The sequence below is a fragment of the Biomphalaria glabrata genome, chromosome 10 (genome assembly GCF_947242115.1).
Source record: "Biomphalaria glabrata chromosome 10, xgBioGlab47.1, whole genome shotgun sequence".
NCBI classification, from domain to species: domain Eukaryota; kingdom Metazoa; phylum Mollusca; class Gastropoda; family Planorbidae; genus Biomphalaria; species Biomphalaria glabrata.
Window position 1 is genome coordinate 274,079 of NC_074720.1, and position 144,179 is coordinate 418,257.

Sequence of the window (144,179 nt, forward strand, 5' to 3'; positions counted from 1 at the left end):
TATTTGAGAAATATCACTATTTTTATGTTTCAGGCTTAGATTAAGCCTTCGCTCACTGATTGTCAATGTACATTGAAAATACACTTCCACTGGCAGTAGGCCTATTTATGGCAGGAAGGGTTAGGTTTCAGCAATCAACTCAAGAAAACATTAAGATAGGGTGAATTGATATAAGCTATGTAAGAACACTTACAGTTACAAATGATGATACATAAATAAAGTAAGCTTAAAATAGTTTCTCAATTTTTTGAGATGACAAAATAGTTTTAATCGACTTTGATTTGTTTTGCCTTTAAAAAAAAGTGGTTTATTGTGCTGTTATTCATAGTATGCGAATAGTAGAATATATGCATCTGTTTGGAACCCCTCAACTCAAAGAAAGTGAATAAACTGTAACAGACACAAAATAGAGCAGCGGGATTCATAACAAACGAATATTTTTGTTTGATTAGACAACACCTTTTGTAAAATCGCTAAATTTAGAAACCTTTAGGATAGAAGACTTAAAAGTAAGTGCTTTCCTTGTGCCAGGGGCGGACTGGCTTTAAGGGCAAACGGGCAAATGCCCGGTGGGCCGGCACCAATTTGGCCGGTCTGGTCGAGAGCCGGGTATGGGGCCTTTATATGTTACCCGGACCTCGACCCAGGCAAGCTGTCAGGCGCATGCGGCCTCGCTGAAGTACGGCGGTTATCACAGCATTACGCCATATAGGGGGAAAACTCCGTAAAAAAGGAAACCATTGCGACTTCTGTTGTAACGGTTACCGATTCTAGATCCTGCCCACACACACACCGAAAAAATCTTGACTACAACATGCTATTTGTGGGCCGGTTTATATGGTAATGCCCTGGCCGATTTTGATACCCAGTCCACCCCTGCCTTGTGCTATTAGAGCATTGAATGGGTTATTTGAGTCAGCCAGGAAAACCAATGACTTGGCAGAATTCAAGTCATTGGATAACATGCATGACTAGATTGACACGCGTAAGATGTAATCATCATCTTTCTTTTTAAGTGACGTCAGTAATTTATAAGATGAGAATCAATGCCATCGTCAGAATCTTTTGCTCTCTTTGTAATGCTAATAATTTTCGAATTTATGTCTCGTGTCAATAATGTACTATAATAGAACAATAAGCATTTCACTAAGTGATTGATTGCCTAACTTTTAACTACTAATAAATTAATAATATACGTTAAAATACAAGAAAAGTAATAATTTTTTCCCCACATTCAAAAAGGTGCCGGTACGCCGTATCGATGCCTTCCGTCACAAATAAAGCCCTGCGTATATAGATCTGTATATATATTGCTTTATATAGGCCTATACATAGAAAGAGAGACAGACATTTATACGGTATTATTATTTTTTCATTATTTGTAAGTTGTCTTTTTTATATTGACTTAGGCCTACATTTTTTAATAGATCTTTTCATGAAGTTGGATGTTCATGTCATTTCTTTTTTAGCTTCTAAGAAAAAGAATCTTACCTTTGCGTAATAAATAATCCAAACTTTGCCTGTAATACCCGTATGATTATAATAATCCAATCTGTTGAAGAATCTAATTATTCCAATATCTGAACTTCACTGAAGCACATTTCTATACAAAAAAAGTAGATGATCGAAAAGAAATATGTGCGCGCATGAACTGCAATAACACGTCTGCTTTCACTAAAAATAGGTCAAATTTTTTTTCCCGTGTCTGAAACAATTCATGTAAAAATCAAGCTAACACATTAAGAAACCCGGCCAATACAATGTTTGGTATCTCTCGCATGAATGACCTTTATTGTAAATTTACTATAAATATAGAATCTACTACCAAAAAACTACTACTACTAGAATCTACTACCAAAACATCTGACACACAGTGAGTACGCGATGGCGTGTGTAGGATACTATCTTGGATCGGATGCCTTCCAAGTTACTATTTTGAACCAACAGCATGAGTCTCAAAAGAAACAAATCAGATACAATGGTGACATATCAGCTTATTTCTCTGTAAAGAATGGCGTGAAGCATGGCTGTATACTTGCTCCAAAGACTCCAACCATCTTTCGTCTTACCAAAAGATTGCCTTTGGCATACGGTCGTCCCCCGTACGATATAGGCCTACATGCCCTGCCCAACGTCGCTGTCAAACTATTATAAGCAATCCCTCTATCATGTCCATATCGCATTCACAAGAACATCGCTGCTTGTGATGCGGTCTTGCGGCTCTTGCCAGCGTATGTTCCTGGAGGAGCGCAGACGTCATTGGGAAAAGCGTTCAAGAAGTATCTGCTTTCTGTATAGTACCCATTTCTCCGATCTTTATAGAAGGGTAGGGAGAACCACTTCTTGGTAGACACTGATCTTTGTAGGCAGCCAGGGCGATTTATTCCATTTCCGCCACACTCTCGCTTGGAGGCGTCCGAAAACATACAAAACATTGAAAAGGATCATTTTTTAAAAGACATAATAAATGAAAATGTATAATGATTCTAATACATTGAGCACCAAAATGCCCGGTGTCAAAACGTTCTGCTTCGCACGAGCCGAGGAATAATACTAACAATAAAACTGCAGTAAAAAAAAACAACAACACACACACACAGATGTGACGAAGGCAGGGCATTTTCTTGAAAAAGCAAGCTGAAAATTATCGTTACAGCAACCTTACGCTTACTTAACAGACTTGAATCCACATATTGGGCATTGGCCAGGGAATACCCGGCATTTTGCGAAGTGGCCGGCCAAAGTAGAATAAACAATTTTAGTTACAAGTGATCGAGTAATGACCACACACCTGAACTGGCCAGTTTTAATTTTGGCCGATATGCCTGTATTATTTTAGTTTTACAATTATTCGAGGGTGTGAGGTCCTTTACAGCTGGTACGCTAAGCTTTTTTTTTTTTTTTTACTGTTGTTTTTGTTCAGTCCCTCCTAAATTTCGTGACATTTTGTTTTTCTATTCGCTGCTTCGCTTTTTTTTTTAAATTTCGTTCTTTATCAAAAGGACACTTTTGTATTCGAGGGCATATTTTGAGTTGTAGGCATACAATTTTTCAAGCTGTTATCGCTTGTTGGAGTATCTTTTGTTACCCCAGTTGTTGTTTTTGTTTTGTTTTTGGACTGGTGGAACTTCCCTAATAGCCTCAGAGCTGTAGCCTATCTGTGTTTATTATTCTATTTTCTATATTTTCATTCATTGGCCTCCTTCAGTCGTAGAACGACTATGATTCATCTCAGAGCACACTTCCTCATGTGGCTGTGGAGCCCTATTTTGGAGAGACACTTCCGTCCACAGATAGCGCAGGTTAAGGTGCCTTTTGCTTCGGTGGTAGAGGAGCTGGCCGTTTTTCGGATTGTACGTTTTTCTCCCTGAGCCGAGACCCATGTACTTTCACTGTCCATAGCTTTCTTGGTCACTGTATCTCTCTCTCCATCTGTTGCGGTCCAGAGCTATGTCTTCCCAATTGTCAGTATTGATGTTCACTGATTTGAGGTCACGTTTTATTACATCTATGTAACGGAGGTGGGGGCGACCAGTTTTTCTTGTGCCAGTCGCGAGTTGACCATACAGGATGACTTTCGAGATGCGCTTGTCCTCCATCCGGCGAACATGTCCAAGCCAGCGCAAACTGCGTTGTCTGAGGGCTGTAAAGATGCTGCGAATACCTGATCACGCAAGGATCTCAGTATTGCACACTTTTTCTTTCCATGTAACATTCAAGATCCTACGGAGACATCTCAAATGGAAGGAGTTAAGTTTTCTCTCTTGCTTTGCGTAGGTGGTCCATGATTCATACAGCAGTGTACTCATAACGCATGCCATGTAGACTTCCATTTTGGTCACCGTAGTTAGCTTATTGTTTTCCCAAAGTCTTGGTCTGAGTCTAGCGAAGGTCGAGGCAGCCTTCCCTATGCGTTTTTTTTATCTCCTCTTCTAGAGACAGGTCATCTTTAATTGTTGATCCCAGATAGCAGAATTCGTTTACGGCGTCCAGCTATATTTAAGCTTATCGATTTGTGTGTCGACACCCTGGTCATTGGAGTCCGTCATATTGAGGTCTGCAAAGCGTCCTATATGTGTGCCTCAAATTTATTCAGGCTATTCAGGAGTCTTTCAATGTATTAGTTTAATGTAAATTGTATCCTCGTAGATCCTTGTTTTTGTTACCTTTTGTGTGTGTTTGTAAGTTGAAGGTCATTATAACAAGGTCAGAGTCGCTTCCAAAGTCAGCTCGACGAAAACTTCTTGTATGAATGCTTGACTAAAACGCTAGCGCAGAACCTACAGATAAGATTTGTGTTAGTGGAGCCAGGAGGTCCTACGCAAGACTTTTGTGGAGATATCTACCTTCTACAAGTTTCATTACAGATCTACTTGAGAAGACAATATACACTATAAACGCTTACGTACAGTAGCTCATACACATATGTGATTCAATGTAGTTAAGACTGTCCAATTAAGCTTGTCGCAGTTAGTAATGTTGTTGAGTATTTTTGTAAAAATGAACACAATCAAATAGGCGATGACGTCATTCGTTGTATTAATATTTTATGTATTTTTTTTCCTTGTCGCATAGTCTTGTTGTGACGTAATTTATCAGCTCTTATTTTGAGAGCATTTTCGTCATATTGTAATTGATAGACAAGTTGTACTTTTTTTGTGGTCCTGAATAATTCATGTCTTTTTTACTACTGGCCAGCCTGAGCAAACTGCCTTGGATTTTAGCCTATTAATTCTTGTTAGGACTATTTGACCCCTGTTTAGGGTGAGTTGTATTTTATATTGTACGATACTCTTTGAACGGATTCGTTCGTCTTTGTACTTTTAGACGTTGGAATCTGTTATTTATTTCAATAGGGTTTCACTGTTTTATTTTTTTTTATTTCATCGTTGGTTCAATACTGTGGATTCTGATACTACCCTGAACATTGTTGTCAGCATCTTTAATTGTCTGTATTGTTGGTTGGTAGTTAACGACAGTCCTTGTATGCTGCTATCATGATTTATGTTCGTAGACAGTTTCTATAGTACCTATTACAGAGACGAATCCATAGATTATCATAAGTTATGAAACTGTGATGTTGTTGACGTCAATGTTATCAAGCAACATAATATAAGATCTTTATACCTTTACCTATCACTTAGTCTAATTGACCGTTGGGGCACCATGCAAGATTCGTCGACCTTCTTTCTCCATTCCTCTCTGACTTTTGCCCAGATTAGGCATTTAGTCGAATCTAGGCTTTTTTAAAATCTATTTTCTAGAGTATGACTCATGTTGCACTGACTAAAACTGACTTGAACTTTTTTGTTTAGTATCCTACATTTTCACTTGCTAGATCTAGATTCTATATCTCTATTTATTAATTCTAAATCTAGACTTTTCTATTTTGATTATTATTATAAAACATAATTCTTAAAATGCAATCTATAGACCTGTAAAAATTTCAACTATCTTCACGCATTAACAATAGTTTTTAAATAACTACAGTAAGTCTAATGGACCGTTGGGGCACCATGCAAGATTCATCGAACGTCTTTCTCCATTCCTCTGTCTTTTGCCTAGATTAGGTGTTTAGTCGACTCTAGGCTTAGATCTATTTTCTAGAGTATGACTCATGTACTGACTAAAAACTGACTTGAACTTTTTTTGTTAGATCTAGATTCTATAATTTTTTTTAAGAACATTATATTTAGAAGTTTACTTTCAGACAAATGAATGGTTTCTTTTATTAACATTTTTTTTTTGTTGATTGCAGCCCTGTTTTGAATACAACTAGATCAACAACTTCTGAAACTCCAATAATACTACCTGCAAGTGCTGCTGAAAGAAAAATAACCCTAACAGCCTTTAAATTTACTACATAGATTCTAATGCTGACAACATCATTTAGATCTAGATGCTGCCTGAAGATTTCATGTCTGTGGCATTTTACCTCTCGAGAAAAGATCTTTTCCCTTTGCAACTTCTGGTGTGGCTAGAGAGGCCAATCCTTGATACACAGCTGTAGTCACAGGTTGAGCACATGTAATCACCAGGCACCATTGCATTGTCACCTTTCTTCCTGCTGCTGTTGTGTATGGCATCTGCAATCCGAGACCCTTCCTTTATGCTCTCTCTCCATGTGGATCTATCCAGTGCCACCTTTTCCCAGCTGCTAGTGTCGATTTTGAAGATGCACACTATGGTAAACTCAATGCAGTTGACTACAATAATCTCCATGTCCACATTGTTTCAACAAGAACCTGTGTGCATCACACATTGTAAGGGTCGAAATTGAAAAAAAAAATATTTGTAAGCTATGTGCCAAAAATGCTCCTAATATTCAATGATGAGCTCTGACCAGGATAACAATCACAGATTGTGTCCTGATGGCACTACATCTGGGTATCACTTCAAAATATCATGGCACTAAAGCAGCCATAACAAAAAGCACAACCAGACCATTACATAGGAAAGCAAAGTTACCAGTATTTCCTATCATTAAAATTGCTAAAAATGGTAACTCCAAATGCCAATGAATCATTTCATTTCCTCATTTAGCAGAGATGTTGCTCATATTTTAAGTAGATAAATGAAGCCATTTTCTGATGTGTAAAAATATTGATTAATTAAGTACTAGATCCACTGGTATTTAATAAAAATTTTCAGTCCAATTTTATTTTATTACCTTTTTGGTCATATGTCCCATGAAACAAATGTTGGAAATTAAAATGGCCTGCAGGTTGAATCAAGTTGAGCAGCACTTTTCTAGACTAACATCAATACATCTGCTATTAGAAATATTAACAATTGTTTTTATGTAGTGTAATTTCATGCTTTCTCAAGGTTATGATCCTATCACTTGTCTGAACCAGTTAGATAGGGGGTATCTTATGAATGTTACCATGGTTGCTTTTAAAATGCTTTTAATTTAAAATAAAAATGTATCAAGTACAATTTCTTTCCCTAGTTTGATACCAAACAAAATATTTAATTTCCAAAAGTTTACAAAATTGATTCTTGTTTTCAGGTAGGCTACAATAAATAATTGTGCAAAGTTTCAACTTGATCCAAGATAGGGTGTGCAACAAATAAATGTGCAAACTTTTTATCACAGTGAGTTGATATAAGCTTTAACAAAAATAAACCAATTTATGAAGATAGATGTTTTATTTTATCTTGAGATGTCAGTAATGATCAATCATTTTGTAATTGATAGAATTATCTTTAAAAATGGTGTTAACCTAAGTGGCTTGTAATTGTTTATTAAAAGTAACCAATGGTTCCAATGTAGCTATTTGTAACTTTAAAGAGAAGCCTTTAAGAAAAATAAGAACCATACATTTTATTGACAATCTTATGTGTTGCGTGTGTCTTGGAAAATATTTTGTGTAATTGCTTTTCTTTATTATGGATGTAAAATTTAATATGATGACATCTGTTAAGCATTAATAGTTGATAGTATTCAATTAAGCTTAAAAATGTGACAATGTGAACTAATACAGTGATGGTCAATACTGTTGTTGTGTATTAAATAATAGTTTAATTGCTTTTAGTTAGTTACAATGCTATTAATATTATAAGGCATTTTTTTTTAATTTTTGTTTTTAATATTAGAGATAATGGTAGGCCTTTATTTGCTACAGTGTAGCAAATATACTGCACACTTATAGTATTCCTACTAGTAAATTATGTAATTTGTTGAATGCATTTAAAGAGCTTTCATATAAAATATGTCTTAACATAATTCTTTAGTTTTTATTTCATAATACTATTACTACTATTAATAATAACACCTTTATTATCCATGCAGAAAATGCCTTTACTTTAACTCTGTGAAAAATATTTACATGAACAATCCCATTTAAAAAAAAAACTATCTACATTGGATTTAAAAAAAAAACAAATTATACTCGCTATAGCTCTAAAAATATTTTACTTAGTTTTTTTTTACAGTGACCAATAGTTAAGACTAAAAATTAAGGTGTAAAATAATATACAATACAGTACTAAAAAAGACATTGTTATCTTGGCGTAAATAGGGCTGCTTCATTGAAGGATGTCTTTACTGCTAACTGTTGATCATTGTGCAGGCCATATGACACCCTGCTTATTAACTAAAGTGTGCTCCCAGATTCTGCAGGCTTTTCAGGACTTTGCTTATTTATCGTGCAATAGTAGATCATTAGCAGAACTAAGAACATTGATCTGGAAGCAGTCAGAAACTTGTTCTATATCAGCAGCATGTACATTCCTTTGATCTAAAAAAAAAATAATGATAAAATAATACAAATAAAAAATTATATTTTAAAATGCAAAATATAAAAAGGATAATGCAGAAGTTCAATGTAATATAAATGATGGTATCCATATCTTGAGTCCACTTCCCCATTAATGTTTAGTCAGCTACCCTTATGAAACTTTAAAAACTGCATCCTCTTTGAATGCCATCTACAAGACAAAGATGATAGTGCCTAACATTTGGTTTGGCAGTTTTTTGGATAGCAGTCAATCTTGGTACTGATGCCAAGGTGGCTGGCTGATGACATGACAACTATTAGCTGGTTCAACATTGTTTTTTTTAAATACATTGACAAAGTTTAGTTTGTCTTTCCATTTTTCTCTTTTCTAGAAGTCAGCATATTTTTATATTTCTATAAGTATGAGGGAAGAGGCTTCTGCCAATGACAGATCTTTTTGGAGGCAGCTTGCTACCCAATGCGCCAGAGGGAGAGGATCTAAGTCTAAAAGTATAGTTATTGTTTATTGAGGGTTTGTTTTGCTGCTATACTTGCAACTATGTCCCTTGTATCGGTGGGCTGAAATCAATCACAACTGAATTTAATGTCTAGCTTTGTTTTAAAAACAAATTATTTTATATAAAACTTTTGAGGAGTACACATAATGGGTCCAAGAATATTGACTGATTTGGAAGGGTGGCTAACTTGGAGCTGTCTTCATATACACAGGAGCACCTGGCTGACAGCTGGTACATTGATGATAAAATAAGTTAGTTTGGGATTATCTGCGATAGAAAGTAAATGTACATAGTTATCTTAACCTGACCCTGTTTTCTAGTTTAAATGCATAGATAATTGAACCAATTAACAGCACCTAAAATTTGTTAAAATAGTAAAAGACTGATTTATAGCCAGTAACATATTCAGTTAACATTGACTAGCAAGAGTGTCATGTGCAAAGCATAATGACCTGCCACCTTTACTTTCAACAACAAATGTCAGGTACGTATTAGGGCTCAGGGTCATTTTAGAAACTCCATCCCAATCTTCGAACCCAAGACCCTTAGATTCAGAAACCAAGCCCTTTAACAATCAGCCAACCTTTTGAGAAGAATACTGAAATTATTACGGTATAAACCTTATTCATTAAGCCAAAATATCAAACTACAGCCTATGAGAAACAAAAAAGTAAACAGATAGAACAAGAAATCAAATGATGCACATGGGGATGCATTGGGCACACAATGGGAAGAACAGCAGACAACATTGCAAGACTGGACTGGAACCCAGAGAGGAAGAGAAAGTCTAGGAGACCCATGCAAACATGGATTAAACCGGCAGACCAAGAAGGAAAGTTGGCAGGATGGAAATGGACCCAAGCAAGGGGAATAGCCCAGAACAGATTCAGAATGTGAAGCACTGATGCGGCAGCTCTATGCTCTGCTGGGAGTCAAAAAGTTTAAGTCAAGTCCTGTATCCTTAGTGATTAGAATGAAGCTGTATTCAAATGTAATCTTGGAAAACTTATTTAAAAAAAAAAAGGATAATAAAAAAAAACATTTTTAATTAGCATGCTTAAATAAGTTTTTTGGTTAGGTAATTTTTATCTAATTTCTTATGTTGTCTATTTTTTGTTATTATGCATTCATTCAAAGATAGAAAGATCTATTTAAAATAGCTATACCATAATCGTAGGCCAAAGGAACAGATGAATTTATATCATCTGCCCTATGGACCACAAGGTCTAAAAGGGGAACTATATCATAATGCTTTAAAAATCTACTTGCCATGAAGAAGAATAAAAACAGGCCATCTTTGCTGCAGTTCTTTGTTTTCTATCTGTTCCTAAAATATGGTTTCATTAAACTGTGTGCAGCTCCTAATTCTTGATCACCAGGAAATACTCTGCATCATTATCTAAAAAACATTTACAATTAATGACCTAGACATAGAAGATTAGTGTAGATACTGGAACTGAAAGCTATTTTTTTATATAGTTTAATCAAATTAGCACTTGAAAAAAAGATTTAGTACAAAAAAAAATAATAATTAGAAAGTTAACTTAATTTCCTGAATTAACCTGTAAGTTTTAGCTAACCTATTATGTATTATCACATTCACCTATCCCTAAGTTGTTGGACCATTGGGGCACCACACATGATCTGTTGGCCATATTTTCCATTCCTGTCTGTAATATTATCCAAAAGAAAAAAATTTTGATGTAGACTTTAAGTTTTGCCTGTAACTCATAGGAGATTATTTCATTAGTCTATAAGCTGATCTAATTTAGAGAACTTGGTCTGCATCTTGATCAGAACAATTGTTAATGAGATAATGAAGGTATTCAGCTGACAAATAAAATATAATGTGTTTAAAGTCTTAGTGATAATGGAATCCATGCTAAACTAGTTTGGACACTACTGAATATATCTAGCTCTAGAAATCCTATAAGAAGAGAAATATACCAACTTCGAAAAGTAATTACAAAAATATGTGGACAATGTTTGACATGCCAGTTCTACAGACTAGCTGGATTTCACTAAAGCTGCACCATGTAACAATATATATAGAATCTTAAATTCTACCAAGTCTTGGTTTTACTGACAACCAGTCGACAAATGCAGTTAACAATAATTAAACCTGTAGCTTGTCTTTATTAAATTCAAAAGAGCATTTTGGCCCACTTCAAATGTCTCAGATGAGGGAACGAAACCTGAACTACTGGCCTGAATATCACAGTCCACAGCAGCCCTTTCAAAACTTAAAATAATATGGAAAGACAAAGGCTTAGCCCTCAGCACCAAAATCAGACTGATGCGCTCTCTGGTCATGGCCACATTTTTATATGCTTGTGAGTCTTGGACGTTGACTGCAAAGCTAGAGAGGAGGATCCTAGCAATGGAATTGAAATTCTACACAAGAATTCTAGGTATTACAACAGAAGAATCCTAGGTATTACATTCAGAGACCACATCACAAACCAAGAGACTAAAGACAGGGTTACTGCAGTGATTGGACCCCATGATGACCTGCTAACTATTGTAAGAAAATGCAAGCTTAAAATCTATGGCTATATTACAAGATCTTCGGGGCTCACAAAGACCTTCCTTCAGGGAACAGTACCAGGAAAAAAAAAGAAGAGGCAGACAGAGAAAGTGATGGGAGGATAACATAAAAGAATGAACAGGTCTGCCATTGAAAGAGGTTCTAACTAAGGCAAAAGACAGAGAGGAATGGAGAAAAATGGTCGACGAGTCTTGCATGGTGCCCCAACGGTCCCATAGACTAAGGGATAGGTAAAAGTAATGTAATGCATAGAACACTTTGACACATAAGAAATGTTAAGTCTAATTATAAACTATTTATGTAGTTTTGTTTACCCAGAGAGTGGTTCAAAGAAGCATCAATGTTTTGGATAACTAAAGTCTTTAATAAAAATAAACTTGCTATTGACATGGTAGTTATCAGATGTCAAAGGATTCACCTGCTGTTCAGTGCTTGTATTAATTTGATCTTCCAGAATGATTCTTTAATGACTCCTTGATTCCACCGAGGACTAGTACTGTAACTCTAGTGTTGAAAACTGTCCTCACATGAGCTTCACTCTTTGGTTCAAACTATAACATTATAAATAAATTTACATCAGATTAGTACATTTTCCTTAAATGAACTTTTATTTATACTTATATACTACTTCTTCTTTCTAACCAGCTTTTCGCTGCTGAGCTCAGAGCTCTTTTGCAGACTGTGCCAAGGAAAAATAGTGTCTTCAGTTGTTCAGCACTGCATACAGGGTGTTGGTTATGTTGGTTTGAAATGTTAGTAGGGTCTGCCTAAGGTGGATTAGGAAGGGGCATTCAAAGAGGATGTGGTTTACAGTTTCATAAGGGTGGGTGCAGTGTCTACAAAGAGGTAGGTGAGTGGGATTTATCTTGTTAAGATGGTAATTTAACAGAGGTGTTTGTCATGTTCTTAGTTGGAAGGTTGTAGATTGCTCTTTGCAGGGGAAGAAGTTAATATTGTCCAGTTTGTTTGGCATGGTCATTTCTTTGTACATGGCTCTGCCTGTGTTTCCTGATGCCCATTGGTAGAACCACTCCTCTTTGTGATTGTTGACTAGCATTGATCTTAGGGTGAGGTAGTTAACAGGTTGTTCCATAGTGATCCTGCCATACTTACGCTTAATGGAGTTTTATTAAAATCATTTATTGAAATATCTCTTAAATTGCACATAATAAAAAAAAAGAAGCCACTAACTAGTTGTCATGTTACTGCTTAGATTAATAGTTTGAATAGAGATTGTTGGATTTTGATAAGAATTATTGTTTTAGAGATTCCTTTTATCTCCATCGCTAATCTTAACTTTGTTCTCTATTGAATCGGGAGCAAAACAAACTATGGACTCTCTTCCACTCTATTTTCTCATTTTACTGGCATCATGTCCCTGGGAAAATTTAAAAAAAAAAAATTAATTTCAGCTCAATCTCAATGATCAAGGTCAATATATGAAAAAAAATCCCCCTGGTCCTAATCCAATGATTCCCATGTTCATTTCATCAAAATCTATCAAATACTTTCAAGTCTTTGAAGTAGTAGTAAAAATTCTACTTGGTCATTGGAGATAATTACAAGATTCCCATTGTTATTTCTGTGCTGTCAGATTATTACCATTGTCAAAAGTATTCATTATATTCATCTAGATTATAATAAAATGATGACATGCAAAATGTTTTCAGAGTTGAAGATAATTACTTCCTAGTCCAAACCTCCTGCAGGAGGATGGGGAATGGGAGCGGGCAGGGTTTGAACCCAGGATCATCGATAAATCTGAATGACAGTCCAGTGTGCAAACCACACGACTAGGCAGACCATCCTGGTGTTTAAAGGTGTCATAAATAATACTGCTAGTGATAATTAGTTGCTAATACAAAATAATATTTTCCTTAGCAGCATTTTGAAAATATTCAAAAAACCTTTGGATGCTATTTGTTGATGCAATTTTGATATGTGACTCCAAAAAGCTAACCCAATCTTAAATGTATTCTTAAGTTATACTAAGTTATATGTAGAGGGCTGCCTGGTTGTGTGGTATGTGCTCTGGGCTGTCATCATGATAATTACAAGTTTGAACTCTACCCGCTGCCATCCTCCAAGTCCTGTGGGAGGTTTGGACTTGAATGTAATAATCTTCATTTCTAAAGGAAGTTTCAAAACAAAACAAGGGAGTCACAAATTAATGTTAATTAATGCTATAAAAAATGAATGAATTAAAAATAAGAAAAATAAATAAATTTTATTACAAAAATGTTTAGTCTCCCTGTAAACTTATCATGGAGAATTGAGTGACAAGAATTGAATGCTAACTTTGAACACACTCCATTTGACTTTTGTTCCCCATTGAAGTCTCTGTGTGGTTTCCTCCATCCCAAAATTGTCTTCATGTAGTTCATGTCTCCTGTTGAAAAACCATTTCTTCAGTTTGTAAAATAACATATACACAATTCCTATGATTTCATCATTGTAAAACTAACCTACACTCCATAATATTATGTAATGTCTATATCTCTAGATAGGTTGGCATGTGAGTTTATGTTAGAAAGATGATCATCATGATCATGTTAGTTGGCAGTTAGGAATTGTCAGAAAACTCTTCACTTGAAAAACTAATCTCTATTAGAGGTCATAGTTCAGAGTACAAAAAGGGACAGGGCTAAGACTTTGATAATTGTCATAAGCAAACAGTTAAAGTATACTATCCACTTCAATGAGGCCATGAGATGGTTTACATTTATATTTCTGAAATTTAAAAAAATGTATGCTGTTCATGATTTTTAACATTTTTATTATAGTATAAATAAACTAAACAAAGCTTGTAAAGTGGGCTTAAACTATAAATCTAGGTAGAACCCAGGTCATTTATGTAAATTAGAAACACAGGTTGACCTTGAACTGTTCTTTAAGGTACACATGAGTTAGCTTGGTAATGATTTGGACTCATTATTATTATAGTTTATTCTACAACTATTTTCAAAATCCTGGATCCATTGGTGTAATGGACAGGTAAAGTCAATTGTTTAATTTTGTAAGCAAACTATGGTGGTGAACTTTGTCAAAATGCCTTAGAGAAGTCAAAATAAAATGATGTTTGCTCACTATTATCTAAGTCTTTGAAAAGTCATCAATTAGACCTATTAAGAGTTACACATGACCTAGATTTCCTAAAACCATGTTGTCATAGAGTAAGGACATTATGTTAATCTAAGTAATTATGATGTTCATACACATTATGTGTTCTAGTATTTTACATGTGATGCTGATGAGTGATACTGGTCTGCAGTTTATCTACTTTGCTACTCTACCCTGATAATTTGATGCCCGAAAAAGCATTTTGAACACTGGTGCTAGTTCTTTGAGTAATCTAGCTTGAATACCATCAAATCCAAGTGGTTATTTGTTAGCTAATAGTTTTGGATCACTTTTCTTGTGTGTGTGTGTGTGTATCCTACTACAATCAAAGAGAGTAAAGTAACATTTTAAGATGATTATAAAATTTCAGCCACTTCCAAATACCATTTTTCACATATATTTCATATGAAGAAGATGGTGGAGCTCTAATGCTCATCTTCTGGAATTGCTGAATGAAGAAAGACTAAAAGACTTTATTTTCAAGCCTAAATTATGACATATCAAATGATGGGAAAAAAAAAAAACTAAGACATACTCAGAGACGAAAAAATATTAATTAGTTGTAGGGAAATTTTCCCTCAGGATTCATTTACTAAATAGTATAGTGATGGCTGAATGTAATAAAAAAAATATGAATAAATTTAAAATATTTTTAGAAATCTTTGTAAATTATGATCACAGTCTCGGTTGACATTGCCTGTTATATGTTCACCTCGGGTTAAGAGGGTAAAAAGACACATGAAATTCCTGATGTAGAAACAGGAAGTAAGGACTAAATTGACTTTTAGTTCAGTCAGTAGTATCTTTTGGTCCAGTCTGCACGGTAGTGACTTAGAGAGTCGAGTAGTAACTTTGAGTTAAGTAGTATCTTTTGGGCAGTCGAAGCCAGTGGTCACTTGAGACAGTATATATATTTCTAGTAGATAATGTTCTGTAGTATTGAAGTATTTGCTACCCGAAGTGATGTGGACTTTACTTGTAGTCTATTCTGAAAACTTAACATGTTGAATATACATGATACTGCTGTTATGCGGATGTGATAATGTCTTGTATTGGATTATGTAACTGCCAAGGAGTGCAGTATAATTATTGTCATCAAATAAACTTTATATTTTGCCTGCCAAAGTGGATTTAAGTCAGTCTGTAATATCTATGTTTGTCATGTGTGACTCCAGGAAGCACAAACCCAGCATTCCATGACATTTGCATTAATAGTAACCAGTCTTACGTGTAATATTATAATACTACGTCAACACACACTTAATGCTGACATATGCATGGTTCTTAATTTGAAATAGATTTATGCATGAGTGCAAACTCTCAACCATAGTTAATGGCTTGTATAACATTTTTTTAAATGACTTTGCTATTTAATCCTCATTATTGTAAATTATTGCATTTAATATTCTTTTAAGTTTACTGTTTAGAGCTATCCTGATATTGTGTGAACTCATCTTTCAGGGGGCCCAGGCCTAACCCCAAGAGGTCTTTTAATATGTAAAAACACAACCCTAACACTAAGCATATCCTTGCAATGTTTGTTTAGGTCTTTATCACAACTCACCCTAGCCCTAGAGTGTTCATGGTAGTGAGATCTTCTTCTACAGAAATGGATCTTTATTGTTGTCTGACATCATAGATATTATTCCTTTATTGACTGGATGTGATGGAACAGACCCAGAGTAATACAATGAAGAATGATTAGGACTTACTTCTGGTTTCTGAACAGTGATTATCAATAAATTTTTAACACTTTCATATATTTTTTTCATTCAAGTAAGGTTAACCCAATTAAGAAAGCCTAATGAACTTTTTTTTTTTTGTAACAAAGTTCTAGAATAACTGCATAACTTCACCTCTGGCACTGCCTTAATGATTTTAACTTCTTTACAGAGAGCAACAAGGTATTTACCTTGGAGTTTTTGTCTCAGATGAAGAAACCAAAACCGGAACTACTGGCCAGAATTGCCTAGACAACAGCAGCACTTGCAAAACTCAAAACAATCTGGACAGACAAAGGCATAGCCCTTGACACTAAAATCAGACTGATGTTGTTACGGCCACATTCCTTATATGAATGCGAATATTGGATGCTGACTGCAGATCTAGAGAAAGGGATCCTAGCAATGGAGCTAAGATGCTACAGAAAGATCTTCAGTATCACCTAACTTATCTTATCTTATATGATGACCTGCTAACCACTGTCAAAAAAAAGTAAACTCAAACTCTATGGCCAGGTCTTCCAGGCCCGCTAAGACTTTCCTTCAGGAAAAAAATACCAGAAAAAGAAGAAAACGGAAGACAGAGGAAGCGATGGGAAGACATCAAAGAATGGACAGGCATGTCATGGAATGAAATTCTATCCAAAGCAAAGGACAGAGAGGAATGGAGAAAGACATTTGACAGATCTTGTTAGGTGTCCCAATGGTTGAACAGACTAAGGGGTAGGTGAAGGTGATGAAGAGAACACACAACTCAATACTTTGAGCATCAAGCCATTGATCTCTTCAAATTGTCTCAAAAATTGAAATGATGCTTTTTTGTAATATAATCACTGATTCACACACATTTACTCACATAACTAAGTAGCTTTTGTTTACCCATCTTACTATCATTATTGTTTTAAAAAGATACAAATTATTTTGTTTTCTATACATACATTCCTATTTCTTAGGCAAACTTTTGCATTTATAAAACAATTATTTTTTAGATAGACATAATAAAAGACAGACAAACATACCCATACATGTTTAGCCAGCAGAAAAACATCTTTCTCTATAATTCTAGTCTGGCTGCAAGTCATTCATACATTGAGTATAGTTGATAGATAACTTTAGTGTCTTGTAAATCTGTGCATAGCAAACAAACAAAAAATATTTGTAGAATCATAGTAGTTACACATAAACTCGATTTTTTAACTGAGTAAAGTAGGATTTAATTTGTAGAATTCAAAGTATACCATCTTGATCCTTTCTCTTTCTCCTCAAACTTCATTTTGTGTACATATCTGAGGGCATGTGATGCATGATTACCTGATTAGGGAATAAATTCAAAAGATAACATTGCAATGTCTGTGAAGATTTACCATTTCTAAATACAACAGCAAACATTCATCTTAAAAAATATTATGGTGTTAATTTCTATAAACAATATTTAGACAAAATACAAAAAATATTCAAATAAAGTTAAGTTTCTATGTAGTGAGTGGATGCTTTACCCACTTAATGTTTATTTGACATAGTCTCCATGTTCAATTAAAATTTTATTTACCAACAGTGCTATTTTAGTAACAGTAATAAACAAACTTACCAATTGATAAGAAATACATTCCTGAGACCTCGAAATAGTCTCACCACAGCTATAGGTGTTGGAATGATATCAAAAGGTATTGAGAGTGTTGTCCCTTGCTCTATGAAAGAAATCCAAAGCTTGCCTCTGGCAAACTTCCACACACAGTCTTCACTTTTCTGAAAAACGTACAACTTAGTAAATAGATGGCAACATAATGGAGAAAATGCAACAATCAATAATCTGTTTATTAACTTAAAACTTTAAAATGGGCATCAGTATTGGAGCTGACCTGCTAACTATAGTAAAAAAACATAAGCTAAAAATCTATGGCCACCTTACAAGGTCTTAGGGGCCCGCAAGAACTATGTGGTCAAGACATTTTCAAAATAGTTATAAGGCGAAAAAAATATGAATTGATCAAAATCAATCTTAACGAGAATAAAATAGAACCACTCATTGGTCGGCATTCTATTTTTATGTCAGTGTAACTCTTATTCTTTGATAATTTTTGTTTAGATGCAAGAGCGTTCAATGACAACTTGAATTATAGACCTGAATGGGTTCCACTTTAGATTTTTCAGAATGTGGTGACTGATAGTGACATGCAGATGGTGGTGACTGATAGTACCATTAATGCAGATGGTGGTGACTGACAACTCCATTCAAACAGATGGTGGTGACTTATAGCACCATTCATGCATATGGTGGTGACTGATAGTACCATTCATATAGATGGTGGTGACTGATAGTACCATTCAAACAGATGGTGGTGACTGATAGTATCATTCATACAGATAGTGGTGACTGATATTACCATTCATTCAAATGGTGGTGACTGATAGTACCATTCATTCAGAATGTGGTGACTGATAGTGACATGCAGATGGTGGTGACTGATAGTACCATTCATTCAGAATGTGGTGACTGATAGTGACATGCAGATGGTGGTGACTGATAGTACCATTAATGCAGATGGTGGTGACTGACAACTCCATTCAAACAGATGGTGGTGACTTATAGCACCATTCATGCATATGGTGGTGACTGATAGTACCATTCATATAGTATTATTCATGGACATGGTGGTGACTGATATTACCATTCATTCAAATGGTGGTGACTGATAGTACCATTAATGCAGATGGTGGTGACTGACAACTCCATTCAAACAGATGGTGGTGACCTATAGCACCATTCATGCATATGGTGGTGACTGATAGTACCATTAATGCAGATGGTGGTGACTGACAACTCCATTCAAACAGATGGTGGTGACTTATAGCACCATTCATGCATATGGTGGTGACTGATAGTACCATTCATTGACAATGTGGTGACTGATAGTGACATGCAGATGGTGGTGACTAATAGTATCATAATGCAGATGGCGGTGACTGACAACTCCATTCAAACAGATGGTGGTGACTTATAGCACCATTCATGCATATGGTGGTGACTGACAGTACCATTCTTAGCAATTATACATTAAACACTGAACCACACAGATGGTGGTGACTGATAGTACCATTCATACAGATGTTGTTGACTGATAGTATCATTCATACAGATGGTGGTGACTTAAATCACCATTCATATAGATGGTGGTGACTAATAGTACCATATAGTATTATTCATGCAGATGGTGGTGACTGATATTACCATTTATTCAAATGGTGGTGACTGATAGTACCAATCATATAGTATTATTCATGGACATGGTGGTGACTGATATTACCATTCATTCAAATGGTAATGACTGATAGTACCATTAATGCAGATGCAGATTATTCTTTGATAATTTTTGTTTAGATGCAAGAGCGTTCAATGACAACTTGAATTATAGACCTGAATGGGTTCCACTTTAGATTTTTCAGAATGTGGTGACTGATAGTGACATGCAGATGGTGGTGACTGATAGTACCATTAATGCAGATGGTGGTGACTGACAACTCCATTCAAACAGATGGTGGTGACTTATAGCACCATTCATGCATATGGTGGTGACTGATAGTACCATTCATATAGATGGTGGTGACTGATAGTACCATTCAAACAGATGGTGGTGACTGATAGTATCATTCATACAGATAGTGGTGACTGATATTACCATTCATTCAAATGGTGGTGACTGATAGTACCATTCATTCAGAATGTGGTGACTGATAGTGACATGCAGATGGTGGTGACTGATAGTACCATTCATTCAGAATGTGGTGACTGATAGTGACATGCAGATGGTGGTGACTGATAGTACCATTAATGCAGATGGTGGTGACTGACAACTCCATTCAAACAGATGGTGGTGACTTATAGCACCATTCATGCATATGGTGGTGACTGATAGTACCATTCATATAGTATTATTCATGGACATGGTGGTGACTGATATTACCATTCATTCAAATGGTGGTGACTGATAGTACCATTAATGCAGATGGTGGTGACTGACAACTCCATTCAAACAGATGGTGGTGACCTATAGCACCATTCATGCATATGGTGGTGACTGATAGTACCATTAATGCAGATGGTGGTGACTGATAGTACCATTCATTGACAATGTGGTGACTGATAGTGACATGCAGATGGTGGTGACTAATAGTATCATAATGCAGATGGCGGTGACTGACAACTCCATTCAAACAGATGGTGGTGACTTATAGCACCATTCATGCATATGGTGGTGACTGACAGTACCATTCTTAGCAATTATACATTAAACACTGAACCACACAGATGGTGGTGACTGATAGTATCATTCATACAGATGGTGGTGACTTAAATCACCATTCATATAGATGGTGGTGACTAATAGTACCATATAGTATTATTCATGCAGATGGTGGTGACTGATATTACCATTTATTCAAATGGTGGTGACTGATAGTGTCAATCATATAGTATTATTCATGGACATGGTGGTGACTGATATTACCATTCATTCAAATGGTAATGACTGATAGTACCATTAATGCAGATGCAGATTATTCTTTGATAATTTTTGTTTAGATGCAAGAGCGTTCAATGACAACTTGAATTATAGACCTGAATGGGTTCCACTTTAGATTTTTCAGAATGTGGTGACTGATAGTGACATGCAGATGGTGGTGACTGATAGTACCATTAATGCAGATGGTGGTGACTGACAACTCCATTCAAACAGATGGTGGTGACTTATAGCACCATTCATGCATATGGTGGTGACTGATAGTACCATTCATATAGTATTATTCATGCAGATGGTGGTGACTGATATTAACATTCATTCAAATGGTGGTGACTGATAGTACCATTAATGCAGATGGTGGTGACTGACAACTCCATTCAAACAGATGGTGGTGACCTATAGCACCATTCATGCATATGGTGGTGACTGATAGTACCATTCATATAGATGGTGGTGACTGATAGTACCATTCAAACAGATGGTGGTGACTGATAGTATCATTCATACAGATGGTGGTGACTGATATTACCATTTATTCAAATGGTGGTGACTGATAGTACCAATCATTCAGAATGTGGTGACTGATAGTGACATGCAGATGGTGGTGACTGATAGTACCATTAATGCAGATGGTGGTGACTGACAACTCCATTCAAACAGATGGTGGTGACTTATAGCACCATTCATGCATATGGTGGTGACTGATAGTACCATTCATATAGTATTATTCATGGACATGGTGGTGACTGATATTACCATTCATTCAAATGGTAATGACTGATAGTACCATTAATGCAGATGGTGGTGACTGACAACTCCATTCAAACAGATGGTGGTGACCTATAGCACCATTCATGCATATGGTGGTGACTGATAGTACCATTCATATAGATGGTGGTGACTGATAGTACCATTAATGCAGATGGTGGTGACTGACAACTCCATTCAAACAGATGGTGGTGACTTATAGTACCATTCATGCATATGGTGGTGACTGATAGTACCATACATATAGTATTATTCATGGACATGGTGGTGACTGATATTACCATTCATTCAAATGGTGGTGACTGATAGTACCATTAATGCAGATGGTGGTGACTGACAACTCCATTCAAACAGATGGTGGTGACCTATAGCACCATTCATGCATATGGTGGTGACTGATAGTACCATTCATATAGATGGTGGTGACTGATAGTACCATTCAAACAGATGGTGGTGACTGATAGTATCATTCATACAGATGGTGGTGACTGATATTACCATTCATTCAAATGGTGGTGACTGATAGTACCATTCATTCAGAATGTGGTGACTGATAGTGACATGCAGATGGTGGTGACTGATAGTACCATTAATGCAGATGGTGGTGACTGACAACTCCATTCAAACAGATGGTGGTGACTTATAGCACCATTCATGCATATGGTGGTGACTGATAGTACCATTCATATAGTTCTATTCATGGACATGGTGGTGACTGATATTAACATTCATTCAAATGGTGGTGACTGATAGTACCATTAATGCAGATGGTGGTGACTGACAACTCCATTCAAACAGATGGTGGTGACCTATAGCACCATTCATGCATATAATGGTGACTGATAGTACCATTCATATAGATGGTGGTGACTGATAGTACCATTAATGCAGATGGTGGTGACTGACAACTCCATTCAAACAGATGGTGGTGACTTATAGCACCATTCATGCATATGGTGGTGACTGATAGTACCATTCATTGACAATGTGGTGACTGATAGTGACATGCAGATGGTGGTGACTAATAGTATCATAATGCAGATGGCGGTGACTGACAACTCCATTCAAACAGATGGTGGTGACTTATAGCACCATTCATGCATATGGTGGTGACTGACAGTACCATTCTTAGCAATTATACATTAAACACTGAACCACACAGATGGTGGTGACTGATAGTACCATTCATACAGATGTTGTTGACTGATAGTATCATTCATACAGATGGTGGTGACTTAAATCACCATTCATAAAGATGGTGGTGACTAATAGTACCATTCACACAGATGGTGGTGACTAATAGTACCATTCACACAGATGGTGGTGACTTAAATCACCATTTATATAGATGGTGGTGACTAATAGTACCATTCACAAAGATGGTGGTGACTGAGCATGGAATGGGTTGCCTGAGCCAACCAAGAAAACCAATGACTTGTCAGAATTTAAGTCATTGGTTAACATGCATGACTAGATGCATGATGCATAGGATGTAATCATCATTTCTATATTTTATATTTGGATTCATTAATTCATGTATTGTCATTGACAAGGAATATATGTTTAAAATTTCAACTTGATCCGTGAAAAGGAAATGGGAGACAGACACAGACCAAGTGAGCTAAGCTTTTAAAAAAGTCCTAAATTCTGTTAAAAGAATCCAAAGAAGCTAACAAATGAACTGTCTTTATTTCATGTCTAACTCTAGTCTTTGTTTTTATGATGATGTTATTGTCACTATAAAAAACCTAATACGCAAAACAAAATGAATCTTAACATTTTTTTTACAGGCCTAATTCCATATTGTAAAGTAGCAAATCCTAATAATGTTAATAATGTATAGCCTAAAAGTACTTAGAGTTGTTCTAGTGTGCACACACGTTTTAATAATTGTAATTTTTTAGTTAATTTAATGATATATTTATTCTAATTGTTCATCTTTCCTTTCAACTAACAAAGGAATTCCTAAAACACAAAGTTGTAAGATCTCATGTAGCATAAATTTCTTAAGATGAAATCAAAGTTTCAAGCCATAAGTTTTCTATAATGTTTATGGGCTAGCTGATCAAACCATTACAGGCTAGAAATATAGAATAGAAAATAGAAATATTTGCCAATGCTTTGCAACCACAGGAAAAAAAAATTATACAAGTTGAGGACAATAAATATTTTTTGACCTAAAGTTAGCTTTCTTGGGCTATTTTAAAAACTAATTTGAAGTATACAATTAAAAAATTACTTAATGTTTACTTCCTTTTTAGAGCTCTATGTCAAGCAAGCAACTTACAATTACTGGTTAATTGAAAACTTATGAATGGGTTAATTAGAACTAGCTGCAGTGTGTTAAGGTGCTTAGTTCTATTAACTTCTTAACGGTGAAGATCACACTTGATAAAGCAATTCCAGTATTATATTAATGATAGATTGTAGAATATTAACATTCTGAAATGAAGCTTCCCAATCAAACTGTATAAAGGCAGATTAAATAAATACAATCTATATCTAGTCATACACAAAATACATTGAAGTGACAGTAATAAAGTCTAAACTATACAAAAGATTAGATACAGAAAACAGCAAGGCTCTTAAAAATGGTACCTCAATTCCTGTATAATAGAACACAGTAAACCAAGTGTCCCTCTTATTTAATTATATAGGTTACATACGTTTATTCAAAAAATAGATAATTATGTCTTTCTAATTATGAATTTCATGTGTCAGTCTAGTCATGCATGTTAATCAGTGACTTAAACTCTGCTAAGTAATTGTTTTTCCCAGCTGATTCATGAAACGAACTACACGCTCATTTAAACTATACTATTCTTAACAACACTCTTCATATAGCTATTTCTACAAGAGAGGTCATTAGTACTATCAAAGCAAAGATGGACTGGCTTAATGGGCATTCTGGCAAATGTTCAAATGCCTGATGGGTAGACACTACAACTGGACCAGTGGACCACTGAATAGGCCCTTTGAATGATATTAAGGCCTGTTTAAGTTTTTAATATTTTTTGTAAAAGGTGTCCTTTTACCTTTTTAAAGATCTTTTTATAAAATGTACAGTGTATACTAGCCTTATACACATTTTTGATAATGATAGAATGGATTATATGATATAATATGTGGCCTAAATTCAAAATATTAGGTGCATATAAGGACTGTAGTGCATCTTACGGCAAGGTGCAGGGCATAGTAGGCCTATTATTTTCGGTATTGTACTGTACTACAGTTCAGTGACTGTACTGTTAATAAAGTACAATACATTTTAATCAAACATTTAGAAAAAAATCTAGTCTTGATAAAAAAAAAAAGCAATTACTTTTGTGATTTAATAACTCATATCTTCGGTCTACGTCTACGTTATTATTTAAATTTAGACTATTTATTATACTAGATCTAGACAATCTTACTCAATCTAGTAACTAGTCTAGATCTAGATCTAATTCTAATCAAGTCTAATGTTTTGTTATTTCAATGAAATCAATGCAATGATGTAAAATCATAAAGAATCTACACACAAAAAGTACAATAATCAAGTTATATTTAATACTGGTACTTTTCATTTGTTGAACAAAAGAACGTCATTTAACCTCGTTCTTCTTTTGACATAGATTCTATCTAAAAAAGGAAAGAAAATACAATCATAACAATGTGAGCCACCATAGTCCATATTGATGCTTTTACCGTTGTCAACAATAATATTACGGTGTATAAGCAAAAAGTCCCCTGAGAAATGTTGAGAATGCTGTACAACTATAAACCTAGATCTAGAACAGGGGTTCTTAACCTGTGGTCGCGACCCTTTTGGACGTCAAATGACCATTTCACAGGGTTGCCTAAGACCATCAGAAAATTGGATTGGGGGGGGGGGGGATTTATAATTTTTATCGCTAGTTTTTTTTGTTCTTATGTGTTGTAACATTTTTGTACCACAGTGGATATAGATTTATATTGCAAATTATAGAGATGGGACATTACTCAAATAGCATTATTACCAAATAAATTTAGAAACGATCGTCAAGTTTCAATTTAAAAAAAAAGTGGCGGTGACAAATATAATAATAAGGCTAGTCTTCGAGTCTGAATTTTAAGATTAGTGAGGAATGCAGTATTTCCCATGGCTGCGCAGTCCCAGCTGTGACCTACATATAACAAAGACATACCCTATATATTGCAAGACGATACAGAGGGTACTTTTAGTGAATGTAACATCGTTGTTTGATAGTAGTTTGTTATTTTTATTTGTTCTTCTTTGTGTTTCTTTTTTTTTATAATTGTCATTCAAAAATCGATGTTACAGACCACATCTTTGTTGTTGCAAAATATATTTTTCAAGAAATAAATTTACTGTCTATCAATGCATCGAAACACCATTGTGGGATCAAACATTTCTTTGGTGAAGATATAATCACGTAGTGAAGAAAATTCAATTAATAAATACGCCATCGTATTATAGTCAATGGAAAAAAGTTCATTATGTAACAACTCATGAACACGGACTTGTAACAAGAAGGTTAATAAAATAAAAGAGAATGACGATTTTTTTATATTTTTTTTTTGCGGTATAGTTTTAGCAGAAACCCGATGCAACATTTGTAATGAAGTTCTCTCTGCCATATGTATTGAGGTCGAACAAACATCCGAACTTTGCCGATTATGACATACAGTGGTTTAGTTTAGATGGTTTAGACTCATATGGCAAGTACCATAATTGAAACATATCAGCCTATGAATCTTCTTGTTTGGTAGCTGTCAGAATCGCCAGAGTTCTGAAACCTCACACCACTACCAAGCAGTTATTGTCAGTGGCTAAAGATATGATTGGAGCCAAATTTATTAATAAATTTAGTGTAATTTGCATAAATAATGACACTATTTACAGGAGATTAGTTGACATGTCTTCTGATATTAAGGAAATGATATCTGCTTCTTTTACAATATTTAGCATCCAGCTTGATGAATCCACAGGCGTTGTAAATTGTTCACAATTACTAGTTCCGGTAAGATATACCAGTATACACAAAGGAGATTTTCAAAGATTAGTTTCAATGCAAAACTCTATAAACGACCTCTACAGCACCTGATGTAATTGACAAAGTTGGTTAAATTTGAAAAAGCAAAAGACTTCTTGGAAAAATAATTGTGGCATCTGAACAGATGGTGCTCTAAGTATGCTTGGATGTCGGTCTAGAGGTTCTATCTTTGGTATAGAATGAGTCCTCATAAGAATTCATCCTAATTCACTGTATGATTTATCGACATATATTAGCAACGTCAATAGCAATGCATCTAGCAATGCATCTAAATATTTCTCTTCAATGTCAATTACAAAATTCTGGATCAATTGTTTGCAGTCATATCTTCACAACATAAATAACATATATACACACACACATATATATATATCTTTAAATACAAACTATAAATTCTAAGCTTTTACTTTAATTACTATAATCTACATGTATGTTTGAACATTTCATTTTTTTATATATAATATTCACATAGATAGGCCTACCTACTACTACTATAGTCTATATTACTATATTAGTATAAATCAAACTTTGTAGCACCTATGTTAAAAGTTAACTCTATTTTAAATAAAAGATCTAATAGATCTATAAATATTTATTGGCTGACAGAGTAGTCAGTAGATCTTATCAAATATAGAGCTAATTAACTGGATCTTCTAACTCTTTGAGTACTTAGACTGATTTTTATACTAGAACTAGATAATCAAGAATGTCTAGTCTAGATCTAATCAAGATGTCATTTTAATTCTATAATAGTAAAAGAGTAGATCCTTCAATTTACACCTATCTATATCTAGGTCTAATAAACAAACTAGATCTAGAATCTAGTAAGTATTAAGTATTAGAGATCTAGACATACTCACAATAGTCTCTGAGTCTAAGTCTAGACTTTAACTTGTCTAGGAATAGAGTGCCACTAGAGTACTGCTAGAGCTACTAGTTAACTAGATATTATATTTTCTCTAGATTTAGTTAGGTCTAGCGGCAGTCTAGCCTAAACCTAAATCCAAATTACTTTAGATTTAGTTCTAGATCTAGATCTTGAAATTTGATCTAGGTCTAGACACTAATTTAGTAATGATAGAAGACTAGCCCTAGCTAGAATCATCTACTTGATCTAGAGTCTTGCATTTTTAAAAATACGTTTTTTATAATTAGTCTAGATCTAAAATCTAGATTTAATTAGAGCTAGTCTAGACTTTAAAAGTAGAATATTGAATATTATTTTTTTTTTTAGATCTATATCTGATAATAGATTATAATAGATAATCTACTTTTGATCTACGCTGTAGAAATAGATCTAGAATCTAGATCTCTAGACTTGATTTAGCCTCTAGGTTTGGTTTCCTGGTTTCAATTTTTATGCCGGCAGATCAAACTTATTATAATTAGATCTTACTAAATTAGGCGTCTCAGGCCGGGGCCTTACTGATTTGTTTCTAAATTTTGTTTACGTTTTTGATAAAAAGCGAAAAATCGGAAAAAAGCGCATGCGCCGTAACTTAAGAATTGTAACTTCCTGTCTTTCTTTGAATTCAACTTATTAAGTTTTAGTTTGAAAGTACAAAACGTGAATGTGAAAAAAAAAAAGTCCTATACCGAGCCGGCAATCAGTCGTACTGGCATTTGCCGGCAAGTTGTTTTTTTTACTTCGATTTTGCCGGCATGCCGGATAGCTGGCGATCTTGCATCCTTGACAATTTTTTTTGTTATGGTTGGGGGTCGCCTCCTAGTGAAAAGTTGTGTTAGGGGGTCGCGGAGCTAAAGAGGTTAAGAACCGCTGATCTAGAGTGAGAATATAGACTATATCTACTTCTGATAACTTAAACTCACTAAACCTGTAGCATAAAAATAAATGACAAACCTAGATCTAGTCAATTAATTGTTTCTTCTACAATAATAAGGCTTCTCTTCGAGTCCGAAGATTAACGAGGAATTCATATTTCCCGTGGCTATAATACGCATTTATTGTCAGCATAATCTAGACTACTATCTGACCTAGGTCAATATAAAGAATGACGAGCGCTATAAAACAAGTAGATCTAGATTTCCAAGGGTACGCTATTCTGCCTCAAAGTGGCACACTGGGTGGAAACGATTACTTAAGGAAGTAATTAGGCTAAATCAGTGATGCTCAACCGAATTCGACCTGCGGGCCATTTTAACTTTCGACACTCGTGTCGCGGGCCACATCAATAAAAGGTAAAATAATGAAATCCAAATTCTCCAAAAACTATTTGAAAATATTGGATCTAGTATTAATTAATGGGATATTTAAAGTCATCATTTTTTACGCGTCTAAAAATGGGATCATTTCTCTACTTAAAATGTGAGCGACATTGTAGCTACCTTTACCACCAACTTATTTTCTTGTCTCTTTTTGGTTAATATTCCCATCGACCCTCCAATCTCTAGGCGTAGTTTGACCAATCTTTTATACGCGGCTCAAACCAAAAAGGCCTTCATATTTGTTTTATAATGCCGCTGTATATGTTCTTGTTTTTGAATAGCCAGACTTTCTTTACAAAACAAATATGCTGGCTAATTATCATGTTCCACAAAAAAAGATCCTTTCACTTTTCTCGGTAGATTCCCATTTCATAAACTCATAAACGCACAATCGTTAAAGGTCATGGTACCAATCCTTCAGAGAAAAAGTGGAGGCCCTAACAGTTTTGAAGGGGTGAGGATTTGATTTTCTACTTTTGTGCCGACGTTTCGGCGGGCCGGATGAAACTACGTCGCGGGCCGGTTCTGGCCCGCGGGCCGTACTTTGGGCATCACTGGGCTAAATGAATAGCAAAACAAAACTCCTGTGGGAGTGTCCAAGGGAATGCCAGAGCTTTCCCATTGCACGGTGCGGAGTTGAAAGTTTCCACGTCCCTGTCGATAATCCATGTGCCGTTCCTCAAGGAACCGTTACAATAATGGCGAGTCCTGCACGGTTAGCTTGGTAAAACATAGGGAAATGGCGGGGTGTTCCCGGTTTGCTCGGCCTTCGGTAATGTATTCTAGTCCATGCGATCGGAAACAGCAATGTCTTACATAGGCATTGACTTGGACCTCTTTCAGACAGAACGGTTTGTTCAAGCAGGCTTCGGCTCAACTCTTTTGACAATCACAAGGATCTAGATTTCATTTTCTATACCCACACCATTCGGACACGCAAGTCAAATTGAATAAAGTTTTCGCCGCCCTTTGTAGATCTATCAAGATCTGTCAATGATGTCACAATTAAAATTCTACATTGTAAAATCATAGATTGTTTCTTGATTAAATTTGAATTAAGCTAAAGGCCTAAAAAAAAACCTCGTCTTTTTATATTTTTTATCAATTTATCATGTTCCGTCAAAATAATATTATGAAAGAAATTTTGAGAAATATTGAAATGAGCAGAGTAGTTAAGTAATCCTATCAGACCTTGTGGTCTATTTTGGGCTAATGTTGAAAAGGTTATATGTTTCTATGGCCGACGGTTAACTAGAATGTCATGTGGCCAGCACAACGATCAAGTTCTGCCATGTTACATGCTACATGTAATGCCCTCGAGGGGACAACTCTAGAATAGTTCTGCCATGTTACACGCTACATGTAAAGCCCTAGAGGGGACAACTCTAGAATTTTCTGCCATGTTACACGCTACATGTAATGCCCTTGAGGTGACACCTCTAGAATGTTCTGCCATGTTACACGCTACATGTAATGCCCTCGAGGGGACAGCTCTAGAATGTTCTGCCATGTTACACGCTTCATGTAATGCCCTCGAGGGGACAACTCTAGAATAGTTCTGCCATGTTACACGCTACATGTAATGCCCTCGAGGTGACACCTCTAGAATAGTTCTGCCATGTTACACGCTACATGTAATGTCCTCGAGGGGACACCTCTAGAATAGTTCTGCCATGTTACACGCTACATGTAATGCCCTCGAGGGGACAACTCTAGAATAGTTCTGCCATGTTACACGCTACATGTAATGCCCTCGAGGGGACAACTCCAGAATAGTTCTGCCATGTTACACGCTACATGTAATGCCCTCGAGGGGATAACTCTAGAATATTTCTGCCATGTTACACACTACATGTAATGCCCTCGAGGGGACAACTCTAGAATAGTTCTGCCATGTTACACGCTTCATGTAATGCCCTCGAGGGGACACCTCTAGAATAGTTCTGCCATGTTACACGCTACATGTAATGCCCTCGAGTGGACAACTCTAGAATGTTCTGCCATGTTACACGCTTCATGTAATGCCTTCGAGGGGACAACTCTAGAATAGTTCTGCCATGTTACACGCTACATGTAATGCCCTCGAGGGGACAACTCTAGAATGTTCTGCCATGTTACACGCTTCATGTAATGCCCTCGAGGGGACAACTCTAGAATAGTTCTGCCATGTTACACGCTTCATGTAATGCACTCGAGGGGACAACTCTAGAATAGTTCTGCCATGTTACACGCTACATGTAATGCCCTCGAGGGGACACCTCTAGAATAGTTCTGCCATGTTACACGCTACATGTAATGCCCTCGAGTGGACAACTCTAGAATGTTCTGCCATTTTACACGCTTCATGTAATGCCCTCGAGGAGACAACTCCAGAATAGTTCTGCCATGTTACACGCTACATGTAATGCTCTCGAGGGGATAACTCTAGAATGTTCTGCCATGTTACACGCTACATGTAATGCCCTCGAGGGACACCTCCAGAATAGTTCTGCCATGTTACACGCTACATGTAATGCCCTCGAGGTGACACCTCAAGAATAGTTCTGCCATGTTACACGCTTCATGTAATGCCCTCGAGGGGACAACTCTAGAATAGTTCTGCCATGTTACACGCTACATGCTATGCCATCGAGGTGACACCTCTAGAATAGTTCTGCCATGTTACACGCTACAAACGGTTCGAGATGTGTAAAGAGAAGACAAATCCGTAACAGTGCAAGTGTTATTTCACAACGAGGATGTCTACATACATACATAGCTATTGCAGGTGAACAAAATCAATGGGCAAACTGCCTTTACGTTTTCCTACTTAAGTCAGGTACCCATTTTGAGATGGCTGGACTCAGGGGCGTCCTAAAAATAAAAAAAATTCAAATAGTCTACCATTCTTTTCTGGTATTTGAACCTGGGACATCGATTCGAAAGTCAAGCCTATGACCGTTCGGCCGTCACATCCTCCCCTCCCCTCTTCCAAAGAGCAGAGTAATATGTTTCAAGAGTTGATATTTCGCTTTCAAAACTTAATATAATTAAAAGAGGCCAATACGAGATGCGCATGTTACATTTTAGCAGGCCTATATTCTATTTCTTGGTCTACAATTCTAGAATAATTAGAAATCTACTTGATTAGTAGTAGGTGGGACTTAACTATTGTAGCCTAAGTAAAGTAAAAAAAATAAAAATAAAGTTCCCTTTTAGATCTTGCAATCTATTGAGCAGATGATGTAAAGGTAATCTGTTTCTCTGGCCCATGGTTAACAATAAGGGTGTCATGTGGGCAGCACAACAACCAACTGAAATGACTTTTCCCCAACTATTGTCAGGTACTTCTATAAGAGTTGGGCGGAATCAGGCTAAATAGTAGTAAAGCATTCAAACTTTATTATAGCGGTAAAATATTTCCACTTTATAATAGCAAGTGCTTGAATACTTTATATTATGTCTTTGGCAGCATACACATAGCTTCAGAAAGAATGGTCAATTTCAATTGGAGAAACAGAGGAGTGATTTTTAATTCAATATTTATAGTCAATATTTTATAACTATTTAATCTACTGTGCACCTTTTATATTAGTAGAATATGTAACTAAACATGAACAGAACTAACTACAACATTAAATTGTCTGCTTGTATGTTTATATATTCAATAATAGCTGTAAATAGAAAATTGTTAAGTATTTAAAGACCAGTAGTTCTTCAGTTACAAAAAATATTCCTTACATATTTAGTTTAAAATTTGTGCTCTGTGTATTATTGCTTCTTAAGTTTTTACCATTTACCTGCACCTGTACCAACTGTATTTGGTTATACTATTATTTATATGAATGTAGAATGACTTATTTAAAGAATCACGACACATAACCTATGATAAAAGCAGCACTAAGCTACCAAGGTTATTGAGAGAAGAGTAAAAAAGTAAAGTTCTCCTTTCAGACCTTGCAAGCTATAGGACAGATGACCTTTATATCATATATGTGGCCTATATATGTGGCCCACGGTTAACAAGGGTGTCATGTGGCCAGCACTATGACTAATCTCCTTTACTTTCACCAACTAATGTCAGGTACCCATTAGAGTTGGGTGGACTCAAGAGGTGCCCAAAGATACTGAAATAAAAAATCACAGAGAAGAAAATATGAAGAAATATAGACATGTCCCTTGTAGAACTCAAACCACTAAACTGACATGGCACCATTGTCTCGCCGTGACCAGGTATCATTCTAACACTCTCTGTCCCGCACTCCAAAAAAAAAAAAAAAGCATTTGCATACAGATAACTTTTTTGAAGTGCTAGTAATTAGATTAATGACACAAATGAGCTACCTTAGTGCTGCTATCATTATATGTTACAGTGTTACAGGTTATGTTTATTTATAATTTGTTTTAGCACTCAAAGCTTCAATGTTCATTAATGTTTTGCGAGAACCGTGATCACATTTAGACGACCACAGTAGATGTTGAGATGAGATCTGTATACTACTAAATTGTTCGTCCAGTTTTGTTGTTAATCATTTTGACTAATAGACGACCACAGTAGATGTTGAGATGAGATCTGTATACTACTAAATTGTTCGTCCAGTTTTGTTGTTAATCATTTTGACTAAGTCTACACTAGAAACTCTCTAGACTTAAAGACACATAGTGCAAGGAAATGGAACACAAAATGCATGCACACAGTTAAAATAACAACATAAACAGAAGAAGACATAAACCAGACTTGTCGATTTTTTAAATTTTAAAACTCAAAGTAAAAATAAAAGACTTAAGTATATAGGTAAGTGTTACTGAACTGTTCTAGGACTAAATATTAACCCATTTATGCCAAAGGTTGCAATGTGTTGAGTATTTTTCTGCATAAAATTCACATATGTTTTGTAGAAAAAATTTAAGAAACATGAATTGGAAGAGAACAAAAAAGCTGTATCCTCTTCCATTTTTGAGTTATGAGTTGCTCCAAAATTAGAACTCTAAGCAATCCACTACAACAATAAATAAAAGTATTACCTGCTGCTGAGTGTGATTTCACAAATAAGGTAACATATTATTCATAACAAAATGTTTTGTTTTTATAACATTGCGCACACTGTGCTTTTCCTGTTTGACATTCAGGTTATCATAACATGATTCATTGTTGTGCTGTTGAGAATGTCTTTCTTTTCCGCCTAGGTCAGAAGGCTGGCCATGGTTCTTTAAACAATAACATGCAATAAGTCACCAACTCCAGAAGATCCACAAGCTTCTTATAATGTGTTTTATGTAAATGCCATTTATTTTGAGAAACAAGTTCAAAACATAACAATGAAGAACTTGATTATCATTTCCAAGGAATGATGCCTAATATTTTCATCAATGTTTTTATCAGCTCTGTCTACATCTCCAATGAAATGCTTTTAGACTCTAATATATTAGATGTCATGATTAGATCTACGATCTAAATCTAGATCATTAGAGATGATATCTAGACTAGATCTGGAACTATGTCTAAGACTTTATGTCTATATAATGAATATAATCTACTCTAGATCTAGGCTCAAGAGTGTTACCGATGCCGTGGATCCGCTACAAACGTAGACCCTAGGTCTATTCTATACTAAGACTAAGAATCTAGCCTAGATCTAGACTATATGGTAGTTATCGATCTAGATCTAGTCAATCTAAATTTTAAATCATACTAAAACTAATTTCTACTAATGAACTTACAAAAAAAAAAAAGTCACGTTGGTGTTTCAGCTAACTGACGGTACCAACCTGGTACCAACCCGCCACTCCCTCACTCTCGCGTTCTTCATTTCTAGACATCTAATTGCTATTTAGAACCAATCAACGTATAGATCTGGGCACATTGTGTTCACCCCACCTTTTCTGTTTCCCCTCTCTCCCCACAGGCGGGCTTAGCGTGACCTCCTTGACCGCTTGTAAGCTAGTCTAGAGAGGAGAAAAAAAAAAAGGATACGAAAATGCGTAACGCGACGGGTTAAAAGCGTATTTGCGTACTGGCGGTCATTTTTGGGAGATTTTGCGTAACGAATGCGCATTTTGCGTAACGGTAGGCAGGTCTGTTAGAGCATGGAATGAGTTGCCTGAGCTAGCCAGGAAAACCAGTGACTTGGCAGAATTTAGGTCATTGGTTAATATGCATGACTAGATTGACTAGGGACACGCGTAGGACATAATCATTTTCTTTTTGAAGTAACATCTGTATTTTATAAGATCAAATAATGTGGCTCTTTCTACTTTCTTGAGCACAACATATGGCAATTTGTCAATGCGATACTTCTAACTATACCTGTTGCTTCATTGAACTGGGCAAAACCAAAAGTGAAATGCTAGTGAAAAAGGTATTAAACACAAAATAGTATTATCCAATAAACTGCAGAACAAGAATCGCACTGACATTGTAATCTTCATAACTATTATCTGGGCATTTTTACAAATATTGCTGAGACCAGAAAAAGAAAAATAGACTCCTAGACTGGTTAAACCAGACCAACTTGAAGCTAAAATGAATGGTCTTATACAAATAAATTGTTTGCACCCATGACAATCATGTTAATGTACCATGGATAATTTAATCAAGGCTGAAATATAATAGATCTATATTTTACTTGAATTAAATTTTCTGTATTGAGTTCATTAAGTTCTTTTATGGGAGGTCACAGATTAGAAAATTTGCATTTTCAGTGTCATACAAGTTTGAAACTATGGTTACAAAGCGATCAGGTCTCATTGCAACACTTAAACATTATGTGCTTCTGTTCTTCATCCCCAGAGAGATTCTACAGGTTTAAAAGGAATAGCTATTATTAGTGATACTGGATTTGCCTGGATACTGGAACATACAAAATTAGAAGCCTATAATTAATCCAACAATCATAACTTTTCACAGCATCAGTATTACAGAAATAATACATGAAAAAATTTTTTAGTACTTGACATAAGTTCAGAAAAGTTATTTTCATTAACCTTCATAGGTTTCAAAAATGTTCAGAAAATGTTCATTACTTTTTTACAAGGCTGCAGAACACCAATCTCTGCAATGCTGTGATAGTAAGGGGTATTCCATGAAAGCTTATTTGAATAAAAAAAAGCACATTTGCGTGGTGGACTAGAACAGTAGGATATAAATAAGTACCAAGGGGGTCGGTGTTCCAATAATGGATCACTTGGCATAAATGGGTTATTGCCAAAACATACAAGAGGAAGTAGATATGCATACAAATAACAACAACATGAATACTAAAAAACAGTCAAAGTCTATGTGAAAGTACTTTAACATACAGAATGAACTCCACAGTTCTGAATACTACAATGTTTGAATTTAAAAAAAAAAAATTTTTTGTAGGACTTGTATAACAAAAAATGCCTTTCAATGTTTAGAACACAATGTGGCATCAAATTTATGTTTTGAACACAATATGGTGTTACAATGTAAGTGATAATACACAATATTAAAAAAGTCAAATGTTTAAAAAAAAACAACTATAATAACACTGTAAAACTTTTAAAATACAACACTTGTAAATGCAATTTAAAAAATGTCAAAAAAGATAAACTCATATTTGCTAAAGCTTTAACCACAAGAGCATTACCCAACAATCAACATTACATTGGCATCATTAAGAAATGGCATCAGTTAGTAGAACTGTGCTTTACCTATCAAATTATTAATATCAAGAGTTTTTCATTAGGATATTTGCCAGTTCCATAGTACTTACATTCTATAAAAAATCTCTCCAGCCAGAAATGACCTCTGGTGAGGGTTTACTGACAGCTGTCCATATTTTAACCTTGAACTTGATGATGACGACCAGACTACATGAAACTATTCAGGGCCTAAGACTTGACTCAGTCAGTTAAAGGCTTTTGTTTTTGCTGCGCATCATGAGACTAAAGTAGATGTGAGTGAAAAATTCAACAAGTTGTACACAAACACCTGTGTATTCATTATAGTTGTGCTTCTTTTAGAAGTGGACTGACCCTTCTCCTTGTCACCTTGTTTTCTGCTCCAATGCTTGTACACACTGGAGAGGCCACTTGGGAGTCACACACATTGATGCTGGTTGAAGGACAGAGCTGAAATAGTCAACCAATAATGAATTGTTTGCTAAACATTTTCTATTCATCATCAATAGCATTGTACAAGTTTGTAATTCAAATAAATTTATTATAGTTAACTCTTTCAGTCAGTAAATAGAGATTGTAGCATTAAGTAAATTGGGAATGTTTTCATTAAATCAATAAGTAATAATTACCTTCAATCAAAAAGGAATGTTCATAATAAGAAAACAAAACTTATTTTAGACCTGTCTTCTTTGATTTGTTTTACATGTTTTCAAAAAGAGTAAAAAAAAATAAGTTCCATTGTTTTTTTTAATCTAGCACTCATTAGCTAAATAAGAGAAAAACAATCACTCTATAAGTTGTATAAAGGAGGTATTGTCTTTTTAAAAAAGTATTTTTAATGTTTTTATTTTAAATTTGTTTGGCTTAAAATTCTCAGAAATACTTTATTTTTCTTTATTCTTTTCATTCTATGTTTAGGTTTTATATATCTAAAACAAACAACTTTTAATTTATGTCCCAATAAACAAATGTAACCTTGGTGACATGAATGCTAAACAACTACTCACACAATGTCCCCAACAAGGAGTTAAGAGTTAGACGCTGGCTTGGTGATGACATAGGCTGCCCATCATGGAGTAGCCTTCAGACCTGAAATATATATAAACTGAACTTACAAACAATGTCTAAAAGTCCTCTGACTTAATAATTCTCTTTTTGTTGAAAAAAAAAGACAGTTGATAATGATTGCTTTGACACTTAGTCAGATTCTACTTTCATGTGTGATGTATGTGGCAAGAATGCCTCTCAAGAATAGGGCATAATAACCACCGCAAGAACTGCTCCTAAAGATGAGCCAAAATCAATTTATGACTGAAGGCAGCCAACGAAGAAAAAGATGAAATTTGTAACCAATATCATATTTTAAGCTCTGATTTGATCAAAATTATTAACAGAAGTATTTTGGTCTTTAACTCATTGTTTCTGATTTTGTTATCCATCATTGTAGTTCTCAGCAAAAACACATTTCAATTAGAATAATACATTAAAAAAAAGAAAAATGAAACAAATTCGAACCTTGTCTAGTTCATGAGCTTAGGGGATATTTTATTTTTACAAAAGAGATTTAACATCTTATCTTCTTATCTTAACATTAACAACCATCAGGGTTGGAAAGAGACCGAGCTAGTTTCAGAGTCATTTTGTTGAAGTCCACTACTTGTGGAGGACATGGCACAAGATAAAACAGTTTTTTACATGAAAAGAAGGTAGTGAAAGAACAGGACTAAATTTAAAGACTTTAAATAAAAGCATTAATAAATGTTAATTTATGGGTATGATGCTAAATAATTCTGGACATATTTTTGTTTTTGTTATTAAATAATTTGGTCTTCATTATTTTTTTGTTCTAAAAAAATTCATGCCTTCCACTAGATCAGCCAAACCTACTCAAATACTTAGATCCACAATGATAGAGGCCCATATCTTACTCCATAGGCTAGGTCCTACAAGTGCTTCTTCTTCCCTAGTGCCAGTAGAGAATGGAATGGCTTGAATCAGCCAGTACAGGAAACCCAACCACTTAGCAGAGTTTAAGTCACAGATTAACATAAATGACTAGAAATGTGATGAATGTAATTATCTTCTTTTTTTAGATAACATCTGTAATCTATACAATATGATGTAAATCACTACAGTCTGTAAATGTCAAGCAGAGATTAAGAGTATTACTAAATAAGAAGGTTAATTAACTTAGGACATTTTATGAGTCTAAGAGACAGTCTCTGGATTTATCCTAAGTTAATCAACTTGACATACTTTTAGATCAATTATTTCAGACCTTTGAAAGCTTTGAAATTGATCCGATTCTTTTTTATTTTCTTGTCTATGTGTTGATTCTTTTAGCAATCTTTAAATCTGATGACAATAATTTATAATCATTAATTTGATATTTACCTGTGTTTAACTGTTGTGGTCAGCTTTATGTCCAGAATAACTTGAATCATATACCTCTAGGTTGTCCACTGACTGGGTTCTGTAGATAGCAAATGGTACTTGCCTACCTGTCGACATAAGTCTTCGTACAGGTGACCATACATCTGGTACTTCCTGACAGTAGCTTTCTTCACTAGAATCTGGGGATAAAAAGTTCAGGGATTTTATAAAATATATTCAGGCATGACAGATAACAGCCATGGACCTAGAGTTGTTGTTTTTTAAATTTGAATCAGAAAATTTCCTAATCTCAGGATTCCCTTTGAGTATTTTTTTGTTGAAGAAATTAAAGACGGATCATTATGTTGATCAAATGTCACCTACATCAGTAACAGGTTAAATAGCTAGCTAGGGAAACTGTAGGCATAGTTAGTCAAATTAATGAAACATCGATATAAATGATTTGCATAACCACAAGGACGGAAGAATTGATGATGCGCGGTGGTTGAGTGCATAAGCACTAGGGTCCTGGGTTTGAATCCCAGTGAAGACTGGGAGTTAGAATTTCGGGCACTCATGAGTCCACACAACTCTGATGGGTACCTGACTTCAGTTAGGAAAAGTAGAGGCGGTTGGTGCTGGTCACATGACATCCTGCTCTTTAACCATCATCTGCCCTATAGATCACAAGGTCTAAAAGGGGGGAACAATAAATAAGTCATCCCATCTCCAGTAGAACAACCGGTATTATTGCATGCTAAGAGAGCAATCTATTGTTAGGTATTATTGCATGCTAAGAGAGCAATCTATTATGTTAGGTATTATTGCATGCTAAGAGAGCAATCTATTATGTTAGGTATTATTGCATGCTAAGAGAGCAATCTATTATGTTAGGTATTATTGCATGCTAAGAGAGCAATCTACTGTTAGGTATTATTACATGCTAAGAGAGCAATCTACTGTTAGGTATTATTACATGCTAAGAGAGCAATCTACTGTTAGGTATTATTGCATGCTAAGAGAGTAATCTACTGTTAGGTATTATTGCATGCTAAGAGAGCAATCTACTGTTAGGTATTATTGCATGCTAAGAGAGCAATTTACTGTTAGGTATTATTGCATGCCAAGAGAGCAATCTATTATATTAGGTATTGCATGATAAAAACTAAGACACTACTATATAAAGCTAAACAATAAAGCATCACAAGAACTAAAAGACTATCATGTAATACTAGGAACTATGGAACGATAGGATCACTAACAATATTAGAAACAGAAAGGCCTACTAAGAATTAAAAGGATGGCCTAGGATAAAGGAATATGGAAATCTATTGCTGGTGGCCCATACTTCAATAGGGGTGATGGACTGTAAGTAAAGTAAGTACTAAGAATTAAAAGGATGGCCTAGGATAAAGGAATATGGAAATCCATTGCTGGTGGCCCATACTTCAATAGGGGTGATGGACTGTAAGTAAAGTAAGTACTAAGAATTAAAAACTACCATTTTTACTTGGAACTAATAATATTAGTACGTACTGTAAACATATTGGGATTCGCTCTTTCAATATCCAGTTTGTCAATCAATCGATCCAGGACAGCCTCAGCAAGTTCATAAGTAATATCATCATTAGACATCCCACCATCAGCTGCTACGATTCTCGGTTGAACATCAAGTATTGTAGCTAGATAAAAATTTGTTTTACTCCTTTAGTTCTGCATGAACAAAAATTTTTGTCTTAAATTCCAAACAACCCACCCTTTTTTTGTTGATTTATTTGAATGAGAAGAATCAATTGATTTATTAGTGCTGCTAACAAAACAGTAAGCTCAAGGTAATAGGTGAGCAAAACAGATATATAAAGCAAGAGTTTCGAACTGGTTTGAATGTTCTTCTTGAACATTATCAAATGTGGTTCTCCTGAGATCAACAAAAAGCAAGTTCTAAACGACCCACAATCTGAATCTTTTTAGAGAGAAAAGTGGCAAAGGAGTCTGTCCATAGAGCATAAGACTCACTGATAGCTACAATGTTGTAAGCTATAATAAAGCAGTGTAAAAAAGATTATATGCCAATTTATTATATGACAATGAATCATATTCTTAACTAAAGTATTTCAAAACAAAACCAGTGTAAGTGTATATAGCAGTAAATTGCGACTGTTTTTGTTTCTATACTAGCATTAGCAAAACAAACACAGTCTTACCAAGTAAAGCATTGGTTTCATTCAACTGAAAGGCTATGTTTGCATTCTCATGGAGCCCAAAGATTTCTGGCTCATCTATAAGTGGTAGAGATTCAATGTAAGCCTTGACAGTAGCCAATGTCTTGACAAGAGGTGGATAGTAAATACCTTCAAAAATAGATTAAATTTAAAAAATTACCTTCCGTGGCCCATTGTATTTAATACAAAACAATAACTTTTTTTCTCAAAGACATTCTTTCTTATGAGGCTGATGACTTTTGGTAAGCAATTACTTTGCTATTAATTACTAATGAATACTACATTTTAAACAAAAGAACAATTCCCTCTCCCCCATACCTGAAATAAATCAAGGTTAAGGGCATGTATAAATCTAGTCAGAATATATAAAATTCTAGATAGGTGATACAGATGCAGACATGGCAATATTTTAAAAAAGGGTAGCCTAGACTAGACTACTGGATCTAGATATTAATACAAGTAATCAAAGTTTCAAAGATGTCAAATGTTCTTGAAAAAGTTGAATGTATTTTTTGAACTCTTTGACCTCCAGACAAAATTTAATTGTAAGAAATTTATATTTTTAAAAATTATAATGGTCAAACAAGTTTCAAGTGCGGCCAATTAGCTAGTTATTCTTTTCCCAAAGTTATACTTAAACTGTTAAATTTGTTAGAGCTATTTTTGAGATCTGTGTCCATCCAAGTTTGTTTTTTTTTTAACCCTTTTGCCAGCTGATAAAAGGAATAGTAAAATAAACAATGTATCACGAGCTAAAAAGTTCCTCACCCTGACACACTAACTAAAACAGTCTTAATCAAATCTACTTTCACTATGTTAAATCTTTGCTCAAGTTGCATAGGATTCTGAAGTCAGATTAGAATGGATTTAATCTAATTTGTTATATCAATTTTGATTAGGCTCATACTTCAATTCTGTAACTGGTTATAATTTATGTATGTTTTTTGTTTGCATATTTTTGAAAAGGAATTTTTGCTTTGATCACTCCATGCAACTATTTTAAAGTGCATGTTACACCCCTCTCTATGACATTGATCTTAATAGCAATACAAACTTTTTGATCAGTTGTCAACACTTCTAAACCCTGCAGCTTCTCTACAATCAATAGAGATCTAAATAATGTTGATGTGCCATAAGCTATTGACTATACCAGCATCTTAATCTTTTACAAATTATTAGTAGAACATTATACAAACTTACTGATGAGAAATCAATTTTGAATATTTGTATTTTACATCAAAATATGTTGATCAGTGTTAAGGACAATGTGTGTATGTGTGTGTGTACTGAATGAAGTAATACTTGTACGAAGACGAAGATGCTACTTTCAAAGGTTAGATCACAGATATGGTGTATAAAAAGAAAAAAAGGAAACAGATCCTCAATTTATTTTAGTCCTAGTTTGAAACCTGCTAATAAACATCAACATCTGCCGCAAATAAATGAATAGGACTTCCTTTATAATGTACTTTATATTGAACATACAATTACCTGATTCCGAGTATTTATATTTTGGTTTTAAGGTTTCAGGTCTGAAAAAAAACTTTAAAATTGTCCTTAGACATCTTTGATCTTGGGCATCTGTGACTCGACCACCATAGGTAATCTGTGGTGATAAAAGAAGTTTTAAATCATTCAACTAATTGTGTATTATACTGTACAAAAAAATAATCATTCATAAATGTTAACCTAAAATTTGAAAATTAACGAATATAGATTAATGTATGAAGTCTTTTATGGATGTATGTAGTTTGAAAATTGTGGTGGTATTTTATTTTAAAATGTTAAAATGCACAATTGCATTTTAAGAAATGTGATAATAATTAAATGTGAGCCATCTCTGGTCTGATGACAAAATGATACTTTTCTCTCTTGACTCAATTAAGCCCACTTCTGTTACTCCTTTAATTCAGCTTGGTCTCAAAGCCTGATATTGCATGTCTAGCTGCTGAGCAAAATCCATATAGAATATATGATATAATGTGCACTGTTTTGTCATTTTCGCTCCACATGAAGTGGGCATACATGTCTGGTCAATTCCAATTACAAAATTATTAAATAAGTTGTCTCAAACTATTACAATAATTTCCTTTAAATTTTTTCTTTTTAATTACATGTTTATAACAAAGTCATGAAAAGTCAAGAGATAAATATTTTTGGCTTAGTGTTTTAGAAAGAAACTAAAATATTTATATCTCATGAGCAAATGACAATACACACAATACTCTACCTCTCCTGTTATATAGATCAGTGTCTCCCAAGGGATGTAACCATCTTTACAAAACATTTCCATGTTGAGCAATGCACACTCTCTATCACTATCACTAAAAGCGTACTAAAATAAAAATAGATACGACTTATTTATAAGAAAAACTGTATACATACATTTTGTTTTCTAAAAAGATAATATTTTGAAATGAATTACTTTAGGAAAGTGAAGAAATGATCATCCAGAGAGGACTAGTGACATTCAGAAACCCTATATAAAGAAAAAGAGAGAGTTGCAGAGTCAAGACAGTCTAGCACAGTGGAGTCCAGTACAAGATCAGAACAGTACAACAGTTATTCAATTAGAAATTTTGTGTTGCCAATAGTACACTATTTGGCATGTAATACATCAGACTCAATAAAGTACACTATTTGGCATGTAATACATCAGACTCAATAAAGTACACTATTTGGCATGTAATACATCAGACTTAATAAAGTACACTATTTGGCATGTAATACATCAGACTTAATAAAGTACACTATTTGGCATGTAATACATCAGACTTAATAAAGTACACTATTTGGCATGTAATACATCAGACTCAATAAAGTACACTATTTGGCATGTAATACATCAGACTTAATAAAGTACACTATTTGGCATGTAATACATCAGACTCAATAAAGTACACTATTTGGCATGTAATACATCAGACTCAATAAAGTACACTATTTGGCATGTAATACATTAGACTCAATAAAGTATCACCCTATTTAGAATCTGAGTTGCCAGATTCTCGCAATTGGTGGTAGCTGTTTTGATTTCAATCAAGAAACAAAGGAGAGAGACACAACAATATCATTATTGTTAACTGTGTTAAGTTCATTATGATTTATTAGTTGTTTAATTAACAGGTCCATATTGCTGCATGTTTTGATGCTGAACATTTTCTTTTTTAAAAAATAAAAGAAATATTTATACTTTATATGTGTGTTTGTTATATTTTTGTGTGTGTTGAGCATTTTTTTTTTTTTATATTCATGAGCCACCAATTTTAGAACTTGCATTGCCAGGATGGTCTGTACTGAACAAAAACACAATTTTCTTCCCTAATTGCATTTTCTATTTTAAATTGAACAAATCTAGTCTACCATATATCACAGTAGCTACTCCCATAATACAGCCTCTCATTACTTTCAAACATTGATTATCTCTTTATCTCTTTCTCTTTTTTTTTTTCTACACAGCACAGGGAATACATTTTTCTAATACATAACTTCCTTTGCCAGTTGATTAATGTCTGCCAGGAATCTTTTATCCAAATAAGATTTAATAACAATATTATATAAGTAATCATCCAGCTTCAATTAATTCTGACTCTATACTGGTATAGTCTTTCACAATTGTTATAAGGAAAGGTCAAAAAATGTATTTTCAATATACCAGGTAGATGAATTTTCTCGAAAAAAAAAGGTTGTTAGACAATTATAAATGTTTAACAAAATGTCCTAGTAACCTAGAGAAAAGATTTATTTTTGAATATCCAGCACTAAATGAAATTTAATAATCTTAATACAGTCAGATGCCCCATGCCTAATTAGCATTAAGTAAGGCCAACTCTCGTCAAATTATTATTTTATATCAGCTTCATGTCATAATTAATTTAATGGGACAAGCCTTAATAAACAAGTTGATTCTTTTGGAATAAAAACAAACATTAAGTTCTAATAATAACAATAGAAACACTAAAAAAACAACAACATAATTCCTAAGCTTTTTCTTTATAGCCTCACTGTTTTTTTTTCCAGCTATTTTTTAACATAAATAACTTTTGATTTTTTAGATAACTTCATGACACATGTTGCTGAGATTGCTTTTCTATTCCTTTTCATTGTTCAGATTGTAAGGTTTTCTTTGCTGGAGGTGGTAATGGCAATAAGCACTATACTACTACTGGAATGACATGGGAGCAAATGAAGAAAGCTGCTCAGAACCAAGTTTGGTGGAGAGGTGTGGTTGTGGCCCTATGCTCCCCTGGGAGTGCACAGGATTAAGTCAAATAAGTCGTCAACTACAGCATTCATTTTCGTGACTGAAGGATTATATATATATATATATATTACTATGAATAAAGATAGGACAAAAGCAATTAAGAAAACTACATGACAAATGTAGAGAGTATAGATTCCCTATTCATCATGAACTGCCAGGTTTCTTTAATCCACTTAGTTTGCAATCTTAGGTACCCTACCCTGATTAAGTGTTGCCTGAAAAAGTATTTTGAGCACTGGTGCTAGCTCGTGGCTTAGTTCTTTAAATTAAGCTAATATGAGTTTTCTTTGCCTCAACTCTTTTCTTCTGACCCACACATAAGTCAGCTCTGCAAAGATCTCTATCTGCAGCTGGGCAGATTAGACCAGATCTGACCATATTTGACAACAGAGTCAACAAAAAAAAGTTAGCTGTGATATTCATACTCTCCTGCCTTGACTACTGCAATCCCATGCTAGCAGGTAGGTATACAGGACAACATCATCATTCAGCTAGAGCAGGGGTTCTCAACCTGTGGGTCGCGACCCCCTTGGGGGTCGATTGACAATTTGCCAGGGGTCGCCTAAGACCATCGAAAATATAGATTGTTTTTTTCTATTCTTCTATTGCTGTGTGTGTGTGTGTGTTAGGGGGGGTCGCATTAGAGTGGGGGATTCTAAAAGGGGTCGCCGACCTTAAAAGGTTGAAAACCGCTGAGCTAGAGCAAATTCAGAACAATGCTGCATGAATGGTCCTATAAAAAACAAGAAGTGATTCTGCTACTGCTCTCTTGTGTACACTCCATTGAATGCAAGAATTGACTACAAAACTAAGAATGTCCTTTTACTTTAGTGAACTGATCACTCCATATGTTAGAGAGAGAGCCCTGCAGTCCATGGACTCAATGTGACATGTTTCTCACTAAAAAGTTACAGTTTGTGGGCCTTTTCAGTGCTTGTCTAAAGGTTTCGAACTCACTCCCCATTGATCTCAGACAAACAGCTTGCTTCACTACTACATTCAAGAAGAACATTAAGACCTATCTGTTCAAAACTTTTTTTTTAGATTAATGGGTCATTTTAACACTTGAGTTTATGTCTGTTATGTAATAGCTTTAATAGTATCTAAAAAAACAAAAAAAATTGAATGGGTCCTTACACTAATAGATAATATTCCAGTTCTTAACATTACTCTTACTGTAATATTATGGTTCTACACTCTAACTGTAATATCCCAGTTCTACAGTCTTAACATGACTCTTACTGTAATATTCCAGCCTAATGGTCCAAATTTTTTCCTCTCAAGAATAACAGCATGAAAAAAACAAATGCCAAAAATGATCTTCCTCCAGTCCATTCCCAGAGCTGTTATAAAAATTTTTTTAAATTTATATAGAAACAATAACACAAGTTAAGTCAGTCATTATTATTACTAATCTTTAAAATGTCTTTTTTTTGTCATTTTTAAATTAAAAAATCAATCAACCTACACTATAATAACAAATATAACAAATATGGAAAAGCTCCAGACCTTTGTTAACAGATGCCTACGCCGCATATTAGGAATTATGTGGCCAGAAAAGATAACTGCTATCGATTTGTGGGCGAGAACTAGACAAAAGCCCATAGCCCAAGACATCACAAAACGAAAATGGAGCTGGATAGGACACACCCTGTGAAAACCAGCTACCAATGTTGCAAGGCAGGCACTTGACTGGAACCCACAAGGAAAGAGGACAGTGGGCAGACCCAAGCAAACCTGGAAGAGGTCAGTCATCAGTGAAGCTGAGGGTACTGGAATGACATGGCAGCAGATTAAGAAAGCTGCTCAGAACCGAGTTCAGTGGAGAGGTGTGGCTGCGGCCCTATGCTCCCCTGGGAGTGCACAGGATTAAACCAACACTATAATAATCCATACACAATACATAGTGTAAATAACATTATTACTATTAACACAGAGGACTACATTATCATCTCTCAATACTATCATAGTGTTGGAATTTATTGTTAATTATTAAACAATTTTCTAACAAAAAAAAAAGTCTTACGGTGGTCTTCAAAAAATGAAGTTGACATATCTATGAATGCCCTTCTTAGATTGGCTCTAATGCCCTTAGGTGGCTCATTAGTGACTATGACACTATTCTGAAGAACACTGACAGGGAAATGTTTGGCAGGCATTGAAGACAGATAAGAGTCTAAAGTTACTGTGTAAAAGTGAACTGGTCTCCTGGATATTTTTTATAATGTCTTCCATGGCATTCATCCATGAAGCGGCTAAATGGCAATTCTAAAAAGAATTTTTCAGTTAAATTTAAACTAAATGTTTTGGTTTAAATAACTTTTTAAAGCAAAAAATGTTAAGTCTTTTAAAATTAATACAATCAAATTTTTAATTAATATATTTATAAATCTGGGGAAAAAAAATCTATGTTTATACAAAAATAACAAACATTGGTTTCTGTTTAGTCAATGGCTAGGAGAGATTATAATATAACAGTTACCTATATACTTTTTGAAAATGACAATAGGAAAGGTCTAAGAAAAAAAAAAAGCTAGCTTCTGTTCCTTACCTGTACAAAAACCCATTCACCAAATTTGGTTGCATTCTTGATCATTTTATCCGCCACTGGACCTTGACCTTGGCCAAGTGAAATTGATTTCACACTATAAGTGAATAGTTAAAATAAGGAATCAAACCTACAAATTACTTTCTAAATGTGATGAGGATTTAATAAAAACAACCACAATGTAATTAAGCAATAACTAATCATCCATAAATAAAATTTAGGAAATGTCATGTCTTTCGTTAGCTCTAATAATAACAATAATAATTAAATTTCCCTCAGGAGAAATTCAGAGAGAGACAGACCCCTTTACATCGTTTTCGTTGATCTTACTAAAGCCTTTGATATGGTCAGCAGAAGTGGCCTTTTCAAACTCCTAAGGATAATAGGTTGCCCTCCCAAACTACTGAAGTTCATTGAGTGCTTTCATGAGGAAACGAAATGTACTGTCAATTCAATGGAGCCCAATCAACACCTTTTGAGGTGAGCAGTGGTGTCAAGCAGGAATGTGTGCTTGCACCTACTCTGTTTGGCATATTCTTCTCCTGTCTACTGCATCATGCGTACAACGACATCAACGAAGGTGTGTTTCTCCATACAAGATCCTCTGGAAAACTATTTAATGTATCAAGGCTGCGGGCAAAAACCAAGGTTAGGAAGCTACTTATCAGGGAACTCCTGTATGTTGATGATGCAGCTATTGTGGCTGATTCTGATATTCAGCTTCAATTCCTAGTTGACAAACTATCTGCTGCTAGCCAGTTAGGCTTAAACATTAGTCAAAGTAAGACTAAGATACTAGTCCAGAACACAAATACTGCACCTCAAGTAAACATTAATGGCCAACCACTAGAAATTGTGGATCACTTTTGCTATCTCAGCTCCATCATATCCAACAATACTCTACTGGATAAAGACATTAACAACAGGATAGCCAAAGCAATGGCCACCATGTCACAGTTGCAGAAAAGAGTGTGGGACAACATATTGCTGACTAACAATACTAAAGCCCTAGTCTACTGGACCTGTGTGGTTGAGCACCTTGCTATACGGAAGTGAAACTTGGTCAACTTACTCATGGCAGAAAAAAAGCTGAATGTCTTCCACCTCCGATGCCTAAGGCGGATCTTTAAAATAAGGTGGCAAGATAGGATAACCAATAAGGAAGTGCTACAAAGAGCAGGATGCCAGGACATGCGCTCTGTTATCAGCAGCAGATGCCTTGGCTGGCTTGGCCACGTTCGTAGAATGCCAGTAGATCGACTTCCACAAGATATTCTGTATGGTGATCTAATAGAAGGCAGGAGAGCCGCTGGTCGCCCACTTTTACGTTATATGGATGTATGCAAACGCGACATGAAGCTCTTCAAAATCGACACTAGCAGCTTGGAAAAAGTAGCTTTGGATAGATCTACAAGAAGAGTGAGCATAAAGGAAGGGTCTCGGATTGCAGATGCCATACACTACAGAAGCAGAAAGAATGGTGATAATGCAATGGCGCCTGGTGATCACATATGCCCAACCTGCGATCACAGCTGTATATCAAGGATTGGCCTCTTTAGTCACACAAGATGTTGCAAAGGGAAAAGATCGTCTCTCCTGACGTAAAATGCCACAGAAATTTCCCTTAGCCAGCTTGCTCCAAATTAAAAGTTATACAAAGAAGAATTTATCAAATATATAATTAAACTGTATAAAGATAAAACAAATAAAAAATTGATAGGTTTCAAATAAGTAACACTTCTATCCTTCTGTTGGTATTTATATTGTATCATCAGAGGGATAACATACCATCAGAACTTTTAAAATACAATGGCTCAAATATAACAAAATTTTTAGGACAATCTGACAGAAAATATGGGATTAAAAAAAATATTGCCACAAGAATAAAACCAAATTTTTTTTTATTCCACTGCTCCAGAAAGAAAACTTGAGACAATAAAAAAACAAACAAACTATAGAACGATAAAGTCTAATAGTTATCCAAGCAAAATAATGCTGAAAATAATTTCAACAGACTCAAAAGTTGAGGAGGTCCTTTGCAAAGGTAGAAGCATTCTTGAACATATATTTAACATTAGACTGTTAAAGGAGAAAATGTCTTTAACAGCTAAATAAACTGGTACACGACTTCACAGATTTAAAAAAAAAACGTTTGACTGGTTTTGGCATCATGGTATGTGGTAAGTGATGGGGGAGTTCAGCTTGGATAAAAACATTATCAATAATATCGAAGCCCTACACCCTAAGGTAAACAGCTCAATACTTCTGAACAACAAAGTTGGAGAAAGTTTTAGGACATCCATTGGAGTGAGGTAAGGATGCATTATCTCTCCAGCTCTTATTAACATATTTCTGAAGCATATTATGATGGAAACTCAAGAAGGATTTACTCCTACTTGACCATATGGGCAGCCTTTGTCCATCTCGGGTTTGAAGAGGATATAGACCTCATTGGGGAAATTTCAGACCAGGTACAAGATATTACTTCAAAACTGTATACTAGAGCAGTCTGCATGGAAATCAGTGCTGATAAATTCAAAATACTAGTTTGTGCTGGAGATATAATGAGATGTTGAGGATGTTGGGGTACAGTCGAACGAACTAACATTAGAAGAAGTTGACTCATTTAAATACCTATGGTCAAACATTGGAAGAGATGGACTTCAAATCAATAAGAAATAAAAACCCTTTTAAGCTTGGCAGTTGCTGTCATAAGCAATCTAGAGAATCTGGAAAAGTAACAGCTGCATTCTTCCCTAGTGGTCTCTGAACCCCCACATGGTTGTGTAAGTTGGATACTGAACACAGAAAGAAAAAATTCAAATAAATACTACAGAAAAATGCTGGGTTTTTACTCTTACAAGTCAACACTCTGGATGACAAAAAAAGGAGGAACTTCTCAAGTCTATAATGTGAAAAGACAAAGCTGAGCTGTTTCAGTCATATGGGTAAATTTGAGGAGATTACAGAAACTCTTGGAAAATGAGGAAACAGGGGGAACACTGTAATAAGAAACTCTCAGTCTAACTAGAGTTAGAGCCTTGACTTTGTGAATGAGATGATGTAGATCTACTTGTATTAAAAGCTAGTGTTGCAAAGAAATCTAGTTCCCTATGTTGTTTCGTTTAAAACTTAATTTTCAAGAACTAACTGATATGAAAGGGCAGCAGACTGACACCAGACAAAAAAGATGTCACAAAAATGGCAGCAGTTTCTCCATGTAAGCTTTATGTTTTCTCCATAACAATCATATTTAAATTCCCATAGAATTTAGCTTAATTTAAAGAAGACATTTATGGTAGAAAACTAATTTAATGAATATATTTATTGAAAAATGTCTGTGTTTACTTTTCATGAACTCCCATATCTTTAGCAAAACGTAGAAATGATGTCATTGGATCTGATCCTGGAGAAAGAACGAAGACCAGTGGAGTAGTCTTAGACATACTTTCATAGAGTTCTGGCAATGTGACAGGAGGACTTTCAACAAATTGTTTCCCTAAACATTCAGAAACAAACTCTGTCACTGCAAATGTTGTCTAGGATAAAAACAGAATTGACATAATATAAAAGTTAACAATAAATCCAAAAAGGATATAATTAATTTTTATTCACATAAAACCCAAGAAAAATATCTTTGTTGAAAAAAATTTACACACAGTGCTTTATAGTTAGAAGATTATTTTGATCCTAACTGCTACTTTTTTCTATCATTTTTAATGGATCAACAATCTCAATAGCCCCAAGATATCTATTAGCATTGAAGGATAACCCTAGCATCAATTTAGATTAATCTAGATCTAGATCTATTCAATTAGTCTTTCTACCTCAACATTAAGTTAATTCATGTTACAGAGAATATCAACTCCTTTTAAACATTTGAACATTGTGAGTGTAAGCATTATTTTTAATTCATCATATTGTAAAAAGCCAGAATGAGCCTTTAACTGGGAAGAAGTTTGGTTAGCAGGCCATAGATCTAGATTATCCATTTGACTGCCCTAACCCAGGGATCTAAGATGTGATGTGATTTTACAGAGAACCTGTGCCGCAGAACATAGATCTAATATTTAAACTATGACCATGGTAAGAAAACTTAAGGCTATGGCGCAAGATCCTTTGATCCCCTTTGCCAGTTTCACAGTTAGAATAGTAGGTCTATGTACTGGTTTGTAAGACGTGAGTGTGATGCTCTTTCTTGGGCACACAACAAAACTTTTAATTGAAAACTCACCCTTTCCTCACGGAAAACTTTAACAAACATTAATTTTTGAAACGCTGTCAGGCAATCATTCCAATTTCCATTAACTCTATCTGGAAGAGGCAGATCACCATCGTTATATTCAGGGGGATCCAAGACAGCGTAGAGAAAGCGCTCCGGAGGAGGATTTGCTTGAACCTAAAGTTTTTGATATAAAAAAAATCATGCTTTCTCAGTTATAATCTATACAATTTTAAAACGCAAAAACTTTCACAAGCTTCTTGCATTCATAACATTGTAAAACCTAGACCTAAAGGCCCAAGTCAAGCTGAATATAAAATACATCCTTGTTAATAAAATGAGCCTTTTAAAAAAATTTTAACAGTTATTGTAAAGAAAAACACTTTTTTTCTCTTGCCTCCTGGAGTCGAAATACACTGAATGACTACACAACACACATCTCTAATATTTGCTGAACACATTCTTATGGAAAGTTACAAGCACACGTTAACATAACAACAACAACTGATACATTAAATCATTTTCATAACATTCACCCCATACCCCCTCCGGTTCAAATTGTGCCTAGGATTTACAAGGAAAGAACTAAACTAACCATACACCAAAATAATTGTTATCTTGTTCATTTTCTTTATTTCCAACAGTTATTGTATAAACTTTATGTCCATTGCTTACATAGATTGATAAATCATTATGTAAAATGGGAATACCCACTAGAGAAAGTGAAATAAAAAACTTTATGTTTGTCACAAGGCACTATTGTTTTGTTATTGTCACAAGCACTACAATTTTTGTGTGAAAGATGCCAACTCACTTAATTGTTCCTAGTTGGAGGCTCAAATTTACACTCTTGAATTTAAAGGTTTATGTCTGCATCTTCTGCCTGTTGTTCCTTATGTCTGTATCTTCAAGGTGTTTTTCTTATGTCTGCATTTTCTGCTAATTGTTTCTTGTCTTAATCTTCATGCTTGTTTCTTTTGTCTGCAAGCTTGCTGGTTGTTTGTTAAGTCTGAATTTTTGTGGGCGTCTCCTTAATCTGCATCTTCTGCTTTTGTTTTTTTTTTTTTTATGTTTGCACTTTTGTGGTTGTTTTTTCATCAGGTAACTGGCTTGATCAATAAAATGCATTTTGACCTCATGAATATTATCATCATAAGGTTCAACAAAAGCTGTTGCATTTTTGGTGCAAAGATAGCAACTATCTGCTCTTAATTTTACGATCTTCATTTGGTCCATTTGTTCAGCTTTTTAAGATAGTAATAGAGTTTCGTGAGTTTGTGGTCAGGAAATCCTGATATGAAGCTAAGAACTAACCAACCCAATAAATGTGACTGGACTTGCAATCTGAGTCTAATTCAGTAACACTGGAACTAAAGTACAGAGAGCTGTACACAGTATACATTAATGATTTCAACGACAGATTTTTATTATAGGTTCATCCAAATGTGTTCAGACTAATGTGAATTCTTTATGACCATAAGAAATATAGTGCTTATTTTGATTGTTCATTGCTTTATGTGTATTGGCTCACCAGGCTATATACTATTACAGAAAATGTGTTTGGCTAGCATTACAGAGTAAACAGAAGGGGTAGCAAGAGACTCTTGGGCACAGGATTAAAACAATGAATCTAGAATGACAAAACTAAATTTAGTCATCCTGTACGGAGGCCCCATCAGTTTCTTTATCAAATTGCAATATACTGCAGACAATTTAAAAATTATAATCACAGAATTAATGGGAAATAAAAGTAAGAATTCAAAACATTAAAACACATTTTGTTTTTAAGAGATTGGTAATGAGCCTGGGCTCACGGAACCCATTTGTGCCATGGTTACTATGCCACAAACTGTAAAATATTTTGTATAATTTAGAACCACAATAAAACAATTTAATATATGACAAGTGATTAAGGCATATTTCTCATTCTAAATGCTAGGACAAATTCTTAAAAGTGCTATTTATTTCCTATGCCTGAAATGGGTTGCCTGAATCAGCCAGAAAAACAATGCCTTTGCAGAGTTAAGTCTCTCATTATTATGTACAAATAGATTAAAGAGACAGATTTCAAAGAATGAAATGATCTTTATTGAAGATATGTCCTAATTATTAAGATATGTAGCCTTCAGTTTGATTGAGACTGATTGTTTTAATATTTTTTTATATGGGTAATGCATTTTGTTATCGTTATCATTACCTCAGGGCCTTCATCCAGTCTTATCCATACAGGTGTTTTATCCAAATCATAATGGATGTAACGGAAGTTTTCAAATGTGTCACTCATCTCGCAGGCCATTTTCCAAACATTTAATGGAAGCCACGTTGTGTTTTCTGGTTTGGGGACATTTTGCTGTAGAAAATGTAATGGCTTTTAATTACAATAAAAGAAAAAAAGTTTTTATTTTGATAGAAGTTGTGTGTTCTATAATTGTTTAACCTTCCTCTTTCAATGAGATTCTAAATAATCCATAAATATGTCAAGTTGTCAGTGGTGACAAAGTGTGTTGATTCTCAATGGTTATATAAATTTAAACTCTCAAATCTAATTGATTTGAATAAGCTACAATCTTTAAGATGTACAGAAAATTCTGTGGCATTCAGCATTTTACATCTGTTAAAACTTATAATCTTCCCTTTGTAACTTCTCTTCTGTCTTTTCTGCATAAAGAGGCTAATCATCGATACACAGCCACGGTCACAGAAAATCACTACTCCATACAAGTGTACTATTATTTAAAACTTTTTATTCCTAATGTATATAATAAAATGATAACATATTTATATATCTCTAGGATCTCTAGAAAGTCATTTCATTTCTGTGAAGGCATTTCCTAAAATAAATGAAGTTGAAATAAGAGAAGAAGAGAAATATTAATCAAAATGTCTAGTACCTTCTCTATACCTCCAATAGGTCCACGGAGAAAAAAATTCCACTCCAAGGGAGTTATTTCCCTTTCAGTTTTCATAATCTCTGAGCAAAGCAAAAATGAAAATACAAGCTTGTGTTTTTCAAAGAGACCTCTGAAAGAAAATCAAAGCAACCACTAGAGGAATATCTCATTTCACATGTCACATTAATCTGTAAGTAAGATCAAAGTTAATTTAGCTAATGAATTCTTTAAGATTTACAATATAAATAATGGGTACTTGACATTAGCTAAGAACACCCTTGTTAACCATCAGTAATAGAAACAGATGACCTTTGCATTATCTGCATCTGAAGGATGTGAAAGGGGACCAAGCATACTACAAAATAAAGCATGACCCACAAAACCATATACTAGAGGCACTATGAGATACATTTGATTATTTTATGGCCTCCTTCAGTTATGAAACAACTATTGGTCTCATGTAATTGAGATGAATACATAGGCTATGATTGGAACCATGTCACACATGGAGCAGTCCTCCCCCCCTTCCCCTTGCAACCAGCTGATCTATCCAAATGAAGGTTAATGCCAATAAAGTTAAGGAGTAAATTTTATCGGCATCGCAGACTCTGCCAGGGTGTAGCACTGTAAGCTGCCCAAGGGTCACTGGCTCTTGATTTTTCTTCAGGGTTGACTCCTGAAAACTTTCCCCATGTTTGGATATAGCTGCAATGAGTAGAGATTTGAATTAGAGTTTTCCTTCTCCTAGGTGGGTAGCCAGCAAGCTAAGGAGCCCCTTCCTGCCTGAAGATTACTTGTTAAAGCACCAGTGCTCTTCTTTACAGATAACTGTTCAAGCCGGATCCAATATCTGAGTTGGACTAGTTGTCATAGGCTAGTTGAGACGCATGCCTTTGGAAGCATTTTATAGGCAGTGGAGTGCTTATTTGCATAACACCAATTCCAGTAATGTCAATATTACTGAAACCATGAGACACAATGCAGGTAACAATACAAGAATTACCTAGAAACATTCTTGTAAATACATACTGTAGTCTCTTCTAAGCAAATGTCCAGTCGTGTTTGAAGGTCATCGGACTTCTCACTGGTTGAGATTGTATTGTTAAATAGCTGAATAAAATTTTAAAATAATAAAATGGTTAAGATGTTTCTGACTGAATCCTAAGCATTTGAAACATTGGAAAAATAAAGGCTAAAATTAAAATTAAACTCAGACATGATTGCCTAACTTTGGACTGGACCAATTTTCCTTTCAGACAATCAGATGATGGGGAGGGAGATTTTTTTTTTTTTTTTAAATTTTATTAGTAATGTGGGTGTAGGGGAGAAAACTACTCTATTCTAGCATCATTTCATTTGTCAAATTTGTTTCAGATTTTCTAAAAAATAAACCAAACTAATTTCTACACCATACTCATACAGATGGCTCCTTGGTCCTTTTACTACTGTCTTGTCCTGTTTTCGAACCCTACCAATTTATTACAGAGGCACAGATGACAAAAATGTTGACACCTTGTAATTAATTCTTTTAATCACAAAGAAACAATGGATTTTACAGAAGAATCCCATCTAGCCTTGTCAAGAACCATAGCTGCAGTGCTAAAATTTGTTGCAGGTTAGCGTCATTGTCATCTAATATACCATCTAGCAAAGCATTCATGGATAATAAAGGTTATTATTATTATCGGCTTACAGGGGTAATGTTTAAAGTGGTTCTGCCCATCAGCAACACAATACACAAAGAAGCTAAACATTTTAAAATGAATTTTCTAAATTAGTTAATAATGACACTGTATCTCAAACTTTAACTGTAAATAATGGATATTTTGGATAAGACATATACTGATTGTCAAAGAATATGAGAAAAAAACACATGTGCTTATAAATGAGTAAATTATCTGTTTTTAATTGTTATGACTATCTATTTGGCTGCCTGGAAACACTGGACTCAGATTGCCGGGTACTTTATCAACTCTAATAAACTATGTCAAATACTGTACAGTTGGAAGTTTGAAAGACTGCACAAGCGCTTCACTGTAGAGAACCTTACAAAAAGGTACTGCTCTACTTAATTGAATCATACTAGACTATCTGTTTTGTCCTGAACTCATACTGGACTCTACCAGACTATCTTGACTCTGCCACCTCTACTCTTTATAAAGGGCCCCTGAAGGCCTACTAGGAAATTACAGAATGTCCCCAGACCTTTTTTAGACAAATCACATGACCACATCACAACCTATTTTCAAGTAGAGTGTCCCTGAAGGGCCGTCCCTCATCCCTGTTCACTGCTAGCAGTAAGCTGGCTTCTGTCACCTGTGTGAGCGTGTCATATGCACATCTAACCTTACCCACATCAATAAGTTCATTTATAACAATATCATTTTTAAATACTTGTGTATATTAAGTAAATATGGGTAAAGTTTAAAATTTATATTTATACATGGGCCCACTGCAATTTGAAAGAGATCAACTTTGGGTACTAAGATCAATACTTATTGGTTTAAGAATGTAAAGTACACATACTAATGTGATGATTTTATGGCTTATCTATTCCTTTACCTGTTTAAAATACTTGAGAGAGAATTGATACATGGGATCTACTTCCCCCATGTCAGACACCACAAAGTACATAACAGAACCCCTCTCAGCAACACAGCGATATTTCTCCCGGGCTACACTGATCTTTTCTTCTGTTGTCTCGGATTCAGCAAGTCTTTGTTTGATAACTGCTGAGGTGACCTGTCAAGAAACAATTCAATGTAAGTCTTTGATAACTGCTGAGGTGACCTGTCAAGAAACCATTCAATATTTTTCTTTAAGTTGATCAGAAATACACTGTTACACTGTTACTTGATGTTTTTACTTTAAATTGGCAACTAAAAAACAATTTTTTCCCAATAGCTGTAAAATTTATAGGAGGACACCCTCATGATATAATTTTCTGGTAATATTGTCAGACCCATTTTAATCTTATTAGAATTTTGTTTAACCTTATGCACATTGTTTTTTCTTGAACCAAGTCTAACAAAACATAATGGTATTTTTTCTATTTGATTTCTAGTCTTCTACATCTTTGTTTTCTAAATCACATTATAATTATATGATCATTATTATATATTAAACTCTGCTACTGGAATTATAAAAAAAAATATTTTAGTGCTGTGTTACTTCTGCAGAGAGATATAAGGAATGAGAGATCCTCAAGATGTACTTGGGACATTTGAATGATGCTTTAATGGTTATAAACACCCACATTACCAATGGAAACAAGTGAAACTCTCACACTTCAAGGCCTATGTGATACTTGCCTTAGAATCATTCAATGTATTGATAAGTTCTTCATTGTCCAATATATTTCCTTCCGATTCAAAAAGTAACCAGAATTTTATCTTCAATAGATTTCAGCTGGTTCTTATCAGCATTGATTCTCATGATGAGTTCATTTCTTTGTTCTTCCAAGTCTGGTCTCTCTAAACTGACAACATCACTACAACCAATAGAAAGAAAAACAACCTTTTCATGTCTGACCTATTAAATGTAACTAGTTGAAATTTTTACTGCTCCTAGTTAAAAATTAGTCTATTTAAAAACAGATTGTATTCCCAAAAAAATTATATATTTTCATAATCAAAACAATAAAACAACATTTACATAAAAGTAGATTTTATAGTAGTAATAAAAATTGTAATGTATTTAGTTTAACCAATCTTATTTTTTTAAAAATCTTTTTAATAATTTGACTGGTTAATTTAGTCTTGAAAGAATGCTTTGGATGTTAAGCCAGAGCTAAAATAAAATGTATGTAACAAGAAAAAAAAAAATAGATGCGAAAGAAATTTTCAACCTAAGAAGTTGATCTTCAAGGCCTTTCTTGGTGACTGTGAAATTGATAACTGTTACTTTGATGCAGACTTCTGGCAAGTAATGTGGATTAGACAGTTTGGTGGTCATATAGAAGCGAAAGTTTCGATCATAGTCTATATCGCTATCCCCCAAGCGAATCAACACACGCCCACCCTGAAAAAGACAACGAAAAAAAAGATTAAAAAGTAATTTTTATTAAATCAGAATGTTGGCCTAAAACTCTATACATTGGGTATCACTTTGAAAATTTAGTTTTTAACTGCAAGTTCTATCCTTCCAATTTCCTTTTAAGCTCATTCATGACAAATTCAATTATAATTTCACTCATGTTGATTTTATTTATAATAATCTCATTCATTACTAGTTGATTCATCATGATTCTATTTATGGTCATTTCATTTATTATAATATTATTCATGCTAAAATTTGTCCTTATTATTTAATTGATGGGAGTCAGGTAGTGTGATATGCTGGCTGGACTGTTGTTCGGATGGTCTCAATAGTACCAGATTCATAACCTACAGTTCAGCGAGAGGTTTGGTTAGGATGAAATTACCATCAAATCTGAAGGAACATGTGAAATATTTTACATGTGAATAGACTTCATTACTTTTAGAAATATTACAAGATAAACTAACTTTTGTTTTAATTTTAAAGATTACATCCAAATAGCTGTTCATTGAATATTTCCTGTAAACATGAGACACGAGCTAAGTAAAAGTAAAGTTGCCCCTTTCAGACCTTGCTATCTATGGGGCAGATGATGTTAAGGTCATCTGTTTCTATGGCCAACAGTTAACAAGCAGGGTGTTATGTGGCCAGTACAACGACCAACCGCCTTTACATTCCACAACTAAAGTCGGGTACCCATTAGAGTTGGGTGGACTCAGGGGCAAATGAACTCCATCTTATATTTTCTTATAATTCCAATAAAATCTATTGTGAGCCTAAACATAAAACTTAGTTCATTCCCTTAGAAAAGGAAAGAAAAATTATCATAAATCAGCCCATAACATAGTTATAATGAGAATGATATTCGAGAATGTTTAAAATATCATTATCTAGATTTCAATCTACAAAGGAATATGGTAAGCAGACAAGATAGGATAAGATGATCTGTTCTCTGCTATAATATAACAAGTAGGCTCTGACCAGAAAATAATTTTCTAATTGGAAATACGTTATGACTACATATACTCTATTAAAAAAAAAATAGGAACATTCCAAGACAACCACTAAGGAGACCAGATACAACACTAAGAAATTCATTGAAAGCATTGGCAAATGGGGATGGGGGAGGCATTCCATAAAATCATCCTTAACCTTTTATGTATTATCATTTTAGCCTCGCATTTTTTCATTCACAGTTACCTACAACACTATACTATTTATTTTTGTACAAAATATATTTTGATAACTTCAGCAACCAAGATTAGTGTTCTAAAAGATTACAGTAACATTTTTTTTCCTCTCTGTTCAACAATACATTTGCATCTAACACTCTGCATTAACACTGTTCTGGGCATCTCTTTGAGAATCCTGGGATTAAAGCAAGCAATAGCTTTACTTCACAAATACCTAATTAGGAACACCAAAAAACTCAAAATTTTTGAATCTACTCTTATAGAGAAACATGTTAAGTCCTTAGAAATGAAGCATTTTCATAATGTCAAATTTGATAAAAGTGACCTTACTTATAAATATATAACTGAAAAAAGTCAATAAGGTTACATAAAAGGTTCAAATACCTAAAGGAGTTTAAAGCTTGATATGTTACTTGTCATGTAAAGCACTTTAGTTATAGATGGAGAAATGAATTGAATGTTGCACTGACCAAACCCTCAAAACATATTGGAGTCCAAGGGTAGATTACATAAAGTTGTAACAAGTCAGGAGACATTACTCCATCATTAAACCTTTTTGCTTTTACAAACACAGCTTTTACACACACAGAGAAAATTTTGGTATACAATAAAGTGTTTAAATGTTTAGATGTAATAGAAAAATGTTACCTGTATAAAGGTTTGTTTTAACAAGACAGGTTCTAGTGCTGGATCCAAAGCTTCACCAACATCCTCCATCAAAACAGGTAAACCTGCTCTTATGCAAGCTTCCAGTGTTCTCAGAAAGTTGGAATTTGATAATTTAATAATTTTAAGCTTATTTAGAGCCTCTCTATTTCTGATCCATCTGTTGGCCTGAAAGAAGTGTCAACAATAATACTCAGCTTTAATCAATACAAGTACATACTAGAAACATTATTTGTTTACTTAGAAACTTTACCTGTTCTTGTGGGTCAATCATCAAAGGCCACCTGCGACCTTTAGTTACAAGAACAGCGTTTTCAATTGACACAGCATCTCTTGGCAGACCGTCAGCATTCCATTGTCGAATTTCCTATATATCTGCCAAGACTGACACAAGAGTCATATTTTCTGTTGCAGGTATTTGAAGATCAATCAATCGTTTAGTCCAACCTGTAGAAAAGTTTTTGTATCCAAATTATTAAATACATTCAAATGTCTTATAATGAACCTAAGTATTCATGCTAGATACATCAGAGTATTTCAGTCATATCAATTGGTCGTTGTGGTAATATTTAGGTTATGTTATGCTACTTTCTTAAAAATGTTCTTTCTTAATATAAATATTTCTAAAAGTTTTTAACAAATAATTAAATGTGAGAAATACAAGATACAGTTAAGTTAATAATAGTAAAGTAAAGTTCCACTTTCAGACCTTGTGGTCTATAGGGCAGATGATGTAAAGGTCATCTGATTCTGTGGCCTACAGTTAACGAGGGTGTCATGTGGCCAGCTCAACGACCAACCGCCTTTACTTTTCCCCAACTAATGTCAGGTACCCATTAGAGCTGGGTGGACTCAGAGGCGCCCAAGGATCCTGAAATTAAATATCCCAGTCTTCACTAGGATTCAAACCCCGGACAACGGTTAGGAAGTCAAGCCCTTTACCGCTCAGCCACCGCGCCTTCTAAGTTAATAATAATTGAAGTAAAATATTTTGTTTCTAACTACTAAATCATATATCTGAGAGTAAAGCATAACTAAATAATGAAAAATCAAGCTAGACCTAGTAATATTTTCAAGAGTTATGAGAACAAGAAGTTTGTATAATTTGATGTTTGGCCAGGAAGGTATACAGTCTCAAATGATCAATTCAAAAGCAGAAAGCAGGAGGTTTGGACTAGAAAGTAGATTATCTTTATCTTTGAAGGAACATCCGTAAAATGTAAAACATTTTATAAACATTTTTTAGAAACAGCCTTCACCATTTTCAAAACCTAATTCATTTTGTACTTTTCATATTTTCTTATTGAGGATGATTAGTTGCCATGTATCAAGATTAATGGGCAATTAGGAAAACTTACAACTGAAATGAATAAAAAGCTGCTACAAAGGTCTAAAAAATTTATTTATGTATCCAACACAATACTTAAGCTAGTCAAAAAACAATCAGTTAATATGGTATAAGCAGACATTGCATTAATAAAGGTTTTGTTTTTTAAGTTTTGGACATTCATTCAGAAATTAAGATTATCATGTACCTATCTAAACTTCTTGAGAACCAAAGCAGACAGCAGTGGGAAGGGTTCAAACTGATGACAGTCCTAAAGGCATACCACACAACCAGTTTTCTCTCTTAATGGTACTAGTTTTCAAGGGTGTCTGTATCTAAACATTTTAAAAGTACATTGTTTTTGATGTTTAGACTTACCTTCTACAAGTTTTTGCCTGTAAGTAGAAGTAAAGGCTCCATAGTAAGCTACACAAGCTGCTGCTATAAAAACATCTCCTACTACATTTTTCAACTGTACATCAAAGTTGGCAACACTTTCCTCCCAACGAACCTATAAGAAACATGATGTAGAAAGAGAACAAATACTATGGCCTCTTTCAGTTGCAAAATTACTATGGAAATGAGAAATGAGATGAATGCCTGGGCATTAGTTATGGTTGGAACAATGTAACCCAAACAGCTATTTTCCAATTTCTGAGCACAGCTGATGAATCCAAAGGAACAGCAAGTGCTGATACAGAATGCGAAATGCGGAGGCACAGGCTCTGCAAACTGCCTTAAGGTTGTCTGCTCCTTATTTTTCCTCAAGATAGACTCCCAAAGCCTTTCACATATTTGGGTATAGCCGCAAGGCAGCAGAGGTTTGAATTCAGTTTTCCTTCTCCTAGGTGGGTAGCCAACCAAGGCTAATGAGCCCCTTAAGCCTGAAGCTTACTGGTTTAGGCACTGGTTACACATTTTCCCCAGTTAGTGATAACAATTCTCCCATATCTAACATCTAACGGGTAGAGGCTGTTTGTCAGAGGCTATCTGAAAGCCATTGAAAGTATTTTTTAAGTAGTGGAGTGCTTATATCCATTACCACTTTTAACAACCTTGCAGAACAGAGAATAAATATTTCAAGGAGCAGAGAATAAATATTTCAAGGAGCAGAGAATAAATATTTCAAGGAGCAGAGAATAAATATTTCAAGGAGCAGAGAATAAATATTTCAAGGAGCAGAGAATAAATATTTCAATGATAAAGATGAGAACTAAATGAGTTTCTAGTAATGTCCCATCCTTATTTCAACATGAAATCATGAGATTGAGATGTTGTTTCAAAGATAGTTGAGCTATTGAAATGTATATTTTTTTAAAGTAGAAATATGAAAAAAAAAATCACACCAAAAAAGTGACAAAATCATTGTAGTCTCACACTTCTTTCTAAGACTGTGTGCCATGCATGTCTCATCTCCAGTATGGAAATATGGTTTTAGTGAATGAATGCACATATTTTCAAATCGTTAATTTATTCCTCAAGGTGATATTTTTGTTTGATCATTTCAATTTATCTTTGATATTATAAAAACTACGCCCAGTAGGCCAAGTCTGACTAAGAATCATATTTTAATGTTATAATAGTTCTCAGAGATTTTAAAATAACCTACTTGTTCATCAGCTAAGGCTGTTGTCAGTTTGGAAGAGCGTTTCAATCTGGCGGCAGTCACAGCCATGTTTCTTTCCATACTCTTGTCAAAGACAGCCTGAAGATTTTTAATTTGTTTCTCCACTTCAGCCAGTTGGTCTTGTTTAGCTTTGAGGACACTTAAAACCTCATTGAGAACGTCTTGAGCCTCAGCCAGTCTGACAAGGAAGAGATAATACATCTTGTAATAATAATATACCAACTATACATATACTTCTGTAATAATACTATATATATATATCCCATGTTCCACTGTCAAAGTGACATCATTATGATTTAGTACAAAGTTTACTAATTAATGACCACTAAAGTTGTATTAAAACAAGTCTAAGAAAACAAATATAATTGAATATTTTTTTACTTAGACCTAGAATGATTTAAAAAATAGCAACACTTTGACTGCTAATTATTTAATGCCTTGACTGCTAATTACTTACGCTTGTTTCTTTGGCTCAACTTGTTTAGCTACAGCAGAGTAAACATCAATTGCTCGAACCCATAGGACTAAAGTTTTACAAGCCTGGACGAAGAATAGATTTATCAAACAACATTCCATCATTACTCTGTGGTTATAACAATCTTCAAAACATTAAATCACAAATATTTTCAGGTAAGTAGTTAATGATTTAAGATGTACATTCACTATGAAACTTTTCCATAAACAATGTGATTACAAAATATAATGTCTACTAAAAAAAAAATAATAATGCATCTATAGACATTTTTTTCCACACCAAATACAGAAATTGTTTTTCTGCTTAGAAGACTGCTGGTTGGCAAATAAAAAAGAAGCAAAAAAACAAACAAAACAACATTCAATGAAAAGTGGAATTGTTTTGACATACTGTGGGCTTAACTTATTAGACAGATCATTTTATTAGTACAACATTTGTGGGTGAATGTTAGACTGTGTTACTCTTCAAGTCTCTGAACCAAATAAAAGAAATGATTTCACATTCACATTTTGTTGTGTAGTGACAGTTGTTTTTTTTAACACCAGATCTTCTGTAGAATATTAAACACATGACTAGCCTAGTTGATCTAATTTTAAACATCTATGTTAATCATCCCTCTTTGCTTATGATGCTTTCAATATAGACAGTATCATCTCTTTCTACTAGGTTTTCTCCTTGACGTTGTAGTGGTTTTTCTTGGTTTTATTTATTCTCAACACCTGAGTTTTCTTTTCATTGATTTTTAAACCAGTTTTCTCCACTTCTATAATGATCTTGTTTAATTTTATACGAGCATGTTGTAGTTTTTGGAGGCAGATATCATCTTGTGAAATCTAGATCCTCCATTTTTTTGTCCATTGAATGCATGTGTTGCCAGCTTTTTACCTTTTCATTATCCAGTCTAATGAGTTTTTAGAAATAATTTAATGATTTTTAGAAATTATTTAACAATTAAATTAGTTACCTTTGAAACTTTGGCTACAACGTCAGGTACAAAACTTGGCATGGATGTATATTTCCTGACTTTAGCCAGCTTGGCGGCTGGGACATTTTCTTTGTCATATTCATACATTTTTTTTAAGAAGTTTGTGTCTGCCAGCATGGCTTTACAACTCGCCCAGTCTGTCCTGAAAGACATTATTGCATATGCAATCAACATTTTAGTGCAATGAATTACTGAAGGTCACGGTCATTAGACGTTCACCAAGTATAAAACATTAATGTTTCGTTTGTTTATTCCACTTACTTGTTGCCTAAGAGTATGGCAACAGCTTTTAGAACTGTCTGAACAAGTTCTGGAGGTTTGGTAAATACTCGTATCTCAGCAATGTCATTTTTGTCTAGTGCTAACAAAGCCTGAAAGCGCAGAGTCATAACAGATCATTGTCATTCTTATTATAAAAACTAAAACAAATAAATTCCACTTATCTTACTCATGGTTAACCAGTAACACAGACTAAAAACGCAAAATACTTAGGTGTTATGATAAATGAAAAACTGCCATGGAATCCCCATATTGATTAAACTATCAAAAAAAATCAAACAAAGCATTAAGCATAACTAAAATGTTTGTTAAGCTCATAATAGAATATGCATCCTCTGTTTGGGACCCCTCAACTCAAGAAAACATTAAGAAACTGGAACAGACACAAAATAGAGCAGTGAGATTTATAACAAACAAATATTCACATTTGACTAGAGTAACACCTTTAGTAAAATCACTAAATTTAGAAAGCCTTCAGGATAGAAGATTCAAAAGTAAGGAATCAATTATACATAAAACATTGAATTAGAATCTTCAAATACAAAAACAAAACCTAATAAAATACTCAGAAAGACACAAAGGCATATTCCTCGTTCCATATGCTATGACAAATTTGTACAAATGCTCTTTCTTCCTCAGTGCTATTAGAGCTTGGAATGGGTTGCCTGATCTAGCCAGGAAAATCAGTGACTTAGCAGAATTTAGGTCATAGGTTAATACTCATGACTAAATGCATGACGCGTAGGATGTAGTCATCTTCTTACAAGACTGTCAATTATTTTCTTATAGAATGTCACAATTTAATTGAACTGAACAACCTAGAATAACTAACACTCTGTAAGGCAGTGTGGAACAACTAGGAATAACAGCCTGCCACTGCAGAGAGCCTACAGCTAAGCTGAGTAGATGAAGAAGATGAGAAAATGTGGTAGAGCTCATGAGTTTAATAAAATTAATTTATTGTTTCCCCAGCATTAAACTCTTCAGTGCTTTCCAGCAATCAACTCTTCTAGGGTGATAAGTTATCAATACTTCATATGCATAGTGGTTATGTGTAAATCTTTTCTGAGAGTTTCATTAGTTCACATATATATAGTTTTTTAAAGTTTAAATTTAACTTAACATTAGGTGTTTAAAATTTGAATGAAGTGGTTAATATGAAATTTAAAATTTATTTTATGTGTTTAAAATTTGAAAAAAAAAACAGCATAAAACAAGACAAATCTCAGAGACTTATAGCAAAGGCAAAAGTCAAATATGATTAAATCAGAGATCTGCTATTCACATATGGCTGCACTTTACTTCCCTCAAATATAGTGGGTCTTCAAAAGAGCTTGACCCTCTTCACTAAGGCAAAAACTTTGGCTTCAATATCAATGCAGCAAAGACAAAAGTTCTGTACCAACCTCCTCCCAATAAAATTGCCAAGAAACAAGACATTTTTAAAGATGGCCAGAAACTAGTAAGCGTAAAAATATTTGTCTATCTGGTAACTAAATGCCAGCCTATATGCTGAGGTAGACTTCCATGTTGCATGCCACAGTGCCTCAGACTTTAAAAACAAGTATGGTCAAGAAGACTAAGCACTTGTACAAAAATTAAAAATTGACAATACTGTAGTCCTTCTATGCTTCAGATTCCTGGACCTTATGTTCCAGTCACATCAAAAAGCTGAACTCTTACCATCTCTGATGTCTAAAAACTTAACCAGTTAAAAATGTTTGACTACATATGAGATTTTAAGATCTTTTGCCACAGCAAAAAGGTCAGAACTATGATGGGCTGAACATGTAGTTCTTTTGCCTGAAAATTGCCTCCCCAAATGACATTTTATGTGGAGCTATGAGCTGGAAAGTGCTCCCAAGTGATATATAGGCAACTCTCAAGAGATCCCACAAAGAAAATGAAATTGACATTTATGACTATGAAATGCTATTTATTATTGCACCTCATGGCATGAAGCCGTGTATGGCAGTATTATGAGATTGAAGACAAGGAGATTATGGTCATCAGTAAAGAACATTCTCGCAAATTTTTTTTTTATCAAAGTGGGCAACTCTCAAGATACCCAACCTTTTCATGCCATGTGTGCGTCCAGTTTTTCAAATGAAGATAATCTTCCCTAGCAGTTTTTGAGTTAAAAGAAAATGAGATCATTTTTCAATGACAGAGAAGGAACTACTACCTTGTCATGTAATGACACTTTGTGAATGACAGAAGATTAAAAAGTAAAGTAATAATACATTCTTTCAAGGAAAACCAAGAAAATAATATACAAAACCATAACAAGACCAGCAGCAATGCGTGGAAGTGAGACCTGGACACTGACTAAGACATCTGAAAATTTAATTAATACTTGGGAACAAAAATTCTTAGGAAAATCTATGGTGCCATACAGGATGAAACTGGGTGGAGGACACACATTAACCAAGAGATATATCAATTATATGAAGACCCACCAATAGTGACCGAAATAAAAAAAGAACAGACTATGTTGGGCAGGTCACCTTGAAAGAATGTCAGATAACAGAGGAGAGAAAATCGTATACAGACAAAAAACAAAAGGCAGGCAACCCAAAGGCAGACCCTGAATGCGATGGATTGATGATGTGGAAGCAGATCTTAAACAGTTTGGGGTTAGAACGTGGAGACGAAGGGCCCAGGAGAGATCTGAATGGAAGGATGTGTTGAAACAGGCCAGAGCCCTCCATGGGATGGGATGGAATAATAATACATAAAACACTTAACCATAACTTATAAATACAAAAACACAACCTAATGAAATACTCCAAAAGACACAAAGATAAAGTAACAAGTAACATTTCTTATTCCATCTGGTAGGACAATTGGTACAAGTGTTTCTTCCCTATTGCTATTGGAGCAAGGAACATGTTGCCTGAATCAGCCAGGAAAATCAAGACTTAGGTGAGTTTAAGTCTGTTATTAACTTACATGACCAGATTAACAAATGGATATGCTTAATCTATAACTCTCTTCTGTTTAGAAAGAGTGTCTGTAATTTATAAAAATGTTTTACTTTCCAGCGCAGGTAGCGCCTCGTTCAAGTCTCGCTGAGCATCATCTGCTATAGCCTGAGTTTCTTCAGCAGTTGTTTTCGCTTTGGCTTCATCGATAGCCACCTGTTTCTGAACCTGATTGATAAATTGAAAGAAAATGTTACCCATACATATTAAATATTTCATATTGATTAGAGGTTTGAAACAATCCACAGCAGCAATTTCTGAGCCTAATCAGAACAAAGTAATAGATAGATCAAAAGCAGCCTAGAATCTCATTAGTGCATTGAAATACTGATGGAGGTCTTATGTTCTTAAATGTTGACTGGTTTCTACATCAGATATTAACTTTAATAATCACTCAACTTTTAATTGTTATTATCAGTGAATTTTATTACACATCAATTGTTCAGGGAACAATACCAGGAAAAAGAAGAAAAGGCAAAGAAAGTGAATGGAAGACAACATCAAAGAGTGGACAAGCCCGTCACTGGAAGAGATTCTACTTAAGGCAAAAGACAAAGGAAAATGGTCTACAGATCATGTGTAGTGTCCCAACAGTTGAACATACTAAGGGATAAGTGAAGGTGATGTTTTCATGGTCTAGAGGTGCTGACTTTTCAGGTATTTGAAACAAGAACAGTAATTTTAATAGCCCTTGAATTTCAATATAATATACAAAAAAGCAGAGATTTGTTTTCTTCTTATTTCCTACAAATCAAACAATAAATAGTCCCAAACAAAGTCATAGGGCTTCAGACCTCAACTATAATTTATCTACATAATTGTGTCACCCCTTTTATATCTATTAATTGAATCAGGTACATTTGCATTTTGTTGTGTTAGGTACTATTCAGCCATAGCTTGTCCTTTCTTTTTTTAATTGCCAAAAACAGCCCTTAGTTCATCAAATCTTAAAATGTATCATTAAAAAGTACAATTAGTAAACAATAACCTATGTACAATTTTATTTTCTTAGCCACCACATTTAAAATACTATATTACTACTAAAAATCAGTAAGTTTAAAGTACAAATTATATTTTGATCCTAGCAATGGAATTGAGATGCTCCAGAAGGATCCTAGGCATCACATTCAAAGACCGCATCACAAACCAAGAAATCAGAGACAGGGTTACTGTAGCGATCGGAGCCCATGACGACCTGCTAACTATTGTGAAAAAACGAAAGCTTAAAACCTTTGGCCACATTACAAGATCTACAGGGCTCGCAAAGACCTTCCTTCAGGGAACAGTGCCAGGGTAAAGAAGAAGAGGCAGACAGAAAAAGCGATTAAAGAATGGACAGGCCTGCCATTGAGAGAGGTTCTAAACAAGGCAAAAAAAGGGAGGAATGGAGAAAGACGGTCGACAAATCTTGCTTGGTGCCCCAACTGTCCAACAAACTAAGGGATAAGGTAAAGGTATATTTTGACATGATTGTTTCTTTAAAGTAAACTTTATGAACATTCTGAGTTCTTTATTCAAGTTTTGTAATCCTATTTGAAATATAGTGATAATATAAAGTTCATTTCTGTCTCTCTTTGAACATATATACATATATTTTTTTTTTCTAAAGCTAAATAAGAGTTTGACAGCAATCATCCTATACTTTCTTAATAATTACCAATACTACCATACCCCTGATGATCATTTATTTAATTCCATCATTCAATGAAACTTGAACTCATACAACATTACTTGTCCCAACTTCAAAAATTAAATAGTAAAGATAATTGAATGATGAATGCACAAAAATAATGCATTATGTTATAAATAGAATCGTCCTATTTCTAAATGTCGACTTACAACATTAGCTTTCTCTTGATCTATTTTAAGTCTTTCCATCAAGGCAGCAGTGTCAGCAGACTTCTGTTTAAGTTCAGGCTCTAAAGCAACAAGTTCTTTCTTCATATTGTCAACCAAATCATTGGATGAAAACAGTTTGGAAAGTCCATTAGCTACTCTCTCACGAGCAGTCTTAGTATTACTACAAGAAAAATATGCATCAGAAGCATATTAAATAAACCAACATGAGTAAAGCTATTAACATTTTCTACAGCCTAAACTAATATGTTAGTATTCTTTTGTTGATCCTGATTTGTGATTGCATTATAAGATGTCTGTGTGACAAATATATTACTCTTATTATGACTAAAGATAATCCTAGCTTTAAAATATGTCTATAAAACTAATTGATGTCTGTGGACACTTATAATGACACCATTTGAAGTATCACTTTTTAATACAACTGCACTATAATAATAGTAAGGCTTTTTCTTTGAGTCCAAAGATTAGTGAGGAGTACAGTATTTTACATGGTTACACAGTCCAAGCTGTGACATGCAACTGCACTATAGAACAGTAGCACAAAAAATGACTTAATTAGGATAAGCATTAAGAATTAGCCACCTGCAATATATATCAGTGCATCCAGAACCAAGGAGATGAACCATTTAGTGACAGTCATAACTTAGATAGAAAGATCAAACTTCAGTTATATCCAGATTTAGCTCACTATGTTTACAGCCATCAGCTCTACTACAACTTAGCTATTTTTAACTAACCTCATTTGACAAATCTAATAACTTATTCTAAACCAATAATATATACTCATATCAAAGTCAAGCAAAAGAACATTACTTTAAGGATTAAAAAATAGAGAAAGATTAAAGGGCTGAGAAGAGTCTCCCTGAAAAGGATAGATTTGTGCAATGGTTGAAAAGGATAGATTTGTGCAATGGTCGAAAAGGATAGATTTGTGCAATGGTCGAAAAGGATATATTTGAGCAATGGTCGAAAAGGATAGATTTGTGCAATGGTCGAAAAGGAAGAGCAAGATTTAGTACAATCCAAGATAAATTTGTTTTTTTTACATTAATAACATCCAAAAATTTGAAATAAGTCTGGCTTTATTTAATAAAAAAATATTTATAAGGAAGAACTGACATTTTTATTTTGAAATATTAGAACAATAGAAGGTAGTTTCTATTCTAGGATTTAATAGGAAGTGCAATTTACGATCACTTCTTTCAAATTATATTTATTTAGAAGAAATGAGTGTACCTTGTTTTCTCTTGTTCCATGGTAATGTACAGGTTCATCAGCTCAAGGTAGGAGGTGGGTGTGGTATAGTAACGACGCTTTAGCTCAATGAAGAAGCTTTGTTTGTTTAACATGTTTCAGATGTTACTTCAGAATATAATATCCTTATTTCCTAGCCCCCACCTCCTTCAGGTTGACAGGGGAAGCCAGTGGGCAGAGTTTGAACCTGGGACCATCAAGATGACAGTCTGGAGTGAATACTGCTTGATCAGGCAACACAAGTTTTATTCATCTGCCTCCATAGATCACAAGTTCAGAAAGAGGAACCTCTATATAATATGTGTTTAGGGCAATAAAATAGCAATGTCAAACCTATGTAATCAAGTCCTTTTGATAAAACACCAATGTAAAATGAATAAGAACTTTCTTGTTGTAATGGTTCAGATGCTACAGTTAATTGTAACTTTTTGACAATATATTTTGCTACAAAATATTCAAATTTGTTTTGCTCTAAATTAAACATTTCTTGTATGTCTATTTGTATTAAGTATCAATATTAATATTTTTTTTAAGAACAATTTTACTATTGAGTTTTGTTTGTTTACTGAACCCTTATCAGTCTTTTTTATTTTTTGAGGAGTTTGCAGCCAGGTCAGAATTAAATTCTAGCTGATTCATAGTATTTTATAAGAAATTAGAAAAATAAAATAAAACAGACATCCAGTTTTTTTTTTTTTTTATTTTATTTATAACAACGAAAAATGTTCCAAACATGATGTCTGAATGTTTAGTTTTGAAAATTTATTTGTGGATGGTACTTTTTGAAGCAATCCCGAGGGTGCACTCCAGAGTGACGTAACTGACCAACTGAGAGTACGTTTCACACTAGAATACTGTCTTACACCCACTGCCTGGTGTTTTCCTGTTACTGCAAACAATGCAGTCTTTAGTCTTTCTGTTTGGAAAGTTAGCTATGAAATATTGAAATTTTGTTTGTCTCTGGTCATTCGACCAGAATGGGGAAAAAAAAAATGTCCCACCCAGTGGGACATTGACCAGAAAGGGTTAAATAGTAAACATTATTTGTTTGAAGATTAGTTTGCTTCATATTTTTTAAGTGGTACTTTCTAGAAAAATGCAAGTCAAGTTTTTCAATTGAAGTCTTGAATGGATGTTAATGATCATAGTTATTTGAGAATCACATTTTCTTTCTAATGCTCAATAAAATAATAATTTAGTGTAAAACTTACTTCGATTTCATCTGATCCTAAAGATACGGTTTTGAAGAAAGACTGTGCCACTCCTAAAAGAGCTTCTTTCGGCCATTCAATGACCCAGTCTATCGTGCAACAGTTGACCAAAGATGGAAACATCCGGCATCGTGATCGAAAGGCAGAGCCCACCGGAGACATGCACAATACTATGTGCAGATTATTTCTGGAAAAAATACAGACAGATAAAGTGCCATTAAATTTAAAGGGCTGCTTTACAGAAAATAATATTAAACAAATTTATTATGTCTGGATTAAAATATTACAACAGTACAGAGTCAAAGAATTTATTTCTCTGAAAAGTTTTCTTCATAACCATCGAAATAATTTTTTTATCTTTTCAGTCTACAGATATTCCTTGTTAATCTAGTTATGCACATTAATTTTAGACCTTAACACTTTTGTAATCTCTGCTTTTGTTTTCTTTTTAAGAATGTCCAAATGAAGATCTAAGGGGTAACAGTGTGACTCTATCACAACATGATGTCTATACTCTTAATTCACTTTAATTGCTCTCAACCAATCTGCAACTAATAGTTCATTCTTGAGTGCCTTCTAATCATCTTGTCTTACTTTTTTTTTATTTTGTAAAATAATGTTTTACATGTTTCGGATGTTCCTTCAGAGTTGAAGATAGTTTACTTCCTAGTCCAAACCTCCCGCAGGACGACGGGGGATGGGAGCGGGCAGGGTTTGAACCCTCGACCGTCGATAAATCCGAACAACAGTCCAGCGCGCAAACCGCACGACCAGGCAGCCATCCTAACTTTTAACTTTTACTGTGACTGTTCATTCGTCAAATATATATTTACCTATGCATGTACAAGTTGTTAACTTGTATCACATACAAAGATTATATTTTAAAACTTGGAAATCCAAAACAGGATTACAATTTACAATGGTAACCAAGCCCCATGATGACACTGTTAAAAAACACAAGTTAAGACTGTACAGTGAGATTCTCAGGGCTCGCAAAAATTTGTCTGCAGGTAACAGTACCAGGGAAATAAAGAAGGTGGTGTAAAAGAAAAGGATTGGGAGGACAACATCAAGGAATGGATGGGGCTGTCTACGGAAGAAACTCTAATCCTGATAGAGAGAAATGGAGAAAAACTGTCAACAGATGTTTATGGTGCCCCAACAGTTCGACAGACTGAATGACAGGGTATGGTGAAGATGACCATATGTATGTAATGCTACACAACAGTCAAGTGACAAGCACAATTCTCTGAACATGATGACAATGAATTAATGACTTTCTATGAACAGGTGCTAGATATCCTAAACCCACACATTAAAATGAACAAGGCAGTTTCCAAGGGTAAAGGATTGAACAATTTTTGGTTTCATTAGCCATGATATGTTGAATATTTATCTGACAAAAGCTACATGTACCTGACAGTGAATACAATAAGCCAAATGAAACTGTTATAGGGGGACATTGAAAAGTCAAATGAATGTGAAAAATGGATAAAGAAAAGTCTAATGACCAGGTACAAGTTAAAAGTTCAAACATACCTGACACACTGGATACAGTTAGGTCTAGAGTCATTTATACATGAAACATAGTAAGGTCAAAAGTGCCTGACAGTTAAAACAATAATGTCAACTGTACCTGACACACTGGATACAGTTAGGTCTAGAGTCATTTATACATGAAATATAGTAAGGTCATAAGTGCCTGAAGGTTAAAACAATAATGTCAACTGTACCTGACACAATGGATACAATAGTCATAAATAGCATCTCTATTTCCTTCAGGAATTCCTGCCTCTTTAGCACCTGGTCTGCAGCCTATTATCAACCTCTCATACTCGTCAGGTTCTAACAAGTTTGGAACTTCTCCAGAGTTCAGCATGTTGTTAATATCTTCTAGAAATTCTTCTACCACAATCTGTCAGATGACAAAACTCACATATTTTTTTTCTGTCTTTATGTTGTAGTATAGCTAGCACATTAAAAAACTAGTGCGCAGTGGTGCACATGTATGATTATTGATGTTTATGGTCAATTATATTAAAATGAGTGCAAGGGAAACATTGATGACAAAGCATTTGACCACCATCTTTTGTAAGACAAGTTTTGTGGATGTTATTTTGATGTGGCCATATTTAGAGGGGATCATTGTGACCTACTTGTAAAGGAATGTTATCTAAACAAATTAAGTGGACATAAAGGCAAGACACAGATAGTCAAAGGTAATTGTACTGAGAAAGGCTTCAAGATAATGGATTGCTTTGTTTTGGAAAAAATTCCAAGAGGATGGGAGAAGGGTTGCATTGCAAGAAAAAACAATTTCTAAAACTAGTTAAAATGTAGATTCTATTGTTGCTAATTGAAAAAAAAAAAGAAAGTGCATAAACACTAAATATTTAATAAGACATAATAATATGGACTAATTAATTAAAATAAGTACTATATGCATAGTTTTATACAGGATTTTACAAATCAAGTTTTCATATAGATCTAATGATTTTAAAAATGTTTGTTACCTTTAATGATCTCAGTATAGGCATAAAATGAATATTTGTGTATGCAATATACAATTTTTAGGTAATTTAAATATCAAATATTTATGACTATGAAACTGATCAAATAGACATTTTACACCAATCTACTTTTATCTACAGTAGATCCAATGGCTTTTTAACCTGTCTTGACTTATCATCAAAATGAAGAAACTGCATATCCTGATCAGGGACTGCTGTTCAGTGACAATAAGGTGCACAACTATCATTCACAAGAAAGATCACAAAAACTAGTAAATGCTCTGGCAGTTGCATGTCAAGGGTTCAGACTTACAATAAGTCTCGCCAAGACTCAAGTCTTGCACAAGAAAAAGCTTCTGCAGCAGTGGCAAGACTCTCTAATTATGTCTGGGAAAATACCAAACTGACCACAGCGACCAAAAAAAGCTGCATAGTGTGAACTCTTCTTAATGCAAGTGAGAGCTGGTCAACATGCATACATCACGAGGATAGATTAAACAGTTTACCCTTGCACTGCCTGTGACACATAATGTCCTTTTCCTGCAGGGTTTGTGTCTCCCATCAGGAAGTTTTGAAACTAGCCAATACACACAATATCTATAATATTATGTCACAGAAAAAGACTAAGTTGGCTTGGACATGTCACTTGCATGCCAAATGGAAGTTTCCTAAGCCCAACCACTATGTAAAAGATAATGGAGTCATACCCAAAGGATGCCCAAGATTAACCAAGCAAGATTTGATGATCACAGGCTTCAATGAAAGTATGTGGGAGAAGAATCACCCAAGATTGGACATACTGGTACAAACATCACCCAAGATTGGACAGGGTGAAGGTAGACTGTGCATACTGGTACAAACATCACCCAAGATTGGACAGCATGAAGATAGACTGTGCATACTGGTACAAACCTCATTGAGAACAAAAGGAATGAAGCAGCTAGAGACAAAAAGATGATAAAGAAAGCTGTCCTGTCACATAGCCCTATAACAGGTGCATTCATATACACTAACTGTGGCAAACTTTGACACTCAAGAATTGGCTTGTTTAATAACACCAGATTCTGCCCAGTCTCAAGAAAAAACTAAACCAATGACACATCTGGGCTTATCCATTGTCTTTCAAATAGAAGGAGCCATATAGTATAGTACCAGTATTAGATTTTTCAAATATCAATATGTATCACATTAGTTTGACAAACACACATGATCACACAGATATTCACATACATACAGTTTGACAAACACACATGATCACACAGATATTCACATACATACAGTTTGACAAACACACATGATCACACAGATATTCACATACATACAGTTTGACAAACACACATGATCACACAGATATTCACATACATACAGTTTGACAAACACACATGATCACACAGATATTCACATACATACAGTTTGACAAACACACATGATCACACAGATATTCACATACATACAGTTTGACAAACACACATGATCCCACAGATATTCACATACATACAGTTTGACAAACATACATGATCACACAGATATTCACATACATACAGTTTGACAAACACACATGATCACACAGATATTCACATACATAGTTTGATAAACACACATGATCACACAGATATTCACATACATACAGTTTGACAAACACACATGATCCCACAGATATTCACATACATACAGTTTGACAAACACACATGATCACACAGATATTCACATACATACATATGTAACTCTCTCTCTCTCTCTCTCTCTCTCTCTATATATATATATATATATATATATATATATATATAAACTCTTTTGCCAACCTGTGTATCAGTAAATAAAAAAATTGTGGGTTTATTTTGAATGCCTGCTGTATCATACAATTTTTTCAGGTCATCGTGGAATGAAGAATAGTCATAGCCTCGAAAGAGCTCAATCTGGAAGCAGCGATAGTTACACATGTGGGCAGACAATCTGCACACAACAAAAAAAAACACATACTTAGGTGTGTTTTTATCTACTAGTATATATAAATGTTCTTTTAAAACTGTAAAAAAATGATTATTTTAACTCAACAATCTGGTAAAAATATTATACATATTTATATATTGAACCTTGTTAATGACTGTTTTCCTGTTCCTCCCACTCCAACCAATAAGGCATTGCCTCTTTCTTGTTGAATCATCCTGACTAGTCGAGTAATATGTTCCATTGCATCCATAAAGAACACAAGATGCATTTCTTTAGGTGATGTAAGGTTAAGGTCATCTAGATACTGTCTCAAACAAAAGGAATTTCTACATATGTAAGTATTAAAAGCTTTGTAGAGTTCTATATATTTAATTTAGTTGATTTAATAAAATATAGAGGTTAGACTATGAAGTGCTTGATGATAACTTTTGAAATGGTTAAAAACATTATACCTATGTAACTATTTGAAGTATAAAACTAAGTTTCCAAATGTCTAGAACTTTATCGTTTTATTTTGATATTTTCATATGAAATTTTCATTACACAATATAAATTTTAGAAATCATTAAATAGCAGTTTGTTACCTCCCCTAAAACATGTTGAAGTTTGTTCATGTCAGATCTCCTCATAAAATTTCTCTTCTGGTGGGCATCCCATCTTCATGAAATTACCAAACAGTAAAGGATCTTTGATAAATGAATGCGGATCAAAGTTCTGAAAATAATTAAAAGAATTCTTTACTGGCATTGATATTTGATGAGGGTCAGATGTTTGGAGTTAATTTTAAAAATTAAAAAAAATTGACATTTGTATTTTAGATAGGATGGCCAAGTGATAAAATGATGGTCTAATAAATAGGGTAGTAAGATCTTGACAATCTCAGTTCAGGTCAGGAGAATGAATGAGATTTAGGCTGGTTTGTAGCTTCATTATTCATGCTTATGGTAGTGCGCTATGGTCCAATCTCTTTTTTTGTGAGAGTATGGGCTATCTGTGAGAAATTTCTGTGCTGCCTTCAGGAACCCAGCAAACACAACTCAGATCTTGACATGAGCTTGAGCCCCTTTGATGGATAGCACAGCAGTTTAAGCTTTTCCGCCACTCTTCACAGATCCTCTCCCCCCCCCCCAACCCCCCATTTTAAATGAAATATAGATTCCATTGCACTGAGCTAACTAAAAACTATTAAACATGTATGTTATGGAGTGTGTGCCCATGTTTGTATTGACAGAGAACTGTTGCTGCTAAATTCAGATTTCTACAGTTGGTAAAAGAAGCTTAGCAGCTGATGAAAGAAGTAGGAGATGAGAGACAGAATGTGTGTTGATTGTAGGTGTTGAAACATTTTCAGAATTTATTTAGAGTTTTGTATCAAGTAAGCTAAATGCTTACTAGAACTACAACACAATGACAAGCTCATCAACAATGGAATAAATTTCTATACAAAAATTCATCAATCTGAATGAATGTTCACATTGTAATATGAATAGGAACAAGACTGTTTGCACTTCTTACACCAATTTAAGAGCATTGACCTAAATGTTCACATTTTAAAGAGTTATTAATAAAGATTATTTTGCCTCTATTGATGCTATTACTTCTATTGATGATTGTATTTATTTCAGTTCTAATTAACATTACTGATTAGATTGGAAACAATAATTAAATAAATTAAAAATAATGATAACAGTAATTTAAACATAACCTCATTGAATGTTTTGTACACAATTTCTGCCATAAGTTTGTGGAAGAAAAGCTTGTCTTCATTGTTAATCAGTCGATCATGGAACACTCTTTGAGTCTCGTGAATAAATAGACGAACAATTTGAATTTTTTTCACGGAAGATTCCTGCATCAGCCTGCAATATACCTACAAAACAATAAAATGTCATTACAAATTTGAAAATTCTAACAGAAAATGAAATTGAGATTCTAGCAATAAAATTACAAGGAAATGGTTTGTTAAAAAAAAAAAAAAAGTGAAAGAAGAAATAGAATTTTTGCTATAATTTCATCCTATGAAAATATCAATCTAAAAATACTATTAAAAAAAAAAATTCAGAAAGTCCAAACCATTTTTGTGAGACTTTGTAATCTATTTTTTTAAAATTTGTTTAATTAACCCCCTGCTTTTGTTACTGTAAATTAATGTAGCTCTAATTAAAAAATCTGTGCTTTTATTGTGGAACTATTTAAAGTTGTTTGATATGAAATTGAATTTATCAACTTCTTCATTGAAGAGCTGTTTCTCAATAATGTTAGTTTACTTTTATTTGTAATCAGAACCAGTCTGCATTCTAGGCCTTATGGTCACTCTCAAGCTTTGAGGTGATAATAATTTTCAAACAACAATTCTTTCACTTAGACATTCTAAAGCTTTGTTTTCTTTTCATAGTTTCTGATTCACAGTACTAGTCGAACAATATTTTCAGTGGTATTTTAAAGCTATTTTCATATCATCTTGCAATTAATTATAATTATATCAACAGTAATTATTATAATATGGGATATTGAAAAGGTGCAAATTTCATGAAATTTTGTTGTTTAAATGCTTAGTAGCAGACAATTTATAAAGTAGAATGCTGACCTTGGACTACTTTAGAAAGGTCTCTCAGATTGAAAACGTAGTGAGATTTGGCAGGCGAAGGAAGTAGGTCTGAGCTCATTCTAAAATAGAGTTCAACAGCTGAGTTAACTATTGGTTCAGCTAATGTACGGGCATTGCGAGAGAAGTCTAGTAAAAACCCATTGATGATTGCCTGGAAGTAAAAGTGAAGTCAAACATAATAGGCCCAATAACCTAAACAATGTTTTTATTATTAAGTAAATACTTTGTTCAATGACTGAAAGAGGCCAACAAAGTCTTTACCAAATGTATTTTAATTTACTAGTCAAAAAAGTTATATTTTATCTAATTATCTTTTTTTTTTTTTCACAAATAGTTGAAAACATTTTATATTTCAATAAATTGTAATTTATTTCAATGTGTGTTATAGGACAGACATTCTATCTGAATTGAGGATTAGAACATCCTAGTCCAGACCTGACAGGAGTGACCAACATGACAACATTCACAAATACTAAATGACCAGGCAGTTTACCCTGACATTTGAAAATGTAGTCAATACAATTTACAATCACTATTTTTTAACTGAAAATATATATTACACTCAATATTATAAGTATAAAATATCAATACCATTAAAAATTAAATTATAACATATTTAAGTGAGGCCCTTGTTAAAATGGTTGCCTGATGATACGGTAGGAGCTCTGGACTATTGTCTGAATGGTTCCTAGTTCAAACACAGTCACCATCCTCCGCCTGCCTGAGGGAGGTTTGGGCTACAATGTAATAATCTTTTAATTTTGAAGGAACATCGAAAACACATCAAAAGCAAAAACAAATATTGTACTAAAGAAAAGTATCAATAAAAAAACAACTCTGTACTTACTAAAAACATCTGTTTCAGGCTCATTTCAGTTGGGGATGGGATGGTGAACATGGAAAAATGTCGAAATAACCTTGGTGACACAGGATTTCTACCACCACCAGGAGGCGAACAGGCAGCAGCAAGGGTTACATCCTGTAACAGAAAAAATTGTTTGAGTCAGTGCACAAAGCTGTGTAGCAGTGTATCAGCTTTTTTCTTTTAAAATTGACTAAAAGAGAATTTGAAAGATTATTTCATGGAATCTTGAACACAGGATTAAATATCTCCACTTTGCTGATTGTCAGTAATGGCTTCTCTGGTTTGATGATAGATTATTTTGTGAAAGCCTATATATCTCCATTGCCACACCTGTACCTTCTTGGCAGCACTAAATTCTCTATATAATTCTGATAATATAACTTCTGGTTGCCCAACTTTCACTTCAGAATAGATTCAGAAACAGGACTATCATTTCAAACCAAATTTCTTAAGTGAAATAAACACTCAAAATATCTTTAAGAATGTTAAATATTAAAAGTGCTACTTGGAACTCTTGTTTTACTGAGTGAATATATCTGAATTAAATTGATCATCTGAACTTTTGTGTTGCAAAGCCTATTTATTCTCTTAACAAAATCTATTCCATCATTTAATGACATTAACACACACACGTATATACTTTTTTTTGGGGTAAGTTTCTACAAGGCTGGAGGAGTAAAGATGATAAAGACACTTTTTAAGATTTGCAACAGGATCTGGCAGTCAAGAGACTGGCCCAAGCCCTGGTTTCCATCACTCATCATCACCCTGCTAAAAAAGGGCTATTTGCAACTCTGTCAAAACTACCATGCCTCATAAGCCATCCCAGCAAAGTCCTGTTAAAAATTATATTATACCATCTAAAACCAATAGATGACAAAAATTTTAGTAGGACAAGCAGGTTTTAGACAAGGTCACAGCACAACAGAAAAAAAATCCTAAGCTTCAGGATACTCTGTCAAGTCTTAATAGATTTTAAGAAGGCTTTCAACATCAAAGGTTACAAAGGTACTGCAAGCATTAAAGGAAGAAAAATTACTAACTTGTGCTTTGCTGAATACATAGATGGTCTGGCAGGGACTAGCTTACTAGTTGCTCAAAGACAAGACTTCCACAGCATAGGGTGTGCAAATCAATGTTGAAAAAACACTAATTATGACTCTAATAGCCAACAGACATTAGTATTGGAGGCTTAAAGAAAGTTGACAAGTAAATTTAAATACCTAAGAGCTATTGTTTCAGATAAAGAAACCAAAACTGAACTACTGGCCAGTTCACAGGAGCACTTGGTTAACTCATAGCAATTTAGAAAGACAAAGGTATAGCCCTCCACACTTAAATCAGACTTTGGTCATGGCCACATTCTTATATGCTTGAACTGCAGAACTATAGAGGAGGATCCTGGCCATAGATATATGCTACAGAATGATCCTAATTATCACATACAAAGACTGAAACATAAACAAAAGATTAGATACTGGATCACAATGACAATCGGGCCCAGAGATGACCTGCTAACCACTGTCAATAACAGAAAACTAAAACTTTATGACCATATTACTTTATGACCACAAGGTCTTCAGGGCTCGCAAAAAACTTTCTGCAGGGAACAGAACCAGGAAATAGAAGAGGCAGCACAGAAAGAGATAGGAAGACAACATAAAAGAATGGATGACCAGTCATTGAAAGAGATTCTATTAAAGGCAAAAAAAAACAACCAGAGAGGAATGGAGAAAGACAGTCGACAGATCATGCATGGTGCCCCAACAGTTAAACAGGCTAAGGGATAGGTGAATTCTTTAAATGATATTTACAATGACAAAATTGAATACTTTTATATTTAAAACAACTTTATAGTCTCTTCACAGCTTGTCAGTCCAAGGTGGAATTAGTTTTAATGATTTCAAAATTGCAGTCAAAGAGGGTTTCCAGTATGAGCCATTCTGAATCTTTTAAAATTATTTAACATTTTATATCATGGCGAGCCAGTATATTAAGAATGCTACCCTCTAAATATATAAAGGGTAAAAAAAAGTGGTCCACATTGCAAGACTCTCCCCATTGTTCTTTGGCTGTTGTTATCATGAAAGCTACATCAGTTTACAAGAATCGATTACAAGGTCGCCACACTTTGTCATCAGTGTATATATAACAATGAGATGCCCCTGTACCTTAGAGAACTGATTACTCCATATGTCCCCCAGAGAGCCCTGCGCTCAATGGACTCAACGCTTTTAGTGGTGCCACGTTTCTCCCTCAAAAGCTACAGTCTGCGGGCTTTTTCAGTGCACGGACCAAAGGTTTGGAACACACTCCCCATTGATCTCAGACAGACAACATGCTATACCACTTTTAAGAAGAACATTAAGACCTACTTGTTTAAAACTTTTTTAGATTAGTTTTTTATTTCTATTGTCGTGTTTGTGTTTGTAATGTTATTACAGCGCCTTGAGCCTACATTTTGTTTGTTAACAGCGCTTTATAAATAAAACTATTATTATTATCATCAGTTTAATCAAAAATCTTCAACTCATACACATGCACTCAAACAGTAAACATTTTGTTATCCTTTATGAAAAAAAAACCTTTCGCAATTATTTTTAGCACCTGAATCTCTTTCCAGGTCATTGTTTCTCTGTCATATAAACCATCAAAGTCGAGATACTGTCGTAAAAGTTCAATAGGTGGCTGAGAGCCGTACATGTCAAGTTTGGGCATATTGAGATCGTCAATAAATATGACCACTCGTTTACCTTGAGGTGCACCTGTACACAGAGAAAAGCATGACAGAAGGACATTGGTATGAATTATGAACATTGATCAAAGTTTTGAGCAGGAATTAAGATGTAATTATACCGGTACTTTTCAAGAGTTGTATGTTACTACTATGGTCTTGTATGTCAGCCATTAAGGATAGGATGGCTGCCTGGCCATGCGGTTTGCGCACTGGACTGTCATTCAGATTTATCAATGGTCCAGGGTTCAAACCCTGCCTGCTCCCATCCCTGTCATCCTGCAGGAGGTTTGGACTAGGAAGTAATTATCTTCAACCCTGAAAGAACATTTTACAAATATGTAGGTAAAGGCAGGGCTTTAAGTCAAAAGGGCAGGTTGTCACAAATCCTTAAAAAACATAATCTGATGCGCTATTGAAAATGTAAGACTACAGTTGAGATGCTTATAGAAACATATATAAATGATGGTCAATTATAGCCCCTGCCACTCCTTTGATCACCACCTACATCTATTGGACTGTATTGTTTTTTTAATTGTTCTAAAAGTGGAGTTCAATTTTCTGAAATTTTGTAATTAAACATTAATACTACTGAAACATTAGGTCAGTTTTAGACTATAATGTCACCATGCATTAGTTAAACATTGAAATTGTTCTTATTCTTAATTTCAATCAATCAAAAAGTTGGTTAATTTAATGTATTAAAAATTGCTCTAGGACATGTTGACCCCCAATCATGATGAAGCATGTGGAAAATATTAAAAGTACAATTAGGCTACAAGCAGATACCATGTCATTATGCTGTCATTACTCTGAACTACCTAATAGCACAATGTTATGTACAAAACAAAACTACAGTTGATGTGTGGAAAGCAAACAAGAAAAAAGAAATGCAGGTTAAATTAAGACCTGACAAGTTTTCTTGAAAGAACTTGAAAAAAAACATTTAATGGTGCAACTGATCACTGCCTCAGAAACATTTCATGAGTTTACTAGGTAGACCTGAGAGAATCAGGAAAAAAATAACTAAAACTACACAAAGCATAGACTAAAAATCAGCTTGCTGAGTTCATTGGGTCAGGGCATTATAAAAAGAAATGCCAAAGCTGAAAGGGAAAAAAAATTGTTGTAGCTGCTATTGGAACTGTCCAAAACAGGATATAAAAACCACTCTTTCACCACCAGCAGGTATATTGAAAGGACAAAGTTTAGTCTATTTTTCATACTGCTTTTAGCCACAACCATGATCCAATTATGGTGATTTGTGTGTGGGTGATTTGTTACCCCAAGCCATGTAACTTTAAAAAAAAAAGAAAAAAAAAAGAAATGTAGCCTATTTTGTTTGTTCTACTAATTGTTTGAATGCATTTGTTGCAATGTGTGAAGTGTGTTACTTATACATAGATGTAACCCATCCAGACATCATTTGTTAAACAGATGTAACCCATCCAGACATCATTTGTTAAACAGATGTAACCCATCCAGACAATCATTTGGGGCAGGGAACCACTCTAGATCCTTAAAGCATAGCTGGCAAAGCGTATCAAGTGAACATAACTTTTTTTTATATGTGTTTCAAACATTGAAGATGTTATAGAACTATATGTGTGTTAGTCATTAAAGACATATATGTTAGTTTTTAAAAGATTTTTGTTGGTCATTAGAGAAGTGCATATTAGCAGTTGAACACAAAATGTTTGTTAGTAGTTGAGGAAGAACATGATCTCTTTCTCAACTTGCGCTCTTCATGTAAATTTTTTTTTTTGCAATAAGCCCCTGTCGATTCTTTTTGCACATAAGATCAAAACAGTAGCCTATATAGCCTGCAAACCTTGACTCAATTGGTAGGGTTTTGAAAATACAGAAAATTATTTTATTTTAAGTAATCAATTTTTAGCATAAAATGATATTTAATTTTATAATTACTGAAATTAATTTTAGTACTAAAAATATCTTAAGAGAGTAAATAAAAAAATTAATAAGTCAGGATATTAACCAAAAAGACATACAAAAAAAAAAACAAAAAAAAACTGAGATCAGACATTTAGTTTAAAACATAAGACTGTATAAGAAGTTAAAATGTTACAGTTATAGACAAAAAAATAAATTTACCAATAACATTTTTCTTTCGTTTCTCCAACTTCCCTTCAATAATTTCTTGAGTTCTTCCGCTGCTGGTTTGTGCAGAAAAGTTAATGTAAACTGGTACGTAGTTCATTCTCTCAGAGATGTGATCAAGTAAATCTCTTACTATCACAGACTAGAGCAAGTTGAAGGAGACAATATATTCATTCTTTCAGATATGCAGTCAATTATTTCAATTACACAAACATTAACCAATCAAGAAATATTCAGAAGTTGCAACATTTTTTTTTTAGTTATAGTTTAAACAAAAACATTAAATCAACATCTTATAATCATATCTTTAATGAAGGTAAATTGGTAAACTAATTTCATACTACCTTGCCCACGCCTGTCCCTCCTGTAAAGAGCACTGGTTTTTGAACAGAAAGTAACCGCTCTAGGAAGTAGCCATAACGTGCTGTGTCCACAGTGGGCACCATCATTTTAAAAAATGAAATGGATTTGTCAAATCAAAAGGATGAGACAAGACGTTCCCACAGATCCATTCTCTTTGAGTCCACCTCAATGTAATAGCTCCATAAAGGATATGTTCCTGGCAGCTGAAAGGTTATATTAATAATAGAGAAACACTCCATCTTGCAAATAATTTCAATGTTCATAACTTCAGTATTCTTTTTAAGGACAACATAACATCAAATTTAAACAGAACATGTTGTCATTTCAATAGTACTTCAGCAGTGCATCTAGAATGCACTACTTCTAGACTTCTTTCCAGCTACTAGATTACTCAATGAAGTAAGCTATAAGCAAGCATCAGTATTCAAAATGCACTCAAGACTCACGTCTCTGTATCCAATCAAAAAAACTATTTTTTATGCTTATAAAGAAGACTCCTTGGTGTATGTTTTGTTAATTGTTTTCTACTATCACTACCAATGTAGTCTTTTACTAGATGGGTTTAGTTTTTAATAAAGTCGATAGGTTTAGTGAGTAGAAGAAATATACCCAGTTCTTTAAGGTCCAAATTTGTTGTTATATTATCCAACAATGAAATCAACTCTGAGCCAGTTCAGCACTAAATTGTCTATGATGTATAAATAGAATATCTGATTGAAACTATCAACACATAATATTATTTCAGTTACCTTGGCATCTTGATTTTCATCAAATTGTTGTCATATAAACAGATCAAAAGCATCTCTGTACTCATCATTGAGGTTACCCCCAAGAGCCCAAAGGTAACAAAACACAAAGATCTGGCACAGAAATCGAAACATCTTGGAGGATTCTAGTGACCAGTCAAATTGACCAAACTTGTAGAAGAAAATGGCTTCAAGCAATTTACAAAATGAGTTTATTTTGCTGATATCTACCTGGAAAATAAGAGTACAGATCTAAATGTTGAGAATTCTTAAGTCTACATTGAAACTAATTTGTTCTTACTGGTATGGATATAGTTCTTTAAGATACTTTGTATTTGTCCACACCTCCATATAATTCATTCATAGTAATAGATTTTGGATTCATAACATACACATGAACTGGTTGATAGAATTCATTCTGTACACCTTGATTGTACAAACTGGTCAAGGCTTTTTCTAGAATCTAATGAAACAAGTCATCAAAACTTTAAAACATTTTTTTGCTTACATAGATAGGGTTTTTATTGATACCATGAAAATGAAGAAGAGGCAGACAGAGAAATCAATGGGAGGACAACATAAAAGAATGGATGGGCCTGCCATTGAAAGAGGTTCTAACTAAGGCAAAAGTCCGAGAGGAATGGAGAAAGACAGTCGATGAATCTTGCCATGGTGCCCCAATGGTCCAACAGACTAAGGGATAGGTAAAGGTAAATTGATTTAGAATTAAAATACATATTATACCTATTCTAATGTTATGTCTTTTCCAATGTAATATCAGATCTGATGCTTAATCTAATGCCTTAATAAGGTTGAAGCACAAACACTACACAATACACATTCACCAAACTTTAGGCATTGGCAGTAGTTAATCTTTTCATTCACAATAACTGAATATTTTTATTTTTTTTTAAATTGTGTAAAAAAATATTATGAACAGAATGAAAAGTGTTTAGGTTACAAGCTAAATAGTTAGGAAGGAACTGCACCAAATAACTAGCAATGAGTCTGACTACCCTACAAAACATCAGGGGTAGGTTACAAAGAGCTCAGATCATTTAAACAACTGCACAACAAAGCCTGCCAGGTGTCAAAATTTGTATTGATTCTTTTTACTTTCCAAATAACTGTCTTTTATTTTCTTTTTTCATTTTAATGATGCTGTTAGAATATTTTCAAAGAAAATTTGAAAACAGTTAATAATTGTTTATTTTGGTTGAGTAAAAAATTTCAGATAACCCTTTAGCAGCTGTATGCATTGTAAGACATAATTGCCTTAAAATATCAATGATTCTTAACCTACACCTACATCATGAAAAAATTCAGAAAACTCAGAATCTGTCCAAAATAGCTAAAACAACACATGTATTTTTTACATCTAACAGTCCATCTTTAAATGTTCTAAGTGTAAAAGATAGTCTTTAATATATTTTAACTCTTTCTCTCCTACTGATGATACCAGCGTTGATTCCACCAGAATGTGGTAAATAATTATGGAGAGAAAGAGTTAAATTTGTTCAAATTGTTATACATAATTCCAAAGGAGGAGCCTTTTTTATTTCTTGTCTTTGTCTCACTGGTGCCACAGAGAAAGTTGATATTGAATGTGTTTAATTATTGATTGTTATTAACTTTCAATGTATAGACCTAAGAAACAAGGTCATTGTACAACAAAAGGACATAATGTGGATAGATGACTATATATTTTTTTTAAATACTAGCTTAGTAGATCATGTACTTTTGATGGATTCCTTATTAGCATCATTAAACTCTGCTTTTAGGCCATGTTTCAAACTTTTCAAATGCAAGAACATAAAGTCATTAATTTAAAAACAAATGCAATCTTTCATTTGTAGAAAATATGCTTGAATGTGATGACTGAGAATTGTGTGAGTCACAGAGTGAATGAAAACTTACAAGTTTAATATTTACGTACCTAGATTTGATTTGATTTGGATTTTAGGCACATCAGCACAATTTAGGCCATGTCGTGCCTGCAGTCCCTTAAGGACTACTCTCTCTCTACATAACAGGGGCTAAATTCTATACAGTTAAATCATTAAAATCAAGGTCTATTCACAGTTAAAATAGTAAGGGTAGTAAAAATTTAATAATTTGGTAAAAATCTAATGTAAATAGTACATGTTCACAGATTCATAAATCAGATCTTTGTAGACAACCCCACTTCCCGGATAAAGCCCAGTACCTTCCCAGGGTCGACATTGTCAAATAGTGTTTTTAAGTTAGTGGCTCTAAAACACTACAATTAGAATGGCTACAAATGTAATACACTACCCTGTAAATTGTGGTCTTTCCACCCCCAGTTGGTCCAACTAACATAACACCATGTCTGACAATCATAGTCTCCAAGAACTGTATAACTTTCACAACTTGCGTGTCCACCACTTGGAGCTTCATTTCTAGTTGGATGTTCATGATCTCATCTTTCAGCTGGCCATAATCATGTTCTGGTATGTTAACACCAGGAAAAAGGTCTGAAAGTATGGCCTGCAAAACATTATAAAACCACTCAGTGAACAAGTTTCATAACTATTTCTTCACATTATTAATACTTTTTTTTATTCCACCCAAAATATCATTTTTAAAATTTTGATTTATCTGTAAGAAATATTCTGTTTAATGCTGGTGATAAAACCATAAGAAAACTTTCCACAAATGAATTGATAATTCATAGATAACTATATGTTTGTCTAAAAACTAATTAAAAGCTTAAGCTCCATGTAAGTAAATACACATTATTAACATGTAATATGAGTGATAATTTAGTTTATGGCATAATAATAATATACAGTCTTTACTATTGTATGGTTCAGTAAGCTTATAGTCAGAAGTAGGGCCTACAAAAATAGACGTAGTGGTTTATTAATCAACAGATTGATTTATCCATTCATCAAATGGTTCACATTTATTACAGGGCTTAACACTGTGGTTTTTACTTCATCTTTCTTTTGTTTTGACATTTGTTGGAAGAGTTTATATATATAGCTGTTAGTCTTTTATAACAGTTCAAAGCATAAAAATAAACAAATAATAGTGATACTTATACTAATAATAATAATAAATGAAAAAGTAAAAACCGAGTTACTTGAAACAGTTTAGCATCGTTGAACAAAAACTTTGGAAGATTGCTATCACGAAGCGCTCGAATCAGAACTACATCTTCCGGTTTGTCAGGATTCTGTCTTTTTAAACTGCCAGCCATAACCAGGACAGATTTTACAGCCCGCATACCTAAAACAAAATGTGTATATTATCATAAATTTGCATATTTTATTTGAGTGTGTACATGTCTTTATTTTTAGGATATAATTATTCATGAGTGTCTACTATTTTTAGGACATTATTATTTATGAGTGTGTACTTTTTTTCTAGGAAATACTTATTGATGAATGTGTCAAGGTTATTACCAAAGTCATAATGATCTTGTTGCGAGAGTTGTTCACTACACAGTTTGTACATTTGAACCATTTTCTTGGCTAATGTTCTGGAGGACTCAAATCCTTCTGAGTACAAGATAACTTCAGCAATCAGACCTAAAAGAAAAGAAGCAATAAAATATTAGAACTGGAAATAATTTATCTACAAGGAGTCACTTTGTACAGGAGTGACAATAAACTACATATAAACATCATCTGTAAGTTGATAAAAATGATATATAATAAACACTACAGCTGCATACATAAACTAAAAGAAAAAAAGAACACATAAGGACTAATGGCATTAATGGAAAAAGCTTCATTTGTCTTACAGCTGAAAATGAATGAATATTGAGAGGAGATGAAATGAATTAGCCCAAGTTCCCATCATCTAAATAGAGAGACAATATAGCAAATCTAGCATAAGATCCAAGCCATCAGAGGCTGAGAAAGAAATTGCATGTGATACCAGAGATAAAAGTAATAAAACATTCAAAAGGATCACTCAACTTTAAACTGGTTCATAGGTTTAGGTTCTATTTTTGTTGTCTTATAAATTAAATACATAAATAAATGTCCTTAGGAGTCAAACTTTGGCCCGAACCATGCAAAGTACAAGACAATACACGACAATGGCCTGTTCTGCACAATGAACAGTTTGTTCAGGCATCCATGACAGGCATCATATGTAGTTGCAGAATTGGGCCTTTTGGGATTTTTCTAAACACTTAGCCATTGTTGTACTTTTAGCTTTTGAATACTACTAAGGAAAAGACCTTCTAGATGTTTCATCATCTTACCATAATCTGGTACCATCATTGATATAGGTCTAAACAAAGCCTGTAAATTATCAGGTAATTCTGTCCGTCCAGCGTAACCAGGATTCATAGTGATGAAGGCTGCACATGTATGAACCAGTTTGATCTCACGCCCTTCAAACATGAACCTATTGAGCTATAGAGGGAGACAACATAGAAAACTTTGTTCTTACCAGTCTAGTAATCTAAAGAGAGAGACAATTTTTTTTATTGTTTCTAACACCAATCAGGTTAACCAATTTCATTACCGAATCTTCTTGACCGTAACCTACATGGAAACATACATGCACTACATGCAATTACCAAGCTTCTATCTAAGGATTTTAAAACTTAGAATAAACGCACCCACCTCTCAAACCATCACTAAAACAGAGGTAATGATAATGAATAGTCAACAGTAAATTGGAAATAATGATTATGACGATCTCAGGAATATATGGTGTGGTGTAAAAAAGAAAATATATGAAAGTTTTAAATTGCAACATGAGAAAATACAAGAAACTGCTTGACACATAGAATTTGGAAAAATAAGTAAAACAAAAACACTGCCCATGATGAAATATTGTTGTGTTATTCTGATGAAATATTGGTGTGTTCATTTGATGAAATATTGGTGTTATTCTGATGAAATATTGGTGTGTTATTCTGATGAAATATTGGTGTGTTCATCTAATGAAATATTTGTGTGTTATTCTAATGAAATATTGGTGTGTTATTCTGATAACTCTTTGAAAGATTGATTTTGTTTCGCTTTTTAAACCAGAGTTGCTGATTTATTCACATTTACATACACACTTGTATCTACTGATTATAATATGGAAAGTTTGCAGTAGTATTTAGTATAAAAATTCCAATCCCATTATTCAAAATCTACAACTTAGAAAAGTCTATAGACTTGTGAGGAGCAGAATAAGTTGAATAAAATTATAGGAATGAGGTACATTTTCTCACACTGACCTTTGTATTTTATAATGAAGGACTTATTGGAGTTAATATGGTGTCTTTATTTACTGTGCCTTGTACAACTGAAGTTATTTATTTCTTAGTCTGCAACACTTTTCATAAATAATGCTTCCAAAAAAACTAAGCCTAACGATGTTCGCCACTTTTTCTAGAGAACAATGTTTTAGTCTCATTAATTACATTGATTGTTTAACTCCCTTTCCAAATAATATTTAAAAAAAACACTCTTCTTTTAGTAGGCAATAATGGAGATTAATAAAGGACTAGATTGAAACACAAGAGGCAAGCATGTAGGCCTTGAGTTTCATGTCAAAAAAACAAAAAAACATGTAGTCCTTGAGTTTTACGCCAAAAACCAACAACAAAAAAACATATAGGTCTTGAGTTTAATGCCGAAGTGTAATCTAATAAAGGTAAACTTTCATCTGGGTCGTTAGACCTAATAAAAACACAAGAAATCTTCATTCAGAAACCTAGAACCCAAGTATTTACTTTCATGCACAATGTTCAATATGAAAATATTATTTTCTCATTAGATTCTTTTGCTAATATTTTTTTTTGTCTTTATTACAGTTTATCCTATATTATGATAACCGTATTAAAGTAATGACATTTTGATTAAAGTCACTTTATCTTGATTAGTTATTATTTTATTTATTTTTGGGCTACACTTTATAATTGACACTTCCCTTGATGGTAAGACATGCTTCATATTAGCTGCTTTAGCTTCATGCCTATGTTACTTTTGAATCCTGCCTTATGTACTTTTGATTCCTACCTTAGCTACTTTGGCATTTCTGATAGTAATAAGTTGTTGAGCAATAACAGATAAAACTTCAATATTGATTCGGTTGAACTCATCAAAACAGCACCAGGCCCCTGACTGTGCTAGCCCAGAGAAGAATCCTCCCATCATCTGGAAGAATACAATGGAAATTGAAACTATCAGTTATGTTAAAATAACATAAAATTTTAACATCTAATAATTGCTCAATAAAACAGTATTTAATATAGCTGAAGAAGTCAAACCATAGAGCAGTGATGCCCAACCTAATTCGACCTGCAGGCCATTTTAATTTCCGACACTCGTGTCGCAGGCCACATAACCGAAAAAGTAACAAAAATAAATGCAGAAATGAAATTGACATTAAACTAATTTTATGAGAAACCCATGGATGTAGTACTTACATTAACTAATGGGATATTTGATTTTTTTTTCACGCATCGAAAAATGGGTTTATTTCTCTACTTCAAATGTGAGCAACATTTTAGCTTTTCCCACCGACCCATTTTCTTGTCTCTTTGTGTTAAATATTCCCATCAATACCGCTATATTTGTTTTATAATGCTGTTCATATGCTGGTTTTTTTTTTGTTAAACAGCCACACTTTCTTTATAAAACAAATATGTTGGCTTATTATCATGTTCCGAACAAAAAAAGTAAAGATCTGTTCACCTTTTCTGTTACATTTTACATCTAAGTGTCATGGTACCAATCCATTAGAAAAAAGAGAGAGCCCTAACGTAGGTAAAGTTACATTTTTCAACCTTTTTTTTTTTGGGCAGAAGGTATGGGTGATTATCTTAATTTGGTTTTGCGTTTCAGCGGGCCGGATAGAACTACGTCATCTGGCCCGCGGGCCGTACTTTGGGCATCACTGCCATAGAGTAATCATTATTATCATTGACAGACCTCTGTCCTAAGATGACTATGGCTATTCCATAGAGCCTTCCTTGTTAGGGCTATAGCGCCAAAGCATACTATGTAGAACCTGGTAGTTCCAGTCTTTTCCATTTAACTGGCTAGGTCAGCTGAGATCATTGCTACATCATTGCTGCATTGCTGCTACATCATTGCTGCATTGCTGCTACATGGCTGTTCATTGAGTGTCTCTCTACCACTTCTCTACACATGGTGAAGTCTAGATCTATGTCCATGTCTTCCCAAGCATTTATATGCTCTTCTATTTGTTATTGTTACAATCTCTCCTCTACTGCCCAGGCTCTCTTCAAACTGCACCACACGACACAACAAACTCAAAGAACCTCACAACTCATCAGGGCTCCAAAGTAACAGTAGCAATTTAATTTCAAATACATTAGAAATACTGTACGGTTGGCAACAACATCACACTAACTGTCCAAAACCTAGCCTAGCTCCGCCTGACTTCACACACCGTCTGTCTCTAACTTCGCCTCGTCTGGTCACATTGTGAGGTAACGTGAAGTGCAGTCTTTATAACACACTCACTCTTATATAGAGTCTCTACCGGCCTTCTAGAATGGGATGGAACGTTCTTGGCCACTCAGAATGATCACAATCGCCATGACTTGCGTGCGTAATATTTACACACAGGTTGTTGCCGAACTGGCGTGTACTGTCACTGGTCACAGTTGACCGCTCATCCTGCACTGGACTGTGGCGATTTGAGTAGGCTAAAAACACACAGCACTACCCCCAACTGTGTCACCACCAGGTTTACAACAATATGATTTGATGCATTCTGAAAGCTTCATTTGTACATGATGATCACACCTTTATCATCAAGATAGTTAAGCAACTATTTTCTTTTTAGAAGTAGGGATCACCACAAAAGTTGTTTTTTTTTTTCCTTTTGATCACATCCACTTGGCAGAGGTGGGGAATTGTTTCACATACATTGACCATGTTTTGTACTCAGAACGCATGTATTGTAGACTTGCATCTTTTTGGGGTGAGTTTTAGTTTTATCAGACTTGTGAGCCTAGTCTAATGAAAATGGAAGCAGCCTTCCCTTCCAATAGCATATTAAGAAATACATGAAGTTTAGAACACTAGAGCATCGCCAATAAAAACACACACAAAAATATAAATCTAGAGAGGATTAATTTACTTCTGTTATAGAATTTATTTATCTTAAAATATATTGTGTTATATAATTATCTAAGTCACTGAGCCTTGTGGAGTTATATGTCATTCAGTTTTGTAGTGTTTATGTCACCCAGTCTCATCAGTCACATGTCTGTATGTAAGCCATTAGCCATGGTGTTTTTCAATGAAAGTAAGCTTCTCTATACCATTTAGCTATGGTTTGTCTGCCCCTCAGCCATGGTGTCTCTGCCTAAAGGCAGCACGGAAAACCAACTCCTAGATACCCCCTCCCCCCCACCGGTCCACAAATGAGATTGGACCAAAAGCGCTCTGAGCATGCTATAAGCATAAAAGTAGCGCTATATAAAAGCTATAATAATAATAATAAGTCAATGAACAATTTGAACTAAATATTCAATATTCACTAATTCAAATAAAGTCTTTATAAAAGAAACATAATTATATTTAAGGTCCTAATCACCTTATAATCCAAGCTGTCTGAACAATTAAACACTACACACCATATAGCCAAAGCTTTGGCCAAATCTTTAGTTGTTTCAGTCTTTCCAGTACCAGCTGGACCTACAGGTGCTCCACCTAGATCAAGTTGTAGGGCTCCCATAAGGCAGAGATAGCATCTGTCCTATGAATGAGCAATGTGGCATGAATAGAAAACTAAAGATAGAGATGGTTGCTGTTTTAATGCATAAACTAGAAAGATGAAACTTATCCTTCTAGGAGGGAGAAAAAATTTTGTCAATGTCTCTATGATTGTGCTTTGATTGTGCTTATAACTATTTGTCAAAAAGTAACATCTGGCATCACTTACAGATTTTGAGCTCCCATTCTACTAGATTACTAATGAATAAGGTACTAATATGTTAATCATAAAATCTTCAGGCTAGTTAAGCAACTGAGAATTTACAATTTAAAAGTAGGGATCTACACAAAAGTGGTAGCTGTTTTTTTTAAAACTAAAAGCATTGCTATTAAGTTTATTTAAAACTAAAGAATTTATTAGCAATTAATTCTGTTGTGTTCAGTAAATTTGTTAAACGTGTTTGCCCAGTTAATAATCATTGATGAAATGGATATGTCAACTTAGTTATTCAAATATTTTATTTTTTTAATTCAATAGAAATATCCACTTGAATCCTGAAATAGTCAGCTAGGCATGTTCTGAAAATTAGTCAGGTCATGTCATATTATTCAAATGTTTTATCCTGACATTAATTTATCCTATCAATTGATCAAACAAATATGCCTGTCACTTGGAAAAATATAAATAGTCCAACGATACCCATATCAATAAACTTACAGTCAGAGGTGTAATCACTAGTCTAGGACAGGCTCCAAGGTACTCATAGCCATAGGTGTAGACAGCAATTGACATTCAGACAACACAGTTGTCCACTTCCATATTCCAATAATATCTGAGTTGTTTTTGCCAGTCAAAACTTAAAAGTTCTGATACCTGTCAACACAAGTTTTGTTGTTTCTTCATTTAACAAACAAATGAAAGAAGGCCAAAGAGATTCATGAATCTAGTAGATCAAAAGAAATGCCACACCAAAAAACTTGGCTAAAGAGATTTTAAAACTGCCAGCAGCTACAACTTACAACTTGAAATATATATAAGATATATTTCCTCTAGATTGTAAATGTTTTGAATGCACATGCAATGTTTCCATTCATGTGCAGAAAAGAAAATGTTTTTGTTTTGTTCCTAGCATTATATTGATCCCCAGAAAGATTTTTTATTTATATGCAGATGATATTGACACAGACCTAAAGAGACTAAAATGAGTCCTATAGTTACAAATGTAAAAGAGGTAAAGCACTGTGCTACATTTCATCACCATTACCGAAACTATTCTTTATTTTTAAAAACAAAAAATTTTCCCAAAACACAGTTTGTAAAAGCGAAAGAATGAAACTGTAACTTGTGATTTTCCTTTCTATCTTTTTAAAAAGAAGATCTTGTGTTTATTTAAACGATGTTTTTCTAAACGCTCTTTTTTTTTTTGACCATGAAGTCTTGAGTGCTGATTAATATAGGCATAATTAACCACATTTGGGACAATTAGGATTTTGTCTTTTTTACAATGGATTACCATTTTTAAAATTCCATTTGACTGATTAATTTGTAAAGCTTTGATTTTTTTTCAGACATACTATTTTTAAGATATTAGCTATAGATATTACATTCTAATACAAGATTTTAAAGCTTTTCGTAATCTCAGGGCTGCATGTAAAACATTTCTGTTACCTCAAGGGTCACACAAAATGGTCTTTCTTTTTGCACAGCATGGAGGGATAGATAGGGTACTTGGGGCACTATAAGGTGTTGTCATTACAGATTTTACAATGAATACATTTCATTTAAAAATATTTTTAATGCACATTTCACCAGTCATCTTTTAAGAAGAGGTCTTTGTTGCATGAAGCAATATGTATTTTCTAATGATGTCAAAAAAATTGATTTAGCCATCAAATGGAATTTAATAATATTAGGAAGATGAAAAAGTTCAATGTCAAAAAATGTCTGACCTGTTTTTTCACCATTTCTGAAATTATGTCCCGTGCATGAACATTGATTGTAATAAGAGCGCAGAGTGTAGCTCGTGCCAGTTTAGGAAGTTCTCCTCTCACTGCCCCAGCTAGAAGATTTAACTCCTGTTGATAGAAAGTGATTTTGAAAGTACTGATATATTTTAAGTGCTGATACATAATGGTAGAAAAGATAAGTTTTGTGAAATATAAAATCAAATAAAAATTTTTACTGTAAAGCTTCTTTGTTCGAAGTCCCTCATTCCCCTGATAACTGTTCGAGAGTCTCTAAGAATAGCTGTGACATCACGGGTCCACATCATTTGACATATTGTTAGAACAACCTAAGAACAGAATTGATGTTGAAGAACAATGATAAAAATGGTTAGCTCTATCATATACAAAAGTCTGAGATCAATATGTGTCTGAACTCCAACATAGCAGCAAATGAATTCATTAAGTTTTTCCAAAGCGTAGGACAAATACAAATTAATGAAAGTAGAAATAAAGATGTAAACTCAGAAATCCAAGATAAAATTAAAGAAAACAATCCAGCTTACTCCTTGGGAATGACCACTAATCTTAAAATGAAGGAACTAGATGAATCCCTAAAAGTCCTCAAACCAAAACAAGCCCCGGGCCCAGACAAATTATCAAATGACATGCTTCTTCACTTGGGTCCTCAAGCCAAAAGAAAACTGCTACAAATATTCAATGCTAGCTGGAAATCTGGCAGAATTCCAAACATCTGGAAAAAAGCCATTATGATCCCTATAATAAAGCACGGCAAACCAAGAAATAAACTGGATAGCTACCGTCCCATCATCCTCATTAGCTGTACTTGCAAACTGATGGAAAGAGTGATAAATAGAAGGCTGACATGGATCCTTGAGTCAAATAACCTACTCACTGAAGCCCAGGCTGGCTTTAGAAAAGGCAGATCAACAGAAGATCAAATTGCCTTCATCACACAAGAAATAGAAGACGGCTTTCAAGAAAAGAAAGCAACAACAATTGTGTGGGTTGACTTAGAAAAAGCATTTGACAAAGTCTGGGAACAAGGTCTCTTGCTCAAGCTAATCCAGCATCACATATCCCACAGAATGTACAACTGGATAAAGGAATACCTAAATAACAGAAAAGCCTTAGTTTGCATGCAAGGACAAAGAAGCCACACAGTGGGTATAAAAAATGGCGTCCCTCAAGGAGGAGTCCTATCCCCAACAATTTTTCTAATATTCATAAACGATCTAAATCAAAACCTACCCAAAAAAGTTAAAAGCAGCATGTATGCAGATGACCTTGCCTTAATTAGCACAGAAGAATATGTAGGAACATCGAAATTTCGATTACAAGATGCTCTTGATAAACTCAATAATTGGTCCAAAGACTGGGGCATGTCCATTAACACAAAAAAGACAACATATACCATATTCTCACTGTCAACAAAACAACAAACAATAAAATTAACATTAGATAAGGAAGCTTTAGAAAAAAATGACAGCCCTACTTATCTTGGAGTCACCTATGACCCGAGACTAACCTGGAAAAACCAAATAGATAAAACACAGAGTAAAGGCATCCAGAGACTATCCCTCTTGAAAAAATTAGCTGGCACAGATTGGGGAGCTAATCACAACATCCTGAAAAAGACCTATACCAGTTATGTAAGACCTGTACTAGAATATGGTGCCACAGCATGGGGCTCAGCAGCCCAAACCAACCTAAGAAAAATAGACAAGGTTCAAAATATTGGTTTAAGGATAATGACAGGAGCAATCAAAACAACACCCATTAGAACTATGGAGGAAACCGCTGCCCTGATCTCTCTGGATGAAAGAAGAGAAATAAAAATCCTTTCCCAATTCACTAAATTGGAAACCTTTGAAAGGCACCCACTTAGAACAAAAATCCACAAAACTGGCACAAACAACATCTCAAAAGGACCAATTTCATACAGGAATCTCTAAACCTAAAAAAGAAACACCAACTTACACAAAATTACTCTGGAATCCTCGATACACTATAACGAATTTCCATCCTGGGACGAAAGCCCTATTCCTACTATAAGGGACCATATTGAAAACATAAAAAGAAAATCTGATTACAGACCAACAGAGCTCAAGGAAATAGTGAACTGTTCTCTACATACCAATTACCCTAGCAATCAGTGGATCAGAGTTTACACGGATGGCTCATCCCATAAAGCCACCACAAATGGAGGAGCTGGAATACTTATCGAATGGCCAGATGGAGGAAAACTATAAAAATCCATTGCAACTGGAGAGCTCTCTGACAGTCACAGAGCAGAAAGGGAAGCACTAGCACTGCTGCTACCATGCTAGCAAATCATCCAAGTTCCCCTCACAGTCAGATTGTCTTGCTAACCGATGCAAAAACAACCCTCCAAAGCTTGCAAAACTCTGATTCCTCTTTTATTAAAAACCTCAGAACAGCACTTACAAAGCTCAACAACAAGAGCAAAAAAACTGTTATTCAATGGATATTAGCCCATATACAACTAGAAGGAAATGAGAAGGCTGACACACTCGCCAAGAGTGGGAGAACTAACTCTCAAATAAACTCTGCACTCTATCCATAAGAAATGAAGAAATTAATTGTAAACAAAATAAATGAGAAATGGACGAGCTCTCATCCAAATCACAAGAAAGATGAAGCTTACTATAAGCTATCCCGACAAAACCAACGTCTAATCTTTCTCAGGACCGGACACAACAGAATGCGACAACACATGTTCTGGAAGCTCAAAATTGGAGCCAGTGAAATCTGCCCATGTGGAGTATCACCAGAGAATGCCGACCACGTCCTCCAAAACTGCTCTCTTTACCAAGAGGCCCATATAAGACATTGGCCCCAAATCCCCCCAATAGAAAGAAAACTATATGGAGAGCTCCCTGATTTGGAAACCACCGCGCAGTTCATCTCATGTATTGGTCTAGTCATATGAACACTCCAACATAACAATGAGAACGATGAAGAAGAAGAAGAAGAATTAGTTATTAAGAGTTACGAGCAAAGTAATCATTCTTACAAAAAGTTGTCAGCTTCATAAAGGAGGAATTGTCTTTTTTTTTTTAAACTTTTTTTTATGTTACTTGCATACTTAGAATGAGAATAGAATAAACTGACCCAGACAAGAATAGTGAAAGAAAGAGGGACAGAAGGAAAAAACAAGAGAGACATAGAGAGAGGACAATGGAAAATTCAAGCTAAACTAAGCAACAAGACCTAAAAGACAGTGGTCTATGTCTAGCAGAATAGAACAAACTAAATGTTGATGACTAGCGTACTGATTAACTATTGATAAAGATTTTGAAGTTAAACTAAGTCTAAACTCTGGAGCTAGTAAAATGTTTTTAACATGTTTGTCCCAAATAATGATCTACAATAAATATTCAAAATTCAATACATTATTTGCATAGTGTCTGCATGTATGAATTCAATAATTAAGGAACAAAACTAAAACTAAATGAGTTTTTTTCAGTCAAAAGGTAATTCTTTAGCTAAATATGTACATAAAAAAAAAAGAAATGCACAAAAATAATTTGTTAATTAGAAAGCAATTAAACTATTTAGTTTTTATCCATGACTCTGAAAGTTCTGATATAGATTTTGTTTATTTATTATTCATACTAATAAAGTAATGGATGCATGCATGTGTGTGTGAACAATCTATTTGTATTGCCCTTATTCTTCATCTTTAGACTCTCAGATATTGCCATTCTTGGATCATACAAACTCATAATAAAATTTGTGTAGAATGAACTACCAAATTGATTAACAATTATCCAGGCTTGCTACCAATGGTTATGTTCTTATTTTGCATAGTAAACAAATTTATTTTTTTACTGTAATGCAATGAAGAAATGTATTACCTAACAATTTTCTGAATGGCAACAATGGTGGAGGAATCCTCTAGAAACTCTTTCCCTTCATAATTAGAATCAGGATTTCTTTTGACAACCACTAGAGGTAACTGTCTTGAGTGATTCTAGCCGCTAGGAGATCATCCACGCTGGAACAGACACAACATTAAGATTGATCTACTCCATTGTGACATACTGACAAAATGTAAATCACATGTAACTAGACTTTATATATAAATGCAATTAAATGGTGAGGATGTCTGCCTGGTTGTGTGATATGTACATCAGTCTGATCTCAATGCTTCCCACACCAAGGCTGCCTTCACAAGAAGGTTTGGGCTAGTCTTCATTTCATCTCATATTATACTGACTACATGTTTGTTTAAAATCTTAAAAATTTCAATACCTCAAACTAGCTAGATCTAACATGGACTCATTACTTTTTTTTTTATTTAAATACACAAAACTTTATTCTTGGCTAGTGGTCTATGTTCTATAAGGTTGTTAAAGTTTGACATTTAATGCTGAGGTTGACTGAAAGAAAAACCCAAGTCTTTGAGAGAATAGAACAGAAAAATGCAGGGTATCAAATACCAGGAAAAGAAGACTGGCTGGCAAAAAGGAGGAGCTCCTCAATACTGTGAAGAGATGAAAGCTGATGAACTGGTTTGGTCATATTGTAAGACATGACTCATTGCCTAAAATCATTCTTCAAGGTACAGTGGAGGGAACATGAAGAAAGGGTCAATCTGGCTGGATAACATAAAATAATAGATCTTAATATCCTGCTAAGAACACCTGCTGATGAGGTAAAGTGGAAGCATTTGGTTATGTGAGCTGTCAAAGTACCCCTAGACCAAAAGTCAAGGGACAAATGAAACGAAGTGATAGGGAAAAATGAATGACTAGATTAAAGCACAAATAGAACAAATAAACAACTAGATTAACACATTAATAGTAACTACCAATACGTCTATAAATAACAAGAAACAGGATCAGTTACTGATAATACTTTAGATACTGTACCTCCAAATACTTCCAGTCATGTAACAGACCAATGGGAAATGAGCTAATGTATCCAGGAACAAAGCATCAGGCCTGAAACATTTAAAAAAAAACAAAAGGCTATTATTAAAATATTCACTTTATTAAAAAAATGCTAAAAAATTTTGATAGACAATACTAATTCAAGATATTTCTTTATAAACTCATACTAGTAAAAACAACTAAAAATGAAAAGATGTGACACGAAAAAAAACTACTATATTTTGTGCAGAAAACTACGCCATAGTACGATCCCAAGCCCAGCTGAGAAAGGAGGAAGTTTGGGCATAGGGAAAAACCTTTAGCTTCAGTAATAACAAATGGCAAATAAACAGAGGTCACAGACCTGGAAGAAGATGGACCTCCAGCTTGAAGGTTTAAGATGGGCAAGACATGGGAGGGGGAGTTAGTGGCTGAATAGTTAAGTGCTTAGCTTCAAAACCTGGGGATTTTTAGGGCACCCCGGAGTCCACCCAACTCTAATGGGTACCTGAATTTAGTTGGGGAAAGTAAAGGTGGTTGGTAATTGTGCTAGCCACATGACACCTTTCTTATTAATTGTTGGCCAAAGAAACAGATGACCTTAACATCATATGCATCAAGGTCTGAAATGGGAACTTTACCTATTTTTTTTAAGACATGAGAGCAGTTGGAGAGACTCGCCCAGAACTGAGACTCCTAAAGGAAGATGGTTGGTAGCCTATGCCACAGACAAGACAACAGGCAGAGATGAGATGATGAGACCTAGGAATTTTTTTTATTTCATTGCCTATACTTATAAAAATATTTTATTATACTTACTGGTCTTCAAGTAACACAACTATTGGACTGAAAGCATATGGGTCAATGGAAGAAAATCACAAGGGAATGATAAAGTTGAATATTCCTCCTGAAGCATGCTCTGCCAAGAGTTTAACTAACTGGTTAAATCACCTGGTGGCATTCTTGTAAGCACAATGTGGAAAGACCTGACAAATGAAACACAATGATTGGATAACAAAAGTACATTATAACATTGATGTGTAAGTTGTTCAGAAACTGAACTTTATATGTAGTGTAGACCAAAGTTACTGCCCTTTGATAAGTTTAATTTTTTTTCAATCAAGAATTCAACATTGTTATCCAAAAACATCACAGAGATAGATGAACCAGTATTTCTTCTTCTTCTAGCCAGCTTTAGTGCTGCTGAGCTGTGAGCTCTTTTGCAGACTGTGCCAAGGAAAAAAAAGTGTGCTGTTTTCTTCAGTTGTTCAGCACTGCCGTACATGGTGTTGGTTTTATTGGGCTGTAGTGGAAGTAGGGTCTGCCTAAGGTGGATTAGGGAGGGGCATTCAAAGAGGATATGGTTTACGGTTTCAAAGGGGTGGGCGCAATGTCTGCAAAGGGGTAGTTGTGTGGAGTTCATTTTGCTCAGGTGGTAATTTAATAGTGGTGTGTGTCCTGTTCTTAGTTGGAAGATTGTAGATTGTTCTTTGCGGGGGAGGAAGTTAATACTGTCCAGTTTGTTAGGAGTAGTCATTTCTCTGTACATGGCTCTGCCTGTGTTTCCTGATGCCCATTGGTTGAGCCACTCCTCTTTGTGATTGTTGACTAACATTGACCTTAGGGTGAGGTAGTTAACAGGTCTATCTGGTTGTTCCATAGATGAACCTGCCTTTGATAGCTTATCTGCCTTTTCATTTCCCATGATGTCAATGTGTCCAGGGATCCACTGTAGCGTAATATTGATATTTAATTTTGATATCATCTGGTGGATTATCACAATGAGTGTTGTCAATTCTCTTGGGCTGTTTGAGGTGCTGCTGTTAAGTGCTTGCAGAGTAGATTGGGAGTCTGTAAAGACAACAATATCTGATGGTGGTTGCACTCCTTCATATAATTTGTTTTCCCCTGTCTGGAGTGCTATGGTAATTGCCTCAATTTCGGCTTGGAAGTTTGAGCAGTAATCACCACAGGGTGCGCTTATCTCAAAGTGTTTATTTTTAGGGAAGACCAGGAAGGCACCAAGACCAGCATTGATGGTAGCTTTGAAAGCCGATCCGTCTGTATAAATATGGATAGCTGTTTTTTGATAGCTTTCGATTGTTTCAAGCGTGCCTACTTTGAGCTCCAGTGGATTTGATTCTTTTGTTAAGGTGTTATTTAGTAAATGTGTTTTGATGGTTGGTTGTTTGTAGTTTAGTCCGGGTGTAATGTTTGAAAACCTGGTAATTTTTTCTCTTTTATTGGGTAGGTGGTGTTTTAGGGCTAGTTCGTCAGTAAGTTGGATCAGAGTCCTTTGCTTTTTTTGGTTGTTTTTCCTATTTCTCTGTGTTAGTAATTTATTAGGATGATCGTCCTCCAACCTTCTGTATCTCTCAATAGCTTCTAATGCTGCTCTGTTGCGCCTTAACTTAAGAGGTTCAATATTGGAGTCTATTTCACAGGCTGCTGTGGGAGTAGTTCTCATACCTCCACTAATTAGCTGCAAGGCTTGGTTTTGGATTGTATCTAATGATGATTGATAGGTTTTGTTGGCAGCTACTTGTATGGAGAGACAGTTATCCATTACAGATCTGACATATCCAGTGTATAACTGTCTTAAGGTTTTCTTTTCAGCTCCCCAGGATATTCCTGCTAGGTGTTTTATTATGTTTAATCTTTGTGATGCCTTTTCTTTTAAATCTGCCATAAAGTGTTTTAGAGAGAGTCTTTGGTCTAGTTTTACACCAAGATATGTTGGATTTTCTTCTTTATTTATTGGCTGAGAGTCTATTTTTAGGATGTAGTTTCTTTTTGCTGTTTTGTTGCTGTGGCTAAAGATTGAATAAACTGACTTTTCTTTTCAGTATTTCCATTTTCCATAATTTTGAATATGTGGAGATAGTTGTGAGGGCTCTATTTAGTTTGGATCTAGTCAGCACTGGATATTTCTCTGTAGTCCAAATTAAAAGGTCATCTGCATAAAGTGACCGAAATGAAGTCCGGGAGGTCATTCATGAAGATTAGAAAGAGAGTGCAGCTAAGGGCTGAACCTTGTGGTAGTACTTCTTCCAAACTTTTTTTACTAGAGATGGCACCTTCGAGTCAGGTTTGAATGGTTCTGTTTTTTAAGAATGCCCTGATCCAGCTGTACATTTTTCCATGGATGCTCATTTTTTTCATCTTCAAAAATAGACCTTTTCTCCACATTTATCATAGGCTTGCTGCAAATCTATAAATACTGCTGTAGTGTGCTTGTTTTCATGAAACCCTTCCACTGTGTCCTGGATAAAATGAAAGAGGTGGTCTTCTGTTCTACTTGCTTTCCTGAGGCCAGCTTGTGCATTGTGGAGTGAGCAAGTACTTTCTAGCCACCAATAAAGTCGGTTATTGATAATTTTTTCTGCCATTTTGCCAATGTTGGATGTTAGAGATATTGGTCTATAACTTTTTGAGTCTCCAGGTGGTTTATTTTTCTTTAAAATGGGTATTATGTTTGCGGTTCTCCATTCCTGTGGTATGTCTCCAGTTTTCCATGTATGGTTGATAAAGTTAAGTATACAGTTTTGGGCCTGTGGTCCTAGTCCCCGAATCATTTCATTTGTTATTTTATTGGGTCCAGGGGATTTTCTTGACTTGAGGCTTTTTAGGGCAGTATTGAGCTCATGTAGAGTGAAGGGAGTGTCAAAGATCTGACAGTTGACTGTTGGAGCTTTTTCTTCTTTCTTTAAGATATTACTGAAGGCCTGGTCCAGTTGTTTTCTTGGCTTTGACTTGTTAATGCTGGCAAAATATTTATTGAAGGTTTCAGCCTTTTTAAGGTTTTCTGTTATTATGTCGTCAGTGCCTTTTATAGGTTGGGGGTTTGTTATTTGTATGAACCAGTATATGACACATTGTTAGCAGGAAAAACATGTTTTGTTATTTTACAGTATTTTTTTAGACCTACTATTATTTGACATATTATTTATATTTGCATTCTTACTGTACTATCTTATGCCCCACAAAATCCAGAATTTCTCTATCTTTATTAGACAGAGGTTTGTTGGAGTATGCATTCTAATACATCCTAATTATCTTGGCCATAAAGTATGTTGTGAGAGACATAAAGTTATATTATAAGTGTGCTTAGAAAAATTGAAGCTTTCGTCAGCGTATTCATTTTATATGACAGGTTTGTTAGCCCTGCGCACAACCGTCTGGGGGAGTGAGCCTTTTGCCTCTATCAATAGCTGCCTTTTATTTTTGTGTAAGCTGCTCTAACCCTTTGTAGATCCCTCCACATCCTGCAAGGCAGCAAATTTGATTTTGCTTCACCAAGGGTATGTTATATTATGAGAGTGCTAAGAAAAATTGAATTTTTCAAAATAACAACTAAGATCTAAGTTTACCTTTCCCAATTTCCCCATTCTAAGCAGCACAAAGATCTTGGTTCTAGCCTGATGTGAAAGTTTGTTTTGCCAAAACCTGATGACATTGTCATGGGGGGATGTCAATTGTTAATCTGAAAAAAAATATTAAAAATATATATATATAAATATGAAAATAGAGACTTTATTGTACAGATGTACTTGTTGGAATGAAAAATGTGGATTATACACGCATTAATTGTCTGTCATCATTTGGTCATTACAAAAATGAAATAAAGAAGGCTACATTTAGACACCATATTTCAAGTTGCTAAGAACTTATTGTATTTGCCTATGATTTTGTCTACCCTGACATAATCTAACCCTTAGTCCCAGCTGTTTCATGTCTTTGAAAAATATTTGTTGTGAGTTTGCCAAAGACTAGTGATGCTCAGTTTCCATCATCATCATCACTCCTTTGAGTTCCTCATGGAACATAGGGCCTCAACAAAAACATGCCACTCTCCACAGTCTCTTGCTAGTTTTTTAATGGTTTCCCAGCTCTTACCGGTCTTCTCTGCTTCTTCAAGTACACTGCGTCGCCATGTTCTTTTTGGTCTTCCTCTGAGTCTTGTTCCCTGGGGGTTCCACTCTAAGGCCTGCCTAGCTCTGTTGCTGGTATCTTTTCTAAGGGTGTGACCAATCCATCTCCACTTCCTCTCTAAGATCGGCACTTCTATATTTTTCTGTCCACTCATCTCCCACAGTTTGGTGTTTTCTAATTTGTCATACCAGTGTATTTTTTAGGATATTTCTCAGGCATCTGTTGATGAAGGTCTGTATTTTTTTTTTGTTGTGGCTTCAGTTGTTCTCCATGTTTCAGAACCATACAGTAGGACAGCCTTGACATTAGAGTTAAAGATTCTTAGTTTAGTCTTGTTTGAGATGTGAGGAGATTTCCAGGTTGGTTTTAACTTTATAAATATCTGACGCACTAGATGCACACCTGATGCACATACCTTGCCGTGGTGGGACAGCTTGAGTGCCTCAATGACCCTCAGAGCTATACCGGCGGGAGCTCATCACTCCTGGCAGGTACTACCAAGCCAGACAGGTCTGCTAGGAAAGAGGCCAGACAAAAGGTGCATCCCCCTTCCCGGGACACAGGGATTGTTTGATAGGCTAACAACCTGTCCATTGAAAAAATAGTGTTATAGAAACCAGAACAAAAACACAAACACTAAACATTGTCAGAGGCGAAAGTAGAGCTCCACAAAGGAGACTTATGAAGCTATGCAGGGAAAGTCAAACGAATCCTGTGAGGCCGACCACTCTACTTAAACCAATGAAAAAGAAACACTTCCTTATTCAGAAGGCAGCATTTAACTTAGGAACATGGAATGTCCGTACTTTACTAGAACCAGGTAGATGTGCACAAATTGCAAAGGAAATGGCCAACTACAAACTACAGATCCTGGGAATGAGTGAAGTTCGATGGAACACATTCGGTGAAACAAGACTGCAATTAGGAGAAACCCTTCTCTTCTCTGGAAAGGAAAAAGAAGATGACTTACATGAAAATGGTGTAGCACTACTACTAAACAAGGAAGCTTTCAAAAGTCTCAGTTTCAGAACGAATAATTAGAGCAAAATTTTTGTCTAAGTTCAAAAATGTTCATATCATTATGTGCTATGCTCCCACCAACCTTGCAAGTGATACCGACAAAAATACATTTTATGACCAACTGCAAAGTATAGTTGACAAAATACCTACAAGAGATGTTTTGATCCTCATGGGAGACTCGAATGCCAAAGTGGGAAGTGACACAGAGAGAGAGAGAGAAAAGTATGGGCACCCTGGGACTTGGCATCATAAATGAAAATGGAGAAATGTTTGCAGACTTCTTCACATTTAATGAATTAGTGATAGGAGGCAGCATTTTCCCCCACAAAAAATGCCACAAAGTGACATGGGTTTCACCAGACAATAAAACAGAAAATCAAATCGACCACGTTACCATACGGCGGAACTGGAGAAGCACATTACTAGACTTTACCGCTTAGCCACCGTGCCTTCAGCTGAGGCTTGTGGGAAGTTTTTTGTGTTAGGGTGAATAGATTGTGCAGGTTTTCCCTTATAACCCTCCACATCATACTGTGGAAGTCATGACCACCTGCAACCCTGCCATATCCTAGAGGCCTCTGAAGTTTTGTGGGAGAAAGACGAAAAAAAACCTGCATGTCATTTGCCAACATAACCCATGATTAAAGATTACTTACCTCAAGCCTTTCTTTATCATGTGGTAGTCTAACTATTCATTTGTGTTTGTTTTGTTATAAGTTCTATGCCATGAGAATCAAAGCGAAATAGCTGACAAAATTAAACTATTTTGTTATTCAATTTTAAAAAATTTAGCCACATATCTCTTTGCAAGTTGATATGATTCAATCTTCTGTAAAATAACTCCCAAGCTGAGGTTACCTCATCAAATCTGTAGTAGTTTTGTTATTTTATAAGAGGCTTAAAGTACAACTCTTTTAAAGTGCTATTAATGGTCCTATATTTAAGCAATGGCCTCACCTCTAAGTTAGGATTACCATAAAACTCATTCAGGAAGTCTATCAGGCTGTCAAGAGATAATGTTGTAGAACAGACAATCACATGCTTCTTGATCTTAGATAGACCCAAACTGTAGTCTCCACCACAGTTAACTCTTTCCATGTATGTGGCTAAGATTCCTTGAATCTAGAATGGATTTATAACAATGAACCAGTTAGAAGAAATGAGTTAAAATGTTTAAGTTCCATTGGAATGTTTGTAGTAAAGTAAAGTATCCCTTTACTTAGCTAGATTGGGAGACTTGAGTATGATTACATGGCTAGGTATAAAAACAAAGGCCAGGGTAATGGTTAGAATCATAAAGAGTTGGCCCAGCCAAATGTCAGGGGAAAATTCTCCATATCCAGCAGTGGAGAACATGACAACAACAAAACAGAAAGACTCAAAAATTGTGAAGTTTGTGCTGCTGCTTCCTCTCTGAATGTGTTGAATAGTGCAGTATACTTAAGGGAAGGAAATCAAGGAGAACACTTGAAGTTAACTCAAGTGTCAACTTATTTATATTTATGTTTATTACTGACAGAAAATAAGGCAAGCTATTGACTCTAGAAACTGGGTCAGAGAATACATGGTCACTTAATTTTAACTAATCATATATTCAAATAAACTCATGTAACTCTATCAAAAACTAAATTTATAGTGCAATTTCTAGGCTATATTTTACATTCTGTAGCACTATATGGCTATACAGTACATATATTTCACAGTATACAGCACAATACCTAGGCTATATCTAGGCTACAAAGCACAATAATTAAATATTAGTATATAAATCTATATATATAAATATATATATATATATCTATTGAATTAGATACTAGTAATGCAGATGAATGCCTGCCTATTCATGTGGTCATTGATCATGCTGTTTGTTGCTTTTACATGTTTCTGATATTCCTTCAGATTTGAAAATTTATTACATCCTAACACAAACCTCCTAAGAATTGCAAGAGATGATGACAGGGGATAGTGAATTCTCGAGTGAAGCAGTATGAGTCCAGAATAGATAGAGAGTTTAGTATGGCAGTACAGCAATTTAGAGTTTAGTAAAGCATTTTTAGCCAGTGTATCCTGTAGCCAATTGTGCAGTATTGGATGTGATTTGTTTGTTATTAAGAACCACATTATTTTGGAACTCTTGTTGTCAAGTTCTTGAGTTGGATGTGTTGTGTTGATCTGTGTTTTACAGAAGGCCTGTTGGAGAGAATCATTACAATATATAAAACCAAACAAATAAATTTATTTCCAAAAAATATTGAGAGAGGATTTGTTTTTCAGTAGCCTCACATGCTAAATAAAAAAACAAGTGATGTTGACAAACAGTAGCACCGTCTGCTAAAGTAATGTCACTGACATAGTTTGGTTTGTTAGGTGGAGATCATTATGCCAGAAAATTATTGTGTTATTTCATTAGTGTGATGGTCTGGAGAATCAAAGGGAACCTTATGATACTTTTATTTTTTTTAAGACAAAGATCATTGTCTCAGAATGTATTGGAAAAAATGAACTAATTGGTTCATTATTAAGAGTTGCAGACACAGGAGAATAATAATAAAACTTCCTTTGCTAAGCAGATCTTAAAATAGCCTATTGGCTGAAATAAAAGGAATGACTAGCAGCAGGCTACAAGCATTTTATAGCACCCAGCACATACTTAGAAGCAAAAGTAAAGTGTATATCAATGAAAAGAAAAAAAAAGTATATATAAACATCATAAGACCAGTAGCCATGTATGCAAGTGAGACCTGGGCACTGACAAAAACTACAGAAACTCTGCTAAATACTTGGAGATAACAAATCCTTAGAAAAATGTATAAAAAAGAGCAGATTACATTGGGAAGATTTGCCCAAAAGAATGTCAGAGAACAGAGGAGCGAAAAAAGTATACCAACAAAAAACAAAGGGCAGAACATAAATAAAATGGATTGAAGATATAGCGACAGATCTACAACAACTTAGAGTTTCGGCATAGAGATAAAAAGCTAAAGAGAGATCTGAATGGAAAGATTTTACTAAACTCTAAACTACATACTAAATTTAAAGCAACGATATTTTAAGAATATTATAGACTCATGATTCTTGTTCTTGAAAAGCCTACTCTCTGAAGAAGCTGAAAGGAGAAGGTGACAACAACAAAGACAGTTGACAGCCATTCTCTGATTCTGAGACTAAGAATAAGACTACTTAAGTTAAAGATCTAGATAGATTCAAGTCATATCAAAGTTATCATAGTAATCTTTATTGTTATAGACTTAATTAAAGATCTAGATTGATTCAAGTCATATCAAAGAATTCTCAGTAATCTTAACTGTTATAGACGTAGTTAGATCTAGATGTCTTTATGAATCATATTATTGTCACATTGACTATCATGAATACTGTTGCAGGCATTTCGCAGCAATGAGTTTATTCAGACTCTATTGACTAGATCTATAGGATATAGATGTAGTGATAAACCTAGTTATGAGGACATCATATATGTGATAATATAATGTGATCATCATATAGATTATACATAATGTCATAAATCGTACAGACTTAGTCATAGGTCAGACTAAATTTCTAGATGCATTAAGATTCTACATCATGCAACAATACAGCATTACACTTTACAGGCAGCACTTTCACTTTCTTAGTAAGTGTTATTGTAATACTAGAATACCTAGATCTAGTACTAAGTAGTAGGGACCACATTGATCTAGATTTCTATATATATAGAATATCTGTGTGGCATTTTACGTCTCGAGAGACGATCTTTTCCCTTTGCAACTTCTTGTGTGACTAAAGAGGCCAATCCTTGATACACAGCTGCGATCGCAGGTTAGGCATATATAATCACCAGGCGCCGTTGCATTTTCACCCTTCTTTCTGCTTCTGTTGTGTGTGACCCTTCCTTTATGCTCTCTCTCCATGTGGATCTGTCCAGTGCCACCTCTTCCCAGTTGCCAGTGTCGATTTTGAAGAGCTTCATGTCGCGTTTGCATACATCCGTATAACGTAAAAGTGGGCGACCAGCGGCTCTCCTGCCTTCTATTAGATCGCCATACAGGATGTCCTGTGGAAGTCGACCTACTGGCATTCTACGAACGTGGCCAAGCCAGCCAAGGTGTCTGCTGCTGATAACATAGCGGATGTCCTGGCATCCTGCTCTATGTAGCACTTCCTCATTGGTTATCTTATCTTGTCACCTTATTTTAAAGATCCGCCTTAGGCATCGGAGGTGGAAGACATTCAGCTTTTTTTCCTGCCATGAGTAGGTTGACTATGTTTCACTTCCGTACAGCAAGGTGCTCAACACACAGGTCCGGTAGACTAGGGCTTTGGTACTGCTAGTCAGCAATATGTTGTCCCACACTCTTTTCTGCAACCGTGACATGGTGGCCATTGCCTTGGCTATCCTGTTGTTTATGTCTTTATCCAGTAGAGTGTTGTTGGATATGATGGAGCCAAGGTAACAAAAGTGATCAACAACTTCTAGTGGTTGGCCATTAATGCTTACTTGAGGTGCAGTGTTTGTGTTTTGGACAAGTATCTTAGTCTTGCTTTGACTGATGTTTAAGCCGAACTTCTGGCAAGCAGCAGATAGTTTGTCAACCATGGACTGTAGCTGAATATCAGAATCAGCCACAATAGCTGCATCATCAGCATACAGGGGTTCCCTGACGAGTAGCTTCCTAACCTTGGTTTTTGCCCGCAGCCTTGATACATTAAATAGTTTTCCAGAGGATCTTGTATGGAGAAACACATCTTAGTTTAGATATATAGAATATAGACTTATAGATTCTATCTAGATCTATATCAGTGGTTCCCAAACTTTTTTCTCTCGTAGACCCCTTGCCTTGTTTTCTGGTTTTCGGTAGACCCCCTGTTTAACTTACAAATTTTTTCAAATTCAACAACATTGTTTTACAACTAATTTCTATCTGTAGTGAGTTGAAAAGTGAAAAAGTAATTTAAAGCTACATATTAAATTATAGAGATCTATCTTTTTTTTTATTGATAAAATTCAAATTGAAACCAATTAAAATAAAAATTAATATGTACTGCAGGAATCACCAAACAAACTGGAAATGTCTTTTTGCAGGTTTATCATCCGTTGCTACAGATGTGTTTCAAACAGGAATTTGTTGTTCAATGAAGTAGTGCTTCAAACATTAAATATTAATTATTTAATAAAGTTTTCGCAAAGAGCAGTTTCTGGCGTATTTCTTGATCTTTCAAGTGTTGCTCATATATTGAGTCCGCAAACATGTTATCACTATCAGGAGAAGGGGCGAAGCCAGTAAGCGTTAAGCATGAAGGGCTCATTAGCCTTGGCTGGCTACCCACCTAGCCGAAGTAATGAATTCAAAACTCTCCTGCCTTGCAACTAAATTCAAACATGGGAAAGGTTTTGTGGGTCAATTCTGAGTAAAAAAAAAGAAAGGAGCCGGCGACTCTAATGCAGTTTGCAACACACATCACTACACCCTGTCATAGCCTGTGACACCGCTGATCCCAAACTGTATATATGTCGTTTGCAAATAATAATAAGCTTTTAATTTTATAACTCATGCCACTGACGTGTCCTTGAACTGTAGTGTTGCTTAAAGCAGTTCTTTTAATAATACCAGGTGTAGGTTTGTGTGAAACAGTGTTTACAACTACAACGGCTGGTAAAATCAATGTTTTACCTTTAATGTTTTACGTGTTTTGTCATAAAAAATTCAGATCTTGTGATGGTGTTAAGATTATCTGTTTCTTTGGCCAACGGTTAACGAGCATGGTGTCATGTGGCCAACACAACGACCAACCGCCTTTACTTTTCCTAACATAAGTCAGGTACCCATTAGAGTTGGGTGGGCTCAGGGGAGCCTTAAAAATCATGAAATTAAAAATTCACAGAGATTCGAATCCAGGAGCCCAGGTTCAGTAGCCAAGCGCCTATTTTGCTATAAGTAAACAGATAGTGTAAGACACCCACAAACCATGATCTTCTCTATATGACATTGAAGAGATTTTGTGGGTCTAAGTTTTTCTAATTTTTTTTGTCAGGGTGACATTGTCTCAGTTGATTCTCAAGCGTAATTAGTTTAATATCGCCATAAAAAGGCAATTGGCATGTTTGATAAGGAAGGAATGAACAATTTTAAATAATCAACGCTATACAGTTTACATTTCTTTTTGCTAAACATTACTTACATGTAGACACAATTAAGTTACTTTAATAATTATTGAAATTAAATACAACAATTTTTCGTTTGAATAGCAGGATAAATATTTAAAGGATTAACTTATGCACACATTATATGTTAGTGTGAAGAATTAAATTAATAGGATGTAAATATTAATGTCACAACGTGCTTAAATTATATCTATTATCGTAGACCCCCGTGGACATCTCATAGACCCCCAATTAGTTTTTTCACTTTCGTAGACCCCTTGGAAGTCTTCGTAGACCCCTGGGGGTCTATATAGACCACTTTGGGAATAACTGATTAGACCTACTAGATAGATCTAGATTTATATAGAGAGAATATAGAGGATTCAGTTAGGCCTACTATACTACAAAAGATCATCTGTATTAGAAATTTATTAAATTAATAAGCAAAAAAACATAAACATTCAACACACATCTAATCATGCAAAACCCCAAACATTCAACACACATAAAATAAACAAATATAAAATAATTCCAGAAGTCGGTGCAGAAATCACTATTCCAGTGACCTAATTTTGGTAGAATAAGTGTGTTCATATTTTTATTTTTTGTGTTCGTATTTATGCATAGTTTGAAAACATCGTAATGATTTCATGTGAGGGGCTATGCCTGGGGATCTTAAAATTTAGTTAATGTTAATATAGAATTAAAATCTGAGTTTATTGATGCCTAAATATAGAGACTGTCCGAAATAAATTATGGTGTCCGGAATCAAATAATGTGGGTCAAATGTGTCCGAATTAAATGAAAATACACGGCCTCTTTGACCTTAAATATAATAACAAATATAGGTTAGGGTAAATATAAGTAGTCATCCTTATTCTCCTTTAAGTTTAAGTAAAGAAGATTTTGATATACGTCATTTTCTTTTCTATGTCAAACCATTGTAAAATAATGCGCTGTCAAAGTTAAACTTTCAAATTTGGGCCTATAGGTGTCCGAATAGCATAAACTACTATAGTAAATTACAACTATTGAACTTATATTGAACTTACACTCATTACAGTTACACTGACTTACACTGTACCTGGGCTGTGGTCTTCATCGCCATCGATTTATAAATGTATGAAATTTATGAATAATTCAGAAAATACTAGAGTAGATTCTAGATCTAGTAACTATAAAGATCTAGATTACCGTGATGAAATATCTAGCGTCTATATACCAGACTGTAAATTAAAGTCTAATAGTCAATAGAGCTAGCTAGTCATGTTAGTTTCAGACGTCAATAATAAAAACGTGTTGCGGAAGTCATCTTTTTTTCTAATTCGTATTTATAGATCTAATGGGAGCATCCATTGTCTTCTAAGACATGGGGAGCCATCATTTATAATTTTAAGTCCTCACTTTCTGGTCTTCGCTTTTTCTTTTTTAAACTTTATATGCTCTAAATTTTAGATGATCTCGAATTAAGTAATTTTAGATCGATCTAAATAAGAAGGAATACTATCAAAACAAATATAGATCAATTGTCATTCATTGTTTGAATGGCTGCCTGGTCGTGAATGGCTGCCTGGTTGAGGATGGCTGCCTGGTCGTGCGATTTGCACGCTGGACTGTCGTTCAGATTCATCGAGGGTCCCGGGTTCAAACCCTGCCCGCTCCCATCCCCCGTCGTCCTGCGGGAGGTTTGGACTAGCAATTAATTATCTTCAACTCCTGAAGGAACATCCGAAACATATAAAACATTTTACGAATGTAGAATGTGTGTACGTTGTTAACTTCCCCACCTCTTAACATGTTCAGATGATTCATTTAATTGAACAAGCCATTGTGATAGCTAAGTCTAGATATAGATCTAAAATCTAATTTAAAAAATAATTTTAAAAAAACAGGAATTTAAGTTTGTAGTGTACTTGTTGCTTTTCTGAATAGATTTTTGAATGATCTTACTCCTATCCAGCAATGCAAATAACCTGGAACAAAAAGGTCTTTCAGAAGTACTGGATACACAATCTGGACACGAATAGGAACAAGAAAAAGGCAAAATATAGAAATACTTTAAAAAAAAAAAAAACTTTTATAGGAGGAAGAACTCCACCTTCGCAACAATAAATTTCAATATTGTAGAAGCTATTTTAATTTTTCCATATCAAAATAATTGATAACCAATATATAATGGACCTCATTCACGAATCGTAAACAAACAACTTTTAGCCACGTGGTTTTCTATCTCTTCTATATAATTAACGATCTCGTGTTTAATTCATGTTGGTTGCCACGTGACAGTTTTTTTTCCGTTGTTTTATCAATAAAATCACGTGACTAAATGTTGTTTGTTTACAATTGGTGAATGAGGTCCATTGGCAAATTGGTTAACTTTTAATTGATTCATGTTTTTTTAGGTACAAAAAAAATTAATGTTTAAAGTTTCAACTTGATCCGAAAATAGATGTGGGAGAAATAACGTGTACAATTATCTATGGGGACGAAACCCTACATTACATATTTAGCATATCTGTGACTGTTAAATGATTAATTTCCTTTGTTGGCATTAAACAAAATATTTAATTACCAGTACTTAAAAATTGATTAATTGGTTAATTTTTTTTGTTATCGATTCATGTATTTACTTCACCGAGGAATAATTGTGCAAAATTTAAGCAGGATCCAAGAATGGGTATGGGAGAAATAACGTGTTAAAACTTTAGACCAGACAGAGTGAGTTGATCTAAGCTGTGTAAAGACAGGTTGATTGTGTAAGTGATCTCCCAATTTAAAGTTTTGTTTTTTCAAGTTTCGTACACTTATTTTGAAATGAAGATAATTCATTCCAGACCAAACCTCATGCGTGACGTCAGGGGATGACGTCATTGACGACTAGCATTAAAACGCATATCACTCGAACAGGCGGCCACACATTTTTTTTACTAAGCGTATATCAACTCTCTCTGTCTGTCTGGTAAAAAGTTTGTACAGTTTTTTTCTAAAAGTATTTTTTAATATTTTCTTTTTCATATACTAATTTTTAAGACGGGAGGGTATTTCAAGTCACTGTCCACTGAGAGCAAACCTAGATAAAAGTCGGCGCTATAGCATGAGCAACTAAACGTGTGTCACTAGAACAGTGTTTCACAAACTGTTTCCTTAAAGCAGGGGTCTCAAACACGTGGTCCGCGGGCCACAAGTGGCCCCGCGAAACTATTTTGTGTGGCCCGCGGACACTTCCGCAAATTAAAAAAAAAAATAGATAAAATTTACAATGACCACATATCAGCCGTGAAATGATTTACAACTCCACAAATCAGTAAATGAGGTGTCACTGTCGCCCACCGACCGCTTAGGCTTTCAGAAGAAACTGGGTGAACGGTGGCCTGATTCTAACCGCTGGCCGCTAGCGAGTCAGCGACAAATGTTCAACAGCAACTGATTGCCGCTGCAAAAGACTTTGTAGCATATTCCATTGCACTGGACGAGTCTACTGGTGTAACAGACACCGCATACTGTGCTGTATTTATTCGTGGGGTCGACGAAAACTTGAACATTGTTGAAGCGCTATTGGACTTACTACCCATGAAAGGAAAGACGACTGGACGAGACGTGTTTCAAGATTTGGAAGCTTGTATTGTCAGCTGTGGGCTACCGTGAGAAAAACTTGTTTCAGTGGCTACGGACGGTGCACCAGCAATGTGTTCAGAGAAGGTTGGTGTTGTTGGATTAATTGTAGAGAAACGGAATCAGCTCACCTTGGCGGGACCTTTTGCAGCCATACATTGCATTCAGCACCAAGAAGCACTCTGTGGCAAAAGTCTACAAATGAAGAACGTGATGGATGTTGTCGTAAAGACGGTGAACTTCATACGTGCACGGGGTCTCAACCACAGACAGTTTGTGTCATGTCTAGCTGATTTAGAAACGGAATACGAAGAGTTGCTGTATCGCAGTTGACGTGAAAAACGTTCCAGAGGAAGTCCAGATGGATCTACTGGACCTGCAGTGTGACACTGTTCTGAAGCAAAAATACGCTGAAGTTGGCGTTCCAGATTTTCTACCAGTTTCTTCCCAGAGAGAAGCTTCCAAACTTATTCTGCGCAGCTGCTAGAATTCTAGCGATGTTTGGGAGTACGTACGTTTGCGAACAGTTTTTCTCCAGAATGAAGATCAACAAAACAGCATTACGATCAAGACTGACTGATGAGCATCTGAGAGCAACCTTGCGGCTTGCCACTACACGCGACTGCATGCCTAACGTCGATGGTCTGGTCTCTGCCAAATGCTCTCAGATGAGTGGACAGAAACATGAGTGACGAGCTAACTGCAGTTGGCCTAGTAATTTATTTTGGGGGGGGGGGGGAGGGAAATACAGTTTCTGCTTTTTTATTAGTGACAGACACAACGTCAACTTATTTTAGTAATCTAAACTGCCTGTGCATGTTATAAACTACACTAAATGTAATTAATAATTATAAAAACTTTATTTTAGCATTTAACTGCAGTGTTCGTAAAATTTAATGGAAAAACATACTCTTTTCGTGGTGCGGCCCGCTGACTGGTTGTTACTTCCCACTGCGGCCCACATGCTGATATGAGTTTGAGACCCCTGCCTTAAAGGAACACTTCGCACATTCTGAGTATTTAGCTGAGCACTTCGCTTATTTTTTCTATTCACGTGGTGGCCTTGTTATGGTGTGTTTGTGTGTGTGTGTGTATTTATATGGTAAGGGTGGGGAGAGGTTAGCGGTTGTGAATGATGCAATATAGGTGGCATTGACGTCATTTGGTCTTAGTTAGGACAGACGACTCCAGAACGGAAGACTGAACGGTTGATTTATTGTAGTGAGTTAGATTTTGTTAAGAAATATGAATTATTACTTAAGGCTACTACATCTATTTCATTAATCACAAGTTGATTTTGTTTATATTATAATTAAAATGTTATTTAGTTTGTTCACAAAAGGAAGTTATTCAAGTTATTTGAAGTTTTTAAGTTAAGATGCATTACGCCTAACAACGGTTTAGTTGTCTTCCAGCAGTCTGGTGCTACAAGTCAACGACCGGTAACAACCGTGACCTCCGTGACATATCGAAGGCGCCGTAACAACAGGCCTACTAGTTAATTATTCTAGTAGTCCGCGGAACACCTATTCAGGCCTCGCGGAACCCTACAGTTCTGCGGAACACAGTTTCGGAAACACTAATCTAGAGAATGCTGACCACGTCCTTCAAAGCTGGCAACTTAATCAAGATGTCAAACAAGTTCATTCAGAATATTCAGATTATGTTATGTTTTCCCTTTTTCTTATTCCGAGTTCAGAATTTCAAATCGGGTATTTAATTTATGTGACATCAGTATATGTGAATATTAGAATATCTCAATATGCGTCCTTTGTTTGGGTTGGCTGCCTGGGCGTGTGGTATGCACACTCGACTGTCATTCGAAAGGTCCCATTGGTCCTTGGTTTATACCCTGCCCACTGCCATCCTGCGTTGACCTGCTCGATGTTTGAGCTCGGATAAAATTATCTTCAAATCTGAAAGAACATACGAACGTAAAACATTTTGCAAACCTTCAACTGAAGAAAACATGAAGACATTCGAACAGACGCGGCCTCGAGATTTATAGCAAACAAATATTCAGATCTGACTAGGGTAACGCCAATAGTCAAATCACGCAATTTATAGACACTTTAGCACAGAAGAATGACAATAAAGTAGCAATAATACATTGAGCCATAACTTACAAATGCAAAAATACAACTCAATAAAAAAGAAACTCAGACACAACGATAAAGGTACATTTCTTATCCTATAAACTAGAACACATTTTAGCAAGTACTTCTTCTCCATAGTGCCATTAGAGCATAAAATATATTGCCTGAATCAGCCAGGAAAACCAAAAACCTGAGAGTTTAAGTTCCTAATTAACACGCGTGACTAGATTAACAAATGTATTCGATTAGGACGTAATTATCTTTTTGAGAAACGTATGTAATTTATAACATCAGATAAGAAGTATTCTTATAGCAACCCAGTTCATTAGAGCAGAAGTAAACAAGAGATTGTTACGTAAGACTTGAGACTGATTTTGGTACTTTATTATATGGATATTTTTTTAAAAGATGTCCGGCTAAATTAGAGTTAGAATTAGGATTAGATTAGGTGGACGTAGGAGCGTTCTAAGAATCCACGTAGAATGCAATATTTCTGTTCTCTAAATGATTTGTGTATTTCTGGTCACACAAATGATTATAATTCAAAACCCATCTCCCATTCAATTCATCATTAGTGAGTGAGTTTAAGTGATTAAAGAAGAAGATGTAAAGGATTGATTTAGATGGCGTTATAATTTGGCTTTGTAGTATACAACAATTGAAAGCCGGACATTTTCACATTTTAGACCAGTGATGCCCAACCTAATTCGGTCCGTGGGCCATTTTAATTTTTAACACTCGTGTCGCGGGCCACACCACCGAAATGATCAAATAAAAAAGAAAGAAAGAAAATTGACTTGAAATCATTTTTATGTAATTATTCACACATTAATTGCTTGTTAGAAATTTATTCGAAAACATACTTCTGAATATCCGGCTGCATAGATGAGACACAAAGTCAGAGCACTGAATCCAGACTCTCGTCCGTGATACGAGGATTTAATATTGGTTTCGCCTGTTTCATCACTGAAAAAGTTTGTGCTTGTAAACAAGGTGACCATCCTTTACTCTTGTTTCGGGGGATTTAGACAAGTTTCTGCAGGCACCACGGAGTAGAAATCAATTGTCTGCATGGTTAGAAATGTATCAAGAAGTGATGTCTGGCTTTGTAAGTCAATCAGTTCCAGTTACAGGGATGACAGGGCTCTTGACACATCAGCCGCTAATGGATTTTCGAAAAGACTTATTTCATTCTTTAAAAATGTGAAAATCGATAAATCTTTCAGTGAATAATCCTTCATTGGCCTCAGAAATTAGATCGTTTTTTTTTTATCTTTTTGGGATAGACATATTAAGCTGCTTGTATTTTTGTAGAGCGGTACAGGCTAGAACTTGAAAAGATGCACCCCTTCCCATGCTGAATGAAGAGCTGCAATGTTGTTCGAAAGCGCTTATGTCAGCATAAGACATGCTAAGAGAAATCAAATTTTAGTTTGATATTGAGTTCATTCCGATGTGATGTAATGTCTCATCAAATAGCCAAATCCCACAACTTTGTGTGGTAGTTCAGTTGAGATACTTGCTTTGAATGCTCTGTCTCAAATATTTATTTAAAAAAAAAAACGTTTTAGTAGCTTATCATCTGCTCCAGGTTTAAACCCTTGTCACAGAGGTTTAGTTGGTGAATAAAGCAATGAAGCTGCAGACACTTGGTTCCATTGGACTCGACAACCTTTCTAATAACTTTTGCTTCCAGTCCACAGTGGAATCCAACCATACTTTTAATTTAAGTCATTGGTTAATATGCATGACTAAATGCATGACGCGTAGGACGTAATCATCTTCTTTTTTGAAGTAACGTCTGTATTATATAAAATAAGATACTTCTGGCGCCATCAGTAGTCACTCTCATAAATTTCTCCCAAGAAAAATATCCTTTATGATGGTTGAAACCTTTTTGAACAGGTCTTTGCGTGATGGTCCCATGCATCCTCCTTATAGCTATTAACTCCTCTATTATTGCAATATTGCTGCTTATACCGTAAATACCAAGAGTTAAGCGGTACCAGATATGCCTGTTTCTCTTAAAACATCCACAGTATCTTATCAAACAAATATGTTGACTCACTATCATGTTCCTGAAAAAAAAAGTAAAGGTCGTTCACTTTTCCAGGAAGATTTCAAATTGAAGTTTAAAAGGTCATGGTACCAATCTATCTATGAACGCGTGACTGTCCTAACATAGGGAAAAATACATTTTCATCTTTTATTTTCGGAAGGGGGAAGATTTTCTAAGCTCTGTGCTGACGTTTCGGCGGGCCGGATGGAACGACGTCGCGAGCCGGATCTGGCCCGAGGGCCGTATTTTGGGCATCACTGTTTTACACTATCACCCAGCCACACCCCTAAAATGAAGTCTCTTTAGTTGGCTACCCGGTAAACGGTTGCCTAAATAAACATGATTAAATATAGATTGACGTGTGTTTGTTCTCAGAGGGTGATTAGACAGAGCCCAGCTTGTGTGATATGCCGTAAAGATCATTAAAGTTTATGTGTTTGATCTAGTGATTTAATTGTTTTATTTCGTTAACTACAGCTGATCAAGGGACACATAGAGACGTAAAGAGACTTAAGGTAGATTCTATCGAGTTATAAGTAGATAGTTATATAATAGGAAAGCTGTGACATATTTTGGAGGCTCGTTTATCTAGTTACTCGACTTAGTCTTGGAAGACAGGCAGAACTGCGGTTTGCCATTGTGAAAAGGTCAAGGACCAAGAAGGCCGTGAAGTGTGTGCGCTCACGTGTAACGGCGGGAGAAAAAAAACTAAGTCAATCAGCCGAGACGAAACTAGGTCAAACAGAGTGATAAAATAATTTGTTTTGTTTATATTTGATGCTACACACATAAACAAGAATGGCAGACAAATTATCACAGATAATAGCCGCTGGAAAAGAGATGGGATTGACTGGAACCGCTTTACAAGAGTGGGTAAAAAAAAAGAGAAGACAAAGATCGAGATGAAAGAGCTAAAGAGAGGAAAGTGAGAGCTAAAGAGAAAGAAGCTGATGTAGAAATACACAAATTGAGAGTAAGAGAGTTGGAGCTTAGGGAGACGAAAGGAGAACTTAAAGAGCATATAAAACCTGTATGGAAACCAAAGTTGCCACCTTTTAATGAGAACGTGGATCAAATGGATGCATATTTGGCGAGATTTGAAGTACATGGCTCAAGCTACAGAAATACCTAAAACTCAGTGGGGAAGTCATCTATACACATTGTCACAGGGAAAGGCACTGCAAGCTTGTATCAACTTTTCTAAGAAAGATTTAGAGGAATAAGCAAGTGAAGAAAGTACTTTCTAGATATGATGATATATTGACGGATGTACCAGGGAGAACTGCAGCAATTAAACACGACATCATTCTCAAAGACTCTGAACCGGTGAAACAGAAACCGTATCCAGTACCTTTAGGGTATATGAAGGAAGTGGAAGAAGAGATTCAGTTGATGCTGAAATTAGACATTATATCACCAACAGAGTCACCTTACACAGCACCTATGGTGGTAGTTAGGAAAAAATCAGGCGCAGTAAGAATATGTGTTGACTACAGGAAGCTTAACAAAGTTACTGTGCTTGATTCGGAACCATAACCATTACCCAATCCTGAAGACTTGTTACCTCAAATGGAAGACGCAGCAGTTTTTAAAAAGCTAGACCTGACCCGTGGGTATTGGCAGATACCTTTGGTAGATAAAGCTAAACCACTTACAGCGTTTAGTAGTCCTTTTGGTTTATTTCAATTTAATGTCATGAGTTTCGGGCTAGTCAACGCACCAGCAATGTTCAGCAGAATGATGAGAAAGGTATTGCAATAATCTACCCCATGTACTGTGCTACCTAGACGACATCTGCATTCATGACATTACTTGGTCAGATCACCTACAACATCTAGAAATGGTTCTAGATACATTGAGGAGAAATGGTTTAACCGTGAGACTATCTAAAGTGGAGATTGGTTGCAAGAACATTTCCTTTCTAGGATATGTAATTGGAGGACACTCACTGAAACCGCAACCTGAACTACGACAACGGATTATGAATCTTCGTCAACCAAGAGACAGGTCCGTAGTTTATTAGGACTCTGCAACTTCTATCGAAGATTTATAGCAGATTTTGCGGAGATGACTGAGCCACTCACAAACCTGACCAGACACCCAATGTGATCAGATGGTCACATGACTGTGAAATATCGCTGCAGAAGATAAGAAGATAAAGAAGGCGTTTGCTGAGGAACCGATCCTGCGTCTACCTGAATGTCAGAAGGAATTCATACTAGCTACTGATGCATCTGCTGTTGCTATCGGGGGATGCCTAGCACAGGAATCACAGGGCATTCTACATCCCGTTATGTACGTCAGTAGAAAGTTGTCTTCAGCAGAACAACGATACAGCACCGTAAAAAGAGAGTGCTTGGCAGTTGTTTGGGCAGTAACCAAGTTGGCCAGGTACCTGTTAGGCAGAACATTCGTACTCCGCACAGATCACGCACCCTTACGTTGTTTAAACACAAGTAAGTCGGTGAATTCCAGGACTTTCAGTTCGAAGTGCAGCATATTCCAGGTAAAGGAAACGTGGTAGCGGACATTCTGTCACGCTTATCATGAATATAAGCCTACGTGGCTTCTTACAAGCATGTGTTGCCTGATCAAAGACTGTGTGTCATCAACTAAGACTGTGTGTCTTCAACTAAGACTGTGTGTCTTCATCTTCTAAGACTGTGTGTCTTTATCTTCTAAGACTGTGTGTCTTTATCTTCTAAGACTGTGGTTCTTATACTAAGACTGTGTGTCTTAAATATAGACTGTGTGCCTATTACATTGAAGTCTGTGTGACTACATTGAAATCTTTGTGACTATGTTTAAGTCTGAATGACTACATAACCGCCTGTGTGGCATATTCAGAGCCTTTGTGGCCTATCGAACGAACATTTTTGTTGTATTGTGGTGTAATGTTTACTATTTGTTTTATAATCGTTTTATTTAGTAATCTTTGTAAAAATCGATTATAATTTTAGGAGGGGCGAGATGTCACGGTTGAATGTGTGTATGTATGTAATTCTAATCTATTTTTACACTCTGCGCGATTGACCGGAAGTGTGTTTGTTCTCAGAGGGTGATTAGACATAGCCCAGCTTGTGTGATATGCCGTAAAGATCATTAAAGTTTATGTATTTGATCTAGTGATTTAATTGTTTTATTTCGTTAACTACAGCTGAACCAAGGACACCTAGAAACGTAGCGAGACCTATGGTAGATTCTATCGAGTAATAAGTAGATAGAGTTATATAATAGGAAAGCTGTGACAACTACCATATGCCAAAGGCAATATTTTTTTAGTGAGCTGAAAGGTGGTCGAAATAACCCCCCTCCCCCTTTTTTTTTCCCCCGAAACGCTTTAAAGGTCAGCTTGCTTTAAATGACAAAGAAGAGAGCACCTGGCAGCAGGTGACTTACAAATAAAACACCAAAATTTACAATGTTAGAAATGTTCAGTTGAAACTGGAACATTCCAAAAACTAAAGCGGCCATGACCTTCGAACATATGTTTTAACCAAACAGGATGAATAATAAAAAGAGAGGGAAACAAACGCTTTTGTAACGTTTAGACGTAAAATCAAGAAATTCGCCCCCCCCCCTTCTCCCTTTTTAAGGCCTACTAAAATACTTTGATAAACGCAGAAGATAGATTTCTTATGATTTCTTATCCTGAAGAGCGTGACATGTGACACTATATCTATGCATCAGTCAAGCAGAAGACAGTGAAAAAAATCCGTGGCCTGGAGTGGGAACAATGTCTCCGTTATCTTCATAATTAGATTTACATGATGGGAAGTGAAAGAAGATAAAATTGCAGCACTGTCATGAGAAGAATGAATCTTCGGTTACATTAACAGTTTATTTCTTTTTGAGCTCATTCGGAGGGGCCTGCTGAGTGGTATAGCGCTTGGCTTCCGAACCGGGCGTCACGGGTTGAAATCCTGGTAAAGACTGGGATTCTTAATTTCGGGAAGGGTACCTGACATTAGTTTTGGAAACGTAAAGGCGGTTGGTCGTTGTGCTGGCCACATGACACCCTCGTTAATCGTAGGCCACAGAAACAGATGACCATTACATCGATCTGCCCTATAGATCGCAAGGTCTGAAAGGGGAACTGTACTAGTTCATAGGGCGTGTGAATGGGGGATATCTGGATTCCGGAGATACTAATTATGGCAGTGATGCCTAGCTTACAGGCCTCTAGAATCTCCGGCACGTAAAAGGACCCCATATCTCAAATAGATCAGGGACTTTTCAATTCTAAACACGGCACTGAGGTTGGATAACTATTGACTTATGGGAAGTTGGAAACCTCTTTATGTAAATGCTCTCGTGTCGTTTTACGGTGTGAAGTTACGCTATCAATTGATGGAATGGGTGATTCAATGGTGAGATGAATGGTTTATGTATTAATAGTTACATAGCAAGTGACCTAGCTAGGGCGGGGGGCGGAGGTAACTCACCAGGTGACATCCGTCAGTGCTGACACCACAGTGAATAAATTTAACTTTTGCAAAAGAAAGCTACAAATATTTTTTTAAAATTTATTCCTACTTAATGTTCAAATAACAGAATGAACTGAACATTCCTATTAGTCATTGTGCAAACAAAAAAAGTGAAACAAAGGCCATTATGTAATCAAACCCACGACATTTTTGTTATTAGCGCTATGCTCGATCAACTTAGCTATCCAGCTGTCACAGCCCGCCTATACATGGGAGGTTACCCCTGCTGGATGTGAAAGTCGTTTAGAGGGTTGGATCCTTGGCGAGCAACTCCAAACCCTAGTTCAGTCTCTTGACGACTGGAACATCTTATGTAATAGTGGAGGATTAACATACTCTCCAAAGAGACACAACTCAGAACTTTATAGTTAATGAAACACTTTATTGACTATACACATTGTTTGCTAGTACGTTTGTGGATCATCAGATCAATGGAGCTCATTCACCAATCGTAAACAAACAACATTTAGCCACGTGGTGCTCTATATAATTTACGATCTCATGTTTAATTCATGATGGTTGTCACGTGACAGTTTTTTTCGTTGTTTTATCAATAAGATCACATGACTAAATGTTGTTTGTTTACGATTGGTGAATGAGGTCCATTCAACAAAAATACATCGTCCAACATGGACTATCTACGATAGGAAAAAACTTTTCTACTCTCAAAACTCTCCACTAACTCTCTCTCTAACTTTAGTCTGCGACTCTGACAATATCCGTACTCTCACTCTCTCGGAGCCCAGTCACCAACTAACTTAAAAATTCCTACATCTCATCTCTCCCTACACAAATTCACGTGGATCTGTTGATCACAATCTCACTATCTCGTGCAAGCCATAGTAGAGTAAAACTATACATTTATCCCTACCATTACAATAAGCAAACACAGTTTGTAACATCAGCCATACTTTTATTTGCGAAATTTGAGCTTGAAATACTTGTGCCTTTTACCTCGTTCCAACTTTTGACCTCCCTCCACATTTTATTGACAATAAAAATAAATAAATAAAAAGAAGTAAAAAAAAACAGGCATCTCAAATATTTTTTAATACTAATAAATGGACCGGCCTCTCCCTTCATATCCTGCTAAGAACCAATGCTGACCTTAAAAAGTGGAGGGTTTTGTTATGCGAGCTGTCACAGCACCTCTACGACTAAATTCAAAGAACAGATGATGATGATTATAAATAGAATACTTAGATACTGTCCTTGCGAACGCCGGTATAGGCAGTATAGAGAGACTTCTTTTGGTCCGACAGTCACGCTGGGTAGGGCACGTATCCCGTATGGGAGACGAACGTATGCCAAAGGCAGTCTTTTTTGGTGAGCTAAAAGGTGGTCTACGTAACAGAGGCGCCCCACGGAAACGCTTCAAAGACCAGCTGAAGGCGTCAACTTTCCTTGGCTGACATAGAAGAGAGCACCTGGTTGCATGCGCCTCAGAACGAGACAGCTGGAGGTCACTCACGAAGGCCGCGGGATACACATTTGAGACCAAAAGAAAATCCGCTGCCGAGGAAAAACGCAGACAACGATAAGAAAATCTAAATCGACCACCTGCGGACAATGGTTATGCTTGCCTTGGATGTGGCAAAATATGTAGGTCACAGCTAGGGCTGCGCAGCCACTTGAAATACTGCACACCTCACTAATCTTCGGACTCGAAGACAAGCCTTATTATTATTAGATACTTATATCTTAGTTCCTTATGTTCAAATATACGGGTAGACACTGAAAAAAAAAAGCAGCAGGACTATTGCCAAACGTCTTTTTACAAAACTTATATTTATATTAACTCACTCCGTCTGTTTGTCTGGAAGAATTATTTTACGATTTTCTCCCTTTTCCCATTCTCGAATCAAGTGGCACATTTGCACAATTGTTGTTAGTAATGTTGATCGAAGACAATACATGAATCAATTAAAAAATAATAACCAGTTAGTTTATCAATTAGTGATAAGTAATAAATTTTGTTTTATACTGAAAATGGATAGGCAAGCCTTGCAGTTTTGATAGATGTAGCAGTGATTGTGCAGTGCTTCCTCTAAGTAAATTTTTTTAAAGTATTTTTTTTATTAGTTTGCTTGTTTTGTTTTACAAAAGCTAGAGGCGCTTCAACATGTATCTCGATGAAAAAGATGAGACCTTAGATCCAAATGCTAATAAGAGGTCTCTCTCCATATCAAAACAACGTTATATTTGTGCCGAAACATTGCCGAAACAAAATATCAAAAGCGCAGACGCCAGGTGCCTTAGTTAATAGACAAGGGAACAAAAGATGTATTAGACTATGGTGAATATATTGTTTTTATACACCGGATAGAAAAAAAAGGGTGAAAGTGCTCTAGCGTCTGGTGACTACAGATGCTCAACTTGTGAACTTGTGACCGCAGCTGTGTATTAAGGATTGGCAAAGGGTGAACACTACCTATCGAGACGTAAAATGCCACAGATAAATCAGACAGTGTATTCTGAATAGGCCTACTGTTTCCCTAAGCATCTCTTTAAAGAATAATAAGCAAAACATGTTTCTGGTCGCGTAAACTTCGTACTGTGACCTAGGTGGTCCGTGTCGCCCGCCGCCATGAGAGAATTTGGGTCTAGGATGTAATACATTTTTAATTCTAATGAAACATTCGATAAATATTTGTAAAACAAAATTGTAATGGCAATTATGAGCATTATTAAAATTTCATAAACAACTAATGTTGTTTAAAATAGAATCGTTTACATTTCTCTGTTTTGTACCTATCTATCAATGTAGTAATTAGCTCTTGTATTGGGGTTCAACAACGACTTAAACACCGATCTTTTTTTTTTTCTTGAGCTATAAACTCACCTAACGACACATGTGTAGAGTTGCCGTAAGTCATACATAAGTGCTTGCTCTGTCATTGCTATGAAAAGATCTTCTGCGATGTTCTACACATTTACTAACACATCGTACGTTGTATTTGCATAAAAGCCTATATATACTTATTGGGCGCAATGGTTTCATGGAAAGAGTGAGAGTCTCGACCTTGAGTAACATGCCCCTATTTCATTCAATAAATGAATAAGTTTATAATAAAAACACATATGAACCAGAGTACGAAGCTAAGAGCATAGCCACCCGATGATAACAAATGTTGCAATCTTTCCAGTTTCTCCTCTCTCTCTGACTCTCTGTAGCTCACCTCCATCAAATGACTAACTAATATCTTCTTTAAATTTCCTTTTATTGAAAGTCGAGTCTTATGTTCGTTTCCGTGTTTGTCTTTTTTTTAAATAATTGTTTATTATTTATAATTTTATAAAACTCTCTGCTTAAAATCCATGATAGAAGTTTTCATTTAAAAATTAAAGAACATTGATATAAGCACGTTTCATTTTCCCAATTAATTTGTATTATTTTTTTTAAAAAGGGGGGGGGGTGCCATGTTTGACATTAATGTAGTACATGTTTTGGATGTTCCTCCAGAATTGAAAATAATTTACTTCCTAGTCCTAACCTCTCGCAGGACGATGGGGGATGGGAGCTAGCAGTGTATGAACCTGCGACCATCGACAAGTCCGAACAACAGTCTAGCGCGCATAGCGCGCGACCATGCAGCCATCCTACATGTATGCTAAGAATCGTTGTTTGTTTTTAAGCCAAGGATAAGAGGTCAGTTGGGGTCAACATTCCAAAGTCAGGACAGGACTGTATTTGACCAGTTGTTCTGCTACACATCCACACATACGAGTGTGTGTACACGTTGTTTTGTTTTATTTATTTTATTGTCACGTGACCAGGAGACCTGGTCCCAAAAGAGGCAGGATTGCCTGGGTACTTATCTTATGTTATATAATACAGGCGTTACTTCAACAAATAACATGATCACGTCCTACGCGTCATGCATTCAGTCATGCATATTAACCAATGACTTACATTCTGCCAAGTCACTGGTTATCCTGGCTAGCTTAGGCAACCCATTCCATGCTCTAATAGCGCTAGGGAAGAAGGAGCATTTATACAAATTTGTCCTAGCATATGGGACGAGGAATGTGCATTTATCTTTGGGTCATTCTGAGTATTTTATTAAATTTGTTTTTGTATTTGAAGATTATGGTTCAGTGTTTTATGTATAATTGCTGCTTTATTTTAGGGAGAAAGCATAGTAAAGTTCCTCTTTCAGACCCTGTAGTCTATGGGGCAGATGATGTAAAGGTCATCTGTTTCTGAGGCCTCCGGTTAACTAGGGTGTCGTGTAGCCAGCACAACAACCAACCGCCTTTACTTTTCCCCAACTAATGTAAGGTGCCCATTAGAGCTGGATGGACTCAGAGGCACACGAAAATTTCGAAATTTAAAATCCCAGCCTTCAGCTGGAATCGAACAAAAAGCAGTTATTTCCCTTTTACGAACGTTCGGCGTTACACAGTCATAAATAAATATATTTATAATGCCTAGTTTTTGTATTGATCGATTGGACCTGATATATTAGATTTCAGAACTGGCAAGAAGAACGAAAGGTCAACTTTGTAGGGGAGCTAATTAGTCGAGAGAAGTGAAGATGTTACTTATAAATGAGTACTCATTTTATTTTGGAAACTATAGAATCGTGTCGCTACAGGTAACTTTGGTGCATATATACTGCCCTACAGCTGAGATTCAATGTGGTAGAACAGGGGTTCTCAACCTGTGCATCGCGAAACCCTTGGGGGTCGATTGACAATTTGCCAGGGGTCACCAAAGACCATTGAAAAAATGGATTGTTATTGTCTATTCTTCAATTGCTGTGTGTGTGCGGGGGAGGGGTGGGGTCGCGGCTAAGTGGGGGATTGTAAAAAGGGGTCGCTGAGCATAAAAGGTTGAGAACCGCTGTGGTAGAATCTCCCACCATTTCCAGGGCTGTTAAGTTGCCACTTTGATCTGCCAAGAGATATCTGCTCTCCGTATCTAAAACAAAATTCGTAAAACCAAGTGTTATTTCTACAAGTTAGAGATGTATCTTCAACACAGAAAATATATACGTCTTACATATATCCATGTGTTAATCGACCAAAGTATGTGGGAGGAGACAGCCCAAGACCAAGGTCCCCCCCTCTCTCTCTCTCTCTTACACAATTTCAAGGGTTTTATTTTCTAATTCACTCAAATTTTGAAATTGCCTGTCTTAATTGGTACAAATACATTTGTTTTGTGTGTGTGTGAGAGTGTGTGAGTGTGTTTGTGTGTGTGTGAGTGTGTGTGAGTAGGTGTGAGTGAGTGTGTGTGAGTGTGTGTGAGTGAGTGTGTGTAAGTGAGTATGAGTGAGTGTGTGTGAGTGTGTGTGTGAGTGAGTGTGTGTGTGTGTGTGAGTGAGTGAGTGAGAGAGAGAGAGAGAGAGAGAGAGAGAGAGAGAGAGAGAGAGAGAGAGAGAGAGAGAGAGAGAGAGAGAGAGAGAGAACCTATTTGTGGATCCTTTCAAAGCGAGACATTGCCGATAATAATTCATTCTATAAAGGATTGCTTAGGCTGCTTTTCAAAATCATGCATTCTTTAATGCGTTGCATATATTGTTTTCTTTTAAAGAGCATTATATTCGTGTCTTTTCAGAATTAATATTCCCATGATCTTTTACTCCTTTTGTACCTCTACTGTCTTTTTTATTTATTTATTCCTAAATGGACCGATAGTTTCAGAATATAGTGACTCGAAACACAAAAGCCTTTGACGGTGGGCCGTTTTCAACTTTTCGTAAACTAATGATAATGATTATCACGATTGTATTTTGGAGAGATGTGCATTTTGTCCACAAATCATCTAACATACGCTGGATTCGGAAGTGCCTATAAATTTGTCAAACACACCTCTAGGACAAAATGAAGCAACTCAGTGTTGAATATTTTTCTTCAATTGATATAAAACTGAGTAACTTAAATGTAAGCCCTTACTTACAAGAATGGGTTCTAAACTTTTTAACCCAACGGCCCAGTATGTTAAAGTCAACAACACCAAATCCCCAACTCGAGTACTATGTACGGGTGCTCCACAAGGTTGTGTACTTTCTCCTGTACTATACACTCTTTACACTAATGACATAAGAAGCATCTATGACTCAATTTAAACTCATGAAATTCGCTGATGATACTGCCATAGTCAGTTTTATTTCAGGAGACGAAACTCAGTATCGAAACTCGATAGAAGAGTTTACAAACTGGTGCACCGACAACTTTCTAGAACTGAATGTAACAAAAACTAAAGAACTAATAGATTTTAGAAAGAAAAAAACAAACTATACGTGAACTGCAAATAAACATTACATCTATAGAACAAGTAAAGGCATATAAATATCTAGGCGTTATCATCAACAACAAGCTTTCATGGGAAGACCACCTTGGAACTCTGACAAAGAAAACAGCCCATCGACTCTTTTTTTCTATACAAACTCAATAGCTTTAAACTAAACAAGAAGATCCTTGAGACTTTTTACGGCGCGACTATACAAAATCTGCTAACATACGGAATAACTTGTTGGCAAGACAACGCCTCATCTAAACTGTTGCGACGTCTTGAAAACATCATTAAAAAAGCATCAAAAATTACACTCACAACATTACCACATTTTGAACAAAAGTGCCTAAGAAAAATCGAAAAAATCTTGGAAGACAACGGCCACCCGCTCCCTCAGAACTACGTCAGGTCCCTGCGAAGTGGGCGACTGCTGTCAATCAAAACAAGAACGGAGCGGTACAAAAACTCGTTCGTACCTCACTCGGTCCGGCGCCTTCGACACGGAGGTCACGCTCGGTCAGACTCTATCACCGCCCCTCATTGATCAGGGAACATGAAATGCACCACGATACCTGTGTGTAGTCGCTGAATGAACTCTTTATGTTGTCTGTTGTATTTATGTGTATTTTTCTGTTGTGTTGTCTTTATATGAGAAAAGAGTCCTTGTAATCACAACAAATTTCCGTAAGGATCAATAAAGCAGTCTTAGTCTTAGTCTTAAAATAAATAATCCTAAGTACAAGTCATTATACATTGACTTGAAATAGGCCTAAAACAGGTTAAGGCATTTCCTGGTGGCGACCCGTACATGATAAAATTTACGTTCGAGACTCTCTTAGAAGCTGGGGACCTAGAGGAGTGATGTAGGCTCCCGCAGTAGGTCCGTGAGAAAAAAGTTGGTCAGAAGTAAAACGCAAATAAGTTTCACTTTTCATTTTTACTAATTTAACGCTATGTTTAGAATCCAAGATTACAATGGGCCTAATGAAATTTTACTAAAACGAGTCCGTTGTCTTTGGTGTTTTTTTTTATAGTGTTGCCTACATAATTTTAAGCGTTGTATAAAGTTCTTTCTGGAGATAGAATTGAACACTCGGCGGGTTTCTGCTCAAGCCGGCAAGCGGTCTGATTTCGAGGCCGGGTCCCGGCGCTCAGCGTATTGTGGTGTTAACAGCTTCAGAAATTCTTTCTCCTAGTTTTTACACTTTTTTTTTCGTAATAAGAAGAAAGAATATAAAAAAAGGTCAATATTAATGAGTTTTCTTTTACAACGCACTATTCATCTCAGGAAAACAAAATAATCTAGTAATAAAGAGGCAGCCATGGTTAATAGTATTATTCGAGGAACATTCTAGGTAAAAAGTAGGTATATATAGCACACGGACGTCTGTAATGGGCGTGATGTTTTTAAAGATCATCTTCGTGCTAAGTAAGACATCTCTGTCGCGGAACATTTTTAAATATTATAAATAGATATATATAAAGTAGTGAGGGGCGAGTCGATTGTTGCTGAAATTATCCTATTGGATAAACTGGCTTCTAGAAAAGAATTCATTTTAAATTGTATACAGTTTTCATGTTGTGTGGAAATCCTTTCGTCATGCCGATTCTTGAGGTCCCCAGATACAGTATGAGAAACATTGAGTTAAGTGCTATGTGAACTAATAGAGCGTGACTAGTCACCTTTTTTTTTTTTTTTTAGAGTTTAATGAAAAACAACAGTTAGTTTCTAAATACTAGCCACGCAAGTGAAACTCATAGGCCTATACTAAAATCTTAAGCTATAGCACATGATAATAAAAAAAACACGACCCAAAATACAGGTGTCAACATAGCGACTTGAATTGAAACATTTGATCGTATAGGATCATCATACACATGCGCATAAACACAAATACACACACACACACACACCGATACGAACACATGAAATTTATTTCCTATGAACATATTCAAGTTTTGGTTTTGTGATGAAATAAGAGAAGCAGTACAGAAATTAATAATTGAAGAGACCAAGCACTACACGTGCCCTAGACTGTTGAACCGTTGGGATACCACACATGATCTGTCGACCATCTTTTTCCATTCCTCTCTATCTTTTGCCTTGGCTAGAATCTCTTTCAATTACAGGCCCGACCATTCATTTACCTTGTCCTCACAGAGTCCCATCGCTTTATCTATCTGCCTCTTCTTCTTTATTCTAATGCTGTTTAATGAAGGAAGATCTTTGCAAGAAATGAGGCCTTGTGATTTGGCCATAAAGTTATAGTTTGAGGTTTTTGACAGTTGTTAGCAGGTCGTTTTGGGGTCCAATCTCCGTTGTGATGTTAATTCTTATCTGTTCCTTTGTGATGCTGACTTTGTATGGGATGTCTAGGATCCTCATATATTAAATATATATCATGTAAATTTCATTGCTAGAATCTTTCTCTCTAGTTCCACAGTCATCGTCCAAGATTCACACACATAAGAATGTGGCAGTGACCAGAGAGCGCATCGGTCTGAATTTAGTGTCGAGGGTTATTCCTTTGTCTTTTCAAGTTGTTTCAATTTTTTGCAGGTGCAGCTGTCATTTTTCTCCACAATCTTATCTCCACATTTCTTCACATTCCCACATTAACTTTCTTATCTTCACAATTGCATCTCCACATTATTATATTCACATTCTCATATTAACATTCTTATCTCCACATTTTCATCTCTACATTCTCATCTTCACATTCTTCTTTCTATATTCGGTGTTTTAGTTTGTAATACATCAAATACAATGTGATTGAAAAGTTATTGACTTTTAATTTAATGTATTAAATGAACAAAATAAATAAGTATTTTAAAACATCAAAAATCATGCAATGCAACGCGCATTCCGTTCAAACTCTTTCTGCATCCACACTTTGGAAAAACTGTGTTAGAAGAGACAATTAGCTGGCCGAGTCTAGATGAAAAACATTGAGGACTGAGGGAGCAATGTGTATGGCCATTTCAAAAAGTGTAACAATTACAAAATTATTTTAAACAAGGCTACAAAGACAGTTGGTATGGAAACACAAACTCAAAATCAGCACCCGAAGTGGTCTACCCAGGCAGGTAAAAAGGCAGATTTCAATATTTTCAGAAAGAATATCAGAATAAAATTCTATCAAAAGCTAATGACAGAGAAGATTGGAAAAAGAAAGTTGACAGATCCTGTGTGGTGCCCCGACGGTCCAGCAGACCAAGGAATAGGTGAAAGTAAAGGTGAAGCTAAATGTGAACGTGGACGGACAGACAAACCACATAAAACTAATAGCGTCGTTTCCCTTTTCTGGGGCCGCTAAAAAAAAGGGAGAAGACGTTGACCTTAATACCCTGTAGACTAGACATGTGTTATTGTCACGTGATTTAACCTGTGCTAAACGAGGGAAATAAGGAAGATGATGACATGGACCTAATTTATGTTGGAGTGGGAAAGTATCACATATCAAGAAAAAGAAAAAAAATATCACTTTAAAAAAATAAAGCTTATATTTAGAATAATTGTATCAATTGTTTTGTATTAGTTATGTAATCCAACTTGTAATAGATCTAGATTTTTCTAGACTTAATATTAATAGGAAAAACAGTGACTTGGCAGAATTTAAGTCATGCATGACTAAATGCATGACGCGTAGGACGTAATCATCTTCTTTTTTGAAGTAACGTCTGTATTATATAAGATAAGAAGATAATAATAATTGTGTGCGATTGGAAACATATGTGAGAAATAAAAAGTTTTCAAAACATTTTACCAGGCAGACAGAGTGAGTTGATATAAGCTTTAAAAAAAAAGTTGACCTCCCATCTTTTAACAAAGACATCGAAGTGGCTATACATTTTTTTATCAACATTTGGTGCACTTGGTGATGGTCTTGGTACCCTCACTGACAGCGTGCTCGGCCAACTCACCAGAAAGAAGGAGACGGGCGGCAGCCTGAATCTCAGAGAAGTGATGGTGATGCGTTTGTTGTAGTGAGCTAAACTGTTAGCTTCAGTGGTGGTGATGTGTTTGTTGTAGTGAGCTCAACTGTTAGCTTCAGTGGTGGTGATGTGTTTGTTGTAGTGAGCTCAACTGTTAGCTTCAGTGGTGGTGATGTGTTTGTTGTAGTGAGCTCAACTGTTAGCTTCAGTGGTGGTGATGTGCTTGTTGTAGTGAGCTAAACTGTTAGCCTCAGTGGTGGTGATGTGTTTATTGTAGTGAGCTAAACTGTTAGCTTCAGTGGTGGTGATGTGTTTGTTGTAGTGAGCTAAACTGTTAGCTTCAGTGGTGGTGATGTGTTTGTTGTAGTGAGCTAAACTGTTAGCTTCAGTGGTGGTGATGTGTTTGTTGTAGTGAGCTAAACTGTTAGCTTCAGTGGTGGTGATGTGTTTGTTGTAGTGAGCTAAACTGTTAGCTTCAGTGGTGGTGATGTGTTTGTTGTAGTGAGCTCAACTGTTAGCTTCAGTGGTGGTGATGTGTTTGTTGTAGTGAGCTCAACTGTTAGCTTCAGTGGTGGTGATGTGTTTGTTGTAGTGAGCTCAACTGTTAGCTTCAGTGGTGGTGATGTGTTTGTTGTAGTGAGCTCAACTGTTAGCTTCAGTGGTGGTGATGTGTTTGTTGTAGTGAGCTCAACTGTTAGCTTCAGTGGTGGTGATGTGTTTGTTGTAGTGAGCTAAACTGTTAGCTTCAGTGGTGGTGATGTGTTTGTTGTAGTGAGCTCAACTGTTAGCTTCAGTGGTGGTGATGTGTTTGTTGTAGTGAGCTCAACTGTTAGCTTCAGTGGTGGTGATGTGTTTGTTGTAGTGAGCTCAACTGTTAGCTTCAGTGGTGGTGATGTGTTTGTTGTAGTGAGCTCAACTGTTAGCTTCAGTGGTGGTGATGTGCTTGTTGTAGTGAGCTAAACTGTTAGCTTCAGTGGTGGTGATGTGTTTGTTGTAGTGAGCTCAACTGTTAGCTTCAGTGGTGGTGATGTGTTTGTTGTAGTGAGCTCAACTGTTAGCTTCAGTGGTGGGGATGTGTTTGTTGTAGTGAGCTAAACTGTTAGCTTCAGTGGTGGTGATGTGTTTGTTGTAGTGAGCTCAACTGTTAGCTTCAGTGGTGGTGATGTGTTTGTTGTAGTGAGCTCAACTGTTAGCTTCAGTGGTGGTGATGTGTTTGTTGTAGTGAGCTCAACTGTTAGCTTCAGTGGTGGTGATGTGTTTGTTGTAGTGAGCTCAACTGTTAGATTCAGTGGTGGTGATGTGTTTGTTGTAGTGAGCTCAACTGTTAGCTTCAGTGGTGGTGATGTGTTTGTTGTAGTGAGCTAAACTGTTAGCTTCAGTGGTGGTGATGTGTTTGTTGTAGTGAGCTCAACTGTTAGCTTCAGCGGTGGTGATGTGTTTGTTGTAGTGAGCTCAACTGTTAGCTTCAGTGGTGGTGATGTGTTTGTTGTAGTGAGCTCAACTGTTAGCTTCAGTGGTGGTGATGTGTTTGTTGTAGTGAGCTAAACTGTTAGCTTCAGTGGTGGTGATGTGTTTGTTGTAGTGAGCTCAACTGTTAGCTTCAGTGGTGGTGATGTGTTTGTTGTAGTGAGCTCAACTGTTAGCTTCAGTGGTGGTGATGTGTTTGTTGTAGTGAGCTCAACTGTTAGCTTCAGTGGCGGTGATGTGTTTGTTGTAGTGAGCTCAACTGTTAGCTTCAGTGGTGGTGCGCCCAAAGAGTTCATTGGGTTCATGATAGAGATATGGCTTTTGAGGAGATACCTAGTGTCACAGTGCTCTTGTTTCCAAACTTTGGAAATGTAGATGCTATAGCTTTCATAAGCTTTCCTTTTCTTTTACCACCGGTGCGTAAAACTCTAACCTTGCCGACTTTAATTCTTCGCTCCACTTGACGATACTTTAAGTGACCTAGTTTTCAATCTGTGCGTGACAAAATTGAGAGTGACGGACGAAGAGGTCCCTTGCGTGGAAATCGGGCGAGCATGCCACAGAAAACGAACGCGTCGAACCAATAGGAGTGCTGCTTTTTTACACTATTAATATATATAGATCAAAGCTCCTCGAAAGAACATACACTTTATAAACCAGGTTGACACAAAATGAGTTAGTGTTGCTCCCATATGGTCTGCCTAGTGCGAACTACAAACCGTCATGGGCATATAAATGGGATGTTTCGTAGCACGCTTTACATTTATTATCGTTTATATGATTGATCCCTGAAAATTTCTTCTCATAATTAGCATGGAGGGTTTTATTTTTTTTTTAAATAAGACTTTAAAAAAAATTCCTATTTCAGACCTTGCTTAAGAAAATTGATGTCAGCTGGGTGGACTCACCAGGATTCGAACCCCGGATCCGGTTCGGAAGCCAAGCGCTTTACCACTCAGTCACCACGCCTCCAAAATAAGACTTAAATCAAAATTATTTTTTAGATACTAAGTAGATTTCAAATTATATATATTGATATTGGGGCGATGTGGCTGATTATTTAAAGAAAAATTACGATGGTTTTTCAAATTATGGCTATTGACATATTTAAATTCTGCGTAAAAGTTGTGATAGTAAACATTTTTTGTTGATTCGCTACTCGACCGGCGGCGTAGTATACGCCGCTATTTTGCAGGGTCGGCTTTAGGTGACCGCAGTGGGCTCCGCACTTTTGCGACAGCAGGGCGCCCCGCAATTTCATAGGACCCGCGCCAATTCTAGCTTTACGTTGTGACGTTGGGAGTTTTGATACTACTCTGAACCTTGATTCTTCATCGTCGGTGAACATTCGACCTGGCTAGAAGATACTAATGTTACCTTGAACAGTTTACAGAATCTTTGTCTTGAAATGGAATATTGATGAGGTCAATACTATTTCTATACAATACTATTTAAGTATTTAAATTGAACTATGCAAACGCGACATGAAGCTCTTAAAAATCGACACTAGCAGCTGGGGAAAAGTAGCAATGGATAGATCTACATGGAGAGAGAGCATAAAGGAAGGGTCTCGGATTGCAGATGCCATACACTACAGAAGCAGAAAGAAGGGTGATAATGCAACTGCGCCTGGTGATCACATATGCCCAACCTGCGATTGCAGCTGTGTATCAAGGATTGGCCTCTTAAGTCACACAAGAAGTTGAAAAGGGAAAAGATCGTCTCTCGAGACGTAAAATGCCACAGATTTAATTTGAACTATATCTATCTATATATATATATATATATTTATATTCATTTATTATTATCATTAATCACATGTCATTTTCATTGTATAAATATTGTTATAAACCTGGTGGTGAGACAGATGGGGGTAGTGCTGTGTGTGTTTTGGACTACGCAAATCGCCCCAGGCCAGCGCTAGACGAGCGGTCAACCGTGAAGAAAAACAGTACACGCCAGTTCGGCAAAGACCCGTGTTGTAAATAATACGCACACAAGTCACGGCGATTGTGATCAACCAGAGGTCAAGCGATGTTCCATCCAATTCTAGAAGGCCTATGGACCCTATATAAGTGCGAGTGTGTTAAGAGTCACGTTACCTCGCAATGTGACCAGTACGAGGCGAAGTCAGAAACAATCACCACACTGGAAATTCAACAACTCACTGTTAACAGACACAAATTACCTTAAAAACATAACAACTTTAATACAAAACACTTTCGACACAACGGACCCAAACACTAACACAGAAGACCTTTGGGAACTACTTAAATGAAGCATAAAACAACAAACAATAATAATAGCCACTCAAAACAACAAGCAGCGCACACAACAAGAAAAACATCTGAAAAGAAAAACTCCAAACACTACAAGAAGACTCAATCGACATCGAGACAACACAACAAGAACTACAAACACTATTAGACTATAAATACACAGGGGCACAAAAAAGATGCAGACAAAGAACCATAACAGAAGGGCCAAACAAAGCCTTCCTAACCATAGAACAGAACATACAAAGAAAACGCACCATAGATAAAATAACAGACACACTAGGCAACACACAAGAAGACAATACAAATATAGCTGAGGCATTCAAACACTTCCAACGCATTTACACGAAAGAAAAAACAGACGCAGAGGCACAAAATGAAACACTAAAATTTTGCAAACAACTAAAAGAAGAAGACAAAACCGCAACAGACACACTACTAACACTACACGACATAGAGAAAGCAGTCAACAGCCTTCAAAACGATAAAACATCCGGACCAGACGGCCTAACAGCGGAATTCTACAAAGCCATTCTGCCCCTTATAGGCCCTTTCCTTTTAACAATGTTTAGTAATGCACAAGACATTGGCAAACTTCCGCATCTCTTCAGTGAGGCTTACATCACTGTGCTAGAGAAAGACAAAAACAACCCAACATTAATAAACAACTACAGACCCATCTCGCTTCTCAACACAGACTACAAAATCCTAGCCAAAACACTAGCAAACAAACTACAACCACACCTCCACTCGTTATTACACCCAAACCAACATTGCAGCACACCAGGAAGAAACATAGATACAATGAACCACCGCATACGCGACATCAGAACATACGCAGACATAAAAAACAGACAACTAGCGCGTCTGACCATCGATCAGGAGAAGGCATTCGATAGAGTAGACCACAACTTCCTATTCAAAATTCTTGAAAGGAACAACATAGGAGACAAAATAATAAAGTGGATTAGGCTATTGTACGCTGACCCACAGAGCAGCGTACTAGTGAACCACACCTTGTCTAACCCATTCCCTGTGGAGCGATCAGTTAGACAGGGCTGCCTTCTCTCCCCCACACTATACACATTATGTATAGAACCTCTCCTACAAAAGATTAGGGAGGACACAACAATAAAAGGCCTAGCAGTCCCGGGCGACCAAACCACCATCAAAATACAAGCATACGCAGACGACACCACTTTCCTCATAACACACACAAACGACATAACAAACATAATACAACATTTTAAAAAATACGGCCATGCCAGTGGTTCCAAAATAAATTTAGGGAAATCCGCCATAATGGGAGTAGGCAAATGGAAACACAGAAAAGATTTACCCGAAGGCCTACAAAGCGGAAAGACTCTAAAGATATGCGGAATCACGTGAACGCCAAAACCCTGCATACCACGTGAAACATGGGACACACTCATCATCCAAAGAGCACAAAAGACACTAGATAAATACAAACACATAGGTATGACAATCTTTGGTAGAGCCCACATATACAACACACTAATACTCCCCAAAGTCATCTATCAAGCAACCACAACAGAACCCCCACCACAGTTCATACAAACACTAAACAAAATCACTGGCAGCTTTATTTTTAAGAACACAATAGCAAACGTAAAACATACAACACTAATACAACACAAAATTAATTATAAACAATTACACCTCACAAATGATTTTTTAAAATGATTGACACCTTTTAAGATAGTATCATACTCTCTTATAAAAAGAATTGCTTTTTTTTTTACATTTTTATGATCACTGACATAGACTTGCAGTGGAACAACATGATTGTAATAACCTTATTTAGAATGTAATAACCTTATTTAGAACACTAAGGTATTTTACACACGAATGATAAAACAGTTCATAACGATACAGTACACACACACACAAGCTGACCTATTCTATGACTGTGCAGCTGAAAGAGTCAACCTTGCCTGGTGTTGGTAATGTAGCATTATATAATCAGTATTTATCATGGAAAATTTCCCTTAATTTTTTTTTCACACAAAAAAGTGTAATTGTTTCTGTTGATGATAAGTGATACTTTAAATAGTAATATCTTCTTTGTTTTTGAAGACTTTTATTATGTTCTAGGAAAGTTGCAAACAACTGATTGATGGCTTTAAGCCCTACTGAACTACACAACTGCATAGCAAATGTAAATGTTTTTATTGCAACTGACAGTCATATGGTTAGATTTGTAAATGTTTTATAATGTGGTTGGTTAATAGTCTTCAAAACAGAGATTTCCTACTTTGTATTTTAAGAGTCCTAATTTAGTATTTGAATGTACTAATTTGGAATAATTAATGTGATACAAAATAAACACCCATACTCATTCTTTTCACTGCAAGCAATATTTTTTTTTTCACATTTTTTTGTGTATAGGGCATCTTTCATGCTTATAACAAGCTCAGTGCATTAAGATCTAATCTCTTTTAGTGGAAACATGGTGGAAAAAGGGTTTCCTTTATGCCTTTAGATGTTTAACAAACACAACTGAGCTGTAGCAAGGTTTGAAGCTCAAGCCCTTTCTATAGATAGCAAAGTGGTTTTATCCCAATAAGTTACACATCCCACTTTTTTAAACATATTATTTTTATTTTATTAATCACCCCATACAAATAAATATGCTGATAGCTGATAATGAATGTCTTTGTGTCTTTCTCTACACTCAAAGATTTAGCACTTCAAATGTATGTATGCAGACATGAAAGAATGCTGAGTGTAAAGTAGTAGTGAATGAAATGTTAATAATCAATAAAAGAAATTATTAACAAATATAAAGTTGTAGTAATATAAAAATAACTTCAAGTTTACATCCATCACCTTTTTCTAGTATCCTCGTGAAATAATATTTTGTTGATCAGCCACATAAATCAACCTTGCAATATAACAATTTATTCTTAGGTCCACTAAATCCAAACTTGTTACACTCCATTTTGAGGTCAGAACCTCATGTATTTTAAGACTGTTTTTATTTGGTAGATGTTATGGTGTGTGTGTTTATATAGGTGATGGTGGGAAGAGATTAGCGATTGGTTGTGAATGATGCAACATAGGTGGTGTTGCCATCCTTTGGTGTTAGTTAGGGGAGATGGCTCCAGAACATGAGACTGAAAGATTGTGCTACTGTAGTGAGCTAGTTTTTTTTTAAAGATATTATTACTAAAGTCTACTAAATTTATTTCATTTGATCACAAGTTATTTTGTCTATATTAGAAATAAAGTTATATTTAGTTTTGTTCACAAAAGTTATTCAAGTTATTTGAAGTTTTATTAGTTAAGATATATTACTCCTACAATGGTTTAGTTGTCTACCAGCAGTATGGTGCTACCAGTCAACAACCAGTAATAACAGTAGGAACATCTTTAATTTAATATAACATTAGCATATGTAACCATGGCGCAGATGATGTAAAGGTCACTCAATTTTATGTCAGATAATTAAGGAGAGTGTTATGTGACAAGCGCAACTTCCTTTGCTTTCTTCAGCTAAATTCTAAAGTCAAGTAGACATTAAAATTTGATGAAATAAAGATCAATTCCAAAATCCTGAAATTAAAAAATCACACTCTTGGTTCACAGTAAAGTTAACCTTTCAAACTTTGCAATCTATGGGGCAGACAATGTAAAGGTCATCTGATTTTGTGGCCCACGGTTAACGAGGGTGTCATGTAACCAGCACAACAACCAAGTACCTTTACTTTTCCCAAACTAATGTCAGGTACCCATTAGAGCTGGGTAGA

At 35.4% G+C, this 144,179-nt stretch overlaps 1 pseudogene; it reads right to left on the reverse strand.

Annotated features, from left to right (window-relative positions):
- Positions 1-10,009: 10,009 nt before the first annotated feature.
- Positions 10,010-115,558, reverse strand: LOC129928732 (dynein axonemal heavy chain 6-like; annotated as a pseudogene).
- Positions 115,559-144,179: the final 28,621 nt, after the last annotated feature.